At 40.6% G+C, this 144,179-nt stretch overlaps 7 protein-coding genes across 15 annotated transcripts in view; 1 reads left to right on the top strand and 6 right to left on the bottom strand.

The window, feature by feature from the left end:
• inka2 (inka box actin regulator 2) overlaps positions 1 to 6,924 on the top strand; it is a 15,355-nt gene extending 8,431 nt beyond the window's left edge. The window contains exon 2 of the mRNA XM_069147463.1: positions 3,632 to 6,924. Within this exon, the coding sequence (XP_069003564.1) occupies positions 3,632 to 4,906 (1,275 nt within the window). The 3' untranslated portion in view covers positions 4,907 to 6,924. The remainder of the gene's footprint in view (positions 1 to 3,631) is intronic.
• Positions 6,925 to 18,978: 12,054 nt separating this feature from the next.
• On the bottom strand, positions 18,979 to 60,641 carry LOC138196988 (ras-related protein Rap-1A-like). Of its 5 annotated transcripts, none has more exons than XM_069147450.1 (8): positions 60,534 to 60,641; positions 54,177 to 54,265; positions 53,150 to 53,218; positions 52,813 to 52,869; positions 51,671 to 51,811; positions 46,441 to 46,584; positions 45,920 to 46,047; positions 18,979 to 19,464 (listed from the first exon to the last, which is right to left on the bottom strand). In XM_069147450.1, exons 2-7 carry the CDS (start codon positions 54,231 to 54,233, stop codon positions 45,958 to 45,960), a joined length of 558 nt encoding a protein of 185 aa, XP_069003551.1. In that variant the 5' UTR covers positions 54,234 to 54,265; positions 60,534 to 60,641; the 3' UTR covers positions 18,979 to 19,464; positions 45,920 to 45,957. The 5 variants fall into 5 exon arrangements, with proteins under 5 accessions (XP_069003551.1, XP_069003514.1, XP_069003533.1 ...); XM_069147413.1 differs by lacking the exon at positions 18,979 to 19,464 and adding an exon at positions 39,402 to 40,519; XM_069147432.1 differs by lacking the exon at positions 18,979 to 19,464 and adding an exon at positions 39,402 to 40,519 and having other exon boundaries at positions 54,177 to 54,270; positions 60,534 to 60,626.
• A 2,621-nt stretch (positions 60,642 to 63,262) lies between these two features.
• Positions 63,263 to 69,258, bottom strand: timm17a (translocase of inner mitochondrial membrane 17 homolog A (yeast)). The gene is made up of 6 exons (XM_069147402.1): positions 69,199 to 69,258; positions 67,449 to 67,548; positions 67,231 to 67,294; positions 66,618 to 66,746; positions 65,854 to 65,964; positions 63,263 to 63,898 (listed from the first exon to the last, which is right to left on the bottom strand). Exons 1-6 carry the CDS (start codon positions 69,222 to 69,224, stop codon positions 63,828 to 63,830), a joined length of 501 nt encoding a protein of 166 aa, XP_069003503.1. The 5' UTR covers positions 69,225 to 69,258; the 3' UTR covers positions 63,263 to 63,827.
• A 3,063-nt stretch (positions 69,259 to 72,321) lies between these two features.
• On the bottom strand, positions 72,322 to 76,937 carry lmod1b (leiomodin 1b (smooth muscle)). 2 transcript variants are annotated; one of them, XM_069147389.1, is made up of 3 exons: positions 76,349 to 76,936; positions 73,493 to 75,211; positions 72,322 to 73,420 (listed from the first exon to the last, which is right to left on the bottom strand). In XM_069147389.1, exons 1-3 carry the CDS (start codon positions 76,622 to 76,624, stop codon positions 73,394 to 73,396), a joined length of 2,022 nt encoding a protein of 673 aa, XP_069003490.1. In that variant the 5' UTR covers positions 76,625 to 76,936; the 3' UTR covers positions 72,322 to 73,393. The 2 variants fall into 2 exon arrangements, with proteins under 2 accessions (XP_069003490.1, XP_069003482.1); XM_069147381.1 differs by lacking the exon at positions 72,322 to 73,420 and having other exon boundaries at positions 73,432 to 75,211; positions 76,349 to 76,640; positions 76,733 to 76,937.
• Positions 76,938 to 79,658: 2,721 nt separating this feature from the next.
• shisa4 (shisa family member 4) lies at positions 79,659 to 88,884 on the bottom strand. Its single transcript, XM_069147369.1, has 5 exons — positions 88,578 to 88,884; positions 85,760 to 85,937; positions 83,790 to 83,926; positions 83,506 to 83,697; positions 79,659 to 82,711 (listed from the first exon to the last, which is right to left on the bottom strand). Exons 1-5 carry the CDS (start codon positions 88,660 to 88,662, stop codon positions 82,671 to 82,673), a joined length of 633 nt encoding a protein of 210 aa, XP_069003470.1. The 5' UTR covers positions 88,663 to 88,884; the 3' UTR covers positions 79,659 to 82,670.
• Positions 88,885 to 90,208: 1,324 nt separating this feature from the next.
• Positions 90,209 to 106,959, bottom strand: ipo9 (importin 9). Its single transcript, XM_069147356.1, has 24 exons — positions 106,646 to 106,959; positions 104,204 to 104,265; positions 103,903 to 103,989; positions 102,376 to 102,577; positions 101,839 to 101,927; positions 101,340 to 101,426; positions 100,990 to 101,109; positions 100,631 to 100,731; positions 100,128 to 100,186; positions 99,652 to 99,803; positions 99,398 to 99,496; positions 98,808 to 98,914; positions 98,508 to 98,647; positions 98,154 to 98,316; positions 97,551 to 97,777; positions 97,217 to 97,365; positions 96,543 to 96,671; positions 96,016 to 96,291; positions 95,752 to 95,918; positions 94,521 to 94,654; positions 94,203 to 94,322; positions 93,916 to 94,029; positions 93,701 to 93,777; positions 90,209 to 91,061 (listed from the first exon to the last, which is right to left on the bottom strand). Exons 1-24 carry the CDS (start codon positions 106,803 to 106,805, stop codon positions 90,951 to 90,953), a joined length of 3,132 nt encoding a protein of 1,043 aa, XP_069003457.1. The 5' UTR covers positions 106,806 to 106,959; the 3' UTR covers positions 90,209 to 90,950.
• Positions 106,960 to 110,096: 3,137 nt separating this feature from the next.
• LOC138196930 (guanine nucleotide-binding protein G(s) subunit alpha-like) lies at positions 110,097 to 143,396 on the bottom strand. 4 transcript variants are annotated; one of them, XM_069147321.1, is made up of 12 exons: positions 141,710 to 143,396; positions 139,613 to 139,685; positions 136,290 to 136,344; positions 135,812 to 135,943; positions 129,975 to 130,072; positions 117,665 to 117,719; positions 115,784 to 115,857; positions 115,389 to 115,447; positions 114,985 to 115,105; positions 114,158 to 114,288; positions 113,759 to 113,852; positions 110,097 to 112,549 (listed from the first exon to the last, which is right to left on the bottom strand). In XM_069147321.1, the coding sequence occupies exons 1-12, from the start codon at positions 141,846 to 141,848 to the stop codon at positions 112,303 to 112,305; spliced, it is 1,278 nt and encodes a 425-aa protein (XP_069003422.1). In that variant the 5' UTR covers positions 141,849 to 143,396; the 3' UTR covers positions 110,097 to 112,302. The 4 variants fall into 4 exon arrangements, with proteins under 4 accessions (XP_069003422.1, XP_069003430.1, XP_069003437.1 ...); XM_069147329.1 differs by having other exon boundaries at positions 135,824 to 135,943; positions 141,710 to 143,395; XM_069147336.1 differs by having other exon boundaries at positions 112,321 to 112,549; positions 113,785 to 113,852; positions 141,710 to 143,394.
• Positions 143,397 to 144,179: the final 783 nt, after the last annotated feature.

The raw sequence follows: 144,179 nt of genomic DNA, 5'->3' as shown, positions 1-144,179 counted from the left end.
GCTTTGGAGATTATATTTCAACAAATTTAAGACATTTAAGAGGTCCAGATTTCCCTGGCAGCTAAGAGTGCGGTAATCCTTCATCAGATCCCTGCATCAACTTTACTGAAGCCGCATGTCTGCCACTGAAGATGCAACAACAATACATAACTCTGAATGTCATCTTGTCTTCAGTCTTGTTGACCTTTGATGTGGAGGAAAGTAAACCATAATTATGGGCTCTTTCCCAGCCTCTCCCAGGACACAGACAATTACATCTAATGAAGTCAGCCATATGTGGAAGACACAGAGACAAGAGACAACCTGATTGTGCTAATTACACGTACCTTCACCGCCTAATTCAGTGAGCCAGGGGAGGCTCAGAGGCTTTTGTTCCCAGCATGTGCATTGATAGGCTTATTATCTGATCTCAGAGGTTAGTGACGCCTCCGTGCACCTACTCAGCCTTATGTCAGTGACGAGCAGGTTTTTTTTTTTTAACTCAGATGTTTAATGTTAATAGTAAAGTACATAAGCATAAAGGTAAGGTTAACGTGTAAGCACATTTGAGCGTATACCACAGCCCCTTAAAGATTTAGACAGTGAACGGAAACTCAATAAAACAGCTTTCAGCTTTTCTTTTTAGTGTCGCATATAAATACGTTTTCTTGGGTTGAGAGAAAAGGTGATGGCATATTCTATGAATTTGGTGATTAAATAATTGTCAGAATGATCTGTAATTAAATTAATTACAGGTTGCAGATATTATGTTGGAAAGTGTTCATCTTTTAAAAAAGTTTTGTAAAGTCAAATATCATTTATCTATTCCAGAAAAAGACAAAAACACTCATAATACTCCAGCACAGACAAATAAAAATGCAAGTGCAACCAATAAGAATGGGGCTAAAGAAGTGGAACACAGTACAAATGTCATGACATGGATACAGTGCATGAAACCAACATCTACATTTCTGTGTGCATTCGGCAAACTTGCCAATCACAGACTTGATCAAGATGACAAAATTTACTTCACACAGACCAATTTAAAATCCTGAGGACATGAAGAAACCATAGTGGGGTGAAGTATCTACAGGGTTAGGTTAGGTTAGGTAGTTACTTTATTAATCCCCGAGGGTTGCTGCAGCTCTGTGAAGCTTCAAAAGGCACAGCGATGCTTTCAGATGCATGTCACATGCTAAAATGCTGTCAATGACAACATACTGATGTTCAGCGGGCGTCACTTACCTTAACCTGCTAGAATGCTAACATTCGCTATTATCACTGGACAACGTACATCTGAGGGAATGTCATTAGTTTTGGATATGTTTGGTTATAAACCTGGATATATTTGAATTTTGAAATGATGATAGCACTACAAGTGATTAACTTTATGTTGTGAAGAGCATGAATGTCTGTACTAGATTTCATGGCAATCCATCCAGTCGTTGCTGTGACATTTCACCAAAAAACAACAGTGTTAATCTCGTGGTGGCTCGAGGAAAAGCCAGAGTTTAACGAAGTCAGTAGGCTTCATCTTTTGGGAACCATGAATGTCCGTGCAACATTTCATGGCATCCAATCGTTGTCGATATGTATTGTAGTGTGACAACAACGCAACCAACAGACTGACTGCCAACCCCAGAGCAGCAATGTTATCCTGACTAAAACAGTCAACATCTAACTTCAGAATGGGGGCCCAACAATCCTAAAGTATAGATATATCACACATTTTATTCTCTTTTTTTTTTTATCAAATTTGTTCCATTTATTCATGGCTTGACTTGACTTTATTAATCTAAAGTGGTCCAAGAATGTTTGCTATCTATTGCATTTGTACATTTTCCCAGAGAAGCCACATTCCCTTCTCTCACGGTGCTTATTTGTCTCTTGGTTTATGATGCTGTACTGTCAGTTGTCCCACGCAGCTACTTTTCCCACCCGGGGTCAACACAATCACTGCTCCCCCAAGATTAAGTATCACAGCCTGGTGTTGTTGCACCTATATTCCCACCCCCCATACCCACACCCCTCATGTGTTCTTATGTTGTCATCCATAATTGAATACATCAACAGTTTTCTCTTCGACATCTAAACATATGGCGAGTGATCCCTCCCCATAAACCCCCTCTCTCCCTCCCCTCCTCACCATCCCTGCTCATGCTGCTGACTCTCACCGGCCCTCTCACTCGCCGCATCCCCTCTCACTCCTCTCATTGTCAGTCCGTTTCTGCCCGAGTGACCACCCCGCCACCCCCACCCCACCCGCCCTCCCTCCCTCCCCCATGGAGTTTGGAGGATTATAGTCTAGACGGGCAGCGCTGATTGGATGTCAGCCCCAGCGGTAGCCCTCCGTTGGAGAGATACATATAGACTGATCCGTTTCAAAGGTGAGAGACAGTGACAAGCCGTCAGAGGTGCCGACTAAGAACAACAGAGAGACAAGACAGGGATATCTATACCTGCTGCTTTGTGAGAGGTTTCAGAAGGTAGGGTGTGGGTTTTTATAATGGAAGATGTGTACTAATTGGTTTGTAGAATGGGCTGCAAGTCTGTCGGTTTAAAGATGATTTTCAGAGTATTTTTAATGCTAAAGAACTGATATCAACCTGCCATTTGTTCTCACAGCTGCAATCTATTTTATTTTAAACATAAATCAATTCACTGTATGTTTAGGTGAAAGTTAGCAGTTATTTCCTGCAGCTGAACTCATTGATCTTAACCGGCGGTTTGACTTAGGTGTGTGCTGCAAGTGTCTCACCAACATTTCCCACAGACTCTTGGCACACTTTTTTTTAAATTCCTTGCATGCTTTCTCGCTTCTTTCCAAAGATGTTTTTCTTTTTGTTTGAAAACAGGGGAGGGCTACCAGCAGGTTTTCTCACCAATCAGGTGCCGTCATTGCCAATGTGTGCATGTTCTTAAAATAATAGAAGATGTATCAACAGTAAAAAAAAAAAAAGTGATTCAAAGTCTGGGTCAATGAGTGCAGTGACTTTAGCCTACAAGTCAAGACACAGGACAGGATGCTGCCTCCAGGCTTTCCGTCTGCCTTCAGGAGAAGACGGTTGGCCAAGGTCACATGACCCAGGCTCTCAAACAGATGAGAACAGAAAGAGAGAGGAGGCGGATGAAAGCAGAGTGTATGATTACTGCTGCATGGAGGGAAGTACGAGTAAATACAAAGAGCTTGAAGGAGAAAGCAAATATGAGATAAAACAAATGGAAAGAACCATAAAGTAAATAGAAACAGAATGAGGAGAAGAGTGAGGCGGAAAAAAACAGAAAGCCAGTCTGTTTTACAGCTGTCACTGGTTGGATCCTCTCTCATACGCAGGCCATATGGGACCCTGGTCTGTCATCCAAAACTAGGTCACATGACCACATAATTAAACAAGGTGCTCAGCCTGAAACCCACAAGAGAAGAGCTCAGAGTGTAACCGGCAGAAACCGAACACAGACCTATGACTATGATTTTAATTTGTTAATGTATTTAATGTTTCTGATAGTGTCACTGGACAGTGTGCAATTAGTGCACTGGGGATAAATGATGAACATGAGGGGGGTGGGAGGGGGGCAGTGAGAAAATCATTCTCTGATGGATGAGCTAGGTCATTTTTGTCTCACATCTTTATTGCTCTCTGTCTTCCTGCAGCTGTGCATGAAAGAAGCTGGAGATGGCCTCCACGCTCAGATGAATTCAATGATGGGAGCCCTCCAGGAACTCAAGCTCCTTCAGGTCCAGACCGCGCTAGAGAGCCTCGACATTTCGGGGCGCCCTATTAATAGAGGAATCCCACATCCTGCTCCAAACGCTCCTCCTGACACATCAGCTGCAGCAGCTTCAGCTTCAGCTACAGGAAAGGATCACAAGTCCTGCTTTGAAAAAACCATGCCCGAGGAGCCCAGCCCAAGTCCGATGCCAAGTCCAAGTCCAAGTGTGTCTTTGCAAAGCAGAAACACCTTCAGTCTGGATGACCATAGTCCATCCCGAAACAGAAGCAGCCTGGGAACCTCATCTTCCTCTGCATCCAGCCTGGACAGTGAAAGCGAACAAAGTGGAAGAAGCGCAAGGAGTGCAAGAAGCGAGAACGACCTTGAGTCTATACCCAGGCGGTGGTCAGGATACACTGCCCCTCAGGTGGACTTCTACGGCCCAACGGTAGGAAACCCTCCACCACAGCCCTATGCTCAACCACAGGCTCCCCGTCGTGCACAGGCGACGGACCTGCCTGGGATCCTGTACAGCCTTTCCAAAGAGGGCCCCTCCATGGATAGCGACTACTCCCAGGACAGCACAGACGATGCCAGCGACTGGACTTCTTCACTCATGAGCCGCAGCCGTAACCGTCAGCCCTTAGTGCTAGGCGACAATGTATTCGCAGACCTCGTAGGCAACTGGCTGGACCTGCCCGAGGTGGAGAGGGAGGAAGGAGAAGAAGAGGGAAAAAGAAAGAGGCGAGAGGAAATGGCAGATGACGGTGGGGCGGACAGACCAGACACCCCGGCTCACCCTCTGCGCCTCACCCGCTCACAGGAGATCTGCAAGAAGTTCTCGCTCACCACAAACATCTTCAAGAAGTTCCTGCGCAGCGTTCGACCAGACAGGGACAAGCTGCTCAAGGAGAGGCCCGGCTGGATGGCTCCCGAGCTGCCAGAGGGCGACCTCTTCAAAAGGCCGAAGAAACTGGTTCCTAAAGGTTCAAAAGGCAGCTTTTATTTGCCGTTCTGGTCGAATGGACAGCAGGGCAAAGGAAGGGCGTGTCTGCATTTAGCTGAGGCAGAGAGGAACCACCATCAACACCATCAACACTTCTCCCAGTTCCACCAGCAGCCATTTGCAGGGATTTATTTAGACAGGAGGCAGCCAGAGACTGGGTTGGAGAAAATGCACCCCTTGTTTGACTACAACACAGCTGTGTGGGTCTGACACGGAGTCTCGGGCCAACAGACTGCCAGTGATGCCAGATTGAGTGCGTGACAGGTGCTGGGGGATTTTGGCTGCGATGGAGGGGAGTGAGTGAATGAATACATGAATGAGAGGCTTGGATACAGTTATCGTCCAAAAATGAAATGATAAAACTTTACACCCACATCATGTTTCTCCTGCGACTGAGAGATTATCAGGGCAACATTTTGTCTGACAATCTGAAAACCTAAACCTCGTTTGCTGTGAGTGTATGAGCGAGTGCTGGAGAGTGTCTGAGACAGAGTTGGACTCTTTTTAGGATTTATGCTGCAAGTTTTGTATTCAAATCTATTCACGCGTGTGCATGTATGACTGGTTTGTCTGGTTGTCTTAAAAGACGGTACTTTCAAAAGGACATATTTCGCCGAATGTCACCATGAATGCATTTCTTTATAAAAACATCAGACTTTTCCAGTTCTGTGCTACAGGACATATCCCTCATATCTCACTTCTTTGCATCTATGAATAGTAACACCCACTGTTGAATTGCATGGTTACTGTTTTTATAAGTGTTGCTACAAACAGCTGTTACTGAACGCACTGCCACTAAACAGACCTAAGCTCCATTTTGTTTCCAAAAGAATTTTGACGCCTTGGAAACTCAGGTTTAACTGAACTCGTCTCATTCACCTTGCTCAGGGAATGAATGTCACACAGAAGAGAAAACAATGAGACACTGCCACATTCAAAAGGAATTGTAAACGTAGAATAGAGAAGTCTTGCCTGACCTTATCTTGCTTAGAAAGACATAACAGCAATACGGTGCATGACTAGTTCAAAGACTGCACATTAAACTTTGAGATTTGTCCCTCGTAAATTAGCAGTGTTGTCCTTGCGGTCATGTTCGAAACTCTCGTTTTTCTTCTCTGCCATGCAGACATGGCAAATGTTGAGTTAACTGAAGGTCCTCTTAGGTTGTCATGCCGAGAGAGAAGGGTGGGAAAGCTGGCAAAGCCAACCGTGGGTACTGACTAACTGACAGCCATCTGGTACCCGGACATCATGTAAAGCATGTTTGCCACAAGCTCGAAGAAGATGCAAAACGTTTAATCCCAAAACTGGATGATGACGACAGCGTTACATACTGTATGCACACAGGTGAACACGTTAGTGGGCTCTAACAGAGATGAGACAACGGAGAGTGGATGTAAAGAACCATAATATGCGTAAGGCAGGATGAAGTTACCAGACTAAAATGTACAGAATATTGTACATATTTGTCATGAATCAAACAGCAGCAATAACAAGCATTTACTTTAATATCCTATCGCATGATTGTCACTATTCTGCACAGATTAATGTCACAATAATAGTTCCTAACATGTAAACAATGCCACAACACCTGTACTTAAACCACAAACTGATGGGTTCATCTTTGACCGACACTATTTATTCTCTTGTATCATAATAAAGTGTTTCAGTGTTTTTCATTTCAAGCAGTACAGCTTCCTTCACATACTCCCTCAGGACTACAGATGAAACTACCCGCTGGGAATCAAAACGCTTCGTTTTGAAAGAGGACCACTGGTTATGCAAGGACAATCTGATTCTCTAACATATTGTGAAAAAAAAAAAAAAATACCAGTTCATTTCACTCCGTTTTAAACATGATAGCAGACCAATCAACTTAGCCAGCAGGGATTAGGCCATGGAGATCTTTTGAGTGTCTTGGCCAGTCGATCCATATGGTGTTGTCTCAGTATTCAGGTCAATACATACTGCACATTCAGAGGGTCCAACACACACAGACGGTTTCTGCTGAGACAGCGTGCCATAAGGCGCAGTCTGAGATGTCATATCACACAGTATGTGTATGTAAATGTAATGTTTATTTCTTCCTATTAAAGCTGTCCAAGTGTAATTTTCAGCACCGTTGTTGATATTTTTCATCGGGGTTCTGCGAACCTTCAGTAGTGATTATGTGTCACGTGAACTGTAAAACTGTCACTGACTCTTTGTAAATTAAATCTGTTTTCAGAAAGAAATTTTACTCCATGTCTCGACTCTGGTTTTGTGCATCAGTCCGTGAAATCTGTTTATAAAACATCTACTGTCGAGCTGAAGCCTTTCATCAAGTATTAGACAAATGTCATCCTGGTAAATATGCCTGGGCAATATCAATACAGTCCATATTATATTACTGACAAGAACAATATTTTTCTGATATCTGCACATATAATTTGGTTAGATTATTATATTCAAAGCAATTAACATATGACAAGGCTCTTCACGTGTGTAAAAACAATTAATCCAAGATCTTCTTGTAATGTGTGGTTACATTTGGTTTGGAATCAATAATTTGGACTGCAGAATCAAGTGAAATAATACACTTCAAGTGAAACCGCAACATGTTGATGTTTGAGTTTGTTGCTCAAAATGTTTAATCTTCATGCTAAAATAAACTAAGATAAGATAAATAGCTATTGGTTGTAGCCTTAAATAAACAACCAGACGAGCGAGAGGTATGAATGAATACACATATTTACAAAATGTCAAACATTTCCTTTAAAAGCTTTTGCAGAACATGATAACAGTGTTTGGTGTCAAATAATCTATAAAAACAGAAAACTGCATTTTAATGCAGAATCTGTAGGCAACGGGACAAGATTTTGGTACCAGTAGCGTTTAGGGAGAAATGCAATTTCAAGGCTGGGCAGCTATGGACTGACAATGAATTTAAATTTTGATTAGCTTTGTTGTCGCATTTTTTAATTTTTAGCGGACAAAAAAAACGCCATGTCTTTGCCAATCTGACTGAAAATAATGACCAGTGCGAAAAAGAGGAAGTCTTGGTCAGAGTTTCTGCCAGCTAATCTGTGTCCCACAAAATGTTAGCCGTTACCCCCAGATGTTGAACTGTTGTCAAACCGATAGCTGATGTGTTCCGAGATTGGTATCAAAATATGGTGAGGTTGCTTGGATCGCATGCATTTTTGCAGACCTAATGTTTTGCAAAGTAGCCTAATTCTATTAATCACTAGTTTAAAACAATCATTTTCATTTAAGTTAATTTTTAAAGGAGTTTATAGTTTTCTGATCGATCAGAAAAAAATAAAGTGAAAGAACAGAAACATTGCTTTCAGCTGAAGCTTTTAGTCTGATTTGTTTCTGCTCTTCTCAGCATCGTCACGACAGTAAAGTGCTGCTGCATGACTAACAGGTTCATTGAGGGCAAAGCCAGCAAGTCACTTACAGCCTTAACGTCAACTGTGCTCTAAACTGATTCTAAATCTGTGCCACTACTCCATCCATGTCTTTAATAAGTAAACAAACAGCATGAACTCTGCAGCCTTGTGGTTCATCACAGGCACTTCATGACACTCAATTCCAGAGATGCCTTTTATGATACACATCAAACCACATCAATCGGTTCGTCTTTCTGCCCTGAGCACTTAGTCCAAGGAAAGAAAGTAATACCTACTGCGAAGGTCCTGAGCTTTGGTAAAACGTCTACACTTCAGAGTAGAAATAATTCTACCATGATATTCTGTGCCTGAACACATTTATTGAAGTGCATCAACAGAATATTCATCTTCTATTTTGTAAATTAATTGTTTGGGTCATTTTTGCTGGCAAGAAATGTCAAACATGTTTTGGTTCCAGAAACTTAAAAACTTCAGGTTTCCACTTGCTCAAATCTGATCATGTGATGCTTTTCTTTACCCTGAGGTTAAACTGAGTCTCTTTTGGACTTAAACTGAGAAGTTATTTTTAGCCCAAATGCTTAATCTAGAAAATAATGTGCAGAATATTAAACGATTAAAATAATGGTTAGTTAAAGCTCTCAATTATTTTCTGTGTAAAGTCTTTGGAGACAAATTCTTTTAAAGAAATAAATTAACTTTAACTTCAAATAAGAAGGCCAAACACTTTGTGATCTCCACACGAAGCTGTCCTGTTGCCGGTGCCAATATTCAATACATTCATACTCTGATATTAGGGTGTCATATCCTAAAACCTGTAAAAGGGAAGCAACCCCCCCACCCCACCCCCACATACACACACACACACACACACACTGGTGCTAGATACTGCATGTTCTGATAACTATTCCCTCAACTTTAAAATCACCTCCCAGGACACATTATAACTTTACATAACGTTCTATGAACAGGTCAGTGAGCATTTCAGATTAAAAAAGATGTCCGGTTTATTAAAAAAGGATAATAATAATCTGTGTGTGTGTGTGTGTGTGTGTGTGTGTAGGGGGCGGGGGTGTTCATGTAACAACAGCTGCAACTGTAGCCCCTTCTCTTATGGCTCAGTTTCCCCGGGGATCCCAGCAGTGGACGCTGAATGTCTGACCACCTCCTCCCCCTCCTCCCCCTCCTCCTCCTCCCACCCTTCCTCTCTGGTCCCAGATAGTCAGCTGTCGCTCTCTCACAGCCTCACAACATCTACTCACACCCCAAATCTGGGGCACGCAATCCCATGACCGAAGCGCAGTTGTACAACTCTGCAAGTCAGAGAGTCTGCAGAGTTCACGAGGCCCGAACACAATAACAGGGTCATGTTACAATTCAGCAGCCGACTGTGACTTATTGCCTGAATATAATGAATGGACATGTGGGATGTTCATATAAAAAAAGAAAAAAGGGATCATTTTATGAGTGGGGGGAGGGAGGTCAGTGGGGAATGCAGTGAATGAGCATGCACTTGTGTGTGTGTGTGTGTGTGTGTGTGTGTGTGTGTGTGTGTGTGTGTGTGTGTGTGTGTGTGTGTGTGTGTGCGTGCGTGCGTGCGTGCGTGCGTGTGTGTGCGTGCTTGTTTCTACGACCCCTCTGGATCCTACTGTAGGCTAATTTCCTGCTAAGCACTCGTCTTTCAATAAGCCCTCAGCTGTGTAGCCGCACAGCTCTACCTCGGCCCTCAGGAATGCGCTCACGTTTCACTTTTTATAATAGTCAGCAACTAAAAGTCCAGAATCGTCACTCAGCGCAGCTTTCTGCAGGTTCCCACAAGAAACACGAGACCACTTCATACACACAATCACACATGCTCGAGCTAGCAAAACCATAGCTCATTTGTAGTAACACGTAAACACCCCTCTCCCCCCCCCACACTTTTGGAAATGAAAGACTACATCTTAAAGCCACAAAGCAGAGACAGATTTGGCAGAGAGATAAATGTAAGAGTTAAATCTAGGGCGAATTATTTAGGATTTAACATCTGTCTGCTTTGCTGTGCAACGCTTCAGATAAGTCTCACACTCTCTTTCCCTGCTAATGCACGCAAAGTGGAACTTCGCAGGCTGGAAATGATGTTGCATCAAATATTATTAACCTGAGCTTGTAATAAGGTGAAAGGGGGACCGCATTACACACAAAATGAATTCATAACGCCTCAGAAAATCCAGCACTCACCATCTTCATTTGAACACAGGGTCATATTTATTTTTTTTTTTCATGTGCACAGTTTTAAACGTGTCTGTCGAGCACGCCTGTCAAAATAATGCACAAGAATAAAGGATAAGGAGCTTATTACATATGACGATGCAGCTAAAATACAGGAAATATTACTGAAAATCAAATAGAAAGCAGCAACTTGTTTGTGCAGACGTCGGTTCTCCTGCTAAGTGGGTTGTATGAACTTGTCAAAGTGTTATTAACACGTGTTACTCCCCACAGGTCAACATTGCTACTGTAGGTTTAAAACAAGAGCTGCGTACAGAGAAGTGTCGACACAAATTTACCTTCCATGCAAAAGTACATTCGAATTCTATTTTCATTTTAGAGAAAGGTATTCACATCAAAGCTGCAATATGACAGAAACCATGAGTAACAGAAAAACTATTGGCAACTACTGACATTTGATAAATCATTTCAGTCATTTCTCAACCAAAAATGTTGAATGTTTGCGCGTCCCAGCTTCTCAAAATGTGAGAATTCTGTGCTCGTCTTTGCCAAATATGAGAATTAATTAAATATCTCATGGGTTTTTAAATTGTTGGTTGAATAAAACAACCCCTTTCAACACAGCACATTGGAGAATTATTACTGGCATATTTCACCATTTTCTGGCATCTTTTAGATTTAATCACTAAGTGATGATAAAAAAAAATGACCATGAATTGCAGCCCTTACTTAGAAAAAAAAACTCTTGTAAATAATTGTAATTACTTTAATGTGAAGTTAATAAAAATAAATCATTAAGACACATCTCAGCTGAAAGAGTATGTACGCTATTATTGAAATACTGTGCAGCCCTAACCAACAATAATCAATATCAATATCATAGAGATGTCATTTTAGTCATTTACACTAACACAGTCAGTTGTATGTGTAGTAGTGCCATAAATCTACAGTACATCTTTAGGAGCTGCAGTTTGTCAGCAAAATGCACACGTTGACTGTCATATATGATTAACTGCAGTAAGACTGTTTTCCAGCCTTCTCCGCGAACGTCTCTGAAGTTAGATGTCTGATCCCAGCAGTGCTGGATATTTCAACAGGACAGAATGTATTTTTTGGTCAGACGGCAACATGAAGCTCCCTGCAGACCACCCTCTTCTAAAGCCATGATTGATGTCTTGAGGTGCTCTGACAGGTGAACCTAATACACAGGAATGTTTCCATGCTTTGATCTCCTCACTGCATGCCGCTCTTTTCTGAATCTGAGGAATTCAAGTGTACAAATGCAGCCTGATGTTGCTCTTACAGACTGGCAGAAGTGCCGTCGGTGCTGTTGTTTCAGGGCTCTTGGCTGTCTGACTCTTGCTGAGTCCTGCCAAAGTAACCTACTTGGGGGGTGAAATCAGAAATGCTGATGGTGTGGTCCTGCTGCTGAATATGCAGGGTTTCTAGGGAAAATATATTTGTCTATTTCCCCTGGTTTTAATCTTATTAAGATGCTCCCAACAGAATAGCATCACAGAAATGTGGTTTCATCAATAAACCCAATCAACAATCATTATGGCTACTAACTGATTGTTTTGGTCCATCAATAAAGCAATAAATTAACAATGAAATCCATCTCTTCTGTGATTAAAAAAAAAAAAGAAAAAGACAATAATCAATATTAATATGTATTTTTTTTTAGAGTAATTCATCCTCTATCAAAGTGAATTAAAAGTCTAATTGCAATTATTTAACATTAAACTACTAATCAAAAAATGATCAGCAGATTCTTTATCTGCAGCCCTAAAAGAAATCACATCTAACATCACATCAGCCACAGTAACAAGGTGGGAAAAGGCAGCGATTAATTTATTTCTGTTTGTTCTATTTCTGTCAACACAAGCAGCATGAAGCCTGCCACCTCCCACACTGACAGCACCACAACATATCATTAAGTGCTGCTTCCATTCACTGCTCCTCAGCCATAATTTAGGAGATCATCTCATTGCTACCACTTCAGATCGGAGCGCCTGCAGAGCCTCAGGACAGAGCTTTTTTTTTTTCCTTGAAGAGCGTCAGATCGTTCGTTACCATTAAACAGGAGCTGGTTTCCTCCTGCCAGTCGTGGCAGCGGTCTCGCCGCAGTCAGAGGCAAAGACTCTTCCACCACCGACATCACCCGAGTACACCGAGATTAGAGGTGACCCCTGCTAATGGCTCAGCGGCCGCCATTTAAACTTCACCACCCCCTTAACAACAAAAGCATCAATTTTCAACGAGCCGCTCCAATCCCTTCACAGTTCTCTTAAAACCTTCAAACAGTGAATAATTGAGCCTTGTACTTAGCCAGTCTTATCTCTGCAGGGTGTTTCTCTCATGAAGTGGCTGTTTGCACTCTCTCTCTCACACACACACACACACACACGTTTAAACACCAATGGATGAACTGCACACACACATGCATACCCACTGCCTCATTCCTTCACCAGTTGCTCTATTAATGTCTCCCTCTATTCCTGTCATTCCTGCACACACATACGAAAGATAACACACACACACACATCACCCCAGGGGGTCCCCGCTTTCATTAAGTCACAGACCAAAGACCAATAGGGGCTCTTCATCATCATTAATCCAGATTAAACACAAATCTCCCATTTGACACACCCACACCCACAGACAGTTATTTAATGCCGCATCCTGTTACTCAGCATAAGTCATCGGTGGCAGCCACTTCTGTTATCACAGTATCTTTCCATGTTGTTTTTTTCCACAACTCTTTTCAGCCATTTGTTCTGAAGTTGATCTTTAATATCTGACATTTGAAACAGTCCCTCCAAACTGGACTAGACAGACTCTCCCAGCTGGGTCCCCACAGTTTCCTCCATGTCTGTCAAATTGCAAGAAGGTATTTTTCAAGAAAGCAATGTGTAGTGCTCCTGCAGTTAATGTAATTTCCAGGCTGAAGATGAGTGCTGCAAGAAGAAGGGGAAGCGCCGTCTCCTTCAGTGTTTCATTTTTAACAATCTGCTGTATGGATTATTTATTAGGTACTAGGGTTCAAAAGAAATGGACGGACAGATATAAAATACCAGCTATTATTTAACAAAACATTTCGAGCAATTGCGAGAAGCACACAGTCTAGTGGATTGAGAGGGATCTAGACCCAGCAATCTAGCAGATAGACAGCAGCTAGATGCAACACAACAAAAACCCATCAAGGTACAATCTATTATCATGCTTTGTATCTACAGTTCTTACTATAAAGTGCAAAGAAATGTGTACTACAGTATACCTAATAAAAAGTAACCAGGTAAAAATACTTTATTTATATTATAGATCGAGTTGCTAGTTACAGATTAGGATTTTACATTGTCATGATGAACATAAAGCACTATTTAAGATTAAACCAGCAGTTTTGGTTTGTCTGCAGTTTCACCAGAGACCTTTTCTCCCAAAACCTCTCACCTGGTTTCATTTCTGAGGTTCAGAGATAAAATTTTCAAATCAGAAGCATCAGAGCATCTTAACTCAATGTGCCATAAACAACAACCAACAGATAAATCAGACACACAAATCCACAATACCAAACCAAACACGGCATCGATATACAAGCAACATCAGCGCACAAATCAGCAGAAATCACCAACACAACATCAGCAGCTGTTCTTACCTTGGTGACGTAAAGCAGCGTCCAGAGCTCACGTGCAGGAAACACACAGGAAAAAAACTCCCACAGTCGGACTGAAGTGGTGACAGCAAACACAATTTTTTTCTGCACAACTCGATGGTGATGATGCTGGATTTACAACATGTTAGCTCCCTTTTTTTTTCTTTTTTTTTTTTTCTTCAGGCAGCTCGGCAGGTGTTTTCAGGTGTGTTACAGCGATCAGCGGGTAGCGATGCATCCGGTGGGGCGAAAGTTTAAATACCCGCCTTTAGATCCAAGGCTCCGTTTTCTGATTAATGCTGCAGCAGGTATAGAGTGTGTCATGAGGGAGTGTCCGGTCACAGCCATGGTCACAACTCCCATTTCTGCAGATTTTTTTTAATCACACTGAAACCAAAAACGCTCAAACTGCTTCACATAATATTCTCATTGTGGATTTTTCACTCTTTTTGTTATTCATTTAAACAAGTAGCACATCAGTCCGATGTGGGAGGGTATTCAGTTCATTGTTTGTGATTTATCTCAAATTTATGTGTTTGTTTGTGACACCAATCTGATAATTAATTTAAGCAACAGAATATCTTACGTAGCTGAAAAAATGTTTTTAGTTTCCCCTCTAATTTTTGACATATCCCTTGTTTATTTTTGCTATTTGGAGTTTTGCATTGAATTAGCATCTTATTCTGCTGGCTTCTTTTTAAAGTAGCTCACCCTTTTCTCCCCTTCTCCCATTTGTAATCTTACTTTGCAACCAAGCAAACCGAATATCCTACTTGTATATGAGTAAATCCACTAAAAGCACTCAGTTCTTAAGTGCAGCAAAACATTCATTCTGAAAATAAAATCCTAACTGCTATCATATTTTGCACATATAAACTTGCTTGTTTATAGTTAACACATCCATATTTTTTGGAATGATTATTGCTCCAGTATTCCTACAATAATGTCTAAAGTACTTTCAGAGAGATTGTTGCATTATGCCAGCTGTACTTTAAGTATGTTGACGTGGAGGCTGTGGCTCAGATGGTTGAGTAGTTCGCCCATTTCGATCTCCTGCTCCCTTTGTCCACATGTCAAAGTGTCCTTAGGCAAGACACTGAACCCCAAGTTGCTCCCACCGGTGTACCATTGTGTGTGAATGTCTTCCTGACGGTGAAGACCTTGCATAGCAGCTCATTCGTGTGTGAATGGGTGAATGGAAAACAGTGTAAAAACACTTTGAGGTGTAAATAAAGGTGGGAAAGTGCAGACCATTTACCATGAGAGAAAGCTCCTGTTTCACTGTAGTGCACCTGCCAGACATCCACATACTTTTTTCTTCCTGAACATCAAAGCACTTCATGCACTGGCACTAACTGTCACCTGTGAATGTAAATTACTAATGTGAATTTGTTACATAAAAGCTTAATTTGTTACTAGCAAAGCTGAACGAGGAAAACATAATTCTTGTAACTGCTTAGTTTTTGTTTTTTTTCTTCCCATCCCCTCCTCATCCTCCACCAGCACGTGGTCGTGAAGGGTAGTACTATAAACACAACCCTAATCGTGTCTGGTATCACAACCGCATCCTATTCCCCGAGATATGTGGCCTACAAAGTCCTCCTCATCATGCATGCTGGAACATTGGTTCTGCATCAATGAATCTCCACATAGAGAGGGATGATGAATGGAGAAGAGAAGAGACAGTGGAGCAAGAAAAAGATGTTGTGGATGGATTCCTCTGATCCCAAGTTTTCCTTTTTTTCCTTTTTTTTTTTTTAAGTGACAGTGTGAACAAGATGCTTGGCTGCCCATGTAGTTTCTGGAAGTCATTGAAAGAAAAGATGGAAACACTGTGAACAGCAGACATCCTGAGAGTCAAAGCAAAGTACATTTTTGTTATCTATAGAGGTCACCATCTTACTGAACCATGGTTTGCTATGTGTCTCCGTATTTAGTCTCCTCCAGGTCTGTTTCTGCGACCCAGATCCTAACCTTTTGCATCAGCTTTATTCATTCTCTGTGGCCTCCATTGGAGAGCCAAATGTAGGCTTAATAATTGATAGAAGAGGAAGAATGAATGAGAGTTTTAAAGTTTTAAATCTTACCTGGATAAATAAAGAAAGGGTGGCCTGATTTTAACAGCACCCTGAGACCAAATGTTCTTCTCCTCTCCTCCTTTTTTAATGTGCCTCTCCTGCTCTTAAGCCATGCAGCTGATCCATTTCCCCACTTTATTTCCTTCACCACCCTTCTTTTACTTTCTCCATAGTCTCGTTTCCCACTTCATGTTCTTTGTCTTTATCTTAACCCCTTTAGCTTCCTACTCATACTTGTTCACTCTCATTTTCACTATCTCTGTTTTCCCTTCACTAGCTCCTCTCTTCTTCTTCTTCTCTGTGACAGACCATTGTGCTTGCTAACAGTCGCCTCAAGTCAAAACAAAACACGCAAAATATCTCCGCTGCAGTCTGATGAACACTGATAGTCGCAGCTGAAATGTCACGGGCAGCCTGCTGCTAACTCCGAGCGCATCTATTTCTCCACACTTGACTCTGGATAGAAAATAAAATTAGACTCAGAGGATCTACTATGCTGAAGAGTGAAGTGTGAGCCCCGCCATGTCAAGTTGTGGGTCTATTACGTTCAAGTATTTTCATGTAAATGACGGTGTACTGAATAACAACTTAGTGGAAACTGCAGTTTGATAAATTGTCTTTTATGTTCCAGATTTGAGGTAGAAGAGATGTTTATCTTTCCCCCCCGTCCCCCCCCCCACACACACACACCCACTCATCAGGTATAGATAAGGGATGAACGGATGTTAAATACTTGTGTAACTCAGGAGGAGTAAAAAGGGACATTTACTGTTAGTTACAGTAAAGTTGGTAGCTTGCACCTCTGTTTTTCTTGTAAAAAGTCTCATTGGAGACTAAATGAGACTAAATAGGTTTCTGTATATGTGTGTGACAGAGGGAGCGACTAAATGTGACTACTTTGTGGCATAAAAGTTGTCACATTTTTATTTATTGAGGCATATTTTTAGCAAATGAATCAGCAAATAACAACATTTATAGAAACTGGTTCTTACAGCAGGGATGGATTATTAACACCAACAGTAGTAGTAACAGGCATCAGTAACCCAGTTTCAGTCTGAGTGATTGTAAATTTTCTTTATATCCTCTTTAATCCTTTCAAGCCCTAATAGCTCACGTAAGAAATAGACTGTCTGTGCAGACGGTCTGAGGATGATGGACACATTGCTAACAGAAGCCCTGTGTTGCATCAGTTCAGAAGGTGAGAAACATTTGCAACAGTGTCTTGAACTTCAGACACTGAGTATTTCTTAAAATTACACCTATTTTTTTTTTTTTTAAACAGTAGTTTCTGTTTTGTTTTTTTACCATTTCTTCTTAGACTCCTTTTTAGTGAAAAGTGTGAACAGAAGTAAAGGTGACCGAGGACTGGAAGCAAAGACAGTAGAGCATATCTGCTATTTACTTTAGTCTAAATATGAAGAGGAAGAGGAGGAGGAGGAGGAGAAGGAGGAGGAGCAAGTTGATAGGATGAGATGAGACATTCACTACTGCCCCTGAGGAGGAACAGCAGTACATGGGAAAGCCTGATGAGAAGTGAGGGCAGAGTGTGTGTGAGTATGTGTGTAAAAAAAACTTCACCCTACTTTATGTACTGTAATGACATTAATGAGTCCAAGTAATAAATTAAAAATTTGTGTGCACACATTATTCTCCACATGTTAGTGCCTAGGCGTGTGTGAGAAATATATCGAGGTTATCAGTATATTCATGCAAGCAAACACAGTCTGTGTGTGTGCGTGTGTGTGTGTGTGTGTGTGTGTGTGTGTGTGTGTGTGTGTGTGTGTGTGTGTGTGTGTGTGTGTGTGTGTGTGTGTGTGTGTGTGTGTAAAGAGCAGGGTAATGAATGGCCCTCAGTTTATCTCAGCTTTTGCGAGCTCTGTGATTAACTCCCCCACATATATTCCAAATTAAAGATGTGGGTTTCAACTTTAACCCCTGTGGAGTAGCTTAGCACGGCACAGCACGGCACAGCCCTGCCCAGAGCTGCTGCAGCTGTTGCGGCCCGGCGATTAGAGGGCACTTCAATTCGATCCAGAACGAACCCAGTGTGGTGAAGCTGAGATTGAAGTCACAGAAAGGTTACAGCTGGAGAGAAGGGATGGTCACCATGACTCTACGGTGGTATTTCTGACCACCGTAGAGTCATGGTGACCGTCCCTGATGAGTGGAGCTGCATCTTTACACTGAGGTTCTTGGTTTGTGCTGTTTTGGGCACTCGTGAAGTATCATGCGGTCAAAGTTCCATGCTGTCAAAAACCTTTTCTGGAGTCAAGTACTGCTTTTTAAAGTAACAAACTGACTGTTGTGGGTAGTAATGTATGGGCACGCAGCAGTCTTGCGAACACATCATCTTTGATAAATTATAATTATAATCACCTATATTTGTGTGTGTTTGCTTTCAAAATGTACAACAGGATTTGGTTTAAATCAGCTGGATGAACAAATCGACTGTCACTCATTAAGGTTTGGGTTTTGACCTTTTCATGGGATCTTTGACATTCAGTGATTTCAGGGGTTTGAGAGCTTAATTTTTCATTCATGTCCTTAAGTCTAATATTTTCCAGATATCCAAAATGAAAGATTAACAAAGTTAAACCGACACAAGCAATGAGGAAAAAGCATGAAACTGTTCAAGTTAATCATTACGCAGTGTCTGTGGAGGTTTTCACTACAATGATCCTCCTTGTAATCTGTCAACATAACTAATATAAGTCAAAGTAACCATCATTTTAATGCATATTGTAACATATTTCACTCTATATACAAGTAGTTAATAGTTCCATGATATGCAAATTTACAAGTGAATGTGATCCATATTTCTTTTGAGACTTTTAATATCCAATCATTTTAAAGTATAATGCATTTATATACACAGTTTTGAAACTTGTTGACTTATAAAACTGCTTTTGCTGTTTGCTTGAGGTTAAAAGCTGATGCTTTAGACAATCAATATCACCAATTCCCAATTTACAAATAGCAGCCAAGTTTATTTATATGGTCCTAAATAACAAGTTTGTCACAGAGGTTTTACAAATTATACAAAATCTTTCCCCTAAAAATTACAGTTTTAAGTACAAGATTTTCTCTTTAACAGGCCCACTGTTGTACCAAGTTGTACATAACTTTGAAATTGTTGAATATTTATTTTATCGCTTCTTGTGCACAATCTCCTGCCAGCTGTCTCATGCAATATCAACTTTTTGTTTCAGGCAGCAGGGCAGGTTTGTCCTGTCTCAGAAGATGGAACTTCCTAGTCACAATGTGTGTGGCCTTCTTTTTTACATAATAATCTTTGTGTTTGTATTTGTGGTGGTATTTTGTGTGTTGCAAAAAGACTATTTCGGTCAAAAAGTCCCGTGGAGAATCTTCATCAACTCTTCTTCAGCTTCTTCCATCTGGCCCTTCACCCCTCCCTTCATCTCCTCAGCCTTCGTCCTGGAAAGTTCAGCACAGCAGCAACCATTAAACATTTAACATCTGACTTTTACTATTTTCTCTACGCAACAAAATCCTTTTCCCTCAGCACATGAATATGCAAGAGGACTCTGTCCGCGCAGGAGCGATAGGAAGGCATACCAGGCCACGATTACAGTTCTGCCTGAAAGCTGCTGTTGTGTAGCCTTACATCACATCATCTCTTGGTGCAGAAAGGCACACTCCTGGAACACTAACCCATTAGGCTACAATCTCTGCTGGCTTTTTTTTTTTTTTTCTGTGTCACGACTTCCCATTGTGTCGTCGCAGCTGGAACACTTGTGGTGGTCCCCAGATGGGTGAGCCTCTCGACAGAGCTGCTGGACACTGCAGAAGTCCAACACTCTGCAGCAGTGACAGGATTTTCCAAACAGCTACTCTAAGTAGGTGAAGCAGCAGTGACCCACTGACCGCTAGATGTCTTATTCCATTTGTTTTTTCATTGTCACTGCTATGCTGCAGCTATTATTAGAATATTGTTGACAATAATTTGCACAATCCAATCCCACAAAATAGACAGAAACGTCAACAAAGATTTCACTTTAAAGCTTAATGTAGCTTCATTTTAGCCTATACGTCTCAAACCATTTAGATCTGTTTTAAATAGTTAATCCACATCCCTCCGAGGGGAATCTCAGAGCGGAAAGCATGTAACAAGAACAACAGTACACAGCCCTGAAAATGGCTGAGAGGCAGCACGCTGTACTTATTTGCGCTAAATGCTAATTTCAGCATATTAACATGGTCACACTGACAATGCTAACATGTATATGTTAAGCAGGTAGCCTAGATTAGTGGGTAAGCATCCTAAGCACCAACCGAAAACCAGGCCACAGGTCCAGAGACCTGCATGTGAAACAACTGGCAACCAAAGCACTTTAGGTTTTCTAGTAGGCTATAATTTCAGAATTTAACCAAAAACACAAACACTTAAAACTAATGTTGATTAAAATGAATACAGTATAAATGAGCTCCTCAAACAACAATACCGTTTTGTTTTGTTTTGGGTTTTTTTTCATGAGGGTGACCCAAACTACACATTTGTATTATCATGGTGATGCTAAAGGAAAAGTCAGGTGATCAACAAAGTCAGTCACACTTCAGGAAGCTGTGAATTTCTCTTATATATTTTATGCCAATTTGTCCGGTCATGAGAGATATTTCAGTCTGGACCAAATTGACACCTCAGACTTGCAGCTTACTTTGCAAAAAAAAAAAAAAGAAGAAGCTAAAGCTGTGTGGACTTCATGGTTGAGTACAACGATTTATTCTTTTGACCCCTGACATCAAATGGTGTGAAAAGCTCAATCAATATGTTTACTGCACCAAAGGGTACTTATGATCAATATCTGGCCTGATGGTGCTTTATCAGCCACAGTCCCCTGTCGGCTATGGGGACAGTCAAATGAGCGCCGTTGTGCCACAGATGGAGATAAACAGCAATGACAGAAATCAAATGAAAGCACACAAAAAAATGAAGGTCAGTTACAAACACTAAACAAAGAAAGCTGCCCGGCAACATCGACGTGCTCTGCTGTTGTGTGACTTGCTCAAAGGCACCACTGTGTTATTCTGTATAGCTGAGTATTACTCATTCATACACTCCCCCAGTTTTTGCCAGTTGGTTTACGTCTCTGTCACAAACACTCCTTTTTCTAACCTGTGGGCTTCCTCTGACCTATTTGAGCAAGAAAATGAATCAGGAAGCCTGTGTTCTTGCTCGTGGCGGATTGTAATTAAATATTTGAAATGTAAGTGTAGTTGCCACCAGCATGGAGCCACATAACAGTCAGCTCAAGGCTCAATGCCCCAAATAAATAACAATGTAAAATTTAAGAGGTAGCTGCTGTAACTTTAGCGAGGCTTTCCATTTTCATCAAGCACCATTATCAGGTCAAGATATGATGTCGCGTTTGTGACGTGCAAAAGCGGTGGTGTGAAGGGGTTTCCAATGCTCTCCTAACATCACACATGCAGGCCATAAATCCTGCTTAATTGTATAAAAGTGGACATAGCTTTAGGGTCTGACAAGGGAGGCCAATGCAGAAGTGTTAAGGTGTAATACCACTGAGGGTCGCTAGGGGTTGGCTCCAAAAAGGCTCTGGCTCCATAGACTCCCATTCATAAAGACAACCCCATTTTGAAAAAAGTTCGGACACTGTGTAAAATGTTAATAAAAACAGAATGCCAAATTATATTATTTGTTCTCATTAGCATTGCCTCAAAAGCAGCATGTTTGGGGACGTGTCTGTTTAATTGACAGGCCTGTGGTGCGTCAGATCCACCGTTCACTCTTCCCAGCTTGTCCAAATATAGTCACTTCTGGCTCCAGAATAGAAACAGACAAATGCCAAAATCTACGCCGATTTGATTCGACCTTGAATTCCTGCAAATTAGCGAATGTTAAACGTGCTAAATTGCTAAACTAAGATGTTGAACATCAACCAAAATTCTGCATGTTTTCTGAATGCTCAGAAGGAGTCTTGCCTTGTCACCAAAGGTCCAAACTTGGAAGGACCCGTCCTACCAAGGACGCATCCTTGTGACTAAGAAACCGCCTTCATCTTGCTCAACATTAAATGTCATATTTTGGTTAATTTTCATACTGGAAAGGATTCCTCATTTCCTGGAGGGCATTTTGTGCTGCAGTGAGACTCTTAAGGATCCAAAAATAGCAACATGAGCCTACCAGAAAACGATATAATCAGATAAAAAAATGGCTCACAGTTCTTTTTTTTCTTTCTCAGGAGCACAAGGGAACCTTCGAGGGATCAAACACTTAGATTTCCAAGTTAAAATCTCTCATAGGGGTCCTTCCTTTTCTCTATAGCTCCATCACTTCAAGCAGGTGAGCTAAAATTGAAACACTTAAGCTTCACCTGCCCCGAGATGCACCTAGCTGCTGTGTGTGAGCATGTGTGTGTGTGTGTGTGTGTGTGTGTGTGTGTGTGTGTGTGTGTGTGTGTGTGTGTGTGTCTGTGTGTGTGTGTGTGTGTGTGTGTGTGTGTGTGCGCGCGTGTGTGTGTGTGTGTGTGTGTGAAAGAGAAAGAGAAAAAGAGAAAGCGAGAGCCTCACTTGCTTGTGCGCCTGTGGCTGTGTCCTTATGAATGTGCATGTGCATGGCCGTGTGTGTGTGTGTGTGTGTGTGTGTGTGTGTGTGTGTGTGTGTGTGTGTGTGTGTGTGTGTGTATTCACTGCATGTGTGTCAGTGGAGTCAGCCTGTCCCCACAGGGGTCGTTGTGTTACAGACTGTCCTACTGTTTTTATTAACCAGTTGCTGCACGAGGCCACATGAAAACACTGTCCAGCTTGTGCTCAGCAGACAGAGCGTCGTAGTGTCGCTGACGTCGGGGTCTTGTGGGTTTCACCAGTTCAAATCATCTCTCCACCTGTCCCCAGAGTCAACAGTGGAGTGCACTCATATCTTCATTTTGACAAGTTAATCACATGCTGCTGCTTTTTATAAAGAGTCCATTTCTTTGTCAGCAGACTGGCTCCATTTTCAGCATTTACTCAAGAAAATAAGACATTTTGTATTTTGCACATATTGTACTTTTTACTCTGTTGTCTTTGACAGTAATAGTAACTTGTCTTTGCTGATTAATATTTTACATAAAAAGGGTTAAGTTTATAAAATACAATGTTATAGGATTAACTACACAGTTGTAGGCCTACAGTTTATATATATATATATATATATATATATATATATATATATATATATATATATATAATAATAATAATAATTTAACTACCTCATATACACCTCCTCATATATATATATATATATATATATATATAAACTGTAGGCCTACAACTGTGTATATATATATATATATATATATATATATATGAGGTGTATATGAGGTAGTTAAATTATGTTGACTTTGACAATTAATCTGTTAAATTAACTGCCGAGTTAACCACTATAAGAATTACATAATCACTACGTTTTTTGGCAAAAAATAACAAACGTTTGATTATTTAAGTTCTTTAATGACGATTCTGTGCTTTTCTATGTTTTACAGTATATAACAGTATGAGGATTATATCTGGATGTTGGACTGTTACACACGCAGGGCAAAATGACATAGTGATGGGTCTTTTTTTAGTAATGTTCTCCAGACTAACCAATTTATTGAGAGAAACCAAAAACATATTTTAGTTGCCACCCTGAAATTTCATTTCAGCTGCATTATTTAAGGCATTAGTAATATCAAAAAGAGCATCACAACAGAAATTTGTGTAACAAATATGCAAGGGCTCCATCAGCCAAATTAATGCTTTCACTTTAAGAACATTTTGCAGATAATTCCTCTGTATTTTCTCTTAAAATTTTAAATACAGGACTTTATTGAAGTTGTATTACATTTTGCTTTTACTCTGGTACAAATTTGAGTACTTGTGACAGTCAATCATCAGCCTCTCATTTGTTAACATTTATTTAAGATGTCATATGAGTGCTAAAAACAATGCATTTCTACTGTATAATTGATCAATAATTTTGTCTTTGTTCCTTTCTCATGCCTCATCGGCTTTATTTAAATACGAGATTTATCATTGATAAAGCGGTCTGATACCAACTGTGCATTATATTTGGATGTGGTGGCAGAAGGAGCGCTCTCAGTGCTCATCATGTCTCCAGTAACACTGGAGGAGAGCGAGGTGATGGCAGCACAAGGTGCAGAGAGGACATGTGACAGTGTGTAAAAAAAAAAAAAAAAAAAAAAGAGGAAAACCCTGTAGCTGCTCCCATCCCCCCACCAAGCTCCTCCAGCCTGGCCGTCTGAATTAAATGGGGCCTGTCTTCTTCCTTGCAGCTGTAGCCGAGCTGTAACACTGTAAAATGAATGACAGACACACACATTGTCCCTCACTCAGGAGTCTTCCCTATTGAACAGCCACTCTGGCAAATATGTTGTATCATTTTGCCATTTTTAGTCCATAAACAATCAACTAAACAAGCCCATATACTGTATGTCTATAATAAAAGTACACTGACAGATGCAAGTGTTTTTCATTACCATTTCATGTCCTGAAAAAAAGGGACATGATGTGCATGACAAGTCCTTTTTTTAAAAGTGACTGAATATATGTTGGTGCCTGCTGCAAAATGACTCCGAGTGTGCTGCAAGGAAACCCCCACTCACACACACACACACACACACACACACACACACACACACACACACACACACACACACACCAAACCCAAAAGGCTTGCATGCACACAGACACACTAAAAGACACATGCGTCAACTAAAACATTAATTAGACCCACAAAACGTCCCAAACTCATTCACATGCACAAGCACAGATCCACATTCATTAAACACACTGAAAATATTCCCTTTGGTGAAGTAAAAGCAGAGCAGCGGCTGTTTGGTGTTTATTTACAAAGCAGGAACTCAGACCATAAACTCAAAGCCTAGAGGCCCAGAGAAAATGACGAGAGGTCTGTGTACCTCTTTGTTTTTCATCCAAACCTCTTTAAGTTCACTCAAATGAGTCTTTAATGCGGTGGATGCCAAAAGAAGGTGGCAATTCAGGCAAAGACTCCACTTTTTCAAGAGGAACTGAATGGTGTATTGCTGTCTGTCAAGTTAAAACTCTGCTGGTGGTGGCGATGTTCCCGGCGGCGTTTCACTGTGCTCTGATGATTTTACCAGATGACAGTTTTAAACATCAGTGCATCTTCAGCGGACACCCGTGCACTCACTGAAAAGCAAAGGAGCATTCATATGCTTATGTGGGCCACTAAAGTAAAGAAAAAAAAATGTCAATCCAATGAAAGAAATCAAGTCTTCTTTCATGACCATCGCAGCCAACTAGCCTTTGTGGAAGGGAACAGCCCACTGGTGATACCACAGAACAGTCAGTAATCATGGCTCTCCTCCAGCAGTTACAGCTGCTTTTTGCTCTGACATCCAAATGAGCTCTACTTACGACTGAAGCGTCTGAAGCAGAAGATTTCCCCATTAAAATCACCCTCAGCATGTCCACACTGTAAGGAAAATCTTACTTGAATGTACTTCCAAACAGCAGATTTGCTTTTAGCTTCAGGAAAAATATGCTCACAGTTGCACAAGATGAAATGCAATTATTTTGGTCATGAAGTTTTTTTTTAAGTCAAAGTTCACCCCATGTTATAAACAGGTCTTCACTGGTTGGCAATATCAGTCAGTTGGTTGGTCGGTTTACTAGCTTCATCCAGAGGAACAAGACTTTGACAACTATTAGACAGATTGCAGTGACAACTGTTACGGGCAATCATAAATGAATATTCATAACTTTGGTGATCCTGACTTATCTTTTAGTGCGACCCACAAGGTTGATATTTGTGGTTTGGAGTGTAATGGCTCAGCACTCATTGGGTGGATCTCCATAAAATTTGGTACAAATATTCTTGTAACTCTCTGGGTGAATTGTAACAGCTTGTCATTTAGCACCAAATATCTGCAAAACATTCCCATCAGTCTCAGCTGCTCTTTGTTTTTGTGCAAATCAGCAAATATAAGTTTACAAGCACACTAAACTAAGAAGGTGAACATGAAAAACATTCAGCGTATGAAAAATTGCCATGTTGGCTGCCAACTCTTAGTTTTGATGTCATAGTTTGTTTTGCACATTTATATGTCACATTTAAGTTTTTAAGATATGCTGCTGATCAAATCTCAAAAGAAACCCAATTTACTGTCATTCTACACACCTCATCGAGGTTTCTAATCTGCTGTGTTCGCACTCGTGTCTTTTGCATGTGTGCAGTTAGTCAATACAAAGAAAACATTGAGTTGTTGCTTTCATCTTGCAGCAATCTGTTCTCATGCAGCAATAAGCAAAACTACGCTCAGCTACTACGCAGTTGGTACAAAACTGACAAATTTACAGGGTGAGAAAGAGTCGAAGACAAAACTGCTCTAATGCAGGCGATCACAAACCTGAACACTGTTACAATCATGTACACACGTTCCAGATGATCAAAATCAGGGTAAGACTAACACTTATAGATGCTAATGTGCATGGAGACGTACTAATTAACTTTGTTAGCCCGTTCAGAGCTCTGTAGTAAATATTAACACAACATCCACTTACTCAGCGACCGCTGAACCTTTCGACAGGAGAAGCCGTGAAAGGCTCCAGAAATAGATCATTGGGAATATTCACCACAGATACACCAGGAGGCCCTGAGGTCATAAGAACATCCATGTTCAACCAATTACAGCTTTTCAAAATTTAAATGTCACAGTGAAACATCTCAGTGAATTTGAAATAAGAGGCAGTTGACACAGGGACAACACAAAACACAGCATGTAACTGATTGTATACGAGTACAGCCATGTGTGTGTGTATCTGTGCGTGCGTGTGTGTGCGTGTGTGTGTGTGTGTGTGTGTGTGTGTGTGTGTGTGTGTGTGTGTGTGTGTGTGTGTGTGTGCGTGCGCAAATCAGTCTGCCAGAATGAATGAATGCATGAGAGTCCCTGGAGCCTGCACAGGGTCCATATCTCATCATTATAAAGATAAAGACATGATAGGAGGAGGCAGATTGACAGGAAGCCCTGGAGGCTCAAATCAGCCTGTCGACCTTCAAGCCATCCAGGAGGAGCAGCAAGCTCACCTGAGCCCACCCAACACACACACACACACACACACACACACACACACACACACACACACACACACACACACATAACTATCCATCTATCCATTTATCCATCTATCTATGGATTGAAGAGTCAGACATCATTTCCCAAGTCGTTTGCATATGCTAGTTGGTTTGGGAATTTTTCCACTAACACACATATATACACACATATATACACACACACACACACACACACACACACACACACACACAAACTTGTATCAATATGCATGAGTGCACACTGCAGCCATTAATGGCTTTCTACAGAGACCCACATGCATGAGCTTTTAAAGCTGTGGCACTCAGCTCCTCACTGCTTCTCAGTCTGCCTCGCTCACACAAACCCAGAAATACATATATGCACACACACACACACACACACACACACACACACACACACACACACACACACACACACACACACACACACACACGACACAGCAGGGATCTCCAGAGTTATTACACACTCAGAGGGGGTCTAATGTTGGCAGGCTGGCTCCATGGAAGCAGATTTGCGGCACCTCAATGCAACGTGTCCAAACATTCAGAGGCCATGCTGCGTTCTCATATCAAGGCTGGACAGCCATTAGTAGCGGAGAAGTACAGTGGGACAGCAGGATACAAAAACAGCATCACCATAGTGTTATGCAATCGCTTGCAACAGCCCAGCAACAAGTACTTCAAAGGAGAGGCTTATCATGGCGGATTTTTTTGTAGAGTCAGAGACAATTTGAGGCCACTCAGTGATGATTTGTAAGATTTGTGGTCTGGTTGCATTGAAAAATATGACATTTTAGTATTCCTTTACATCCTTTGATTTTGTCCATCCTCTGTGTTTCCTTACCAAAAGCAGCATTTGTGGTAGCTTACATTAAGAAGGCAGACTTGTAGAGACAGGTGGCCTTAATCTAAATAAAAGACGCTATGTATTTGCTAGATATGTGTGTAAAGTTCCACAGCTTTCGAGTAGGCTGAAGTCACTCTGAGAAACCAACGGCAGAGTGATGAAGCAAACTCCAGGGATACAATGCGGAGCACTTTAGTTTTATTTTAAGTTCTTTGTTTGTGTATGCGTGGTTTGCAAAGAGAACAAAAAGTATTACACATGACCCAGTAAGCATTGATAACAGAACTAAAACTATAAATAAAAGTTACATGAGAGTTTAATTAAATGGAAAAAGGAATAAATCTCACTCACATGACACACAACTGATGGATATAGTCCAAAAAGAGAGCACACAGCAAGGAGGGCTGCGTACATAGCCTCTTCAGTGGATGGATTGATTGCAGCTGAGAGGGGGTGTTCCTTTCAGGTGGGTGTGTTTACCTTATTAAGAGGAAAAATGTGACAAGCAAACCAAATGTAGCTAAGACTCCCAGAACAATCAAATAAACCAACACATTGGCACTCACACCAAGTAAGATGAATCTCCCTGATGATCGGACTCCCACCACCAGACTCCTGCAGCACGGTCTAAAGTCAATTTCATTATTATGAAATTCTCAAGAACAGTAAAGACCATGTTGGCCTTAATACAAAACACAGATGTTGTGTTTTTCCTGGAATCTAGGGTACTTTAAATCGTAATAGTTCCATTAAATTATCCACCGATTAGGTAATCCATGTCTACTGCATAACCATACTCCTATGGGAATTGTAAAATGTTAACAGGGCCAGTGTTGGGAATTTTTAACCCAAAAAACATAAAATTATTTCTTGGAAGTCCAAGTTCAAACAGTTCGAGAGGAGTAATCAGTCCTGTAGGATTTTATTTTCATGTATTTACTATTTATATTTCATGATCACATAACGTTATATGATTTTCATTGATATATGTGTATTTTTAAATCTCTTTACACAGGCACAGTACAAAGTGTGAAGGCTATAAATGCTCAATTCAATATGCTGCTTTGTACACACAGACAGAAATAATATGATGTGTTGTACACATGTGATGTACACATCCTTTGTGTCATGATTTGTGATCATTTAAAACTGTGAAACAGCTTGCTTAACACAGTGAAGATCCAAAAATGTAAAAAACGAATTAAAAAAAATGTAGTTTTTAGATGCTAATTTGCTGTATTTTTTTTATTCACTCCTGTCTGGACACTAGTGGTCCTCACACTTTCATTCAGTCGTTTTGAACATGTTTTGGCACCTGATCATGAGGTGACACAGGCGCTTTGTGTATATGATATTTTACATCGTTGTGATGTGACTCCACGGGATCGTCTATCAAAGTCTGTCCCAATTCAGGGCTCCTAAGTGACGAACCAGCAACATTTTATCCAGTCTTCATTACCCTGCAGGAAATTAGGGCCATTCAGCCTACAACAGCTGTGAATACTCACTTCTTGAGAGTCCCTTTTAAAAGAAATATCAACCTGCACCATTTCAATAGGCCCCAACGCTGCCTTTTGAAAGGCAGGGTACTGTGTTCAATTAGCTATTGTTGTGGAAATGGCTGTTCATGTGGGTGATATTTAGCTGCGCGTCCTTTGGTGTGTAATCATGCTCCAATAAGCTGCTCAGTTTTCAGTGCAGTCATCTCTGGGTGTGTAGTACAGAAGCACATGGGGACAAGGAGACAGTTATTATAGTTATCAAGTGTGTGTGTGTGTGTGTGTGTGTGTGTGTGTGTGTGTGTGTGTGTGTGTGTGTGTTTGTGTGTGATAAAGAGGGAGCTCTGTGATGAGAAGCCAGTTGGCCAAAACCTCCCCCTGACCTCTGAAACGTGGCAGAGACATAAAAAAGACGGATTTTATATAAACTGATTTTTTTTTTTTTTTTTTTTTTTTTTTGTCTGATAATGAAAACATATTAAAATGTTGATTTTTTTTTTTTTTTTTTTTTTTTTTTTTTTTTTTTTTTTAAATATTTTGTTCAGCTTTCAGTTTATATGTTATGAAATGTAGTTGTTTTCGAGGGAAGCACATTTCATTCAAAAGTTCAAAAAATTTGGAGACCTTATCTTGGAATATTTATTTTATATATCATAAGAAAGCTCCCTTAATTATAAGATCTAGATCTCATAATATTGACAAAACTTTGTCATGAGAGATGATGTCAAATAGACAAACACCAGTTTGAACACCTCCCAATTTGCCTGAGGGTCCAAAGGATTTTTTTTTAAAATCAGTATATAATGATTAACTGTATATAGTAAATTCAGCTTACACAATTTACCAAAATTTAAAGAAATACAGTAAAAAAAAAAAAAGAGATAATTATCGTATTTGTACAGTGATTTTGTGTACGATGCCTGACCAGTGATGCCAAACGTCCAATAATGTGTTCTCATTTCATCATTCTGTGTCACTCTTGATAGTTGTAATCAGTTTGGCGATATCTTTTTAATTTATTTTCAGACACAATCAGGAGAATAAAATAATGGCTCTTCATCTGCATTTACTCATCTCCTCTAATTTTATGTATTTCCAGCCAGTCATGCCTCAAGCTTGTTGTGATGTTGAATGTGACTCACAAGCATGGCATGTCATTAACTTAGCCAATAGTTGTCGTTTATTTGTAAAGCGTTTGCATGCAAAGAAAGCAAAGTTATCTAAGTTGTCCCACCAAGTTAATATGCTAATGCAATCATACATTTATGCCTTGGTTCTAACTTGCTTCCACATGGTGGGGAAATACTACACACTGAATGTGCTACTGTGAGGGATTTTTTTTTTACTGTATCATTAAACTCCAAGAATTAAACTGAAACGCTTCTTGGCACTGAAAGGTATGATTAGTTGTAAACCCAGTTGACTGGACATGCTGACATTTGCAGCTCATGTTTTGCTCTTGTGGCTTTGTTTCTGGAAAGATACCACACTCTAAATCAATTATATAAGCACATTATACTGCAGCATGTGGTGGTTTTGCAGGAAAAAGCAATAAGTGAAAGTAATCAGAAAATGTCATGAATATTGAAAAAAGCCACTGATTATGAAAACAGCTTCTCATTCACAGTTCTTGCCAGAAAAAAGTATTCAATTTTGCAAACAATCTTTATGCCCTGAAAGCCAAACACCCCTGAATCAATCATGTTCATAATGTAATTAGGTATTTTTATTTGTTTTTTCATTTGCTGGTGTTTTTGTTCTGTTTTCACCAAAGGCACAGTGTAACTAAATGGCAAACCCTAGGTGAGGAATGGAGGTGCAGGCAATTATGCCTGAAAATGATTTTCTCCGGGCTGATTTATCTCCACTGTGCACTGAGAGCAGATTATGAATCCCAGCCAGCGCACAATAAAACCTGTTTTGCACAAACCATGAATTTCATCAAGTAGTAGAGCAGCAGAACAGGAAGAAAAAAAAAAGATCCAACCATCCATCTGAGCAGTCAAAGAGTCTACCTTATGTTAAGCTGCAGCTGAATACAGAGCAGCAAAGGGAAGCCTCCACAATCCCAGGCAAGGTATTCATTACAGCCGCAAACCTCCAAGTCAGCAGAACAGGAGAAGGATGCAATGAGAAAGCAGCCATCTCCAGTGGCTCTGATTTCATGCTCTAAGTTGCATTTCACTGGTTGTGGAAACCTCTTCCTCCCAACCCCCACCCCTTGTTTTTCCATTGTCCCACCGTTTTTCTCCTCTATGTCGGCCCACAAACGTGACTGCAGGCAGAAAGTGGCCATCACACTCGGGAGGGTGAAGCTCTCCTCCATGAGATGCCAAGAGGGGAGGGAGGGATAGGGTTTCATCACCCGACAAGAGCTCTATTCGCCGGCGTGTGTGTGTGTGTGTGGCCCTAATGTGTTTTCATCCATGAGGAAAAATGCTATACTCCATCTCTATAATACTATAATACAAAAGCGTGCGATGACACGAGCTGCTCCTCTGTGAGGGTTTTAAATCAGTAGCAGCGTTCTGCAGTGCTGATTCCAGTTCAAGGTGGGTAATGGCATCGAGAGTCAACAAACACAGTCTGCTGTCTACCAATGCAGCCTACGCTGCATCACGGTATGTGCCACTTCAAATTGCATCCTGTTTTGTTTATATCTTTTAAGGGACTCCGTGTTCAATCTCTCAGCAGCTGCTTCATAAAGACTGTGTTTCTGTCTTTGAGGATTCCCTCACAGTCAGAGCTGATGTTGTACCTGACCACTTACATGTGAAGAGACTAAATATGCACAGAAAACCAGAAACACCAAGACTACATCCAGGAAACGATCCAAAAACACAACTACACACTTTATATGCCTTGAAAGGATTATGATATTTGATTATGACTTAGAACCACTTTTATTTTCAGTAAAAGAAACAGTATCACCGTTTGTTTTATCCGTACCTCATGGACCTAACTAAACAGATCTGTCTCTGAAAAATGCAGTAATCCACATATAAAACACCCCCCCCCCACCCCATGTAAAGATTTAAACAGGAGATCTCACTTGCAGACTAAGAAAACAAAGCACTCTTTCTCTCCCACAGCCTTGACATTCAGACATAAAGCCTGTTTTTCTTTGTGTATGTTTTATAGCTGCCCTCGGCATTATGTGTCTGGGTTTTCCGTACATACTGTACATCCCAATTCTTGCAAACACGATATTGAATGACTGGAGGGAATTTCCCTACATCTTGCTGAAACATGAACTTATCAGAATCTGGTGGACAAAGGTGAAAGGTCATGGTGACCTCAGAAAACACGATTATGGCCATAACTCGATTAATATAATTACGGCAAATTTTCACACAAATATTTAATAGGATAAAATGATGAAGTGATGAAGTTTTATATACAAAAGGTCAAAAGTAAACTTCAATTTGGATCCAAAATCAAGAACCACTGTTCACATCTCACTTTTTGCAATCACATTATTGAAACTATTGCATCCTTTCAGCGTGCTGAATGCGGTTGCAGCACGACAATGTAGTATTACTACTATTACTATAATAATAAATATCGTGTGTCCTAAATTTTTCCAACGCTGACGTTTCAAGACCACCACCATCATGCACCTTTTAACTTTAAAGTAAAATCAGGAATATCCAGACCATCACAATAAAAACCAAAACATCACATTGTAAATAGAAAGGAAAAACACTGCTGTTTAAATCCCTGAATGAGTGACAGAGGATATAACATTAAGTCTCTTCACCACCGCCTCGATGAAAAACTGTGCAGGTCACCGCCCTGCTACTATATCACAGGGGGTGAGGACGAGGTTAGGTTAGCAAAGAGGGTGGGGCGGGGGGGCGGGGAGGGGGGGGGGGGGGGTTAATGATCAGTCACATAGACTCAAACACACAGACACATCAGCACTCACACTCACACACTCACACACTCGTTGTGCTGCAGACACGTGGGAGCTGGTGACCAGGAGGGAGAATGAGGTAATGATGAAAAATCCAGAAGAGAGGAGAGCCTCTTCTAATGAGCTATTGACATTCTCAAACGACGAGTTGGGGGGGGAGACGCGCTTAACCGTCGGATTGAAAAACATGAGCCTGTCATTTGCCCACGGGAGAAAATTATAACGATTAGCGTTTAAAGCTAAAAAAAAAAAACACACAAAAAAAGAAAAAGATGCCTCAAACGCTGACGTGAAAATACAGGAGAACTAAATGACTAGGTTTGACATGACAATAGAAGATGAGAAATGAAAACTTTTAAAGTCAAAGGCAGAGAATCAGGTTGCACAAATTTAATTACGGGGGAATCAATAAGGAAATCGGGCATAATGGAGGATGAAAGCCTTCATCAGATCCCAAAGTGTTTTTTTGAAGCACGTAAGAGGCAGCAGACATAATTGCACAGTGATGAGAAACACCATGAGGGCAAATACGTTTTACCTCTACAGTACAAGTACGGTGGTTTGAATAATCATACACTGTGTGATCAATCTGTGATGCTGTTTTTCCACAAATTGCACCAATTTAATCAATAAGGAAGAGAGAGGGTTGCACAGCGTGAACAACTGCAAAACATCAATGATGTTTCATTTTCAAAAAAAATAATTTTCCTCTTACATTGAGGTTGGGGTTTTGCCATTTGCAGGTCTGATGCATGTGATGAAAAAACAAAGTCACTTTTCATTCACTGTCAGTCCGAGGCTGTGACGCATCAGCTCAGTCTCCAGTCAAACCCACGGTGCTGCTGAGACGTATCACCAAAGAGTAATTGATTGCAACTCAAGCCAACGCAACACAGGAAAGGTCCCTGAAGATCGCCTGCCCCTCTGGTCCTTGAACACATTACCATTGATTTTTTTTTTTTTTTTTTCAGTGCGCTCTTGTCGTCGCAGACTGTACAGACTACGAATCAGAGAGCCTTACAGAATGACCCTTACTTTACCAGTAAAAAAAAAAGGTGAATCTTTTATATACCAAGAACACCAGAAAGCACTTTCAGATAAGGCATTTTTCATGAGAACAAGGTCATCAAAAGAACAAGTTGTGGGGTGCCGGGTCGTGACCAGTGTTTGCTCCACCTCAATTAACAGCTAAATGCTTTTCACATTATAAATATAAACCATAAATAATAATAATTCATAAAATATAATTGATTGTTTTCCATGTGTGTTAAACATTTTCAAAGCCAATTTTCTTTGTTTTTGTATCTGTTTTTTTTTTAGCTTTGTCAATCAGCAGCTTGAGACACACCTCGGGTCTCAAGACATAACAGAGATCCACTTGGACAAACATTGCTCCATACCAACTGGTCCAAAACACCACAGGGTGCCTTCAGGAATTACCAACAGTGCTTCAAATGATCTCCTCTGGACTAAAATAAAGAGACACACTTCTGTCAAAACAGTCAAGCCTCAAACCTGTACTGCTATGTATGTGTTTTGTGTAAACAAAGACTGCCTGTGTAAATACAGGTGGAATTTGGCGAGAACAAATGACCTCTTATTTCTTATGTAAACATAAAGGAATACCGAAGGGGAAAAACATCATGCTTTTTCAATTAGGAGCCACTGCTAATGAGAACTGAAGCCCTTCATTTTAATTACAAAACTGTGAGATTACAACCACGTGAAGGCAGACAATCCATGCTAATGGAATAATTAAACATGCAGCAATCTTTAATTAGCCTGTATAAACCTGAAAAAACAGGCTATATGGGTTATTCAATATACTTGATTTTAAAAATGCAACGGAGAAAAGAGGACGGCCCCAATAAATAACAGTATTCTTTGAAACACAAGAAGTATTACAGCCCAATAAAAACAGGGGAGGAGAAAGGGAATGCATGAGTTTTGTGCGACCCCCCCCCCCCAATTTGTGGATCATTGTGCGGAATAAAGACTGTATAACTAAGAATTTTCAACTTGAAAAGATGAAAAACACGTGGTACACGCTTTCACATGTGGTATATTAGAGGATCACCCGGGCATCGATACAGCATCACCATCAAGATAAATAAATTACAGACCGGAAATGGCAAATGATGAATCCTCGGAGGGCGAACGTAGTAACCTTGCACTCCAAACCGTCAATATTCCCCCGACAGTGAAGCTCGTGTTCACGCCCCGCTCCAGAAAATGCATTAGACGCAGACGATATCCTGGACCAGCGCCTTCAATCTATTCCACACAACCACTAATCTGTTAATTGATCTTGCGAGGGAGATGAGAAGAAGTGTGTGCGTGTGTGTGTGCGTGTGTGTGTGTGTGCGTGTGTGTGTGTGTGTGTGCGTGTGTGTGTGCGTGTGTGTGGATGACATTACTGAAGAGATATATCATGTTTTATAATGGGTTCAGGGGCCTTGAGTGGATGAGAGCTCGCTGTTGTTGTTGTTGTTTGGCGTCCCTGACCCACTTTATTGCCGAGGACCTCAGAGGGCTGCCATTTCACAATGAAGAGCCCAAAACAGCGTTGAAGATGTAACGCAGGCGCCTCAAAGAAAGCCGGTTTTGACCACCGTACTGGGGATAACAAATAGCTAAATAAAACGAAGACACTGACACTCCACTGCAACAAATGCGACCGCTTGTACGACTCGACCAATCACCCCGACCGACAGTTCGGCGTGGGGTCCGACTTGTACAGGATGTTTTACACAGTGAAACTTAAGTAGATCTGCCCCGTGCGTTTCATTCTCGGTGCGCTCACGAAAGCGAAAGACTCTGCGACCACGCCGGCTGCTCCGTGAGGCCGGAGGCTACTTGGGCCCGATGCTAACATCAGCATGCTGACTCTCAAGCCACAATGCCGACCTGCAGCTATAATTTGAACCCCGTTTGCCACGTTTTAATTTGACATGTCAGCATCTGAGGCTGAACAGTGAGTGTGTGTGGAAAAGATCTTCCATCAGGTAAATGGATATTTTGACCCCACCCCACCCCGCGGAAAATCCAGGAGATCCCCAAAGTCTGATGACTAAAATGATTGTGCTCCACAGTGATGAACATCTGCTTCCCAGCTGCAGTAGGAATACATTTAGGCTTGCATAGGTTTGAACGCATCGGCATCCAGTTCTCCTCATCACGTGAACCACGTAAGCTCCGTTAAAGCTTTTAAGAGCACTGTTGAAAGAAGGTGAACAGCATTTCCTCAAATTCCCCCCCCCCCCCCAAGAAAAAAATATGTTCTGACATTTATTTCCATCAACTCTTCGTGAACTGAGAATCTTTCCTCTGACCCTTCAAGTTGGCAAATTTAAAAAAAAAAAAAAACATCCAGGAGGGACACAGATTGTGTGAATCATAAAAACAAACAGAAGAATGAAGAATGAATGGCATTTTCCTTCTGTGTTATCCTCATTACAACACATTAAGAAGATCTACATTCAATTAAATGATTAAATGAAAATATCTTTGGTTATAAGTGGGCTACCTTTGTTTCTACAGCTCACAAAAAAAACCCATCAAATAATTCCTTTGTGCATCAGTAATTTACGCTGCTACTACTATAAAAAATCAATCGATTCAAATCTGCGTTTTTGTATTTGACCCATATCTGAATACTTTTGTGATGTAGTCTCCAAGAAAAAAAAAAAAAGATGACGTTAATGGTGTTAATCACGTCAATCAATAATGTGATTTGGCGCTACATAAATAAATTGAATGAATCAGCTTTTAATTCCTGTCACGTCTACGTGCCTCTTTACGATAAAAGAAAAACTGCGGTCCTTGTTTTTCAGTCCTACATTCTTAGTTAGGTTTCTTCACCAAACTGTTGACGCAAAATCATGAACATCAGACACAGACTAATATCAGCCGGTGCAACTGACTGCTCTCAAAATTACACACCACGACGATGATCACATGTTGTAGGAATTGGAGAGAGAGAGCTTTGATGTGACTCCAGCCCACCTGGCACCGAACAGTCTTCTGAGGGACCCGGAGAAGCTGCAGAAAACCTCAGACCGGAGGAGGCGGGAGGATGGCAGCAGGCGTCGTTTCAGCCAGAGGATGATGAATGCAAAAGTGTTGGGGTTTTTTTGGGCATCGCTCCGCTTCTCAGCCACTAAAGGGATTAAGGGCCCGATCAAGGCTGCAGCGCAGGTGATAAGAGTCGAAAACAAGAAGAAGAAGAAGAAGAAGACGCGAGTCACACGCTCTAATTCCTAAACCACCGTCCCTCACCAGCAGACTTTTAGCATCCTCCTCTGCTTGACACACGCGTCCTCCTCGGAGATCTAAGGAGCTTAGATGATGCAGCATTTTTTTTTTTTTTTTACTTCCCAAGAGAAAACTTGATGGGGTTCTTGTGCACATGGCCTGGCTGCTTTTAATTTGTCAGGAATTTAGTTTGCAGGATCTGCCAAAAAAAAAAAAAAAAAAAAACGTACTGTGTCATGATATTACAGCTGGACAGAGTGAATGAACATTTACCAACTGTTTTGACAAATAACGAATCATTTAAGTCATTTTTTTTTTTAGGTGTAAAAAGCCCAACATTTGCCAGTTTGAGCCTCTCACTTGTGAGGATTTGCTGCTTTAGTCTGTTTGAATGTGATACTAAAGATAATAACCGTCTGTGTCAAGACTTACTGTTTAGATTTAACAAGTGATTTCAAGACAAGGAACATGGATTTTAGAAGGTTTTACCAGTAAAAAAAACAACAACCCATGACTTTTTACTATTTCCTTACATCTTATGGACCAAAATATGAATTAGGAAAAACAATTGGCAGATTAATTGATGATAATAATGATCTGCAACTTTATTGTGATATACAAAATGTATGATGATGTTATCATCCATATTTTTTTTTATCAAATATTTTCTACTCCCTAAAACGCCTGCTTATCAATCAATAAGTATTCAAATAAAAACTGAACAGGAGCCTTTGTGCCCTCAAGCGATAATTACGAGCCAACATTAGCCAATGACTCCTTTTAGCCATTATAAGCAAATAACAGAACAAGTAAAGCTGTAACAGCACTGACTGCTTATGAACTGTCTTTTTTTCTTTTTTTTTTCAAAATTTACACCAAGTCTTCTTTTTAGTGTCACTATAATCACATTTGCATCTCCCGGTAGAAAAAAAAAAGCCAACCTTCAGTTTGTAATATGACAGTTACAGGGAGCGTGGTAATCACTGGTGGTACGAGCGTTCACCACCGTTTTCTTTACTTTAGAGCATTTTATTCTTGATGCCGTTTCACGCCCTCGGTGTAGTCTCTACCCTCTCATTTATTCTGCCGTTAAAATCCCTGCTCTGTGCTTTGCACTTGAAATCAGTGAGAGAAGATTACAGGAAATCCCATCTTTCAGGTGAGAAAGTAGGATTTAAAAAAAAAAAAAAAAAAAAAAAAAGCCTCTTTTTTTTGGGGGGGGGGGGCCTCAGCGTACACGGTGCGATAAATACGACAACTTCCCTCTTCCCAAAGCCCACAGTGCTCGACGTGAAGAGGAATTATCATCTTGAAGAAGCACCGTGTGCCGTTTTGATCGATTGCGATTGTGCTATTAAGTCACGTTATGCAATTCACTGGTGGGATGCAGATCGACTCAAGAGCACTGTGACCGTTTCCTAAAATCCCATTTCCATTCATTTACTGACACCTAGTGGTCATCAAGAGTAAGGCCAAGCATGCAGGTAATGGTGCATTTACCGGGATGCAGCTACTCCATGTATTGATCAATAAACTGTCTGCTTTCACTGTATAGAATCAATACTTATTAACTAATGCTCACAAAATGTTCCCATAGAATCCCTGTTCCCCCCCCATCTTAATTTTCCAACCATTAAAATAAAAACATCTTTTAATCTCACTTTTTTTTCTTTTTTTTTTTCAAATAAGTCAAATCCACTTTGAATAAAAGTTTAATTCACAAAAATACATTGACCAGTATAATGAAAATGTACTAAAATGTACTTTAATAATCCATAAAAGCTGGAACATCATTGACAGAAAAACACAAGAAGCATTATTAGAGTTGGTTTAGTATAATATATTTCAGCTTCAAGAGACATAGAAATCAATCCTTATTTTTCCCCATATTTCTTCTATAAAAGACCCATTTTTTTCTGAAGCATTATTATGCAAAAAAAATGGCATTAGAATATATTATGGGAGCTATGAAATCCCAGTGACTGAGTATAAAATTAAGTCACATCAGAGAGAGATATTTGCAGAAGAGAAGTCCATGAACAACAGGGCGAACAAAGAAAAAAAAAATATAATAAAAATAATAATACATATTATAGACCTTGATCTATCATCACTGACATGACAGGCATGGAGAATAGGTGTATGGCTATAAAAAATTTCTCACTTTTCCACTTGATTTCACTTGAAAACATCTACACTTAACTGATGCATTTTTTTCATGCTCATGTTTGAAGAATATTTATAATCATACAACTAAAGAGGTCAACGTCCATGTCTTTCAAATACGATATTGATATCGAAAAAGATGAAAAATACTGAAGTTCTAACTTTGTTTTTCCTTCTTTAACACAGTTATTTTCTTTTTGTTAAACTGTCAAAAACAAAAACAACAACAAACAAAAAAAAAGAAAACACGGGGCTGCTCTCTGCCCATGTAGGCGGCTCATGGAAACGTTTTTTTTTTTTTAACCTTTAGAAGCTTTGCTGCATTTTATCATCATCATCATCATCATCATCATCAGTTTGTGGTGCTGTTTGTTGGTGCAGAAGTGGAAACTGTCTGTTCAGGGTTCACACTGAAACACAGAGGAAGGTCCTCGGAGGTGAAAGACCAGAGTCTTCTCTCATGCTCTCTCTCACCCTCTCTCTCTCTCTCGCTCTCTCACTCTCACTCTTCCTGTCTTTTCACTCTCACTCTGTATTCTCTCTCTGTGGATCATCCTCGTCTTTGATAGGAGCAGTTCAGTCAGCTGATTCACCGTTTATGGCTGATGGAGGGTGGGGGCGGGAGGGTGGGGTGGGGCTGTTGGAAGGCTGGCACGTTCCAATCAGGGCAACAGTTCTTCATTACAGCATTTCTGCAAGACAGCACGCTGGTTAAGTTCTTGTTTCAGCCATCATCAATGCTCACACCACACAAAAAGTAAGTCAAAATAAGAAATTCGACAAGGTGGCGGCGCCCTCTGCTGGCCGCTGACTGACATTACACGTGTTTGCAAATTCCTGAGTAAGAGGGTAATGTAGGCGAAATCCTTTTTACCACACCACTAAAAAGTAAAGCTTTTCATCATTGCAAGGCGTGTATGGAGCTGTGATTACTGATGCAATGCAGCCCTGCCTTTATTAAATCACTGCAGTCACATTTAAAGCTTCACTAAAAGTAACATTTTAAATGATCTACTGTAGACTATTTTTCTCCGATTCATAAACTCGTGCTCTTCGCACCATTCTTAAAACGATGTCTTGAGTGGTTTTATACAACAATCCCAGGCCTTGAAAACAGAGATCACATGTTTCATCTGTACCCGAGAGGACGGAATAAATATGTGCTGAATTTCATGTTTGTTTCCCACCTCTGACCATCGCATCATATACCGTCTCTCGCCATCTAGTCCGAGAGCAAGAAGTGAGGTCAGCAGTGCACGAGGGAGCCCACATAACCACTCAGACATTTTCACGGCAAAAGAAAACTTAATAAAGCTTTGGGGGTCCAGAACTTTACTCTGCTCATAACGTCTGACCAGCGTTCATTGGTCACAATCCAGGAAGCCCAGAAAGGGTGGGCGACTCGGCCGATTGGTAGCTTTGACGATATGACACGATTCCGAAAAATCTTCCGCTATTTCAATAGCAAAATAAGTTTTATATATCAGCATAAATGTGACAGTTTACCGTCTAATATTCAGTAAAAACTAAAAAAAATATTAATGTAATTTGTTAATCTTTTGTAACCACTTTCATGCTCCTAAAGTAACACCATGCATGTTGCTGGGCACGTCATGTCCTCATACCGCTGCGCTGCATAACTTCATTATGACACCAAGTCTCAATATTACTTCCAATTTGAATTTTATTCAAATATAAAAAAACGATATTATCCTGAACGATTAGATATGGCGGAGTCCTGCAAGTGCAGGTCCAGCTGACTCCTCGAGTGTTGGCTTTAGTATTGGATGCTGCCATCAAACAGAGCAACGGGGGGCATTTCAAAAGTGCAAAAGTGGAGCCAAAATAATGACGGCTGCGTCTCAATTCAGGCGTTTCCAGTCAAGGACCAGCGCGATTATCCATGCAAGCTCACCGGTACGACTTACTGTGGGACATAAATGGACTGCAGCCATAATGAATGTTGTTATATCGGTTGCTTCTACTGCTGTGACGAGTAAACTGTCTGCAGTGGGGAAAAAACAATGGTGTTTGTGACGCTTGTTAAGAGAGTTGCTGGGGAATTTCCAAGTTAACGTCTGGATTTCAAAAGTTTTGAAGACGACCCAGAGCTCAATTACAAAAGTCTATGAACACATATTGCAGTGATAAAACAGCGTGTGGGCGTATCTGACTCAGCCCTGTGCGGAGTATAACTGAAGGCCACCTGCTGCTGGAGCTCCTCAAAAGAGCTAAAAACATGCCTTTGAAGTCTCTCCAGATTTTCCTTAAACATAGAGTAAAGTCTTTCAAAACACACTCGTTTACAACGTGTCTCACGTAGGCCAGGGTTTAAAAACTGACCACAAATCAGAGAGGGGGGGAGGTGGGGACAAGTCCAAACACCAACAGTTTGAGAATCAATACACCATCATATCAGATACGAGCTCCCTGAAAGTTTCTGTCCCAGTGAGCAGAGCGAGCGCTTAGACCAGAGACCCGTCGTTTAGAGCTCATGAGGTCAGCATGCTGGAAAACAGCCACGGACTGAAATGTCCTATTAACTCGCTCTGTGTCCCGTCTGTGGCTGGCACTGAAAACTCTCTGGTCTCTGTCCGTCCCTCTCTGTCCCTCTTTCTCTTGTCTGTGTGTGAGCTGGTGTGTTGTGAGCAGTGGAACAGTGAGGCTGAAATCCTGTTAGCGCTGGTTCACTGGGCTGGCCAGCATGTGTACGTGGAGAGGTGTGTGTGTGTGTGTGTGTGTGTGTGTGTGTGTGTGTGTGTGTGTGTGTGTGCGCGCGCGGGGGGTGGGGGTGGGGGGTGCAGCAATCACCCCAGGGCTGTGCTGACAGAGGCCCCCACTCTCACACACTCTGGACCTCTAACTGACCAACACAGACGGATTCAGACGAGGAACGCAGTGGGTGGTTTAACAGCCCTGATGTCTGAGCTGGGCACAATGGTACTGTCTGTTTCACTAATCCGGTGTTATCGCTAATATCAACCCCCCCCCCCCCACCACCACCACCACCACCACCACCACCACGCAAGTTAAAAGTGACTGAAGATGTAGATGTAAAAATCGCTGCAGTTGGCCGTGCTTTGTTGGTCTGGCGTCTTCGAGGTTTTGGTCTGACAACACGGCCCTAAATGTGTTAACAGACTCTCGGGCCTTTTAAGGGGCTGCACTCTGACCAAAACACTGAAAAGAACTTGTAAACTGTGGGTTGCTCAGCCTCACCCGCTTTCATTTCCAAACAACAAAGATGCCATAGTACCGACACTGAACCGGCTCTCTTCAAGTTGCATCTGTACATTTTTAATTGCGCGTGCATTTTTTTCACAACACCACCCAACGACTGACCTGCATGCTTTTCGACTGCCGATGCCGTATTTTGAGGATGAATATTGAAAAGGCATTTATATTAGCGCTTTAGCCTATAATTATACATATTTAATTCAATTAATTTGCGGTAATTAAATCAATCACTAAATGATCTGATGAGGTCTGCACCCCAAGCAGACTTCCTGTAGACCTTCAGAGCTCCCTGTGGACTGACAGGATTGTGGGTTTGGACATTTCTTTGCACCTGCAGACCTCCAGAGAATGCGGCCACAAAGTCCACAAGTCTACAAGAGCGGTCTGGATTTGGGATCAACCGATTATCGGAGCAGATATTTCGCATTTATCCAATTATCGCCGCAGGTACTTTTTTTATTCAATAGCTGATCAAAAATAAATTATTATTAGTGTATTTACGGAGTCCACGTGCTCCCGCTTCATTTCATTTATTTATCTAAAGTCATTTGAATTACGTTTTGCGTTAGAATTTGTTATTCCAAATTTTGACAAAGATCTTTAGTTTTACTGCAAATGCGTATCTGCTTCACATATCGGTTTATCGTGTCCTTGATTACCAATAATCGGTATCGGCCCTGAAAAAGCCGCATCGGTCGATCCCTGGTCGGGATGTTTCGGTTACAGCCAGAGTCTTGCTCGCGAACACGTAAGCATTGCTGACGCGCAGCCTGTAGTCCTCAAATTCTGCCAACTCATTTGCTATCCTGCAGCTTACTGGTCTCAATGACCAAATGTACTGATCAAACAAAAGGCTGCCAAAACTGTGGGCAGCAACAATCTCCCGTGAGGCTCCTGTCTCAACAACAATCACTGAACAACCAGCTGCAAAAGGTGCAACATTATTTGCGAGTATACGAAAACTGACAATTGTGTTTCCTTTCCACACTGAGCAGCCACGATTTGACCTTTTCTAATCGAGCTCCTATTCTTCACACAAGTTTTAATACATACATCCGAGTGCCTTCGAGGAGACCCCGTCATTATTCAAGAGGAGCAGGTACAAATGCTTTGGCCTTTAATAAAAGGTCAAATGACACATTATACAGCCTAGTTTATTTCAGCATTCTGAACCCTTTCGGCTTCACTACCTTTAATGTTTGGAAACACTGAGGCCCGACTCATTCATCTCCATGTGAGGGTGGGCGGCATATCATAAGATCTCACCAGATTTCCTCAACTGACGAACCGTAAAGTCCGACGGAAACTTTCCACATTAAGCTGTTGAAGGCCATTGCAGGCAAATGATCAAGCATGACTGCTTTATGGTGATTCTCACATTACAGAAATCAGAAGTATTCAAATTTGTCAACTATTTTAGTTACCAAATTAGGGGGGGAACAGTCTTTCCTATATATATTTACTTAACTAATTTTTTCTCAATTGAATGTTGCAGAAACAAGGGGACAGAGGACAAAATACCAAACCTTTGTTCCTACTGGTCACCTCCACCACCTCCTACTAAAATAAAAGTACATAATATTTAAAGCAACAAGAGAAAATGTCCTCACATTTACAGCACAAGAAGAAAATGACGCTACTAGTGTTTATAAAAAAGGGCTTCACAGGTCCAGTCTACTTCAAAGCTGCAATGTCAGTAATTATGAATGAAATCAAAATGAATAGAGAAGTTTTCCTGTTCACAAAGATTGACAGAAATAAGAGGCCTGGTTTACTGAGTGAGAGTATTTTCAGACTTCCTCATTACCAGCATCTGGTGAAACTGTCTGGTGAAAAAAAAAAAAAAAAATGCTGACAAAACTTTTTTTTTTAAAGAAGAAACAGCAGCAGCAATTCTTGTTTTTCTGGGGAATGACACAGTGACTGATCAGGATTTCCTCTAACATAATCAGCTGCTGCCGCTTGCTGAGGTCTGAAATTTAAATCTAGCTCTCATACGGTGACTCATTCATTCAAAAGTGACAAAGATGCACAAATGTGCTAATGATAGCATTTCACATTTTAAAGGTGTGACTCAGGGACGCAATGCTTGTCCAGAAAGATTCCCTGGACCTGGACCTTATTAGTATCACTGAAATGCTATTCACTCTCACTGGATGACATCTGCAGTCGTTCATAGAAGATGACAAGACACGTCGATCGCACAACTATAAACAAGATGTCTGACTGATCTGCTGTCACATGGAATAGTTCCTCTTTAGACAATGAAAACATTTATAGCCCGGAGTACAAAAGAAGCAGTACATCACTGTCAGTCAGCTGCACCGAAAAGCTCAAATGTACTAATCCCGGGTCCAGTTAGATGAATCGGGGCCTCGTCAGGTGTTAATCTGACTCCCGACCACTGGGTTAGCCTGCTTTCAATTGAAGGAACTTTGTTTTTTTGTCATCTATTTTCTCCACTTCAAACCTGTGTTGTACCTCCAGCTGCCTGGAGGGGGGGCTCTCTCTCTTAACCGCACCTTCTTGGGCTCTCCAGTTTTCTTTATGTGCTTAGGTTCTTCACAGTAACCTCTGTTGACACGATTTATTTGTGCTGTACAAATAGATTTGACCTGACTCGGCTGCAGACAAACAAACTCGCAATAGACTGTGATGAATGATCAACTACAACGGCTGTAGGCAGCATTATCTAAGGCGGCACAGGAAGATCACAGCTATTACATAACCAAATTTAAACTGACAGCCTAGGCATGAATCATGACATGAATATGCCAGCTGTATGTTTTTTTTTTGTTGTTGTTTTTTTTGCACTAATGCGTTTTGAAATTTTAGACATATATACACACACACACCTGGCTCAGAGCTGCTGCAGGGGCTGGAGGGGGGCTCTTTAAAGCAGGACACAGTTGGATTTCTTTTTTGCCTTCTTCTTTTCCACTGGCGTTTTCCTATTTATCTGTCTGACCAGGTCATAGAAGATCTAAGAGAGAGCAGACAATAAGTGAATAAAGTCAGTTATGTTACCCACTGTTGAGGACACTTAAAAGGTTTACGTGACCACATTAAGGCCTCGTTACTTAAAGGATTTGAGTCCTCATTTGCACACAGAAGGTGTAACGAGGGTGTAGCACTGACAACCAGGTATAATCCAGGTGAGCTCATTAGTACCTACATCTTCAATTCTTGTCTTTAATAGAAAAAAAAATTCTGCTGAGGAAGATAACGCAAATTCATCTTTTTAATACAATTTAAAATCAGATCACCGTTTTCAAGTAATTTCCCGAGAATATAATATTTTGGCTGATGTTTGAGGTCTGGTTGTTTACAATATGGGTAGACTCACTACTAGCAGTTTGTTTCTGTGTGTACTCACATCAAGGACGTTGATCTTTGACTTAGCAGAGGACTCTAAAAAGGCACAGTGGTTCCACTGTCTGGCCAGGTTCTGGCCCTGCTCCTTCCCGACCACACGCTCATCCTCCAAGTCACACTTGTTCCCTACCAAGATCATCGGCACCTGAGGACAGGACAGGAGAAAGCAAGTCGGCATGTAAATACATCCTGAATCCTGAATGTTCTGTCTTCAAGAGATCTGGTGGCCTTTTCTGACACATTTTAGTCCAGTTCAAACATTTGTGACATTGTATTCAGCGAAGGTTGGTTATGTTCCTCTAAATGCATCTTTCCTTCCAGCTCAGATACTCTATGTCCTCCAAGAGGCTGTTTCTGGAGCTTTTTACAAATAAAATCATTATTAACTACTCTGATTGCACAAGTAAAACCCTACCTTGTGAATAAAACGTATCTACGTAGCATCCTTACCACAAGTAATGGCTGCAGCTCAAGATTTAAGTGTATACGGTGTATACAGTGGTCTATGAACCGGGTCGGATCCTGAAGAATCCGCTGTTGCACATTATAAACTTCCAAAGGATGTTGTACAATTGCAAGTTTGTGTTTAAGTAACTTAACCAAGTAAAAGTAATTTTTTTTCCCCCCAATATGGGCAGACTGCGAGCTTACCTTCAGCACCACATTTACAGATAATAGCTGGAAAATTGACTCCTTTATCTTTGAAGATCTGCCATTCCTGATGTCAATTATCATCCTGTGGAAGGCTACGTGAAGACTTTGTAGCTGCAGATGTCTTACTTTGTTCTCCACTGGCAGCAATGCAAACTCCAAATACAGAAGTTACATATGCACTCGGTGTAGCACTGAGCGTTAGTGGGCTCAGGCTAAAGCTTTCTAATAGCAACAAGTACCACCTCTAAAACACTGACTCAAAATACTTAGAAAGAAGGTTTAAGAATTGTGCAGTTTTACAGCTCAGGAGGGACCAGCCATCACAATAATTCACAAGTCTAGCACTTATATCGAAAAATATTCTTACTATTTACATAAACATGATGGAAAAATATTACAGTGCCACAAAATGATCAGTAAAAAACTGCAGATGTGAGGCAATGAAAATATTCTAATCAACCACACATGTGTCTGACATTATTCCCCAGAGTGCTGAGGTTCATAAGTAAGACAATAAAAATAAATTGAGAAAAAGAGGGAACAGAGGAATGGGTGCATAAAGAGAAAAATGAGTTAGACTGTAGAAAGGATAATAAAGAAAAGTACAGGGCTCCAAGTGGAGAGTTGAAAATCAGAATGGATTTTTTTTTTTTTTCCCCTTCTTAATAACATTGTAAACACAATAACCAATTTACCAATATGAGACTTTGCAAAAGCGTGTGCAAAACAAAGAAGTCCATAGAATGCCAGGTACCATCCCCAGTATGAATATAAACAGGAGCCCATGTTATCTTTGAGAAGGCACTTTGTAATTCCCGAATTGTGCCGTTTCTCATGAGACATTTACAGCCCCTTCAACACCTCCAAATCACTTGCGCATTCTGACACAGGGCCGAGTATTTAATAAAACATATACAGTAACTGACTTTTGAAATGTTAAAAGACCACAATTCAGCTCGCCACCTCGCCCTTCAAACTACAACAAAGCTACAGCTACAGGCGCAGCCTCACTTGCACACTTTTGCAGAGTCCGGCAGCGGCATTAACATCCGTGAGGGTTCAATGGTTCAGGACGGGCGTTGGGACGGAGAGGTAGTGAATATAATAGAAGGACATTGGCTAACAAAAGCTAAACTCGTGCATCCTCAAAGTGCAAAAGTAGAGGGAGGATTATTAACAGCCAAGAAGCCTATTCATTTCATTGTGAAGCCTGGATGGGAGACAATACAAAAAAAAAAAAATAATAATAAATAAATAAATCGCTCCATCCCTGTGGGAAAGCAAAGAAAATCATTTAGGTTACACAACAGAGACCAAAGAGATTAAAGGATCAATGTAGCAAGGAAGGTAGTTTCCTTTTTTTTTTTTCGTTTCTTTAAAAAAGGAAATCATTTCTAAGCAAAACTAAGAACACAAACGTTGACATAAAACGCAGCTGAAGTTGGAATCTCCCAAACAGGCAACACTTCTTTTGTACCCTCAGTCAGATGTTTCAACAACCGAGGTCAAAAATAACTAAAACTCGGAGGAAGAGAATATTCTGGGCAAAACCTCGGCCCTGACTGTCACAGTGGGCAGAGACAGGGCATTCGGGGTGTCGGGATGCGTCTCATCCTGCCTGCTGTTTCCTGACTGGCTATCTAGGGAGAATGCTGAGGCCGGAGGAAGTCATGGCAGCCCCGCCCAGCCGGGATAACATCGCCTTCCTTCCTGAAAGTTTTCGAACATTTCAGCCTGATTCCACGCTCCGGCTGCTCCCTGGAATTACATGATAGTGTGAGCCTGTTTGTTTGTGTGTGCCTTCATTTGGCAGGCAGCGTTATTTTCACATTTAAACTTGGCTTAATAAACCACTCGCTGTAAAACCGAACGACGGCAGAAAAAGGGGTTGAGTCGCAGGTTTGAGGAAGAGTTCAGGGTTTTGTCACAGGGCTCACAGGATATTTGTCTTTGCGATGCAGCTAAACAAGCAACAAACACAATCACCAAGTGGAAAGTTTTGCATGCAGCACAACAGGCGCCAATATATCAGCTGAGGAAATCTATTTGCGGTGGGCCTGCAACAAATAAATCTATGCATGGGAAATCCTGCCTTCACTCCCTTCTTCTGGTCCACAAGTGGCCCACAGACGTGTCTTGTGGACCTGGAAAAACGGGATATTTGTAAGCTACATGGTCACATCCTGACATGCGCCAGCTCGCTCACACTTCCGACCATTCCCCACCCACAACTCTACTGTTCAGGGGTCGTTATTTGAGCAGTGTGGCCACACTTCTTGAGACAATATAAAGAATGAGATGATTATTCCAGGGTTCCTTTTCTGTTTTTGCCCTCTCTAACTGGAGCAGACGACAGGAAACTGAGATGTTTAGATTAACCCCACAGAGGTTGCTGCTTGATGTTTGATATCCAAACAAGCCCTCGCGCTGGACTGCTGAGCGACATTTCTCCCAGGGATCCTGGGAGAACCAGCGGTATGCCCTCCCTACACAAACCCTGAGCCAGGCCAGGGATAAAAAGAACGGAGAGAGGGGTGGAAGGATGGAGGTATGCAGAAAGGAAAAATGTCCAGTGTCAGCAGCACACAAGGCAGCATTAGCCTACTTGAAGAATCCACACAGCCCACAGAGAATCTGTTGAGACGCTGTTAACATGCTACAGACAGGTCTTATTCCGCCCACAATGGCACAGAACAGGAGAGTATAGAGTAGCATAAATGAATGGAGCCAGTCCTTCCAAATGGAGCAGTGAGTCACAAGCATGGAGTCGGGCATTAGTACCAACCTAGTCACACAAGCAGAGACGGCGATGGCCCAGAAAAGTCATAAGACCTCTCTTACACAAGAACCGTGGAAGGAAGTAAAGGAATCGAGCTTTTAATACACTGGTGACTGCTCACTTACTTTATTTTTCACTCCTAATGACTTCTTTGTAAGGAGATGGAGTTTCACCCCACTGTGTTCAATGTACGGTCATTAAAAGGTCTTTTAATTGAGCTTGGGAATATTAAGTGCCACTGTACATTTTGCCAGCTTTGGAGTAAATGGTGTGTGGCAGAGCTAAGAATGACAACAGCTGTAGCAGCAAAGCTTTCTCCAAGTAAGAAATCGGTCCTCTCGGATGGAAAAAAAAAGAAAACACGTTAAGCATTTCCTTTGGTCGTGCATTCCTGCAAGGGGCAAAGAAAGATAAACAGATTTCACGGCTATCATAGGTAAAGGCTTCAGTCGCCACTGAACTGACAGCTGGCAGAGTGGCCGTAATAGTCCGATAAGCAAAACCTTTTAAAATCGGAGGATCTATTCAAAGAAAACATTCAACTGTTTTCTTGCACGCCGAGAAGCCACTGATCCTGCAGTCCATCTGTTAGCCTGAGGCTAACCTCAGCTTCCAAACCACGGAGGCTCTAATGAAGCCCCACAGCCCCACAGCCTCACAATCCAGTGTGTTTTTGATGAGCTGAGGCTTTCCCTTGCACATCATCCCTGACAGTCCAATCACCCACACAGACTGCCAGACCACAGTCAAGACCACGAGGCAGGCCACAGAGAAGAGCGGGGAACACAAAGCAACAGGCGCTGAATGGGCCAGTCAAAGCAAAATGAAGAGGAGTATGCTGGCACAGATATAGAGGAAAGGGGAGCAAGAGCACAAAACTTCTGCACCAGGCTGCAGAGGGGCTTACTAGACGGTTGAAGGGGAACACAGAGAAAGGGGGAAAGGAAAGAGCAAGAGAGAGGGTTATGGTCACATCAGTTCCCTCCAGAGATAACCAAAAAAGGACATCTTGGATCCTGCTGACGCACTATTGGCTCCACCAGAAAGGGGATGGAGGGCTTACTCACTCCAGCAGCCTCCCAACTCATGAGATACAGAAAAAGGGGAAATGTGCCACTGACAAACAGCAAACTAGGAGTATAATGAGATGACGCTTCCTCTTTTCATTTGCAGTGTTACAGATCCAAGCTGAGGGGCACACGTGAAGGAAAAAGAAAAAAAAACTGCATGTAGGAAAACCAAAAGAAAGAGTTTAACATCTCCTAGTGAGATAAAGATATTCCCCCACTTTTTACTGAACTCTTAGCTAAGTGGGGGCCAGTGATCAGTGTCCATGTCAAACACTGTTCAAATAATCAATCCACAGAGACATGCATGTCACTATTTAATATTAATTAAATGTTAATATAAACTCATACTAGACTGCGAAGAGTACAAAAGTTTCTCATTGTTTATACTCCACAGACAAAACACTGTGATACCACCTGCATCATGTTGAGGTAATACAATTTACAAATTCTGGCATAAGATGCAGTGATTACAATGTTGAATAGTAACCATAGCAACAGTGTGATCAGGTCCCAGAACATTGTAGGCGGCTGAGCCCACGGACAGAGGGCGCTTACAACTTATCTGCCCTATTTTCCACAATATCTGCTGTCTAAAGCACATTTACCCATGATGTAAAAAAATTTTTTTTTAAAAACCCCATTAAAATAAGATGATGAATATGCTTAAAGTTGGGAGAAGCTGATTAAAAACAGGCTTGTAAGCCCACGTGTGCACACTTGATACTTACATCCTCCGTGTCCTTTACTCGTAGAATCTGTTCTCTCAGGTCTTGGAGGTCGTTGAAGGTGGACTGTGCTGTGATGGAGTATACCAGAGCGAAGCCTTGGCCATTCTTCATGTACAAGTCCCTCATTGCTGTGAACTGTTCCTACACACAGGGAAAAAAAAAAAAAGGAGGATGGACAAGCAATGAGCTCGGTCATACAGCTTTCCACATTATACTGTTAAAGATGGATTTACTAGCATGGATCAGGAAATCGCATTAGTATCATCTGCTCAGAGATACACCACATAATGGATGTTTGAGCTGAAATAATCAATAGGTCATTCTTTCAGGAAAAGTGTGAAATATTTGATGGCTTCAGATTTTGTCATGTGATAATTTGGTGCTTGCTTTTATTTATGATAAACAAAATGTCTTTAGATTTTAGACTGTTGGTCACAAAAAAACAAGAAATTCATAAACATCATCTTTGTCTGTGAAACTATAATGGACATTTGTTTTACAAGTCGTTTGAGTAATACGGATTATTTGAAGCCCTGCTGGTTGCAGAAACTATATAGAGCAGTAAAACTCCAAGATCTCTGTCAGGCTCTCTAACGCACACACACACACACACACACACACACACACACACACACACACACACACACACACACACACACACACACACACACACACACACAGTATTGTTCAGTGTTGGACAGCCACAGAATCAGCCAGCTGCTTTTCAACTAAAAAGTACAGACATGAACATTTGTGTTGCTGGTGCACCATCAACAAATATGTATTCAGTACATACAAATGCTTTACCCAGACCCCGACAGGGAGAACACATCATACTGTGTAAGGTAGGGGGCACTGCATTCTGCATTTCAGAATAAAGGTCATGACAGGATGTCATTTTAGCTGATAAAAATCTTAGTTTCACTGCTGATTAGATGAGCAGGAACAGCAATGTGTTTTGTCGTTTTCAAATACCTGCCAAAAAGTCACGTCTCGTTTCAAATGTAATCTATCTGAGCCAGCCCTGTCTTTCTGGAAGACAGAGATTCATGTTTCCCCTCCAACGTCAGTGTTGAATAAAGTGCTTATACACAGCAAAGCGGGGTATTGACAGAGATTTACATTTTGTGTTTCTCACTTACTGTGCCGGCTGTGTCGAGAATTTCAAGCATACATTGCTGCCCGTCTACCTCCACTTGCTGTAAGACAGAGAAACATGGCAACAGAATCAGATAATGTAAAGCTTAATTCCAGGTCACTGAGTAAATCCTATTCCGTGTTTAAAACACTGCACACAGTAAAGGCTATGAGAGAGCGAGCAAACATGGCGGAATGAAAAAGAAGAGACAGGGAAAGAGAAGGATGAGGAGTTGAATGAAAGAACTCGCAACCACAATATAATGACCCGAACCTGCAGAGCAGCTGCTAACAATCAGCTCATTTCAAGCCAGCACTCAGCCTCTCTCATGGGACACTCACCTTTCTGTACGAGTCTTCTATTGTAGGGTCATATTTTTCCACAAAGATTCCCTGCACAAACTGAACTGTCTGTAAAGAGAAGACACAGAGGAAGCCAACGTTAGATCAATGTGACCTCCGGGCCACAGAAACAAAAACATCCCGAGTGGCAAATACAGTGTAAGTGCCACGTCCTCAAGCACAATGTCTTTCTGCAATCATCTCAGCAACTGGAGAGGACATCTGGAATGACAACGTTCACGACGGCGCTGGGCAGTTCGGCCAAGACGGCGACAAAGCAGGACTAAAGGCCAGTACTTTTATTATACTAACATGTGTGACTACATGCTGATGTCAGGTTTGGACTACGCTATATAAAGCTCGGAGCTTAGTGGCAGGTTTACATTATGGCTAGACCGAGTTCACCTGATAACATCTTAATCTTAATGCCTGTTTGGGGGATTAACCTGAATTTCACACCTGGTCCAGGTTAGCTAAACGGAGTGTGCAACATTGAACAAACATCCATGGTCTCCTGGCAGCCTTGTGATTGCAATAACTACCTTGCTGCTCAGCTTTTGTCTGTGTTTTTCATCAGATTTAAGAATGAAGGGAACGTTTTGGTTTTAGTCGTTTCACTGTAAATTAGCCCAGAATTTCTGCCTCTGACAAGCTTAGAATTGACCCGTTTAAGTTTAGCAAAACGTCTACAACAAATGGATGAGAAGGACAGACACTAATGTGCAGAAAACAGAGAATTCATATAAAACTGGCCTAGAGGACAGCAGAGGTGAACACCTGCTAGGAAACACAAGCATGTTATCTATAAATAGTTAATGAAGGAACTTGGAAAAAGGACAGTTATCTGCGCTCTTGCTACTTCTTGTCACAAAAATAATCTTTCCTGATTTGCTTTCTTCCACCACACAGTTTCCTTCAAAGTTATCAAAATGTCTGTCTGTTTCATTGACAATTATCTACAAAGCCTTTCGGAAACACACCGCAGGGGTGTTAGAAGTAGGGGGGGGGGCCAGGAAGGCATACTCACCAGAGCGGACTTGCCCACACCTCCAGAGCCTAACACCACTAGCTTGTATTCACGCATGGCGGGATTGCTTCACTGGACAGCCCAACAGTCTGCACTGGACAAACAAGGAGAAGCAAATTAGGAAAAGCAAAATGAGAAAAGGTGCAAGCCCTACTCAGAATAACTTTCTTTTCAAGCAAAACCAAGGAATTTCCCCAGTCCGGTCTCTGAGTTTATTCATTGCAGAAAGGAAGGATTGTAGTCATTCCTGGAGGTTATGGACAAGAGGCAGCACAACAATAGAGGGAACACCCATAAGTGGAGCTGCTTCAGGGTGGAGGAGGTGAAGAGTATGTGACCCCCCTCTCTAACACAAACCAGCTGTGGTGTGTACGAGTGTAGGGGGGGACTGAAGGGGAGATGATACATGGATCTGGCAGATATTCCTGATAATGACACAATCCTCTGGCTTTCGCACACCATAACACACCCTGCTGTCAGATTTGTCAGTGTGTTTGGGTTCTGGTGTTTGGAAAACAACAATATGGTGACTGTCTCCTTGGCTAATGACAGAAATCAGCTGGGGGAAGTGGAAACTGCAATGGGGAGGAAATTGTGAAATCACTGGAATATCCCTTTAAGGGATGCAAGGCTTTGAAGCATTGGCACACACTGTTGCGTCAAGTCAGTTGGGCTCGCCAACTGGGTCACTACAAGTTGGGCTCCAGTCAGAGGGGTTGGAGTTTAGTTGTAGCTGGGCAAAGCGAAGAATCATGATTTTTATTTTTATTTTTTATTTTTTTTTTGTCAATTCATATTAAATCCTATTTTGTAAAAGCTGATATCTATCAATCATTTGGTCGAGAATAAAATAAACTAAAATGTGAAGTTTTGTCTAATCAACAGTCACAAACCAAAAGACCTTCAGATTTATTATATAAAACCGTGTAAAGCAGCTAATCATCACAATGCAGAGGCTGTTTTGGATTTTTTTTTTTTTTTTTTGCGCTTCAAGAATGATTGAAACAATCAATTATCAAAGTGGTTGTGAAATGGTTTCTGTCAAATCAACTTACTATTATAGTTCTAGGTGCATTATTATGTCCCACATTTCCCCATTTATTATGGATACCAGCTTGAGCTGTGGTAGAGTTCCTATACCCAAACTTTCTGCAAGAAAAACGCTAACATCAGGTCTCTTCAAGTACAACGGAATTCTTTTGGCTTCTGTGTTGAAAAGTGCAGCTTGTTGGCATCAAGGCCGTGTTGAAAATCAAAAAGTAGCTCGCGTCAAAATCAGGTCCCTCGGAGGACAGTATTGCCTCGTTTGATAATCAACCCTTTTTGCAAACCACCGAAAGCTAATCGTCAGCCAGTCTGGGAAGCAGATGATTCTTCCTACACTGTTCTCTTTAAGGCACACTCTATCAAAATCCTCAGGGGGGTGGACGAAGCACTGAGGACCTCCAACTTCCATCACAAGCAGTCACCATGTGGGATATGAAGCACGGACCGTAAATAATTCGTATACCCTAATCCTCTACACGCAAAGATAAGTTCTCCTTGCATGATTAAAGAGGAGCCACTGGATAGGAAAAAAAAAAAAAGAAAAGATAGAGAACAGGGCTCTGCGAGTACTATGCGAACACACGCTGCTGTACTCTCATGTAAACATTCAGGCAGAGTCGAGTGCATGCTCTGTGTCACACATACAATGTGGTACAGACGAAGTCACACTCGGCTTTAGGCTCGGCCTCACTTGTCAGCTATCTGCATGTCATGTTTCTCGTACGAACGCCGACCCACGCGAAGACGGATGACGTCAGGAGGCTGCTGTGTGACACAGACGGTTAGATTATTATGTGACAGCTTCAGAGGTTGTTATGGAGGACTCCTGGTCCTCCAAATTGTCCAGAGTCAAATCCCAGCTGCCTTCTCCCATCTTAAAAAAAAATTCTTTAAGGATGAGCAAAACAAAAAGGACATTAGGACTTGATCTGCAACCTGTGCATATCGACAGATGCCTTGCATACGTCTGAAGCTGACCGCTTTCATTTGTTGGCCAATGAATTACCTGCCATTGTTAAAAGAAGTGGAAAAGGTTTAAACTAATATTGAAGAAAGTGGTTAGCACAATAATTTCTTCATCAGCAAAAGGCACTCATCAGTTCAGGAGAGGTATGGTGCCTTCACTGTAAAAATGCTGCAATGAACTCTGCTTTTGTTTCCCGTTATAAAAGTGTGTGGTTCAGCGCAGTTAAAAATAGAGTCCTCTCAAAGGAAGATAGCCACTGATTTGTATGGTATACAAAGTAAAGAGAAAAATGTGCAGAAAAGTGCACAATCACATAATGGAAAAAGCCACCTGCAGTCCAAACATGCCACATTTTCTGAACTACTTTTGTATTATCACTATTTGCTTTTTTTGTTTCTAACAAAAACTGTAATGTGGTCATGTACTTTTTAAAATAGGTGTCCTATATATGCTACAGGTGTTAAGCTTTTAAGTGCGTACATTATGTTTGACTGGAGGTGGATAATTGGTTTAACACTACTTGACATTCACACGACTGAAAGGAGAACTGATACAGATATGGTTTTCCCTTTATGTGACCGTGGGTGCTTCCCACAGCAAAAACGGAAACGTTTGAAAAAAAACACACAAAAAAACAGTCGTCCGAATCACATTTATAATATGAACAAGTTGGTTCTCTTCTCCAGTTCCTCGCTCGTTCTTTTGCAATGTTGGCAGCGCTGTTTTTATACCTACTAACTTTTACATAAGAGTGTCAATCCCTACGCGTCATTAAACTGCATCGGGCTGTCAGGTGGTGTGCTAGTAAACTGATAAGGATGATTTTTTTGTTGTTGTTGGGCACGAACGAAGACAGTCATATTTTAAAGCTAAACCCCATCACCGAGCATTAAACCGGTCAGAAAGGAAAGATTGTGAGTATTAGTTTCTTGCTTAGCTCAAGCAGGAGAGAAGGACAACATTTAAATGCCCATGTGTTAATTCATGCTCTCAAGAATGGCAAAGTGGTTACGCTTGATGGCTGCCAAGACACAAATACCACCATCACAAGCTTTAATGACCTTATTGATTACAGCTCTGATTGATATTCAACGAGCTAGAAAAACCTGTCTACCCTGACTTCTTCACCCAGAACTGCACCCTGTTCTTCGAAAAAGATAAAACGCAAATGAGTAACGCTCTTGTTCTGAAACCTTCTCTGCGTACAAACTTTCATACCAGGAAAACTACAACTATGTCTGTACTCTCTCATCCGCCTGCCAACGCTCGCAACACGCACAAACACACACAAGGCCATTTAAGGACATCAGCCTTTAAAACCAAACCTCTCTCTCTCTGTCTCTCTCTCTTTCCACTGCCCTGAACTACACACTGTCATTCCCAACAAAACAAACACGCCGCTGCAGCCGTTCCTCTGCTCTCGTAGTAACCCCAGCAAATAAGGAGCGAGGGAAAGCCACATGCCACAGAAAACATGCTCCTCCATGACATCACTGCATCACTCACCCTCTACAGCCAAAGGTATGTATCCATCTAGGGCTGGAAATTGGATCAGGTGGCGCTTGGTAGCAAGATCACGCAGCGAATGAGAGTCTGGATAAACCGCAAAACTGAATTTAGGAGAACCGGAGGCCGCACAGCTGACATGCAGCATCCAGGATCCACTATTTCCTAGTGCGCCGAGTCTAATCCGACGGCAATGAAGCTGTCAGAGCAACTGACTCGGCAAGATGGGGTGATTGGCAGCTGCCCTCTGTATCTTCCACCCAGCGCGGATGGTGAAGATGCACACATCCGCCGGTTACGCCAGCAGCGCGATACCCACTCTTGTGGGTAAACGCTTGCTTGTTAAAACCACATGCCAATTACAGAAGCCACAGTGTTGCGAAAAACACTTGAGGTAGGAGTACAGAGAAAAACAGTGTGAGAATATTTTCTCTAGAAGCAGGGTTTTTTTTTTTTTTTTTTTTATATTGACAAGTTCCAGGTTACTCAAGATCGCAGTACACATCACTTGTTCAAACTGAGTTCAAGAAAATAAAAACAACCAAAAAAAACCCCACTAACTTCAGGAGAATAACTGAGAAGCGACAGACGGCAGAAAACCTGCCAAAGTCAGGGTTATGGTGAAGATGGCAGAGCAGCAACTGTTCATTTGACAGCAAACATATTTCCTACCAATATCTTAATCATTTCTTTTAAACTACCTAAAGAGACACGTGTTATTTGACACTAATTATGAGGGAAAAGTCCTCAGATCATGGATTTAGTTCAGTTAGTTAGTGTTAAGTTTAGAAACTGTCGAGTCCAAGAGGAACTTCCTTGAAACCCCTTCCCCATTTAACCACAAAAATATCTTCATTATTCATGTCATATGCAAAGTTATCCTTTATACATTACAAATTGCATATTTGCCTGTACAGAAAATGCACATTTGACATGTTGTCTAAAAGTCTAACTAGAATAGCAATTAATTGTAATTCATTATTTTGATGTGCATCAGTTGAACTCCGTCTCTAATTGACTATAATTGGTCCCAAATTACACCGTTTTTTTCCCTGGGGAGCTTCCCTGGGAAATTAGGAATTTACAAGCCTGTAAAATAAACAGAGCTTAAAAACAGAAACGCTAACCTTTCGAAGTGGTAAAGAGTGCAACGTTTTTTTTGTTTTTTTTTATTTTTCAGGAGAAGATATTCACGCGCGGTAGATAATACCGTACAAACTGCACAGAGGTCATCATTACTTCTGAGTAACGAGGACGTTTCATCTCCGAGGTCACGTTCAATCTATCTCTCAAATCTCCTCCCATCAAAAGAACCAAAATCAGCATAACGACTCGGTAGTTCTTGCATCTTTTCCGTGAGTCAGTGCAAAACTGCAGCTCGGTACACCAAAACTTAAATTATGACAAAGACCTGCAACTGACAAACACCGTCAGCCGAATGCATGCATCTGTCTCAGTGGGGCTTTGACCTGTAACCACATCCTCTTTCCAAAGCACAAGAAGGCTTCATGCTGATAGGATGGAAAAGCAGTAGCTACCTACTAAAATAACCTCTTCCAGTCTCTGTTCCTGTTCAAGACTACAGACAGCAGGCTTGCTATAAGTAGGGAGGAAGGAGGTGGAGGGTGGGGGGTTTAAAGGCTCCATCTCAGGCTGCTATCAGATATTCAGGGCACAGGATGGAGGCACATGTATCATCTCAGTTCACCCAGAGTGGAAAAAATAAAAAAAATGTTAAAGAAAGGACTACTTCACTAAGAAACTGTGTTAATCTGTTATTAATAATAATAATAATAATAATAAAAAGATGACCTGCTGTGTTTTATGAAGGATGGAGTACACAACACCTTTCACACATTCAGGTCTCCCTGCAGAAGAAAACAACCTTACAACAAAGCTTTGGACCCGGGCAGGAGAGGAGAAAGTCATTTGAGCCCTCGGGTTGCGATCTCGCTGTGAATCTAACCCTAATGTGCTTACAGCAGTAGCATACGCTTTTATCAGTCCAGGTCACGCTTAAGTCCCTTCAATCTGCGGCTCCGACTCCACCACACATGTGATTTAGTACATTCAGCTTCCACAACATTAACGCAATTCATCGTAAAACCCCCTCTTCTTCTTCTTCTTCTCTCTCTTACAGATAAAAAATATCCTCAAAATACCGTCATCTATAAATCCAGGCAAACGAGGCCCGGCGTGTGTTCACGATAAACAATAATAATGCAGTTTCAAAACCAGCAGCTACCGCGAAGTCCCGTTATCACACACACACACACACACACAACAAAACAAAACAACAAAAAAAACGCCGCTAACTAAGCTAAGCTTTAACTTGGCCGCTAGCTGCGGCTCGTTAGCCGCCGAGCTAACTAGCCGACACGTTCCTCTCCCCGCGTCGTGTAAACAAAACACGAGCTAGCTGGTCAGCAAACGTGCCGCGATCGAGCTAATTTCAGAAGTCAAAACGGCCAAATACGGCGGCGACAGGTCTGAAAACGACCCCGCAGCGAGGTGCATTTTCTCGGGTAAGACGCAGCTAGATTGAGCTAAACGTTACCTGCCCTTCCGTCCTGGCCTTGACTATTAAAAAAAAAAAAAAAAAAAAAAAAAAAAAAAAAAAAAAAAAAAATGGGGAGTGCAACACACTCCGGTTCGTACTTGCGGACAATTCTTCTCATTTATCGGGGTGGTGGTGGGGAACAAACAAATAAACAAAACGCGAGCCGTCCGCTGCGTTTGTTTTCCGCTTTATTGACCCGCCGGCGTCGACGCCCCGCGCTCCCAGGTAAAATGACTTATCGACCGCGTCTCGTAAAGTTTTGTCATTTCGCACTCACCGTCTCTTGCTCGCTGTCTCTCGCCGCTCCGCAAGTGTCAGTTTGCCTCCGGGAGGCCTGTGTGCGCAGCAGACGTCACTCCTCGTCGTTTCTCCGGGTTTTTCTTTTTTCTTTTTCTTCTTAAAAGGGCATCATCACACATCGGCCGCTCATTTACATGATAACGGGCGGCACAGTACTGATGATGAGACAGAAATACACACTTTGGATTTTGCTAGTATGATTAAATATATATATATATATATATATATATAAATATAAATATAAATAAATAAAGTAATTGCACAACCCACTGAACATCCCACTCGTATACAACTGCACAAGTCCTGAAACACCCCCCCCCCCAAAAAAAAAAAAAAAATACCCATGAAGATGCATTCAAAACTTAAATAAAATCAACTTTAACTGAGCCAAAGTGTCTTTTTGTTTTTGTGTATATATATATATAAATCTATAAATAAATCTATAAATATATATATAAATATAAATAAATATATATATATAAATATCGGACTCGGTCCAGTGTCTTTTTGTTTTTGTATATATAAATATATATATATATATATAAATCTATAAATAAATATATATATATAAATATATATATATAAATATATATATTTATCATACTAGCTAAATCCAAAGTGTGTATTTCTGTCTCATCATCAGTACTGTGCCGCCCGTTATCATGTAAATGAGCAGCCGAGATATATATATATATATATATATGCTTTATGTAGACATAAGAAATGTCCTCCCTTGCTTTACATTTGAACACCCACTGAGGATGAGTTGCGTTCTGGTTGTAAAAACCTGTAACGCATAATGTAAAACAAAATCAATAAGGAGGCAGTATTTTGTGTGGGTGAAGTGAATAATAGTCATCAATATTACAAACTGTGTGAGTCACAGCTGTTTTAAGTCTTTGGGGGAATTTATAAATCAAGGCTAATTTCCCCCAAGGGGAAACGCAGTTGAAATATTTTCCTTTAAATTCCATTTATGTTGATTCTTAGATTTGATGAGAGTAACTAGTCAAGTCATATTTATATATATATATATATATATATATATAAACAGCACAAACAAAAGTTTAACAAGGAGCTGCACCAAAATCAAACAAAATTAAAGCAATCCGATTAATTTTTAAAATTACAACCCATCGAAAACAAAAGAAGAAGAAAAAAAAAAGTATAGATTTTAAAAGCAGACAGGCAAGGATGTAAGAGCAGCAAGTAATACTCACTAATCAAATAGTAACAGACTTAAGTGATTAGCTTCCTTTTAATTGATTGGTCGCATCTTCTTAAATGTGAATAAGAGATTTTCTTAATCCATGTTTTCTCACCGAGACCACAGACTTGGATGTGTTCATTTCACAAAACATGTTTTATTAAAAGAAAAGGCTGAATAGTGGAACAGCAGGGATTTAATAAAGGATTGATAATTTAACAAGGAATCTTTTCTTAAGCAATATGCCAAAACATCTGCTGGTTTCAGATTCTCAAATATGAATATTTGCTTTTTTTTTTTTTTTTATTAAGTCTAATATCTGAATATCTGAAGTGTCATCAGCACACAAGTCCAAGTCACAAGTCTGCAAGTCTTCTAACAACATATTTTCCTAATACATTAAGAGCATGTTATTTTAATGCATAAACCCAAGTTAAGTCAACAACTGACACAACAAATTAACAGTAAATTTATCACCAACAATTTGACAAAGTCAAAAATGTATTCTAGCTGCTTAAATGTGAATATCTTATTCTTTATAAAAGGATACTGAATATTTTAGGGTTTAGACTGTAGTATGGATAAAACGGGCATGTGATGGATGTTTGCTGACAATTTATAGACCAAATTAATAATCATTATAGAAAATAATAGTTAGTCACAGTCCTATAGGCCAAATCATTAAGTATTTGAGGTGTAGTATTTAACAGTCTACAAGTACTTTCTTTTTCATTTCTTTTTCTGGGATTTTATTAGGTCACACCTTGAGATTTTTCTAATTTTTGGCACTCAAGCCAAGTCTCAAGTGGACAGATCTGCAGCTTAAATAAATCCTTATCCCAAACACACATCTGACAGCTGACATGCAGGAGAAACTGCATCACGGTCCTTTTTAGTCCATTTTGCCGTCCTGTGTCCTTCACCTGTAAGTGTTAGAGCTGAGACAGATAACGGGTGTGCGACAGACACATACAAGAATGTGAGGAAAGTGCTCCCTTATGTGTGTCCTATCTTCACACGTCTTTAAAGGGTCAGCTGCTCAAGTTTGGGCAGGCAAAGAAAGCAACACTGGTCTGGATATTTTTGTAAGGAGGTCCCCCTAGTGGGGAAAGATAATCCTGCACAGGGTGAAAGGAACATGGAGTGAAAATACACTTTGAACTCATTCTCACTAACTAAAACAGAGGCCATAAATGTATTCATAAGGCTCTCTCTCTCTCTCTCGCTCACTCACTCACACACACTCACTCTCTCACTCTCACTCACTCACTCACTCTCTCTCACACACACACACTTTACAACATTTTTTTTTTGTATTTATTATTGTACCATAGTACAATCTTTCATACAGATTTATACAGTATGCATCAATCCCTTGCTTACGTTTCTCCATTCCTTTAAACTCTCTGTGCCATCTGTTGTCATTAGCACGCAACTGTGTTGAATGTAAAATCACTGTCACATAAAACAGAACAATTTGATAACAACTCTTCACAATCTAGAATAAATAAATCACTTTAATACAAACTAATATTCCAGGAAAATCAAATGGAAAGGCCAGCCAAGCGTCGCTGGACAACCCAAGCATGTGACATATTAAAGGCAAATAAAGAGTAGTATAACTGAATACAAGCAGAAAGCTTTTACTGTACATACATGTAATTCTAAATCATTATCGTTTTATGTGTGACACGTGTTTTTGCTAGATTCAACGCTATCTCGCAGCTTGTCTGTCATGATACATGCAGTACATACTGTATGTGAACAAAATAGAAAAGCACAGCTCGTCCCCACACGCCCACAAACAAACAACTCTCACCACGCGTCTGTATTTAACCAGTGTCGGGTGAATCGGATGCACATGACAAGGCTGAGAATGATAAAAGGCAGATCTGCACATGGCTCCCGAAAGAAGGAAAATGAGGATGTGTTTCTGTCCTTTACTTCTCTGACAAAGTCCATAAAGTTGGGTCTGATGTGTGGTATTCTGCACCTCCATTTCTTCTCCGTGACCTCAGCAAGGAATTCAAAAAGGCCTAGTGGATAAAGAAGTGAAGAGTCCTCTCACTGATATTGCCTGTAGTCGCCAAAGGAGGGGGTGGACATGGGAGCAGGCTCTTCTGCGAACTGGGGTCCTTGGGAGGAAAACACAAGTCAACGTCAGAGTGAGAAGTCTGAGCAATACACTGAACCCTAACTTTGGTTCTCAGCAGCTTCTGTGTATGCAGTGTAGGACTGCAACTAATGGATTGTGTTCACTGTTGACTATTTGACCTCTTGTGGGCAACAGAATATTTAAAAGAAAACTTCCAAAAAGCCCACGTTGACATATTCAGATTGATTGTTTAGTCAAAGCAACGACTAAAAACACAAATACATTCAGTTTGGTACAGAAAACTAAAGACTTTTTAGTAGTAAAAAATGTGGTATACGCAATGAAGTCAGTGTGCAAGTTTAAAAAAAAAAAAAAAAAGCTTAATTTTGGAGTATAATGTTGAAGTGCAGTCCTATCCCACAATGCACAAAAGAAGTGGAGGAGCTTCTCGGTGCTGTGAAAAGAACAATGTTTGTCGATGGCGGGGAAACAAATACGACGGTCACACGAAAGAACAAAAAAACACATATTTGAAAAACTCTCTAAAAACATTTCCAGTCTTTGTGTAGCATAAGTGGAAACAGCAATATAAAGCCATGTGTGTACGAAGCAGGTTTCGCATCAGTCACTAGTCCTAAAATAGTGTGGTATCTTAAATTAAGAGTAAGCCAAAGCAATTATGGCACGTATTGTCTCTCTTTGTCTTTGTATAGTTTTAGAAGATGTATGCTGCACCCACGATGTGCAGTTTGAAACACTTATTTGACAAGGTGGGAAATACAACAGTTGTCTTTAGAATTATTCTCCATTCCTTTCGTTTGCTGTGCTAACGTGTTTAATCTCCATATTTATTCATAAATTCTAGTTATAACTGATTTATCTTTTTGCTACGATGTCTTCATGAGCCCATTCTTTTTTTTTTAACCCACCAGAGCAATTCTTTTTTTAATCCAAATATATTTCTTTGTTATATTTTATGAGTATTAGTTCAAATGCAACGGGTGGACCGTGGAACAAATAAAGAGGAGCATAGCTGAGTTCAAGCAGAAAGCCTTTACTGTACATACATGCACTGTTGAACTGGGACTCATTGTTGCTGCTGAGCAGACATTTTTCACTGCAGACTTCCTGACTTGTTGCAGCAGAAAAAGCAGTAAAAACATTAACGACGGCTCAGTTGTGGGACCGAAGTGTCCCACATAGAACACAGCCGTTAATAATGCTAATAATTACACCTGGCATGTAAAAAATGTTTCATGCAAAAAAAGTGCAGTTAATTACTTTTTAACATCATTACTGTCAGGCAAAAAGCTTGTGATACCATTTTTATTTTTTTTAAACTGCACGGTTTTAGCTTACAAAAAGATGTTTTGTAGGTCACCAAAAATCAACACCACAAAGACTCATAAAAATGTGTTAAAACCAACTAGTTCAACTAAAAATACAGGGTGATTAGACTGTAAACAGGAACTTTCTCTCAGTTCTCTCACTGACTAGATGCTGCTTTTGTGCAAAGCTAGCAGGTGAGAAGGTGACTAATGCTCCTACAGTACAATCAATATAAACATGTCTAAGAAGGCATTTATATCTGGATGAATTACCAAGTGCTGATCTAAATGTGAATAATAGTTAATTACACTTTGACCACAAAGCATATCTACCTTCTGTTAAAAATGTTTCTTTATCATTTTTTTTTTTCCCTCCCAGCTGTCGCTCACCTGGGAGTTGTTGAATTGTTGGGTTCCTTTCTAAAATGTCTTAAGCTTCTGTTATAAGGACTTTACTATGTTGTGCCCGGAAATAACTTCTGTAATGATTTGGCGCTAAACAAATAGAATTAAATTATCCACACCGAGTTAACCAGATGGACTTGATTTAATTTGTTTGTATGAAGGAGGTCGATTTATGGATTGTGTTGTCTTTCCATATAATATTTGTCCGTCTCTGTCCTTCAGTGTAATGACACAAACTTCCCGTATCACAAGTGTCACTCACCAGTCGGGAACTGTGAAGAGGCAAACCTAGTGAGCAGGATTCCAGCGCCCTCTATCAACGCCAGCAGAATACCTCCCATGGCTGCAGAGCCAACCATGGCGACTGGTCCATCTACAGAGGAACGCACACCCCACATTAATATCCACATTTCACACAACAAGTACGTTCAGCAGGAACGGCTCAGATGGAACCGTTCGCCTGCTGCTCTTGATGATGTTTCCTAATAAGGTACTCCCTCCAGGTGTTCTCACTTATGCTGCCTAATTAAACCTCATGCGGTTGCAGACGCTGAGAATTACAAGAGATCCCCAAAGTACTCGTAATAATAGGCAACAAGTGTTGCCCCTGTGGTAAGTGCAACGGATGAATACATAAAAGACAAAAGTGAAAACACCTGAATTGGTATTCAAGCAAGTGTTAAGGATCCATATTTATAAATTAGATCACATGAAAGGAACTGAAAATACGCAGCCGAGTCACAACACTTTACAACTGCAGTACCTTTAATTTAATTGAGGAAAATCTAAAAACTGGATTTATAGTAACAGTTAAATCAGTTCTTTGGTCAGAGGTGCCAATCAAGTCCGGGGACGTTATCCTATCCGACGTCTAACCTCCGCTGTTCAATAGACTTTCAGGTGCCTGCTGGTGGAGTATTAATAATGCAACAAGATCAATGTTAAACTGTGTTCAGTCTAAAAACAGCAACATCAACATTTGCCGTTTATACGAAGCACGTATGCGCCTCCTGTAAGCTCACTCACTTCTTGCAGCGAGGATAGCTCCTGTCATGGCCCCACTTGTTATTGAGTTCCAGGGATCCTCCTTCCCCCGCACTTTTACTAAACCACAGTCAATCATGGAGAAGAGGCCTCCCCAAACAGCGAAGCTGCCTGCAACCCACAACAAAAAGAGTTAAAGGAGAAACAGGACATGTTTGGCACTTGGTTAGGTATTCAACAACTGTAGGCTTTGAACTGTCCGTTTTCTTCAAGATTAAGAATAGTCCGGTGGGATTCATGTCTATTTCTCTTGTAACAAAAGGCTTTCAATAACAACACATTTCTACTGCAGAAAAGACTTATGCATCTTCCATATAGCTTATGTGCGGCCCTAAAAAAAAAAAAGCAGTATAATCGCCATGTTTTGATGGAATGATGATCGATTGCAATATAGTTTGCATACAGATGACAGCGGAAAAGAGGATTATACTCCAGGAGCGATTTGAGACGTTTCTATGTACGATTTATTTTTTTTCTGAGATACACTTCTCCACATCAGAATTGTAAGTATTGTAAACCACATGCTGATGACAGTCCGTACCTTTTACGTAGAAGGAAACCGTGACCTTTACAGCAGTTCAGCATTTGTTCTTACCTCCGAGCTGTGGGGCTCTGGTCTTGATGGCAGTCAAGCTGCCCCTCATTCTGTGGCTCATCCCCTACAAAACAGAGCAACAAAAAACTCAGGTCAATGAAGATTCAGTCGCTGGCAATAACAAAACACGGTGTCGAGCACGCTCTTTTCATGGTGTCAGAACAGGCTCATGTCGTACGAAGATGTCCAAACCGTTGTCTTTACATGACTGAACTTACCGAGGGTGCATTTCTGAAGCCCTTCACTGCCTGAAATATTCCTCCTCCAATGGCTCCCATGGTGAAAGCTCCCCCACAGTCGTCCACGATCCTCCAGGGGCTACAAGCAGAACACACAAATCATATTATCCGACACCGTCCATAGAATGAAGTCACATTAACACCAAGCTAATATCAGGATATCTCAAATCGGTTAATACAAGTATCGATGACCAAGTTTGTAAACTTAAGTAACAAACACTATTTTAATCTGGCAATAAAACAACTAATCTGAACATTAACGTCCCTAAATCGCACATTCAGAGTCAATTTTGGCTCAAATACTATCATGACAATATGTATTTTAAAAAGTCCAGTCCACAATAAAAATAATAATCTCCAAAAAAATGGTGAAACAAAGGTATAGTGGCTTAGGTGCTGAGAAAAAAAACACTTTGCTGCTGCTCCTTGATATCAGCATATAGCAAATGTATGCAAACTCATGTCTTCTATTTAACTGATTGTCAGTATTCAGTGTCTCACTGCTGTGCATGACAAGACTAAAACCTGTTGTTTTTTTATTTTTGGAGTCTTTTATTTGGATGACATTGAAAGTCTACTAACAAATAGATGCAATTATATCTGTATCAATATATATTCTCAATTGCCTGATAATGACTAAGATATTCAACCTTACTATCTAGTTTAAAGGCATGTCCACTTGAACGTCTATCAGACTTTCTGACCATAAATGTGTTATTTCAATTAGTCACTACATAGCGAAGCCATAATCGTATAAAAAAATTTAAAAAAAAAATGGAATAAATGAATGGAAGAACAGTTTTATTTTTCATCAATCCTTCAGTTTGTCACAGAACTTCACATTTAAAATCACCAACATTGGACATCTACGGTTTTCACTCGACACTAAAAGGTATCAAAAGTAACTTGTAACTAAAGCTTTTAGATAAATAGTGGAGTAAAAAGCACAATATTTCCCCCTGAGGTGTGGTGGAGTGGAAGTTTAAAATACAGTAAATGTACTTTGTCGGTACAAAACTAAATAGATAAAGTCCAGGACTTCTGGGGATTTCTTTTATGTCGAGGTTATGTCACATCTGGTCACATCTGGTTTAACCTGATACCATACACTGGTTACAAAGCTGCCCCTTATGGCAATATACATATATATACATATATATTACCTTAACTCTTCACCAACACTATTCATTACAGTCACTAGTTTGCTGGAGTTCCCTGATAATAAATTGCTATCTGAAGATACCCTCCTCCAGCTGTTGTGAACACCCCCCCACCCCCACCCAGCTAACTTAGCATGGTGCTAAGGCAACAACATTAACTGACTTGACTTATAACCTCCAGGATTGCTACAACTGTCATATCGGCGCTTTGTATTCACTGCAGCTTGTATATCTTTTTTTTTTTTTTTGTAGAGTCAGTTACCGGTGTCAGTAAACTGAATGTAAAATCACGTCGGCGAGGAAGCCGACAAGGTCACCAACAACGTGTGTTAGCCGAGACGGTCTGACTGCTAGCTCACCGCCAACACACTTCTATATAAATGTTAGCATTACTGCTAACGTCAGTTAGCTCGCCGGATTTTTAAAGGTGTTCCGGGTTACGCCGCGCGTCGCAACGTCGAAATAAAGGGTACACGCTTGACATTGGTAGTGACTTAAAACGGAGTCGCGGGTAGGACTCGTTGAAACGCGGCGATAAAGTGATCTTTTTGGGATGTTTCGGGACTCACCATGGTTCTCTGGCATATTCCTCCATTTTGTTCTTTCGCTGTTCCCTGTGACGTCACGCGTATCGACCCAGCTGACGTAAGAACAAACCTTGGTGCCTTAAAGGAACATTTCATGTTGTTGTTGTTTTTTTAGAAAACCTGGAAGATAGGCGTTTGAAGGTGAGAACTTCTTATTGTCTTGTTGGAAGATCTACTTCTTCTCATTGTAAACTGATCTACCAAAATCCACTGCAACATAATGTGTTTGTTTTTTGTTTTTTTTTAGTTATGCTTTGAGTCAGTTAAAAACATTTTTGGGACACCAGTGACTCCTAAACACCAAACGAACTTTTCTGGGCCATCAGTGCAGGTGGACCCTATGAGGTTGACACTGGTCCAATATCAAAACAGACATGTTATAGACCTTTTTCCACTACTGTTATCATGACTCATCGCAGTAGGGGAAACACTGGAATCGATGAGGCTCACGCGACATGTCTTACCAGCGTGAACATCATAAATATTTCCCCTGCTTTGACAAATCACAGTGTCAGCAGCGAAAAAGGTCAATTCGAGGATGAGGAGGAGAACCTGTGGGTCAAAGGAGGCTAGTTTTTGACGGTTAACTTGAGTTTGATCCTGTTCTCATAGCTTTATGAGATGAGCAAGCCCAGAGAGAGAATGACAAAAATATAAAAGTTGTAAAGTCAAGAAAAAGCCAACGTTAAAAAGTAGAAATCAAAATAATATACTTGAGATGTTCATTGATTTGGCCTCCTGTTGAGCCGGCTGTTCCAGATTTGAGGAGTAATGACGGAAAAATCTACCGTTAATAGTCAAAAGAAGATAAGGAGAAAAGAAGAAAAGGAGATAGACAGATTTATTGTGGCTTAATATTCTGACCTACAGAAGCAACTATCCGATTAAACTTCCTTGGAGTAGACATGTGACAAAAGTACAAAATGGAAGAAAAGCATTTAACCCTCCCGTTGTCCTTGGGTCAAAATGACCCGCAGCTGTGTTCAACCAAGTTCTATTTTATTTTCATATTTTTTGGGATCATTGGTGACAAGGAGACTGTGAGGGTTTCTTTAAAGAATGATGACTAATGATCCCAAAAAATATTAAAATATAGAAATAAAATAGAACTTGGTTGAACACAGCTGCGGGTCATTTTGACCCGAGGACAACAGGAGGGTTAAACACATTCAAGACAATTTTTAGCACATTGCTTTGCTCCCTCTGTTTTATTGATAATAGCAGGCAATATTTTTTATCAATAAGTTATTATTCCATTTTGCTTTTTTACTATTTTATCCATTTATAATAATGTTTTATTATTTTGTTTTTTGGGGGGGAGTGTATAATGACGTCACATTTTTACACATGGTTGGTAAGTGCCAATATTGTTTAATGACACGCATTTGTTTGTTTAGTGAGATCTATGAATGCACTCAGACTATTTGTGAACTAAGATGTGGCTGAAAAAGATTGACTGACTGAAACACAGCACAACTATTAGAACTGAAAAACAGTGAGAGAGTTAGGTTTACCACAGAAAAGTTTCACTGTGATTCGCTGTAATTATTTTGTGGTCAGGTGATTCATTGTAAATTTATGTGGAAAAAGTACAGTAAAATGTAATCTCATAGGTCCTGAGTTGCCTGATGTTTGTTCAAAATTATTTTAGCTGCTCTTATGTTGCCTGTTTCAGGATTATTATTATTTTTTTTTTTATCAGACTGTCACAGCAAACCTTAGTTCATGTTGTAGTTAAGGTCCTCAAATTGCAAAAGGGGGATTGAACAGCTTAATCCAACCAGACGGAAAAGAAGGAAGGAACATTAATACACAATTACAATTAAATTGAAGTGCGGTATACTTTGTGCCTGACGTAAACACCAACCAGAAATGTGTCACATTATCATGTCAGCTGAACTGTTTTCTGCATATACATATAATGACCATTTTCCCCTTGAGTTCCCCTCCCTCCACACCAAACCACCAGTTATCTCAACATTATCATTTCTTCCCGTCTTTTTTCCTCCGGCTGAGACCAGATGTACTGGTCAGAGGAGCAGCTACAGCCGGGAGACAGACGGCTGGCTCGCAGCCCATTATTAGGAACGGGAAAGGAATGACTTGCAGAGCGAGCTTTCATTGAAAAATGACCAAATATAGGCATTTCATGGACGCAGAGACTGACGCAAGGCCATGGAGAGATGAACTGGCCTGCTGCTGCTGCTCTCCTCTCCTCTTTTGAAACACAAAGGATGATGTATACCTTTCCAGCTGGTGGGGAGACAGCAGACAGCTCTCACTGTATCCATGCAGCTTTAAACATGATGACTATGATGGAGTAGTGCATCAAATAAAACTATCTTGTATACATATTTTTTTAAGACGTTAAAATATGCTACGCTGGGTATAAGAATTTGAGTCTGGTCATTTATTTTCCACAGAGAGTTCAATTACCTCGTTAACAATTCGTTAATTATAGCTACTCCTTCATAAATGAGTCCAGAATCTATAAATAACAAATATTGTTCATTTAAAAAGTTAAAGTACTCAACTAAAGACGTCTCCCATACTTCATGGGAAAGTCACTTTTCAGTATACTTATATTGGAGGATTCCAGCATCACACTTTTGTAAGATATCTACTGGAACACAAATCATAGTTGTGTGTAAACGTCTTGAACTCATAATAAAGGTGAGTGCAGACAAACATTAGCAGATGAAAGTGACAACAGCCAGGTTTAAATTCAAACTCTGCAGGACAACATTTTGCCCTGCGAAGTAACAATAAGCAAAACACATTTTTGAGTTTTGAGGTGTCAGAATTCACACGCAGAACAACAAGTCCTGAAGCTATTATTTATACTCCACGTTGGCTGTCGGCTATGGATACATATCTATATATGGCTCTGTAATTGTTATGCTTTCTTACCAACTAGATCTGAAGTGGAATGTACACTGTGGAAATACCTGAGAATATTATTCACAGTGTGTGATTTTTATACAGACCAGATCGGCTAAGGTGAGTGACAGCTTGTGAGATATTAATACATAACTGGATTTATCATACTGAAAAACACGTTCCCATTAATGTTATCAGACAGGCATAACAATTGCAAACGTACCATAATCTTTTATTGAAGACATACAGGCTCTGTAAGAAAAGAAATGTGTAACAAGACATGTGTGTCCTTCATTACACCACTCAGTTTGTTTTGTTAATCACATTGAATTCACCAACATTCACTGAAAAGTACGGCTTTAATGAACAGGAGGGCTGATTTAAGCCTGTAATGGTTTTCCCAAATCCCACAAAGGTTAAGACATGTAGATGTATTACATAAAAGTTATGTAAGATACACCAAGGCTAGAATCGATCTTTACAAAATAAAACATCAGACACTGACGGACAGCCGTTTGCACTTCCTGATTAAAAAATTATGTAATTATTTCCATACTAAAAAGTCTGTCGTCATGCACCAGGATTCCACTGGCCTGCTTTCCAAGCCTGCCTGAGATGTGTTGAGATTTGACAATGAGACACACAATCAAAGACCACCTTGACCTTTTTTCTTTTTCTTACCCAGAATTTCTTAAGTCAGGCCGCCATGTTTGTTAATTCCCTGATATTTCCGCCATTTCAGAATTCCCAGTTTGAACAGATTTACAAGTGACAAGTATAAGGTGGATTCCTTCTCCACGAATAAATAAATGGTCAAATTAATGTTCACTATATCAATTATAGACTTTAGTATATTAGAATTTTATTAAGAGTTATTCGTTATTTATTAAGCTCATCGTACGCTCCCACCACACGCTCACATTCGGATGCATATACAAGCCAACATGTTATATGATCGGCTTCATATTATCTAGTGCAAATAACCAGCAAAGCGTCAATATGAACTGAAGACAAACAGCCTCAAACTCCTGGCACTGTCTGCGGTCGGCTGACAGAGGGCCCTGCTTCACTCATTCTCCACGGAGTCCTTTTGGTCCAGTGTTTGAGGGGAGAATTCATAGTGAGGGCTCGTCATCCAACCTTCTCGTGTTTCGCTCTCTCTACCCGTCCCACCACACAGCTCTTTAACTGGCCCCGGGGGAGGAGGGTGATGTAGAGTTTATCTCCCAGAAAACCGGTTGTGACATGTCTGTTCTCCCTCGCTCTTCTCCTTCACTTTATATTCCAACAGGAAATACTACTGCAGCCACTTTGGCACCGGCACCTATGGGAAAAATCACATGTAAGAATACTTGAATGCAGCATGGCGGAGCAAAACTCTCCCCTTCTTACGTACCTTCTTCAGTTGTTTAACGTTGCTTCCTCTGATTGAGGCAAGCAGCTGGTCCCTTGAGTTCTTACGACCACCTGAGCGGTCTCCATCCAGCGTAGGAGGTGGAGGAGGAGGTGGCCCACCCCCAGGAGGAGGAGGAGGTGGTGGTGGTGGAGCCGGACCCCCAGCTCCTCTTCTGGGAGTCAGCTTTGGCGAAGGCATGGGTGAAGGGGTGGGAGACGGTTTGGGGGAGGCCTTTGGCGAGCACCTCAGAGAGCCTCCACCTCCGGCCTTGGGCACCTCCAGCGTGTCCTTCTTCTCCCCGTTGGCCTGCGCCTGCTTCTGTTCCTGCAGACGCCTCTGCCTCTGTCTGTCCATGTTACGACTCAGTATGTTTGTTGTGGTCATTCTGGGTCCCGCCAACTCAAAGTGGTAGCCCAGTTTGAGCAGGGTGGTGTTTTCTTTCAGGACCTTGATCATCTCCATCTCAGTCTTGCCTCCACAGATGTGGCGCTGGTTTTGAAAGCGGAGCTCGGTCAGTGTGGAGTTGCGCTGCAGCGCCTGGATGAGAGACAGGATGCCCTTGCCGGTGAGATGGTTGGAGTCGAGGTTGATGCTGGTGATCGTCTTGTTGCTGCGAAGCGTGCCAGCGATGGCGTAAGCTACGTGGTCGTCCGCACGGCAGTTGGCCAGAGCAAACGCTTTGATGTGGGAGTTGTTGTGCAAAGCCTCTGCAAACTCGATGAGTGTTTTCGTCTTGATGACCTCTGAGTTGTTGACATTGAGCTCAGTGAGGGAGGGGTCGTTGCTTCTAACTTGCTGCATCAGCTCATCGAACATGCTCGAGTCTTCGTCCTCCTCGTCTTCCTCTTTCTTCTTGCTGTTTGGGCTGTTTTTGGCCACACAGTTACCAAGCTTCTGGGTTTCCTCAACTTTTCTAACTTTACCTTTACTGTCCTCTTTTTCCTTTTTCTCCTCGGCTTTCTTCTCATTGCTAATCTTATCTTTCTCTTTCACGTGGTCACTGTGGTTAACCAGCTCTTCTCTGTCTGTTCTTTTTTCTGCCTTGTCACATTTCTCCTGCACCTCACCCTTCTCAGACAGTTGTCGCTCAACTTTGACATCAGTTTTGTTTTTGTCTTCAACTTTCTTCTCCTCTGTTTTGGGATTCTTCTCTTCTGATTTACTCTCTTGAGCCTGGCTTTCTGGTGCTTTGCTCTTCTTCTCAATCATTTTAGAGACAAGCCCTTGTGTCCTGATACCCTCTGACTTTCTATCCTTTTCCTTTCCTGCATCCTTATCGCTTTTTTCTCGCAGCTTTGAGATAATGTCTTTGGTTTTGCTGTCGTCTCTTCTCCTGCAGTCTTCTTTCCTTTCCTTCTCTTTGCTGTCACCCTTTTTTTCCTGTAACTTGGAGATCATATCCTTTGTTTTGCTACCTGTGCTCTCCCTGTTTTCTCTTCTGTCTCTTAACTTATTGTCCTCATATTTCTCTTTTTCGCTGGTCTCCTCCTTCACGTCAGTCTCTCGGTTTTCCTGCTTCCTGTTTCTACTCGAACGCCAACTTTGCTCCTCTGTCAAACTTTCAGGCCCTTTGCTGTTTCTATCTCCTACTTTGATGTCTCTTTCACTGGAGACACTTGCTTGTTTTGGCAATCCTACTTTTGCGTCATCGTTCCCCTCCTGGCTGAGGCCCATCTTCCTCAGGTATTCCTGCTTCCGGCTCTCTTTCTTCAGTTCACCCTGCATAAGGAAAAATATGTAAGTAAAGCACTTGAATACATGAATATGACAGTACCAAAAACCAAACAATTATAATCAAACGTCAGTGTGGTGGAGTATGTCAAAGGATGTGGTGCCCAAAACCTAAATAAATACAGCAGATAAAGAACAATGCTGTAATATCACATTTTTAAAAGACTGGAGTTTGACATCCTTACAGTCTCATCATTCAAAATTTGTATTGGATAAACGGTGCAGAACTTGTTTTTCCAAACACACACTGTATACTGCATGACATACACAGCATGTATGACGCCTAATTGTGTTAATACTTGTGCAAATACTGTATTTCTTCACTATAAAACAGCTCCTCATCCAACTGCTCATTGTAAACACACCCGCTCTCTCTGACACAATATGGCATGTGTGTTTACAGTCAGCTAAAGGACAAGGAATCATTTTTTATAGCGCAGGGATACATTTGCGGTGAGTAGCTTGCTAAGTGTTTGATTTGTGAGCCTCCATCTGTTTTGCTGTGTGAGCCTGTGGCCCTGGCAGATGTATCCTTAAAAGGCAGTGAGCATAGGAGCAATCAACCAAGGAATTCCATCAGGCCGGGATTAAGAAGCCCCGCAGGGCCGCCGCTCCATCGACTGGAGTGACTCGCTTTTAAACACACAAGCTGCTAGAAACCCTGCTCCCTGACTCACCGGCTCTCGGTTTCTATTGACAAAAAAACATTTATAACGAGTCGCGAGGATTAATAGAAATGTCTCTGGATGTTACTGAGAGGCTGTTTCTCTGCCAGTGAGATGATGGCTAAAGATGTGGGATGGATGCAAGCAAGCCTCAGAGGGGAAAGTAATGTTTTTCCTGGCACAGAAGCCCACTCTGGGGACCCGCTATTTTTTGAGCTGACGGCCTCGGGGTGCATGAGGTCCAGCTGCTTCAAGCAAAATGAAAAATAGCACATGGAAGCTATCATTAGAATACCTTGGGACAGTGGATATTATGTAATGCTGTCATCTGTCAGTCATACATTCAATTTAAAGTCAACCACCTGTTGGTTATTTCTTCAAATCTGATTGAAGGAGCTCAAATATAAAGTAAAGACCGTCTTCAAAACATGCAGATCATACTTAAAGTTTCCTCACTAACCTCAAATGACTGTTCCCTCTGACTGAGCCTCCCTTTGGTTTCACTTCGAGTTGTCGCATCCCGGACGTTGTTGCTCACAGGCGGCTGCGCAGCTTGGCTCTCCCCTTGGACGATGATCTTCCCGTCCTCTGGGTTGAGGTCTGGCACTTTCATAATGTCCTTCTCCAGCTCCTCCACCTCTTCGGGGGAGAGGGTGGACAGCAGGTTGTCCAGGTCCGGGTCCTCGCTGACCTGGCGACCCGTGCGGGTCAGGCCTCTCACCTTTCGCCTGGACATGACTACCTAAGATTTGCTTCGCCCGTGTAGAAGAACAGAGAGAGTTGGTTTCTTTGGAGGTGGTAGTGGTGTTAGTGAGTAAATTCCTTTTATTTTAAATCAGATTACTGTGTAGTTTCTCTCCTGTGGTGAGAAGATGAGTATTCCGATGTGCCGAAGCTGATGTCCTGCCGTCCTGTCACCGCTTACCAAAAAGCTACCAGAGGCATCAATCCTGGCGCAAAGAGGCTGGACTCGCAGTCTTGCAGTGAAGGGTACCAGTGACGAACTGCAAGAGGCTCTCATCATCAAAGTGGACTGTGAGGCTAGGACATTCTTCAAAATCCTGTGAAAGCGCATGTCCATATTTAGTTCAGGGTACACACTCCTTTAAAGGTAATGGGAAGGGCTGAAGTTTACAGAGATGCCAGAGCAGACTTTCACAGACTTCCTATTACACAATCTGTGTTTGTGCATGAAACCAAGTCCTGATTGTTTATTTAGTAGTTACACAGTGAGAAAGGTCAGTGTTTCAAAAAAAAAAATCATATTCCCAACATTTTGGGGAAAAACACTATCAGTAAAAAAAAAAAAAAAGGTTTCATTTATTAAAAGCACACTGTAAAATTAGTGGGACAGTGATTTTTTTATTTGGGGTTGGAGGGGGGACAGTTTTTTTTATTTAAAGAATAAATAAATGTTCAAAGTGAAATAACGTTTAGAAGCCAGTGTGCAGTAAGAAATGATATCCACTGTTTATGAAATTTAGAGACAAAAATCATGCCTACGAAGATGTTTTGAATAAAAAAAAACAGTTGGTTTGATTTTAGGAGAATATACATGAAACAAAGGGTGAGGACTAAAAGTTATTGTATTTTGACATTGAGATTTTGTTTATGATATTTTTGGTGTCAAATAAGTTGTGCTTTGTATAAAGAGTGTGTGCAAAAAGCTGCAGCTTCAATCTACATTTTTTTTGGTCTTGAGGAAAAAGCTCTCTGCAATGTTGCATTTGTTTTCTACTATACTGATGTGGTTGTTTTTATCCCAAATAGTATGTGTAATTATTTACAGTAAAAAAAAGTTACCTTTTAAGGAACATTTTTATATTACAATAAAGGTCAGGTTTAAAATGAGAAACGTACAGACAATAAAAGGTTTCTAAAAACTATCATAAACCTATATTTACTGTAAAGACAATAATAATGTATACAAATCTAAGGTGTACGTTGTCCTTATAACTGCAGTATAAAGTGAAATGTAAATGTAATATACATTACGTCACGGCGACGCCCATTCACAAAGTTGAACGAATGTCTCAATATATCATCAACTACATGTTTAGGTTATTGTGACCCGACTTTAGGTTCATGTGATCAACCAGCTCGACGTAGAATGTGAAAGTATGAAGTGTCATTTCCAGTGGCCAACAGGGGGCGCTGTGATTATGAGCGAATATTACCACACAGGGGTCTTCAGGGCGGGGCTGTTATAAAGTAACGAAAAGTAACGAGTAACGCAAAGTAACGCAAAGTGCCGTGACGACCTTGTGTTACCTGTGCAGGTGTGTTTTAAAGCTGAATATCACGTTTTATATTTGTACACTGAGAGCTCATCACACTCCTGGTTTTATACACCTTAGTTTGAACTGTGACTTCTGGTGCTGACTCGTCATTTAACCCATAATCCACCTGAAAATTTACCTGCAGCATTACAGGAAGGATTTGAACTGACTTCCTTTACATCCTGTGCTCTTAATTTGGAAAAAAACAATGTTTGTACCTGATTTGCCCCTTTTATTGTTTCATTAATGTTGCAGTTGTGTAAATATATTTCTGTGACACACTAATCCCTTGGAAAATGGAGGACAAACTGTTTTCTATCTGATTTTATCTGTTTGCTGAGAAAACATCTATTACTACTTAAAGTACTTACTTAAAGTAACGTAGCAACAAAGTAACAAAACATTGGTACTTGCGTACCGTGCTACAAACAGATCGGGTCCAGTGTACATCCAGGACATGGTCCAAGCTTACATCCCAGCCCGCTCCCTCCGCTCTGCTTCTACCAATCGGCTTGTTGCTCCCTCACTGTAAGCTAAACACTCTACAAAATCAAGACTGTTTGCTGTCCTGGCTCCTAAATGGTGGAATGAGTTCCCCACCGACATCAGGACAGCGGAAACTCTGTACATCTTCCGCCGCAAACTAAAAACACACCTCTTCAGACTTTACCTTGAATAGTAGAACTTTAGTAGCGCTTAAAATGGCACTTACTGATAGAACTTTGTAGTTTGGCTTTCTTGAAGAAATTGTATTTTCTTGATTCTTGCTGTTCTGGGTTTTGTACCCTCATGGTTGAAATGCACTTATTGTAAGTCGCTTTGGATAAAAGCGTCAGCTAAATGAAATGTAATGTAATGTTACGGAAAAGTCACTAATATAGCATGTCGTCCAAAATATCATTAAAAAGTCATAAAAGCGACTAAATTCAAAATGGTGGACTTCCTGTCGAGTTGACGTAACGGTGCAATGTAACTTTTTTGTGCGTCGAGGTGTGATACACATGTCCACCGGATTTGGTGAATTTAGGTAAATGTGGCCGCCGGGGCATCTCTTTAGGGGGCGCTCTCGAGCCGTTTGGCCGCGCCCACTCGCGACTCCACTAGAATACGACATTTTTTCGCCGGGAGACAAATGCGTATCCACTTTCATGAGTTTTTGAATATGATAAAGCCTCCAAAAAGGCAAATCACTTTACGCGAGAATAAGAACGTCGAACGAGTAAGAACATTTTTACGAGAAACAATAGGGCTTTCGCACCGATGCTCGGGCCCTAAATATGTTAACAAAAGTTAAGCGTCTAGTGAAGCTATTTGATGACAGTGAAATTAATTAATTCTGACAAACATCTGAACACATTTAACTTTGTTTGGAGGTTAATACGGACATCTAGTGGCTACTCTCATGTAAACAAACCGTTTTCTCATTATGTACAGTTGGATTTCATAAAAACAAAGCTCTTTAAACATAAAAGACACAGCAGACAATTGCAATTTACATTCCAAAGTTAAATTTTATGTTAATAGAAATAAAAATGTTTCACTTACTTTATATTACAATGTCATACCATCCATATGACAACAGACAACAAGCCATATCCGGACACGTTATTTTGCCAAACTGATGTCAGTTTCATTAAAACACACTCATGGAGTTGGTTTAGAAGCACAAATAAACGGAAACATCATCGTTATGTCAAACTACATATGAAAGCATCTTACGAAGAAAATCCCAGCGTTCTCCTTGTGCTTTACAAAGGCTCAACAAATCTGTACATGTGGACGTCGCCGTCGGAGTGAATCATTTACGCTGTAAACTAGCGGTTCTCATCTGACATTACACAGCAGTAAGTCTCAGGCCTATGCTTCTCTGATCAACAGTGTCAATATGCACCTTAGTTTCACATACAATTTGAGTTGTTCGATGCACCTGAATAAAGACGATCCGGGAATCACCCGTTAGAGGAGGCGGACAGCGCACGCTTGACCCATCGTGTTCCACCGTTCATACAGGTAACAGGCCCTGACCTCTCTGGAGCCCCAATCTGTCGGTGAACAGTTCAAAGAATCGTTTGACATTTCGGGAAGTCAACCCATCTGCTTTCTAGTTGAGTTGAGGATAGATTAGAAGACGGATAGGCGGCCAGTTATTTTAGTGTCGATACTAGATAACTAGTTTTTAAGTTTTGGCGGGAATCGCAAAAGAAGAATAGCTGGGGTTCGGGATGAAGGATAGGTTGAGGTTAAAGTTCGGGGGGGAAACAGACTTTACAACGCCCAGAATCTACTCCCAAGCTCTGTACGAGGGCAGAAAACTCCACCTATCATCTCCTCTGCAGCTCATTCGTCATTATGTCTTGCGGGGTTTCCCCTGTTTATTTGATGCCAGTCCAGGCTAACGGCCCGCTGGCCCCCACCGAAGTTTATCATACGAGTGGTAGAAAGGGCGCAAATGCCATCAGCAGTGACACCTGGTTCAATTGCTGGCCAGACCTTTATTACGTGTCATTTCCTGTCTGTCTGTACTGTCACTTTGTAATAAAAGACACAAATTCAACACAAATAATCAGAACAAAAAGTGGTAGAAAGTACTGCACTAAGGAGAATTTTGAATACTTGACTATTTCCATTTTGCACAACTGTATACTTGTGTACTTCTGTACGTCGGGGGAACTATTATTTTTATTCCACTACTTTTTGAAGTATCTTATTAGTTCCTTGCAGATTCCCATTATTCATACAAAATAATCAGCATATTCATTCTCATGTATACATTTGTGAGCTACCCAGCAGTACATGAGGCAGTTATAATTAGCTTCACCTTCATCAGCTGCTACATTTAAGTAACACATTCATGGAACAATAATTATAATTCAATGATATAATATAAATTATTCCAACATAGAATATAGTGCATAATGACTACGTTTACATTTGGTACGTTTCACTGATAAAACTTTTGTGAGGACGACTTAAGTATTTCTACATGGTTGTATTGGTAGTTTTACTTGAGTAACTACCTTGAAGTACTTTTTCCTCCATTGTACAAGAATGGTGTCAATCTTCTCATTCAACTCTCAGCTGGAAAGCAAAAACGTGCCTCCAAAAATGTCAAACAAATTCTTCAAGGCGACGTGGTCAACAAAGCCTAGTTTTCCGGCAGTAGTCGTTTTTGGCTTTGCAGCTTAGTCCAGGAGGTGAGAACCCATTCACAGTAAAAGGTAACCTCAATAATAATAAATACTCAACGGAAAGATGCCAAAATGTCATATCTTAAGTTACAATAATACATTGTTTTAAAATAACTTGTTACAATATCAGAAAATATTTAGCTGAAGAACAGATTTACAAAATATGCATTTAAATAGTTAATCTCTTCTTTTTCATGGTTAGTCATTATAAGGCGGGAAATTTTGTGTTCATCAAGCAGCATGGCCTGTAACTCCCCTGATCTGATATATTACAAGAAATAAACACTTAACAAGAATTTCAGTGTGAAACATCCTACCAGGCATTATAGGGTTAATCTTAAACTCGTCTATAATTCATTTAAAACAACAAAAGAAGCAGAAGAGGACAGGTAACTTTGACTGGGTAGCATGCTGACGTTGAGATGGTACATGAGAAGGGTGCCACTATTTAACTACCTTGAAGTAATTACTCGAGTCAGATACAAAAAAAAAAAAAAAAGACGAGACAAAGCTCAAACTAACAGGTGACAAAAGGATTCTTATAAAGAACTGCGAGTACCGTAAAATCCAGTAAGCCATCTGACACAAAAATGTCACCCTTGTGACATGCTTCCCTTATTTCCAGTTTTTTTTTTTTAGTTTTTTTTTTTTACTTTAGATTCTATCACAAAGCAAAAGAAACAATACAGATATAAACACATCATGTTATCGTAACTGGAGAATGTGGATCAGTGACAGATATTACCTGGAATGTGGCCGTGGGCAGTTTTCGATTTATCCAGATCTAACAAAAGTGAGGAAGTAAAACATTTTTTTCCTTTAACAAATAAAGAGGGAGTGCCTCGTCTTTTTTTTTTTTTTTTGTAAATACCTTTTCATCCCTCTCCTGTACGGGTAAAGAGCCTCTGTTTTAGGGGACAACCTGTCGTTGAGGTGAGCGTGTCAGAGCAGCGTCGAGATGCAGATACCTCCTCACTTTAAGGGTCATGTGAAACCTGCAGCGAAACCCGCCCAGAGCGATCGGGCGTCCGGTTGCAGGACAGGAACTGATTTACGTTAGTACTGCGGAGAAGTAGGACAACGCTCTAAATAAACGACAACAACAACAACAACAAAAAAAACCATCTTAAAGTGCCTACTGCTCTGTCACAGACAAACCACTGCTAGTCGAAGCTGTAGCGTTTATTTGAGTGTGCATGTGTGTTTTGTTTATTTGCGTGTGTTTGTGTGAGAGTGTTGCTGCCTTCTCCTTTTGAAACAGTCATTTCTCTCAGTTGCAGTTGTTTCCCGCTGAGTGTCCGTGAAGACGAGCCCGTCAGTGACCAGGATACTGAGGTGGAGAGTAAGGTGGTGGAGCTGAAAAATAAATAGGCAAAGTCAAAAAGCCGTCGGATCTTCAGTACATTATCATTATGTTGAAAACAAGTGTTGACTTAAGATACAATTTTCTGGTCACAATATTGTTGTGTTTTTTTTGTGAAAATTAAGGGGAGCTCAGAACAGGAACACACAATATGCAAAAGATGTGGTTAAACAAACAAAATACTGACTGACTTTCAGTGTGGACAACTAACAATCTGCTGATGGCTCTGTGAAGGTGGACTTGGGACACGCTTCTACCAAATTTAATGGCACGAGTCGTCGAGACATTTCACTCAGAATCTTAAATGCCTTATCGTAGAGCGAGAGGAGCTGTTATCTGGTAGCTACGACTGTCTGTAAAAACAAGATGAGGTCAAAACCTAGGGAATGGCTGGACTGCTTATGAAACGCTAAAGCTTCTCATTTAAAATGAAGGCTTTTAATTTGAAACAGATACAGGAAGTCGAGGCGTTCAGTCCTTTTAGCAGGTGTTGAAATGTTGGTGCTACAAGAAACATCAGTTTCTGCAGTAATTGTCAGAATATCTTGTTGGCAGAATCAGAAACCAAACATCCTTATTCTTATACTCCAATAATGCTTTAAACGGAACCACCTCTTTTCTGCACGTTAAGTAAAACAGCTTACCTTTTCTCGGTGTTGATTTATGTGCAAATGTTTTCTTTTATTGTGACATACTAAAAGAGCTATTGATATTAATGATCAAGAAAAAGCATACATAACACCGTGGCCAGGAAACTTTTCAGCTCAGTTCAACACGGTGCTCTTACCCTGGCTGTATGCAGGATCCATCAGGTGTGGTGCGTAAGGTCCCGGCTGCATCATTGCGTAGTGTGGGGGCATGCCGGGATACTGGGGCGCCATTGGATAACCTGCATGTGGATAATCAGAGGGTCCGAGGGGTTTTCCATAAGCATCATACATGGGCTCCACTGGGTAGCTGGCCATGGGGATCTGCTGGACTGTGGGTCAAACACATAAAGACAGCTTTGAAAGGAAACTGTAACCTCATGGTCGTCTGCACAGACATGGATCTAAAGAGCGGAGGTCTGACCATCGTAAGGTGTCCTGCCCCTCTGCTGCCTTCTCTGGTAGAGGTAACAGCAGGAGCACATGAAGCAGCAGACCATGGTCGCAATGATGGCCACAAACAGGAGGATGGAGGAGGCGATGCCAGCTAATGTGGTGGGGCTGAGAGGAGAGAGAGAGAGAAGGGAAAAAAAAAAAAGAAAGAACAAAGAGTGGAGGACTTGGGTTACAAAGCATTCCCTTTGCGACTTTGATCGTGTACCCTCATGTTATTCCTCTCTCCATGTCCTGCTAATTGCGAGTGGATTAAAGCAGAGATGGCTGTAGCGCTTTTGATTCAGACACTGTTAACCAAAGACTGACCCTGATATCACAGCTCAGTAAAGGATGTCCGACCCCGCGTGTCTGCGTCTCTCCCAGATTCCATCACCTCATAATCTCGGTGAAGCAACGAAGCCCTCCATTTCATCTCAGCCTTCGCCGCCCACTGATCTGATCTCCCGGCGGGCTTAAATAAGCTGCAGGTTGTCGGCCCGCTGCTGGATAGTGATGGATGGTTTCTGGTGCTGTGGAGGAAAACCGCCGTGCAGCAGCCTCTCGTGCACAAGCTTGCTTAGTCCAGCATTATCACGATCCCTCACGGGGGACTGTGGCATTAAAACACCACTGAATGCACACAGAGCTGATGTGACAGAACCACTAATGAGAAGACATTACAGTCATTTAGTGGAGTGCAGCCGCTGAACTGTGGAAACAGGCCTGTGTACGAGTCGGTGGATGTCAGGCTTTTTGTAGAAGAAACAAAGGGTGTGGAAGAAATTTGTTGAAGAACAATATAATGCAAAATCACTTTCACGTATATGTTTAATGCCAGTATACTTTATTACCAATTAAATCGCTCTGTACACAAACAATTTATATACCCCATAATCTAAATACTATGGTGCGAATAACTTTTTAGTTCAATGCATGATTTTCATTTGTAATTCTATATATTACAACTTCTTTATCCCCTCACTTTATTAGTGATTATTTACAGCTCACGGTATCATTTACATATGGTGTATATGGTACCTTTAATATTTATTTTTCAATGCTTCATACAGTATACTGTAGATGCTCATAAAGCAGTATACTCCTCTAGTTTGTTAAAGTTAGTCGTCTTTACTTTTCCAGCTGTAAAAGATAAAGTATAAGTGTTAAAGATTTTGATTCAATTGGTTTATATGGGTTCAATATGAACATTGTATAGATATAATACAAATAAAATCCTCGATCTATTGGGGTTAAATAAATGTATACACTTTCTTGAGACTATTCTACTGAGAAACTACAGTGATTATGTGAAACTTGTGAGAAGAGATAAGATGAAGGTCTACTTATTGTTTTCACGCTTCTTTCCCTGTCTCTCACTTAAGTCACATGATCACATCGACCAAGAGAGGCAGCTAATAGCCCCTGAAAGGAGATCACGTTATTGCTTGATTCATCCAAACTAACAGTCAAACGAGAGAAGAAGGAAATACTCACATTAAACAAGCTGAAAGCAGATAATCCCTGGTATTTTTGCCTGATTATCAATTCAAACAATGCACCTATTTTCAAAATTGGAGCATATTCATTTTCTGGTAATCAACTAATTGTTTCAGCTCTCGTGAAATGCTAAATTAGGGACCCCGCTGCGTAGAAATAACGTGCATTGACATTTTCACCTTTAAGATATTTTTTAGAGTCTATTCTTACGTGTGGATTTATGTTTGTAGATGTGTGTTCTGTCTTGCAGAGAAGAGATTTTTGTGAAAAATAACAAAGGATCAGCCTGCTTTAAGCAGATGAAGGATATGCGATTCTGCAGCGACGGCCTTGAATCAGGAACACACACACACACGCACGCACGCACACACACACACACACACACACACTGAGCTCTTGGTGTCAAGGAAAATGAATAAATAAGTCATTAAATTTGTACCCTGCTGCTGCATCTGCCCCCACCTGAACTGGAAGAGCATGCAGCGCTTCTGCTCCCTCTCTGTGATCATCTTGAAGGCGTCCAGGCAGCAGTAGCGACGGTGGCAGTTCCCACAGCAGAACGTGATGAGAGGGCAGTCGAAGCCGTTGTGCCAGGTGCCGTTTTTATCCACGTACCACAGACAGTCCTCGTTCCCGCTGACTGCAAAACAAGTGCAACACAAAGTGTGAGGCTGGGATGACGCAACACGATCCAAAAGTGAGACGAAAGAACCAAACAGCAGGTCCGAATTCAGTTTGTTCTCTGAAGTGTTTATTTTCCTTCTTGCCGTCTCTTATTGTTTGTTTTATCACCAGTGAGAGATGTCCTGACTGTTTACTCACAGACGCAGCTTTGTTCTGCCCTCAGGAAAAGAAAAAAAAAAAACATTTGTATTTCAAACGTTTGCTCGTGCTTTTTTTTTTTTTTAATTATTTTATTTTTTTTTATTCCACATTCAGTCACAATTCAACGTTTTCCCTGAGGTTGAAAACTGATTGGAGCTCGGGTACCCGGGAGATTAAAAAAAAAAAATCTGTTCGACTGCAACTCGGGATCATTTCACTCAAATTATTTAATCTGACAGTTATTTTTTTCAATTCATTCACTGATTGTTTGGTCTAAAAAAAAAAAAACATCAGAAAAAGGACAAGAAAACGCTTATTAAAATCTTGTAGCGCTCATAAAGATGTCAATGATTGTGTATTTTGTCTGCCCTGTTGTCCAAAAACCCTAAATGTTTAATACACCATGATATAAGATAAAGTAAAGCAGAAAATTGTCAAATTTAATGACCAGTAATTATCAAATATTTGGAATTTTTGGTTTAAAAAAAAAAATGACTGGAATTATTGCATATATCAGAATATGAATTCTATTTGCCACTGCAAAGGGAAATCTGCACACATGATTATCCTTTGGAGATGAAGGTTCAACTGAGAAATACACACCGTCTTTCAATAGAATAAACATATTGTAAGCCGTTAAATTGACTGGAGGAGAGCACATATCATTATGTTCTCCACAACATATAATTTAAGGCCACACTAAATTGCACGCTGAAAGCCTTACTGCTTTAAAGAGGCCTGGGAGAAAACTGACACATAATGTTAAGTGTGTCGGTCCGTACAATCTGAGTAAATGCTGAATGCAAAATAAAAGAGAACAGAGAGCTGCATTTACTTGTTGAACGTATTGAACTGATGGAAACTCCATTAGAGGCTTCAGTCGGGCCGAGACCGATATCGAACGGGCTCCTGAACCTATTGGGACTAAATGAAGTGCTGCCATATTCTGCACTGTGATATGAGCTTGAACTGATCTATGACCGTTTCCTATTAGTATTGTTTACCCTGCTTTGTTTAAGCTACCGTTTGTCACATTATTGTCAACCCTCCCAGCCTGTTGAGGAACAGTAACAACTCCGCAGTGACTCCTGCCCTCATGAAGGTTATAATGTTCTGCTTTTGAATTGTTTTACAAAAAAAGGTGCCGATTCAACTTTCTGGTTATTCTGCCGGCCGCAGTTTGTGGTGCATTTAAAATGTGCTGTGTCATACTGGTAGGTTTGAATTATTTTGTCCACCCCTCCCCATTTATATCTATGTGGGTAGGCAAAATAATGGAAACATCTGCTGGTCTGGGTAATATATATCGATATCACATTAATTGTAATGTGAAATTACATATCCTCTATCATAATATCATGATATGGCATTTTTGGTCTTTTTTTTCTGGTTTTAAAGGCGACATTACAGTAAATTGTTGTGATCTAACGCCCTTACCAGACTTCTCTTCTTGTTTTATCATTTGCCTTTACTCACTCATCCGATAAAAAAAAAATAATAATAATAATCTCATTGTATAAATATTTTATGAAAGCACCAATTGCATCCCAACAATATTGTCACAATATTGGACATATTGAGGTATTTGATCACAAATATAAATGATAATATATTGCCCAGCCCTACCTCTCTGTATAATAATAAAACATAACATTACAACCTTCACAAAGGAAGGATTTAATGTAGGACCGCCAGGTTAACTTCAGTGAGGTGTACCTAATAAACTGGCAACCAAGTGTAAACTCCACATTTAAATTCAGACTTGTGTTGGCTGCTATCAGTCATTAATAAGCAAGTTGCTCTGTAATGATGAAGGAATCTTTTACAAACAAAGTCGGGGCTGGAAAATCAATTAAACACAATATCATTTTATATCTGCATCGAATTACTTTTATAACTTATGTATTGTGTTATTATCGGGCTGTCGGACAACCTGCGCGTGAATAAAAGTTTGGTTTAATAATTGCCCGCATGAAGCGTGAAGTATATAAATAAACGACTCGCTGTTTGGAGAATAAAGATTTGTTTCTGGAAAGCCAGCAGCTAACTGTTAGGCTAACAGCTAATTCTTTAAATTCACTTCTAATTAAGTAAATAAAACAACTCGATTTAAAGAAATGCTCAAACATGAGAAGGACTGGTTCACAGGAGACTCCGCTAATGGCTGCCAAATGAGGCCGGGCAATAAACAGTTAGTTTACAGTTATCCAGGCCTGAAGAAATAAACACAAAGCAGCGTGAGATCGTGTTGTCTTGCAGGGGGGGACAGGGGACAGGGGGGGGGGGGGACAGACACAGTCCAAGTTTAGTGGTCCGCTGTTATTAAAAAAAATATAACGGACATGAAGGTCGTGGTGGTGGTGGGGGGAAGAAAACACCGCCTGTGGGATCTACCGGTAAACCGTTTACCGTCCATTAGGCGGCGCGGCCTGGACGGAGAAGCCCGTGATCTTACCCGGAGACGTGCAGAGGACGACGGCGAGCAGCGCCAAAGTCAGCGAGGCAAGGGACATGTTGCCCGTCGGAAAGACCATCCCCATCCTTAGGAACGAGAGCCGAGCGACCGGTGGTTCACGGAGCAGGTGTTTTCATCGGTGGAAACGAACAGAAAACAGCCGGACTAACGGTCCCTTTCCGGCATTATCCCGGTTTGCGAACGGACACCGGACACGGGACGCTGTTTAACGGTCGGTGAGTTTATCCGTCGAAATGACACATCGCGGCTGTGACGCCGTTCAACCGGGACGAAGAGGATGCTGCGTTCCCGTACTTCCCGAAACGTCGGAATTAATCGCTATCGGTGCACTAGCGACAATTCCGGAGCGTAAAAACCCAGACTGTTGAAGGATTCAGGTAAGATTATTTTTGTTTGTCTGTGTTAAAAAAAAATAAAAAATAAAAAACAACCGCGTAAAGTACTGAAACACTCAAAAAATAAAATGTCTTGCATGTAAAATTTTACGAAAGTATTCAGAATAAAATAAAATTACTAAAAGTAGTCATCGGGCACAGTGGCCCATTTCATTAAATCACAATGTATATTGCAGGATTATAGCTACTGATGCATCAGTGTTTACAAAATGGTTGAAATACTTCGTATATATCTGGGTAGTTTGTGAAAAAAAAGGGTGTTTTACGAGCAGCGTAAATGCATCTCCCACTCCCGCCCCGCCCTTATAGAGAAAGAGAGACAAGTGACAGTCTGGATTTTAATCTGGCACCTGGAAGAAACAAACAAAAACAACCCCGTCATAATGTTAAATAGTGAGCAGAAAGTGTAAGAGCATGGCCATATCATAAATCTGAAATATATATAATTCGTAAGGGATAAAAAAATAAACCGAGTAATTGGGTCATATTAGCCCGCTTTTTTTTGTGTGACTGACATAAATATAAACTCAAACACACTCTGAGCTGGATTTAAGATTATATAAATGCATATTGAAAATCGAATTTTAACGTTTTTTTTTTTTTTTTTTTAAATGTATTTACATGCGTCCATAAAGCCCTTTGAATTGCCTTGTGTCTGAATGGTGCTATAAAAATAAACTTGCCTTGCCAACGTGAAGCTGCTGTGGAAATCCATCCATCTGTGAATGAACTAGAAGCTACCAACTCCCCCTTGTGGAAAATCTGAACCTTGCTGAATGTTTTTTGTTTTCCTAAGACTGCAAATGTCATCATCTGTCCTAATAATGCAAAACCTGGACATAAACATAATAATTATTACTATAAACTGCACTTTGCACATAAACATCATTAAAAGTAAACATGTCAGTTTTTACTTCAGAGCGTCCGTTCTCCAAATAGGAGTAATAATTGTTGGTTTAGCAGACTTCAGTTTTATTTTTTTACAGTTAAAATTTTTACAGTTGCATTTAATATTTGAATGTCAATACTGTAGTGGACCAACAAATCAACCTCAAACAATTATGCTGCATTCAATCTTGCCCAAAATAGGTATGAAATGTTTGCAGAACAGTAAGAAACTTGAAAGACATTTTTAAGCTTTTTAAAGAAATGTGATGGAAAGAAATGCAAATATTTGTTCCTAATTTGAGGACACAAAAACAAAGAAATCTGGTAATCAATCTGGAAATGTTGTCCTTTTGGGACTTTTATTTAGAAATTTTTCAATCCCAAAATTCAATGGGTACAAGGAAATGACAAGGCTGTGAATCACCATGGCAACAGTGTAAATTCCCAAATACCCACTGTACCCCGAGACATGACAGCTTTTTTTTCTAAGAGCTTTTCATTTCATGTCGAAAAAAGTCAGTGTTTTCTGGAATATAAGGCCGCCAATGCTTCTCTCTCTCTCTCTCTCTCTCTCAAACATCATGATGTTTGTTTGTTTTCCCTTCAATCAACGTTAAATCTCTTGGAAGTGTTTTCGATGTTGCATTTCACTCCGTTTATACCGAAACACAAAAATAATTAGCTAAATTACAAACAGGACATGGCCATGTAGTCCGTTCATGTCATGATTCGCCTGTCCCGCTCTGTGAAGCCTCGACCTCTCGTCCAGTTTAAAGTCGAGACTTTGACCTTCATCAGGAACAAACCTGTGCAGTCTCTTAACTCATCTTCCTCTTCACTTTAACACCTGCAATGTCCTTCATCCCATCACGCGCATGAAGAAACATGAGAGTTATGGGTAAAGTGCACGAGTCTCTTCCCACCCTTTCCTCCGTCATCCCAACTTTTCTTCCTCCGTTTTGCCGAGTTGAAAATTCATCATGAGAGCAGAAGTGATGGGGCAATAGAAGAGCTTTTCGGGATGTTGATGATGGAAGATGATGATGTGTTGGAGCGGCAGACGACGAGGCTAGAGGCCTATAGACTGAAGGGTTTGTCTCTCGGCGTTGTTGAGGTGGCCTGAGAACATGCTGTAACATGGCTGCTGGGCAAACTGTGTCAGGAAGTCCGTCAAGTAAGCCTGAGGAGGAGACAAACGATGACATCAGTGTCATGAAGTGATAAATCCTGCAGGACATATTCCTGTATCAGGGCAATCGGGAGCACAGGGAGCAGGTACAAATTCAGCTTCAGTTCACACGTCTCTTGATGTAGTTAGGAAACTGTAGTCCAAATACAATATTTATTACCCCCCCAAAAAAGAGAGAGAAAAAAAATTAAGGCTCTAAACATTTTAAATCCCCAAATTCATAAGACTTTATTATGAATGGGAGATTACTCCCGTATACATTAAAAAAAGAAGCATACATTTCATTGCATGTGTTCGTGAGAATTTGTATGTTTTTCAATTTTTTTTTAAAATTATTTTATTGTTTGTAAAGTGTATTTATTTGTATTTTTACCGTTCTCATTAAACTTTTGCAGGTGGCATGAGATGCAATAAGCGTTGATAAAACATCAGTATTTGATGCTCTAGTAACAGCCTTATTTGACACCCTGAGAATTAAAATGCATTGCTATTTCTAGTTCTCCATCTAAATCAAGACAGTATATGCGATGTATCTATAAACACAGACACACAGTGGGGAACTAATTACTACTTAATGTAGTCCAATGCACTCCAATATAACAGTCATGTTATAAGAGGATTTACAAGTACATTGGTATCTTGATTTTGATCGTATTCAGGACATGACCTATAAATTAAACATTAAAATGCTGGTTATTCATATCCCCGAATACAGAGTCACTATAATATCCAGCTTTCTGATCATGAGAGTTCAATTTGTTGTCATCTCAGCCACTATGATCTTTACCATCAGGCGTAGGTCATACACCTGGATCAGGTGTTCACATGCCACGGTATCCTGGTTTCTACTGGATCATTCCAGGTATCATAAAGGATCAGCCTTCATCCAGGTTTTTGGAACAAAATAAGATGTTTACATGTGATACACATAACAAGGTTCCTCTGAAAATCCGATCATAACCGGGACACTAATGCACATGTAAACACATTGTGTAATGATGCTTATAATGTTCAGGTTTTGTCGACACCGTCATAGGGATTGTTTCTCATACTCGGTGTAAATGGTTTTTTGTTTTTTACTGAAGATCAATGTCCACAAAAAAAAATCATTAAAAAAAATGTTAAGTTACAATTCATAGAAGAGCTGTTGTACTGAATTGTATATAGTTGTCAAGGTGTCTCTGATAAATTGGTCACAAAGAATGTTTTCATTACTTATGCATGTGTCCAGTCGATGAGTCATTACAGAGTGTGATAAAGATGAGGATGAAGTCAGGTATTGTAGTGGTCACACACAATAGTACCGACACATATAGGGGCTGTTTATTTCTCTTGTAGCCATTGCAATGAAAACATTTTAATTTTTGTACTTTAATAAAGCAGTGTGCCTCGTCTTTTCAGAGAATCTGATCCCTCTTATTCGGGCAAAGGTTACTTATTTGTGTTCTTGCTTCAAAGCTGACGAATCCACAAGCGTGTTGTGTACTTTCCCTTTTATTCGCCAGGACAACCAAACCGGACCCGAGAGAATAACGTTGCACAGCCACATGACCGTTGTTTATCAGCAGCTGGAAGTGCCAATTGCGCGTTTCAGTCTTTACGACTAATCCGCCATTGGCACATGGCACCATTTCACCCTAAAGCTCCTTTATAATTGGAGCATCTTCTGATCTGATTTGACATGCGAGGACAGAAAACGCTCTCCGACATTGGTGACGATGGCTGCGTCTTGCAGCGATGAGAGAAAAACCTTTCTGAGGGTCCGGATCCTCCAGGAGAGCGTGCATGATGACGTGCTACCGTAACTTATTAATTACACTGAAAAACTACTGACTGCAAACACCTAGTAATCTGCCACGATGGGAACGTTTGGTAGTTCTCGTACAGAATATCTGTGCACAACCCTCATGAGCTGGCCGGGCATGAAACGGCACAAATACTGAAAACAGCTACATACACAAGGTGGCAGTTTAGTCCTCAAACATTTCCTGATTCACTGTGGAGTGAAATCAGATTCATCATTTTCTTGCTTAGAATCTCTCTAGTGATTTTTTTTTATTTCAATATAAAAGTGTATTGCACTCATTTCACAGAACCAGCACATCAATTTTGGACAAAAGAGAGAGAGAGAGAGATCGCTTTTGTTTTTAGCTTCACGAATCTCTCACTGAACATAAAAACTTCAGCCTCTTGTGTTCATTTAGCAAACACAACATTTTTAACAAGTATTTTCCAGTGTGTTTTTTTTTTCCCGTGTCCCTCACTCCCTCTCACAAGGTTTATTTTCCTTCATGCTGGTTTCGGCTGCTCTGAATCAACAGTGGTCTAATACTGCACGGTCACTTGTTGAGGGAGAGAGGAAGAGCGCTTGTTTTAATGCAGGTTAATGCAGAAAGTGACAGATTAATCTGACCATTTGTGTTTGATATGATATGAAACCTAATTGGTTACAAGTCAAGTCATTTAATGGCATTTCCAAACCACACACACAAAAGAGTGTCCCTCCTAATGACTGCGTCCTTCCGGTGTGGCTCCGCGGCTCCAGACGAAGGAGTGTCTTCTGACTAATTAACCTACCTTGGTGGCTACATGTAAAATAAGACAAGTCAAATCAACGGTTTAGAGTTTACCTGCAGATCAATCAGATATATGGGGTCTTTCAAAGCATCTGGATCATCCTCATCGTCATCCTCGTAATAATCATCATCTGTAAAGAAAGAAAGACAACGGATATTAGGAAAACTCCATTTGTAAAGCTGAAACAATGTTCTACAGTAAGAAGTACACACGGGAAAAGTGAGGAGACTATACAGGAGTAGCTGAGACGCTCAGGAGATAACAGTACCGTATTTATTGGAGGCGATAAGGTCGGAAAGCAGCTGCCCTGCCAGCCCTTCATCCTCCTCCTCCTCATCCTCCCCCTCGTCTTGTTCGTGGTCCTCCCACATACCGCTGGATTCTGACACAAACACAAACAACAGCTGGTTACCAAGATGTCTGCTGCTGCGTTTCTCTTTATTTTACAGACATGGGACTGAGCAGTTTAAATAGAAAATACAATGAATCTGCAGTCGAGTCTTCAGATTTCAGCTGAATGGACTTCAATGAAGCCTTTCTACTGTGTCTACTCACCTTGGCTCCAGTCTGCTGCGTTCGCTCTGCTGGCGTTGGCCTCCACTACAGTCGACAGCTCGTTGATGATCAATTTAAAGATCTTCACTAGCAAAGGAATGTTGGTCCATCGCTCCGGGTCTGTTGAAATTAAATACATAGTCAAGAGCAATAAAAACAAGAGATTGCATCGTCTTAAGGTTTCTTAAGGCTTCTCCTAATGTCACACGTAATGCGATCGTTGAAACCTTTCCAACCATCTCTAAACTCAAAACCTCAACGCTTATGATGTAGAGAAACACGGTCAAGTAAACAAATCCAGATGATTTAGTCTCATACTCTTTGCAGATTTGGAGCGTGTGCGGATGCCGTCGTCAGGGTTGAAGAGTTCTTCTCCCTTGACCACGATGTCTTGGAGACGTTTGTCATCAGTGTTGAGACCGTGCTGCAGCAGCTTACAGAGAGCCACCGTGCTGCAAGGGGACAAGAACCAAAAGATAAATGGAAGATTCAACTTTATTATTTTTATTTTTTAAAAACTGTAAATCACTGACACTGACATAAAATACTCCAACTCGGTCCAGCCAGTGTCAACCATTTGAGAGAGGCAATAATTGTTTAAATATGTTGATAAAAGTGCAGATTCTATCCTGGAAGGCATTCACTGTGCTACATTTATTTGTACACAATAAAAAGGGAAAATAATTGTTGCGTAAATAATGAAAAAGAGCAGAGGAGGAAGAAATGAACAATGGCAGTTTTTCTCATTTTTTTCCCTCTATGATTTAAATGACCAGCTAAATGTAAATAGTGAGGAAAAATGTGCTAAAATATCTTTTACTGGAAGAACTGAACAACTACAGTCTAAACTACTGGTGCTACTCATGAATGTATTTAGGAGACCTGGATACTAGATTACAAAATGGGACCCCGTGTATTCAAACTAAAGTGGCAAATACACACCAAAAGATTTGGGCCATGCGGTACATGGATGTTCAGCACGTTTCCACAAAATTTAAAGACAATGTGCATTAACATCCTTCTCCGTCGAACCCATATGCCCGTATCCAGGTCAGCTGACTTCCAGGTGGCTCCCCACACACACAACTGGACTAAAATTAAAAAAAAATATTGCAATCCAAATGTAACTGGACCAAATGGATGGAATTCTGATAATAAACATCATTTCACTGGGATTAAAAAAAAAATATATTCACCATTTTACAGCTGCTTCTTTTCATATGATTGTGTGAGGAAAACGTGTGCGTCACGTGGTGAATACAGAAGTTTTAGTCACACGGATGGCCGCCACACAAAAATCACAGCACAGCCCAGAACTGTTCCTAAGGGCTTCGTACTGCAAGTTTATTCCCCTATTAGTGATACAGGTTAGCTATGATGAGCCTGATACGCCTGATAGAAAGAGCTGAGCTATCATTAGCACCAGCGAGTTACTGTTGCAGCCTTCAGACTACCTTTGGCTGCAGGTAAAAGTCAAATATTATTGCTTTGTTAATAACGTAAAACTGCTGCAGTCAGGTACAAAATGATTCACGAAATGTTGTCTGACCTGACTTTACCCTCGTACTGTCCGTAGAAGAGGTGCTGCCTGCTCATCCACTCTGTCATAACAAACTCCAGCGCAGGTTTCCCTGTTGGTCCCGGCAGACTGCACAAGAACTCCAGCAGAGGCTCCAGCTGAGAGTGAACCAGGTGGGCGAACACCATGATCAGAGACTACAGAGGAAGATGAAGACGCAGGTTACAAACATCACACTCTCGCCTGCGTCCCATCCGAATTATCACGAAACATATTATCATCGTTGCTCCCGACCTGCATGACGCTCAGAGTCTCGGCTTGCTGCATCTTGCTCAGAATTGCTCGCAGGATCTGGTCCAACTGTTCCCCGAGCTCAGTTCCCGCCCGAGAGATCAGCGTGGACACCAACCTGCCCACGAAGGCGGCCGTGAACTCGGAGGTCCGGGGGTCCAGCAGCTGGTTGACAACCTGCATGACGTACCAGAGGCCGCTGTTCCCCTGCTCGTCTCTCCACTGGGCGATCTGCTCCAGGGCGACGGAGACGTACGCCCGCAGACACTCGCCGCCGTTCTGGAGCGACGAGAGAGGCGACAAGAGAGTAGATGGAGAGTGAGGAGAGAGAGAGGCGGGACACGGAGCACAAATGGTACCTTCAGAGTAACTCTATAGCTGCAAACTACAGTTGTAAATGAGCATCAGTACAATAGTTATTTGAAATATTTGCTATCCAAAATAACTTTTGGTGATGAGAATTCAGTGTCTGGATGAAATGCAAATAAGGAGAACTTCAAATAAAAAAAATAAAGCTTTGTTTTGTTTACCTGCATTACTGCATTGTCATCAGTGCGTAAGGTGCACTGTGCCACCACAGGAAACGCCTGGCACACCAACACCTCTGACAGAGGCGCTTTGGTGTTTCGGACAACTGTGGTCAGGATGTCGATGGACGTCTGTGGACAGAGCAGCAGCAGCAGAGACAGATGAACCAAAGTCTTTTGTGAATCTCAGGGAAAAACTCAGTACAGCAAAAGAATTATGGGTTGGGCTCGGTCCGGTCTCACAATTGGTCTCAGCTAGACAAAAACTGTGTGTTATGAGGATAAGAGGGAATTATCGGCTGAGGAGGATGTTAGGTTCGGACTGATCTGGACTTTCATCTGGTTGCAGATTGAATGAATGCTGGAAGGAATGAAAAGTACTAGTAACATTTGTTGTGTATGTGTGGCAAAAGAGGAGAAAAGACTTTAGAGAAGATTTTCAAAGTTTAGCTGATATACTTTTTTGTGTCTTGTTTTTGTGATAAGATCATGAAGTTCCTAAATCATTCCAAAAAAAAATTATTTTGGAGAAAAAAACAAAAGCAGAATGACTGACCTCATCATTGTTTGGCCTCACAGCAGGGTAACAAACATGAAAACATTACTGTGCCACCTCCTCATCTGGAAAGTATTTTCTTTTGATAAATCGTTGTCTTTCTGAGGCGCCTTCTACTTACAGCACAGAGTCCGTAGGGGATCTTGTCGGGGGGAGCCTGCATGATGCTGACCAGCGTGGGGATAAGCCTCATCTGCATGGGGCCCTGGCAGCCTTCGATCTGGGCCAGCTCCTTAAAGATGTCCTGAGCCAGGGAGGCCACCACAGGGTCTGAGGACAAGAGAGGAGACGGGGCCTGAAAGGTAAGAGACACTTTCCCAAGAATTTTTTTTTTTTCCCTCCCCTCAATGGTTCAACTTTAACCTCTAAGAGGCCATTTACATGTAAAGAGTCAGATGTGATTATACTTCAACAGTCTGATTGAGAGGATAAGGCTTGATGAGCTGCATTAGTACCATTGTTATATTTAAGGAAAATAGCGATGGTGAGGGGGCAGATCTTGTTCTCGGCGCTGGTGGTGAAGGTCGGGTCGACGGTGCATACGATGCACAGCGTCTCCATGACGAGCGTGAGCACCTCTGAGCTGAACTGGGCTGCCAGTTGGACCAGTCCCTCGAGGATGCTGGGGAGGAAGGGCTGAAGGACGTGCGTGCTCTCTGACAGCTTCAGCTGATCACAGTAGCTGCAGAACGTCATGGATGTTAGCAGTCGATGAAAACAAAGCCTCCATTCAACATTTGTATTTTTACGATCAGTTATTATAGGTGAGTCTGTAATAAAAACATGAGAAGTTTACAGTTTATTTTAGGATCTGTGATGAATGTCATGAGCTTTTTGTTTGGTCCGTTTTGATTTTGTGAAAATTCATTCCAGAAAATTGTAATATTTCCAAAACAAAAGATTTTGTTTTTGGGTTCAGAGACTCCGCAAATTTGCATGAACCACAGCTGAGGAGAACTACTGAGGCAAAGTTGTGAGTGCCTGGTGTGTTAGATCACAACGATTATACAAGGGTTTTCTGGTCTTGACAGTCAAAATTAAAAACATGGCTAACTCACCCCCAGATGGCCCTGACCGCAGAGATGCGGACGGAGGGCGGCTGACTGTCATGGAGGCCGCTGACGGTGGCCTGGAGGAACTGCTGGATGAGCTCGGGAGACATGGCCGCCGTGAAGCGACTGGCCGCCCACAGAGCTCGGCCGAGGAGGAACGGAGATGCCGCTGGTAAAGAGAACAACAACAAAAAAAAAGAAATAGGGAAAAAAAATTCATGAAACAACAGAGTTTAGCGTTTTAATTTCATATAAATCGAATACAATTTCACTGACAAGTTCCTTTAATCCTGTGTTTTTCCGCTGACTTGATAATGACTACCTCACCTTTTAACCATCAAGATTCAGTTCAAGTCTCACCTGCCAGGTTGAGATCAGCCAGGATGACGCTGGCCAGAAAACCGTGCATGTCAAACTGGATACGACCGTTCTTCACGTTCTCCGTGATGATGGTCTTTACTGAGCCGAGGGCCAACATACAGGCCTCATGAATCTTCCACCTGGTTTGAAGAAAAACACCACGAGACATTCAGGGTTTCCTTGCCACTCTGAGTGTTTCGGACAGAAAGCAAAAAAAGAAAAGAAAAAGAAAAAAAGAGTAGTGTCTTTAAAATAGACAAAGTCAGGATACTGATCGGTGAGTGTAACGCGTCTCCTCACCAGTGCTCATTGCCACTGTTTTTGGCCTGCTCGGCCTCCTGCAGGTGTCTGGTCGCGGCCGCTGCCAGTGCTGCTGCGCTCTCATTCTGAAACTCTGCAGCAACAGCCTGCAAACGGAGGTCAAAGGTCACCATCAATATACAAACCGTCAAGGTGGATGACAGGCTGAGAAATGAGCTGATAAGCGAGCATTGTTTCCAAACCACAGCAAACGTACGGAAATTGGACATGTCCAACCCGATCCTCGTGTATTTGACACTGCACACAAACACGCACAGTCCCGAGTCTGTCGTGACAACACAGTGATCACACATGCGTTGTGTCATGGGAAATGTGTATCTTTCAAAATAAAAGCACAGCACCAGAAGTTCTGCACACTTCGAAATTAAAGTTCGAATTTTTTTCCACACACATATCCATGACCCACTCAAAATGGCTCCACGACCCACTTTTAGGTGACGGCCCAGTAGTTGAGAAACGTTGCCCTAGACCTTCTCACAAACCATTTTCCCTTATGAAAAGTCACATTTTGCCCCGTCTATGTTCATTTGCAGCAGTGTTGAGTCTCCAGCTCTATGTTTGTATCTCACCAGCAGCAGGTCCTGAGCGGAGATCCTGACAGAGTAGGAGAAGGTGTCATCATCCTCGTCCTCTACAAACTGCTGGGGGTTCGCCGTCCACACTTTGATCTAGTGAAACAACACAGTTAACAATCAGGTGGACAAATCACCATAAATATAAGCAGCATTTACGCTTTATTCCATCTTTTTAATAGTTCATACCTTCATGTATGCACCCACCCTGCCAACACCCATTTCTAACACGTGTCGCAGTCATTTCTCACCTGGTCCTCAGTGATCTGCATGTACAGGATGATGTAGTAGATGAGTTCGGGCAGCGCTTTCTTCACGGTGCTCTTGAACTTGTTGTTCTCCAGCAGCGTGTGGACAAACTCGAAGATGCTGAACACCAGATTCTCAAAGCCCAAAACCTCTCCTGCAAAGGTAAATAAATCTTATCAATCAACCAATCAATCAATCAATCAATCAATCAATCAATCAATCAGTCAATCAATTTAGAGTGCAGAATTCTGAAGCAGCATTATCCTGCTACACATTACATCACAAAGAATACAGAGACCCGAACATATAACAGTGAATAGAGTAATACAAGTTTAAGTAAGACAACCACATAAAACATCAGTGTTAACTGACAGAGGGGAATAAAACCATATACAAATTATAAAATTAACATTAGACAATGATGTCTAAAAATCAATGTGTAAAAAGGAAGTGTGAGGAAAATGTAAATTGTGCTCACCGTCTGAATCTACAGGGTCATCCACTTCCTCTGTGTAGTTGACTTCTGTTCTTACATAAGTGAACATCTGGTTAAGGAGTAATACAGTCTTCATATATTTAAGTTTTTATAAGTATTTTTTCCCCCACATTAATATTACCTTCCTGTTATTAAGTATTGTCATTAATAATAATCTCTTATGTGAAGATGTAGTTTATTTGGGAAGTACATTTTTTAATTTTCACACCATATTGAAATGCTTTTTTTCCTCGAAACATGTGAAAAAGTGTTTCATCTCACTTAAGGCAGCAGGTGACTTCCATAATACAGAAGTAATAGAGATGACTGATTTAAAGATGCTGAAAACAAAAGACCATAAACTCAAATCACAGTGAGTGGTCGATATAAACTGACTGCAAAATGCCTCAGAATTACGTTGCGCTCTTTCTTCCTGAAGTGGATGCTTTGGTAAGACATGGACAGCAGTAACAAATTCAACACGCAGCTTTTATTGTAAAGGATATAAAGCTGCACTTTCAGTCAGCGTGTTCCACACGATGGGTAATATTTGCTGCATAGACGACACCATGGGTTTGGGGAAGTTCTTTACCAACGCTGTTACTGCCTGTGACCGGAAGAAGACGACAAAAATACTGATTTAATTGCAGCTATTATACACATTAAAAATGACATGTGTTTCTCAAGTGAATAAATAAAATGTAACTGACAACGAGTGTACGACATAATCAGTCAGGATAAATGCTGGAATCTGTGACAGGCTCTGCAGGTACACACTGGTTTACCAACTCAAGATTGCCTTCATATTGTGAGGAAAGTGGAAGTCACTTAAGTAACTACTCAATGATTCTGTGGTGCATCTCACCTTGAGGACTTCCATCTTGAGGCCGCTGTCAGACGAGGGTCCATCAGGCATCTGCAGGGCCTGCACAAACGCTTCTGTGAACTGCTGCACCACAGGGAAGATCAACGCTTTGGCTGCCCCCTGCACGCACAAAGAATACATGGTTATTATTCAAAAACAAAAAAACATCGACCCGTCTTCGCTGAGACTTAAATGTAAGACTGTAGCAGGCAGAACAACAATTTCAAAAATGATCAAAAGAAAAGAAAAAGTTCCATTGTATTACTAATTCAAAATACATCTGTGATGGAACAGTTATTCCTATAATATGTAGAAGACAAGCATTTTATGTCCTGCTGTCCCCGCCTCACCTTCTCCAGCTCTTCGATTGCACAGATGAGGTTGGCACAGGTGGTGAATATCTCCACGGCTCTGGAGCGAGTGCGAATACTGTAAACCTGCAACAATTAGTGTGGAAAGGTCATGTCAGACAAATACAGTGCAGAGCAATTACTATCAGTAACAGAAAATAAGAGAGATTACACTGACAATTGACAAAAATGTATGCATGCAAAGACAACAAAATTCAAAACTATGTTAATTTATTGTTCTTGACGCAGTAAATGTGCAAAAAACTCACAATCCCTGTTTTTTCATAAAAATAAAAGGTCACACTGAAGTGACAACTGGCTTCACGCTGCATCTGAATGCTGCTTGCGTGTGAATTTAAATTAACTGTGGGAGAGAAGACAGATGGAGCAACTTTCCAAAGATGCCTCTCCGCTATTGTTTATCCTAACTTGGTGAAAAAGCTGAAGAAATACCGTAAACACTGCTGCTGATCATTAGAGATAAGAGTTGTAGCAGTACCTCGGCCATGGTAAAGATCTTGTACATCTCGGGTAAGATGACTGGAGCCACGAGCGGCATCTGTGTATCCGTAACCTCTCGAGTAAACTCTGCAAACAATAACAAGAGACATTGACAACAAGAAAAAAAAAAAAAATAGAACTTTTGGCTAGTTTTAGTTTTTCATGGGAAAGATTTCTAGCCTGAAAGGAAAATTTGCCCCGTTTTATGTGGATGTTCACATCACTAGTGTTGATGGTGAATGTAGTCAATTGAGGGGATACGTTTGTCAGTGTGCTATATTGAGAGAGACAGCTGAGTTTTTCGGAGTCTTCCTGCAAGCAGAGCCGTACCGGTTATGTCTGCATGCACCAGGATGCATTTTGCACGACCTTGACAACTAACCCCCGATACTGATGAGGAAATAAGTGTTAATTACACTGTTTCCTGCTGTTAGTGTAGTGTCACCACTGCGCCCTAAAAAAAAAAAAAAATCGTATAAAAAAAATCCGGGTCAAGTATGTTTGTGTGTTTGTTTATGCGAATGTTATTACATACCTGTGAGGACCCTCATGGCCCCATGTACAGCATTGACATCTCCGCTGACCAGCATCTCCATCAGGAGGGTGAAGAGCTGCGGCCACGCCTCGGGCCAGTCCCAGTGGGCGATGGCCGACACGGCGTACGCAACACTGGAGCGAACTTTGCTGATCGACTCGCGCAAACCGCTTGGCAGCAGCTCCCTGATGGCCGCTTTAGCCTGGAGGGAGACAGCAGGGGTTTTAACCACATTCGGCTTCAACCCTACGGGGGTTATATTAAAATTTGGTCCAAGTGCAACACTTTGGAAAGATGGAACTTCGGCCACCGGGAGGAAAATAAACGTATGGTTGATTCAGAAAGTTTATAATGCTTCCGTTTTTGAAAAGTTGTGTTGAATCAATAATAAAAATAGGTAAAATTTGATTCTTTTCCTATTTATTTATTCTAAAAAACCTGCAATGACAAAGTGAAAACAAGTTTATAGAAATATATTTTTTTTTAAATGTTACAAATAAAAACTGAAACTAAATTGTTCAGACCCTCAAATCAACTTTGTAAAAACCTTGCAGAAAGTGAATAGTCGCTCCAGTCTCAGGTCAAAACACTCTGGACCAGGTTTTCTTCAAAGAGTTTTGGGTATTTGGTTGCATTCAACCTTCCCTCAGTCTGATCAGTCTCCCTGCCCTGCTGCCAAGAAGCACTCACACACAGCATGATGCTACCACCACCGTGCGTCACTGTACAAATGGTATTAGACAGGTGATGAACAGTTCCTGGTGTTTACCAGACAAACGTCTTGGAATTCTACCCAAAGAGTTCACTTTTTGTTTCATCAGACAAGAATCATTTTCTTTATGTTGTCAGTCTTTTAAATGCTGTTTAAACAAGTCTAAGTGCTGTCATGTGACTTTTCTGTCTGGCGTCCATCCAGCTACTCGACCATAAAGTAATTTTATTTGGTTACAAAGTTTGACCACACGGCCCTCTCCAGGAAGAATCCTGGTTGTTTTCAAATTCCTCTATTTTACAATAATTGAAGCCACCGTGCTCCTGAGAACACTCAAAACTTTTAGAAATTGTTTTATACTCTTCTCTTGCCATTTCAAATGCAGAGTTCTCCAGAGAGTTCTTTGGACGTCATGGGTCAGGTTTTGTCCTGACATGTCGTGTGAATTGTTTGATCTTATACACACAGGTCTCTAAACGATGTCCAATCCCTTCAGTTTGCCACAGATGGACTCCAATCAGGTTTTAAGACATATATACAGGGTATTGAAGGAAAAACAAGACGCACCTAACAACAGTCTGAAGAGCCACGGGTAAGGCTCTGAATACTTTTGTAAACAAGTGATTTCATTGTTTGAATGTGCAAAAAAAAAAAATCAAGCATGTTTTCACTTTGACATCATAGGTTATTGGGTGCAGATTGATTTGCAAAAAGTGACAATTTTATCAATTACATATTAAATCTGCTACACAATAAAGTGTGCACTAAGTGAAGGGGTCTGGATTCTTTCCAAAGTGACCGTATCCAATGTCTACCTGATCTGTGGTTTCTGGAGGCCTGAATTTCTCAGACTGGGAACACCAGTGAGTCTCCACATACTGCTTCAGGATGACCGATGCCAACTGCAAACACAGAAAACCAGACAGTCACAAGCCTGATATAGGCGTATGTATACGTGTAAAGCTGCACGAGTGATATAGGCAGTCAGAGTCAGGGGGGGAAAAAACAAACATATAATGATCAATAACCTCAGAAAAAGTTTAAAAGATGCGAGTGTGACATGTGAAACTTCCAGTTTGTTTCAGAAAAAGATTATTATTTGTATTTTCTGCTCACCTGACGGATGGCGAGAGCTCCCTGAGGGTCGACAGTGAGTTCTGCCAGGTGGACGCCAAACTCTACAACATGAATATATCAGTAAGGAGGGCAGAATATAAACAATCAATTAATAAAACAAAAACCTGTCGGCTTAGAGGATGCAGCAAAAAAAAAACAACAAGAGCCGGATCAGAGCAATAAGAGATGGTCTTTCACAACACTGAATTGCAGTGCATGTAGTAAGGAACAAGAAAAATGGAAAAACTCATATCTTCAATGTTCAGTGTCCACTCCCACAATTGCTGCACGTGTCTCTGACTTGTATCTACCACGTTGTTGTTTTTTTGTCATTGTTGTTGTTCCAGTTGTTTCTATTATTTATTTTCACCTTGACAGTTAAGAATCTGGCAAAACATGAAAATACATATGAATCCTCGTTTCAGCTGGGCTATACCCGTTCAGTTTCTGAGAACATGAAATGGCAGCTGCAACACGCACGTGTGGCACGGTACAATTTGATTAAAGGCTAAAAGCGTGGCACAACGCTAACAGACACGCCGCATTGAACCAACTGTGGTCAGCATGCAAAGTGCGAGATAAACACAGAATTCAGGATCAGCGTCAACCTCTGTCTATATCGCTGGGTTTACCAAGAGTGACATCAGGCGCCAGAAGACAATGTTACTGCTGACAAACCTATAGGGCGGCTGCCTTAGAGAGGGGCCAGCGGAAAGGGTCAACCTCACTGCGACGCTGCAGCACAGCCGACAGACAGTGTGGACAATTAGCCTTTCAGCAGCGGCACGGGGATCGCAGGACAGACAATGGGAAGTCTAGTGGAGTATAAGCTATCGCCACTGTAGCTACTGTATCCATCTGTCCCCTTTTAGCTCTCTATTAAAAAAAATAATAATAATTTAAAAAAAGCCAGTGGTTTGTCAAAGAAATTATTTCCCCAAAACACCGATTTTTAACCAGTAGGTATGTCAGCGTCTGCAAAGTGGATCAACTATATTTTGAGATCAGAAAAAAAGCAAAACAATGATGTCACAGAAAATACAAATCGAGAAATTATTGTTCAAGTGGTTATTTAACTCGCATACAATAAGAGTGCTTAACTTATTTGGCTTCTCACCACAAATGTGTCCTAACAAATCACACAGTATAAGACTCAAAGCCACAGGCACAGCATCTTCTCTCTCTGCACATAAATCCATTAAAAGGTTTGAAATGATATAATTTAACAACAACACTTGGCTGATTTTAATTGTTAAATTTGATCGTGACAAATCAGAAACACTCTGTGCCACTTTATTTGCATCCCTCTACATTTGAGTCTTGATACGTCATCATTTCCCAAATTATTTTTTTTAATCTGAGCTGAAACCGCAGACCGTCTATGAAAGAAACAGAAAATCAAAGAAATTCAAACATTAGGATTTCTTTTGAGGCAGTTCATTAATGCAGTAACGTAGGTAAACAAACAAAAAAAAACAAAAAAAAAGTGACAACGTTAACAACTTGGGACTGTTGTCCCTCTTTGTCTTTCTGGTGCTGATGATGGGAGGAAGCTGGCAGCTGGGGGGGGGGGGGCCTTGGGAGACATCTTCGCGGGAAAGCCTGTCATGTTAGTTTGGTTTTCAACGGTTGCCATAGCGACAACAGAACAAAACAAAACAAAACAAAACAAACAAAAAAAATTATAAATAAAATAATAATAAAAATTATAATACCGGAGAGTAACGACACTTTAGAAGCACGTCGATTCGTTTGACTACGTATTTACCGTTAAATATACAGCCGTTAGTCCGCGTGGCTACCCGTTTGGGGTCTGATGACGTCATCCCACCGTCTCCAAGTGACGTTATCGGCTTCCAACGCGCTCGAGACTTAGAAACAACGTGAATGAATCTAATATTTAGGTCATTATTTACCCTGCAGCGTAAAACTGAACGTTGTTGTTGTTGTTGTTTTTTTACTGAAGGGTGATAAGACAGGAGACGGACCCCCGCTGCTGTGCCGTAGAGGCCGGGGGTCCATACATTCCCCCCCCATGTGCTTTAACATAACTTAAGAGCTAGGTTGATGCTAATAACTCCACTTGTGACAGAGTTAGCTGCGACCTGCCCGATCCCGCTCAGGGAACCTCCAAAAAAAACCAAAAAAAAAAAGCCCCTGGTGAGGTGAGGTCCGATCTTTTTGTTTTTTTGCTTGACTTAGTCATCACCAACTTCTAAAAAAAAAAAAAAAATGTGGCCTAACGTTAGCTTATGGGAGCCGACACAGTTCCCCCCGGCTAACGCCGTGGCTGTTAGCTTCAGTAGCCCTGATAACAGCAGCGACCAGCTGCTCATGTGCCGTGACACCGGGCAGAGTCCCCCCCCCCCCACCACCACCTCCACCCACCTCCACCTCCACCCGGCGATGTTTAACAAAGTGACACCGCCGGACACCGCTCACCCTCTGTCACTTCCAGCACTTTGATCTGCTCCTCCGCGGCGGCGCGTACTTCTTGAACCGGGGACAGGATGGCCGTGAGCGTCTCGATCAGAGCCTCTTTCAGTCCTTGCTGCACGGGGCCGGCGGCCGAACCGGGCCGAGCACCACCCGCCGCACTCATTGCCTGCTGTGTTTCCGCTCGCAGCCCGCTACAGTCGGTCCAGCACCACCCGGGGAGGAGCAGGGAGCCGCGGCCACAGAGGCGAAGCGCGCCAATGCATGGAAACGCGGAGGCGGGGTTTTTGGAGGAGGAAGCACATTTTGTCGTCCGGTCCGGGACACGTGTTTTTCTTTTTTTTTTTCTTTTTCTTTAAATGTGTGTTTTGTTGTTAAACTCTGGCTCCCTCCTGTGGAGCGGGGGGGAAATTATGACTTCGACTGCTGTCTAAAATATGATCAGGCCACTATGGAAGCAAATAGTCGACATAAGTCATTTTCTTTTATACTATAAAGAGACCAAATCCATTCATGTAAATGGTTTTCGAAGACAATATTTCATTGCTATTTGTAGTGATGAATGTTTTTAACACCAAGTATTCCGTAGAACAACATTTTAAAATCCACTCGCCGATCAAATTCAAGTGTTATGGTCATTATTTGCTTCCATAAATAACAAAGTTATCAATAAAATACTAGGAGAGTAAATATTTAGTGAACCCCAGAATATTGCGCATGTATTAACTTGAAAACCTTGACAGCTGCAGGAGACACAGTATTTTAAATATGAATAAAAGTCTTATGGCGTTGATGTAAAGTATAAAAATCAGCTTCCGCACTGCTCCCAATGGATCAGTTGTGGCCAGGTTTTGCTTATGTTTGCCGTTTGGATATTCTCGGCAAATGTGTGCCAACAGCTTTCATGTTTCATGCCTCACTCATGCTGTTGTGGTTGTACGTGCTCTGTCCCAGGGAAGTGGAGGTCGATACAGCAGCATATTAAAGCCTGTGATTTGGAATAAGATGAGCAACAGTCACAGTATGTTTGTAATGTTCAGGTGTCCACATATCTTTGATTATATGCTGTATTGTTAAGTTTAAATAAAAAGAAATTGATGCCGTCGCGGTTTTCTACCGATGATTTTTAAACCGTCTTTAAAATGGTCTCGTCACCACCACACAGGTAGGGCGATGCTGCACAGATTTACTTGCTGAAACAGGTCTCCTGTCAGCTGCATCTTCTGTTAACAGGTGTGGTCTCACCTGAGTTTAGAGAGGGCCTTAAACTTTCATGACCAACTTCTCACTTGTCAAATCTTTGCATAAACAAGAGTAACATTAAACTGCTGTGGAGTGAAACAATAGTGTAATTCTCTGTGAGGTGTGACTGTCAGTCTCCACACTGTAACCCTGGAAGTGGCAGCAGGTCGTGTTGCTGAGGGAGGAACTACCAGCTTCACTTCATAATCCTGTGGCTCCAACAGGGACATACAGTAGGTGTACTATCAGCACTACTGATACTCTGTTTGTGTCATCATGTTGAATTTCTTTTCCATCTTCTGAAGATGAGCTCCGATCTTCTCAGGTGTTTCTTTGTCATCGTTTGGGTGTTTTTGACAGTTATTACATCAGGTTTCTACGTTTGCAATTCACCGTGTGCCATCAACGGATGTCTGGCTGCAATAAGACCTGAGGTTTCCTCGAGCTCTTAAACACATCTGACAAATGGGCAAAAGCAAACCTCAAAAATGATTCTTCTGTATCCAAAGATCTGTGCCTCAACATATAACCTTATATGCGTGTCTCATTGTCTTTGTATAAAACGCAGAGAAAAAATTATAACGATGGAAAACTAACAAATACTGAAAACACTTGCTGCCAAAATCAATCTTGCTGAGCTAAAATGAAACTGGCTTATAGCTGCAGCCTGTGTGACTTTAGGGAGAACACAGGTGAGGAGGTGTTGACATATAAATAAACATCGTACGTTATCTCTCTTCTTGCATCGTCACTGCTGCAGATCTGAAGGATTAAGACACAGATGTAAACCTGGGGACTGGGGTCGCTCTGAAAATAAGACGAATAATTAAATTCTTCAATCTCACAATGTAAAGATGTTCCATTGAGGCCAGTGAGTGTGTTGTTTATCACACTTTGAATGTGTCAGTGGTCAAGAACTCAAACACTTGTCAGTTTCGTTTCTCAGAGCAAAGAAAATGATAACTTATGATAGTATTATCTGAAACAATCCAACTCAGAGACTGTAGAAATAGAAACCCTGGTGTGATCTTCACAGCAAAGACAAATACACCATATTTGTGTTGTTGAAGAAAATACCAGCAAATAAATTGAAGTCTGGAGTTAAAGAAAATCCCACGTCTCGTGCAGGATGTGACTTTGACAAAAGTGTCAAGATAAAAACTGTGGCAGATGGCTGTTACAGACACAGATTAGCTCACAGTCATGTTTTAGTTTATTAGGTACACCCAGCTCAAACTCCTGCAGTCTCATACATTAGCCTTGTACTAAAGCCCCCCATGAAGGTTATAATGTTTTTGTTGAAACGGTTTCAGAGCTGTGTTGATTTTGGTTGATGTAGTTTGTGCTGCTGATGAAAAATGCTTCATTACCTTATTTAGTTCAGGTCACGTGTTTGAATGTGTTTATTCATTCGTGTATGCGGGTAGATTTCTGTACGACAGATGTATGTTTGTGCGATGTTTAATTTGTATGTGACATTTTTCTTTTTGTCGCTTGCAAAGCACTTGTAATCGCTAGTTTTGATCGTTAGTATTCATGTCGGGCGGCACAGTGGGGCAGTGGTTTGTCCCGTCACCTCACAACAGGAAGTTCCCTTTCGGTCCGTCCACAGTTTATTTCATCACACCCGTGAGGATTCGATGATACACCATAGGGAGACCCGTCCTCCTATGCTCGGACGCAATCCCCATACTGATGTGTTGTACCTCTTTTCCTTCGCTCAAGGAACATTGGTTACGTGCATAACCTCCGAGTTTTGGGGTCAAACGTGCTGGTCGGCTGGGGCCTTTCTGTATTTGAAGGTTCTCCCTGTGCACGCATGAGTTTTCTCCGGGTGCTTCGGCTTCCTCCCAAAGACGTGTGGCAAGTGTGAATGTAAGCGTAAATTGTTTATTCCTGTTTCTGTGATAAACTAGCGATCTGTCTCGGTTGTATCCCGCCTTTCCCCAAAGTCAGCCCCAGTTGACCCCGATGAAGGCCCTCACTGATAGACAGTAAATGAGGTGGACAAAAAAAAAAGAAAGACATCTAACCACTAAACTTTATAACCCTCGTGAAGGTAGGACTTATTGCAGGACTGCTGTGTTAATTTAATTTAATATAATTTAATTTAATTCAAGCAAAGCGTACCTGATAAACTGACAGCTGAGTGTGTGAGATAAAGACTGCAGGTGAGGATCTAATATACAGAGCCTAGGAATGAACCAAACACTAATACAACTGTTTCCTCTTGTTTAAGCAAAAAGAATTTGGTTTATGTAGAAACAAGCAATGTTTTGCAATTGAATATTTCCCTCTCCTCCAAAACAGTTAAAGCTAAAATAAAAAAAATAAAATAAAAAAAAACACCCACCCCATTGCACCCAGAACTGCCACCTTCTGAAAGTGTTTGCAGATGTTACTAACAGAAAGCAAAGGAAACCCGGGCGACAGCTCACAGGGTAGATAGATATAAGTGTACAGTACATATATATAAAATATAAAATCTCAAATATATTTTATATATATATATACATATATATATATATATATATATATATATATGTATATATATTAAATTGTGTTAGGCTTTCACGACACAGCATTGAGGTGGTGCGTCAGATTATCATTTTTTTTCCTTCATTTTTTTTTTTTCAATTCCTATTATATAAACCAGAGGAGAGTCAAAGCAAAACAAATGAATCAACGAACAAACAAATGTGGGGAAAAAAAAAAAAAGGAAACTAAGCAACAGACGAAAGGCCTCCGCCCCGATCCGATGCCCCTCCTCCCCTCTCCAGCCCCCAAGCGGAGGGGGTGAACTAGCCCGGACGAGGTGGGACAGACCCGTCCAGCTGTACAGCGCAGTGAAACATAACTTACATATTAGCTCATTTTTTTTTTTTTTTTTACACGTACAGTCGTGATCAAGGCACAGGGATCTTCTACAAGTTATTTTTTTTCTTCAATAAAGTTGTACAAAATAATACATTTTACAGTCTGTACAAGAATAATAGTCCAGCAGTAAAATAAAGACAGACGTACTTAAAGCCGGGAGGGGGTGGGGGGTGGGGGGGGTGAGAGAACAAGACGAAAGGTACGGCGGGAAAGGGGGAGGGGGGGTCGTTGTGAGGACAAGAGGACTGATGAGGAGTGTGTGCGGGTGGGTGTATGTGTGAGTGTGTGTGTGTGTGTGTGTGTGTGTGCGTGTGCGTGTGTGCGTGTGTGTGTGTGTGTGTGCACTCCCAGGTAAAAATGTTGCATCCAGTTTCCATAAGTCTTAAACTTCATGCTTTCCTGTTGCCTTGTTATTTTTTTTTTCCTTATTAAATCAAACCTCTCTTTTATTTTTCACACGTTAGATTGTTATCAGATAGCAGCAGGGGCACAGGTGGGCGAGGATGGATATTTGTATGTGTGTGTGTGTTTGTGTCGGGAGGTTTTAACGGTGCACAAAGGCAGATCACACACAGTGTACACCAACACACAACATGGGGTAAAAACTAACAAAAACTTAAAAGTTGAATTGTGTTATTACAGGAATATATAATATTTATATTTATATATATACATATTTATATACACACATATATAAATATCTATATATATAGCTTGGATTTTTTTTGCACTGCATGAAGTTCACTGGTATGCATGGATTTATGCATTGTATGATATTTTTCTTATACATATTTTTTTTAATCCTTTATTTTGTTGTTGTTTTCCGCCATCCCTCCTCGACTGGTTTCTTGAAGAGCGAGTCATGTGAGCCGTGTGGTCTTATGGTAGAGTCACGCTCACGTCCACAGGCAGCCATTAGTCAATTAGTCTGTCTGTCCGGCCCCGGGCACAAAAAACGGCTTACAGCCCTCCTCTGTATCAGTTTGCCACCCTCCGTGACCGCCGCTCTCTTCTTGTCTTCCTTCCTTCGTCTTCAGCACGCGGTGAATAAACTCCTCTCTCCCAGAATGCATTATTTAATTCAGCCTCTGCCGCCTGTGAAAAGCAGGAGGGCTTGGTTTTTAAAAAGGTGTGTGCGCATGTGTGTGTGTGTGTGTGTGTGTGTGACTGCGATATTAAAACCTTCCTAAGAGTCTAAATGTCTTATTCTGTAGTGTGTGTGTGTGTGTGTGTGTGTGTTCATATATCTGAGAGAGCTAAAAGGAGCGATTGGATTCGAGTCTCGACCCTCTTTCCTGGGTCAAAGGTAGCTGAGTACAGCAGGCAGTCCAGGCTAATAGTTTGTTGGGGTATCTGTAACTTTGTTTCCTATATTTTTGTTTAAAAAAAAAAAAAAAAAAAAAAAAAAAGAGTCTTTCAGCAGTTCTGTTTTTCTGAAGTCATGTTACCAGAAGTTGTATCGGGGCGGAGGGGAGGGCAGGCAGTCAGCCGCTTGCTCGCTTGTTAGGTGGTTGGTGGAAGTGGAGGGGTGATTGGCTAACTGGTCATGGGGGGAGGGTGGAGGGGGCGGGGCGGGGTGGGGGGTGAGGGGGTGTGGGGTGGGAAGCTAGGTAGGTAGATAAGTAGGCCGGACGCCGCCGCCCATCACAAGAGCTCATACTGCCGTAGGTGCATCCTCTGTATGATGTCACGACAGTCATTGAAGACGCGGCGGATGTTTTCCGTGTCGACCGCGCAGGTGAAGTGGGGGTAACAGTAATGCCGTCCGTCCCCGCTGGCTGTGCTGATCCTCTGAAAGACACAGAAGTAAAGACAAGTCGGTGTTGACGACAATGTTGTCTGATGAACCCTCACGTAGGAATGTTCATTTGAACTTATTTAATGTTATTAATTATAGAGACAAGACTGTTGTTGATTTGTTCTTAGAATTGAAGCGTAAATGTTTGATCAGATTTGTATTTTGACCACTCGGACTGGCAGAAGCTCGACGTTTCAAGGAGTTATGCATTATTTCCGGCTACTTACTTTTAGCCATTTTACTCCATTTTTTTTTTTTTTTTTTTTACTCTTTGTTCTCACAATCTACTTTAAAATACAAACGCAACGAAGGTGGATCAAAAAGTCCCGCATGTACAGAGCGCTGCCCTGTGACATGCAGAGGGCAGAAGGAAGCTATAATCTTCATCAGTTAGAATTTCAACTTGTGCTGCTTGATGAGCTTCATCACCCGAGTTGCACGTGCATTTCTTTGTGCAGCGGTCTTTGCGTGTCTGGGATTTCTCCGTGGACTTGAGCAGAGAGCACCTGAGGTACATGTAAGTGGTGAGGAACCTCTTGTTGCATGTGTGTCATGCCGAGACATATTTCACCTGAAATCTACTGAGAATTTCTTTCAGGCAAACTTCCTGTGTGCACAGTAAATGAGTGAAAGATCAAAGTGTCCATCCGCCGCACGTCTGTTTGGACTTTGGTGACATCTTTGGTGCTAAGCTGTCGCTCGTGTGTCGAGTTTGAATTTATTACACACCACTTCCTCTGTATAATCTTTCACATATACGTTTAAAAGCTAATAAGAGCACCCAATTCAAGAATTACAACTGATTTTTTTTTTGGGCTAAATTTATTTAGGTGAATTGGAAAAAAGAGCCGATAGCTGTGTTTTGAATACATTTGGAGATGATGTTTATACAAATCTAAAATCTTCATTTACTGTATGCTATTGATTTATTCAATGGAACTTTAGTCTTTTATTGGCAAAACTGAATTAAATCCTCTCAACTGAGTCAGGAGTCAAACAGAGGAGAGATGGAGTGAAATGACAGCCAATTCGGAGACCATATCCCATGTAAATTAGCCATTAACAACCATATGATTATGATAAGAATAAGGTTTTTTTTTGTAATCACGCCTCATACTACACTGCTCTGTGACCGACATTGCAAAAATGAGGTAAAATAAAAAGAGAAACGGGTCAAATTCAAAAGGTAAAACAAGTTTTACCTTTTGAATTTGAGCTTTGTACACACCAGAAACTCATCCCGAATGAAGTACTTTGCCCTGGTGACACGTGGATCTTCTCCTGGCTCTGGTATTGCTGTTGGACGAGAAGGAATCTGGTCACAATGAAGTCGCCTTTACGCAGTGCCATTCAACCGTCACACAGTATAGCACTGTAGCTTCAGATAGAGTACTGCCTTTTAGTATGTGTTCACACTGACTTTTTACAAGCTAGCAAAAAGCTGTAACCATGAAGTCACATGACTGACACCCAACTCACTGATTGGACCGTCTTGGTAATGACAACCTGCATCGTCGGGGCTACATGGACCCACATGATGCAAACAAATTCTGGTGACTGACATGAACTCAGAGTAATCCAAATATCCGAGGCGGTCCTACCATCATCAGGTGTAGTGTAGCGTGCGAACTCCGGGAAATACTCCTCGATTTTAGATTTCCCTGCCAAAACCTTCTCAGCCAGCAGGTCCTGTTTGTTCAGGAAGAGGATTACTGAAATGGTCCGTAGCCACCTGTGGAGGGAAATGAACGAGTTTAGTGTCAGGTTTCTTTAGAATTAGTTAGATTTGGCCCCAAACTATGCTACAGGTCAGCTTTTGGAGAGTCGCTGTGTTTCAAGTGGCATTCTGTTTAAATGGGCTTTGGCTGACGAACAAGGGAGTTGTGGATTAAAAAGGTCTTAGAGCTTCTGCCATAAACAGTATAATGCCCTCACAATGAAAGACTAAGTATCCAGTCAGCGTCGACGCAGGAACATTATATTTATTAAATTTTTTGTAAAGTTTTCAGACATTATTGCTGCTGAACAGGTTTGTGATGTACATACCACATTGTTCAAGTTTACAGTGTACTCCTATTTTGTCTTGCAGAGGTAAATCTCACTGAAAAGATACCGTGGTGCAAAGGGCTGCACTTACACGGAACAGAAATTTATTCTGTTACCAAAGAAATATCCTTTTAAAGATCTCATATTTGACACTTTTATGGTGTTGTATTTTTTTGTAGCCTTAGTCTTCACCCTATTTGGTTTCAGGGCAACGATGCATGACCAATGGTACTGACTGTAGGTGCCATTTTAAGCCATGTTAGTTTGCCGTGTGCAAATATATTTACAAAATGTTTTTTATAAAAGTTTTTTTGTGATATAATGTAATGGTCACAAACAGAAAAATGTAATGAGTAATGGTAAAATCCAAAGTGTCTCTGACCTGTTGTTCCAAATGTTCTTGAAAAGATTGAGGGCTTCCTGCAGTCTGTTAGTCTGATTGTCTTCTCTGATCACCATGTTGTAGCTGCTACTCGCCACCACAAAGATGATAGCGGTCACATCTAAATATCACACACACACACACACACACACACACACCGTAAAGTAAGATTAACACACCAAAGATGAACAAAACAAGCAAATAAACTTCTATATATGTACCTGTTATTGATATTTAAAAAAAAAAAAAATTTAGATCTAAATGAAGAGATGGAAATGCATCTGACAAAACCAGACACAAGTTTCTGAACATGATACAAATTAATCAAAGTCAATAACTAAGAAAATTCCTAAATATTCCATCATCATTTCATCATAAAGCAATCCAAGCTGTAAACACCGTACCATTAAAACACTGGATCCACTTTCGACGTTCATCCCTTTGACCTCCGACGTCGAACATACTGAGACACAAGTTGAAATTTTAATTTACACTGTAGAAGCAAAGTAAAGGCTCGACATCAATGGATGGTGAAGAGAAACACGGTTTGACGTTTTAGAAAAAAAACATATCCATACAGTGTTTATTCACTATAAAAATAGATGATCTGATACAATGAAATTGATTGATTTGCCACTTCAAATTGTTTTTTCTACATCTCTCTTTGGATGTTTAGGCTCTTATGTGTATTTTTTTGTGTACTATAATTATCAGGGGGAAATCTTTTCCACGATTATTTTTTTTTTTACTTTTACTTTATTACACTACATTTTTATAAATAAAGTTTGCCATAACTCACTGGAAATTGACTTTGTCTATTTGAAATCTTGTCTCAAAGATCCCAGATGTCAGTACTCTGCATCTCAGCAGGTCCTGAAATAAAGAGAGGGAATACGAGGGTTAAAGAAAATAAAAGCAGAAAACAGTACAGTCAGTCTTGAAGGTGGAGGCCAACAGCAGACAAAGAGAAGTTAGTGGGCCAAACCACTACAGCTGAAACAGATTAACAGAATAAATACAATAATTCAACAAATAGACTGTATATCTTTAGAACAAGAATAGAATCACCTCTAAGACCATCTTCTTTTAGGCCACAGTTTAGAGTTAATCATTAAATGCTATTTTTTAATCAATTTGATTGTTCAATATATAAAAAGACAGAAAAACAGTAAAACAAAATTATCTTTACAAACTCAAGAGTTTTACCTGAGCAACAGAATAAAATCCCCAAATATTCAGTGAGAAAAGCAACAAATCCTCACATTTAAGAACCTGAAAACAATGTCCAAAACAACTGCAGATTGACCATACAGTGCCTACGAATGTATATTCACTATACATTTTATGTAATACATTTTTTTTTTTTTTTTTTTAAATAAAATCTGCACTACACATTCCCCTCAAAACTCGTACAATAGACAAAGTATCCATGACTGATACATAACTTTTTGCTAACTATTTGACAAGGCAATGTGTACATATGTAAAAAAATTCCCTTGATGACAGAAAATGACAGTGACTTCATGAAGGTCAGCTTATGGTTCTCATGTCCACGTGGGTCAGAGTGACGTGAACGTTATCATCTGCACAAGTTGGACCCTGTGCGATCGTCTGTGCGCGGACTGGCCGCAGATCAGGCATGAACAACTGCACACGCTCATTTTGCAAATCCTATGTATGTTCTGATATAGTGTATGTACAGTATTACACATCCTTGGACCAAGCTGGGGTAGATAGCTCTGAAAAAAGTCAGAATTTGAAAATACAGCTCTCCTTCTTCCTGTCTCTACCCTAAGCACCTCCCGCCAAACGAGCACACGCACACGCTTTAGTCATGAAGTTCTCTTCATCTCTGAAACATTTGGCCAATATTGACACGTGCTTTATTGCAGATTGTGAAAGTTGCACAAGGATTGTTCTCTTTTTGGATGTTTGAGTTGATTAAGAGTATGAATGGCCTTAGTAAAGAAACTGTTCATGAGCAGTGGTCCCAGTTGTGAATGACCTGTAGCGCCTGCCAAGGAGCAGCGGGTCAAACAGGTGCTAGCCACGGTGTGAACTGTCTTCGAGAGTATGAATGGCTCAGGAAAGGTAGCGGATGTTGGTGAGTGAGTCGGAACAGCCAATATGAACGCCCTCTCTCTGAAATGACCTGTAATTGCCCTTCAGTCTCCATCACGCGCTACATTTTCTGGAGACTGAGAGCTAAGAGGAGATGCAGACTTTTAGCGTTCTCTCTGAACACTTCAATTACCATATGCTGAAAGGTTAATATGGATATTTTTGCATACTGATGTCACCAAAAAAAAACTGCCTATTCCAGCTTTAAGGAGTTTCAGACAGTTTTGTTTTTTGACGTTTTAATGTTATTCAGTTAAACACAATTGGGAAAGGAGCTTTTCTTGTTGAGCTTCACAACAACCATTTTGATAAGTAACGGTGTTACTAAATAATATTATCACAGTGTGACAGTGAGCAAGCACTCACAATACCGGGAGTCTGATACTAAAGCCGCTTCAAGGAATTCAGCAGTCATTCATCTTATTCTGACTTTAGTTTTATTATATTTACATTGTGCTTTTCTAGTTGTTAGTTGAGTTCTATAAAAAAAAAAAGGCTTATGTTAGTTGCATGGATGTCAAACTATTATTAAAGCTGTTGCTTGTGGTGAACATCTTACCTGATCAGTGGGTGTGTAGTCGTTCTGCCTGACCACATCGATCCTGTCTAAGAAGCTGCAAAGAGAACAGAAAAATACAGACAGTTAGATCCCAGCTGCTGTCCTGCAGGAACATAATAATAATTATACAATAACATAATAAAACTATAATTTACAATATAGTTACAATAACACAGCAAAACATGTCAATTCAATAGCCCACTTTCAGTAATCATCCAAATAAATGCTACTTAGGACTACATGTACCGGCTGTGAATGCACCATAAAATCTGATTATACTGACGAGCCTACACAAACAAACACACACACACAGTGGTCCAACCCAGTACAGTAATAAGATGAGAAAGATGGAGGACAGCAGTCCCTGGACGGCCACGAGGGGGCGCGTGTCTCAATTCACAGTGAGATCAGAGGCAGCCAGTCTGAGTCACCAGCAGCCGTTTGCTCTGTCAGACCCGAGAAGCCTCGTCAATGGAGCTGTTGTAGTAGTAGTTGCACAGGAGGAGAAGTGTGTATCTGTGTGTGTGTGTGTGTGTGTGTGTGTGTGTGTGTGTGTGTGTGTGTGTGTGTGTGTGTGTGTGTGTGTGTGTGCATGTGGCAGTGTGTATGTGCGTGGGTGGGTATGCAGGCCTACAGTGCGCTCAGATTTGCATAGTGCCTACCCAAGCGCATGTTAATTGTTCTGCTGAAATGGCCTACATGCTGCTGCTATTCAAGGTGTGCGAGTCGCCCTGATGTTTTCATGGTGACTGCATCATGGTCGGCTGCTGGATGGAGGTGTCTGTTCAGGATTCAAAACTGGCCACAGACAAGATTAAATGTCTGAAACGGAGAAAAAAAAAATCAACGACTAATGATCCTTCCTTGTGTATAGGGTGCAGTTCTACTATATATGTGCATATACAATGAATCTGAGGACTGGGATGGCTTAGAAAAGCGTGGACAAAAAACAACAACACACAAATAAAGAAACATCCCTGCTGTCTTGCCAGTACTTTCATTTGTACAGAAACATATAGAAAGAAGAACAGGAGTGGCTCAGCCACGGACAGAGGAGTGAGCTGAACTGAGGCCAGCTCCGCTACACTGGGAGGAATTTGGTGATTATCTATAAATTACAGTGGCAACCATCCTACAGTAAGTGTCCCACTAGCCTGCATCAGTCAAGCACAAGGACTGCTGGTTTTCCAACAACGAGTCCTCTTAAGGGTGACGAAACGGCACACGAGTGCTGAGAGGGGGGATCATCTACAGAAGCAGAACTTCTACTAAAGACAGCTCTGTGTGCACTAATAATATTCATATCATCCAAATGATCCAATCACTGATTTGCTGCTGTTCTTAAACATGTAAGAAATAAGAATTGGGAAACTCCTGCAGAGGAGAGCTTGTTAATGTCCCTGCGTTTGCCTCGTGTTGCCACAGTATATTAAACATTAAAATCTCATTCTATTCAACTCAGCTGAAATACTGAATTGAAATTAAATTCAATGCAAATACTTTCAGGGGTCCCCAACATTTGCCAGAGGAAGGTCTACAGATACTGCCTGACTGATACATTTAGAGTGCAGATGTGAGTCTTTTTGGAGATCGACAGGAACAGAAATATTTGAGATGTTGTGTCAGGTGGACGGACAGTGACTGTGAAGCTAAAACAGTTTGAATTATATTAATCAACTTCCCTAAACTATTATTAAAAAAAAAAAATTGGTGTTATCGTTTGTCTGTCTTTGCAAACTGGTCAAACTGTAGGCCTCAACAAATTATTAAAATAAAGGTGAAACACTGGCTGAACTAGCCACAAAAAACATACAACTGGTAACTATGGAGTTGGAATAAATAGCTTTATTTTTTTAAAGGCAAAGATTCCTACAGTGTGTGCCTGAATATAAAACTTTTTTTTGGAATGTATATGATCCTGATTCATCATGGCACTGCTTACAACCTCCACTAACCAATTTCCTGAAAACACCCCCCCCCCCCCCAAAAAAAAAAAAAAAAAAAAAAAAAAAAAAACCTCTGCAATGACTCACAAACTAAATATGTTGGGATCCACTCTTTCCTGGTTACTTGCTAAAAGGTGGCTCCTGACATAGACAGACCTGCTAATTCCCCACCATGTTGGATTCTCGGCCTGCCCAGCTGTCTGCTTTGACTGATTGTCTGCACTCCCGTCCTTACAACTAGAAAGGCAAGGCGCCTGCTTGTAGCTGCCTCTCAGAGAACAGGTATGCAGCCCCCTCTGAGATAACTAGGAATGTGGCAGGCAGGGGTGAAATGTGACAAGAGGGCTGCAGGTAACACACTGCAAGGAACAGGGGGCTGGGTCTGCGGAAGCTGCAGTGCTGGACGGACAGCCAGATAAAAAGACAGTGAGTAAGGAAGAAGTACTGAAAGAGAAACGGAGAAGGACAAAGAGTTTGGGGAACTGTGTGTTTCTCCGCACAAATGCACACTGACACAGATATATAGAACACACATGGAGGCTATTAAGCAGCCAACCGGTTGGGTACCATCGACTCTCTGCAGGGGCCAAGTGGCTCAGCTGTTCCCACACTACAGTGCCTCTGCTGTGCCAGCAAACCCAGAGTCCTCAGCGAACGACCGCTCGGAGCCAAGCAGCCCCGCATGCATGCACAGCTCAGACCCTGCGAGCCAGCGTCTAACTTCATCTTCCTGTAACATACACATACGAAGCTCGCAAAAAAAACAACATTAATAATCAGGGCGTGACAGAATCTAAAAGCTCTAATGATGACAGAGCTAACATGGCTGCCGCCGACATCTGCCGAGGCCAAACTCTTGTTTATCTACAGCTCTGGTCTGAGGCGTCGACACGCCCAGGACAAACACTCAACTCAATTTTTAGCAGTTCTCCCTATTAATAGGAGAAGTGCCAATAATAACCGTGCCTCGTAAGTTGAACTAAATAATAGTGGCTGCCCCAGTAACAGAGAGGTCTGCGGTGTTATGTATAACCTGTCAGGGTTATTCTGGGGTAGCAGACAGGCTGACTTAAACTCTGGAAATACACACAGCACTTGTCTGGGGACTGAAAATAACCCTGTATTTACAAAAAAAGATAAAGTGCATTATTTGACTTTACTGTACTTTTTACTTTGTATATTTTTTTGCAGGTTCAATTACTGAATTGTAGGAAAAGCAAATAATTAATACAGTAGTTCTATCTTTTAAAAAAAAGTTAAATTTACTGCTGTACAAATAAAAACAATACTGGGAACTGTTTTATTATGTGTTTGTAAATATAAAACAAAAACATAAATTTCAACTTCAAGAAAAAAAAAAAAAAGGTCAACTTCCCTCAAAATTCTGCTTTAACAATTACCAAAAATAAACACGCTAAAACAGCAGCATGTATCCGCTTTGCATGTCAAACCTGAGAAAGGAGGTCTGTACTGAAACACTCGTTGGAATTGTTTCTGAATTTCCTTCTCCACAACGAAACAGACATCTTCATACGCTGGAAAGGCTTGAGGGCCCTGCACAATCAACAGTATGCGTACTGTCCCAGCAGAGCTGATAACACTCCCATAATGCAGTCATCTTGTTAAAGTGGCAGCATTAGGACACAGGATTACCCAGATTATGAGCTAGTATACGTCCTGAACTCTACACGGGATTACGCTACTCTGAGCTGCACAACTGTGTTTACTCGTCACTCAGCTGGACTGCAAAATAGTCTCAATTATTATCTCTATTTATTTAGATTAAAAAAACATAAACTTGACAAGAAACCTGAGTGAGATTTATAGTGTTTTTTTTGTTAATTTGATACTTACATTTTAAAATCATGATATAATTTAATTTGAATTTTTACAGTTTGCCAATGTCTCTTTTTTTTTTAAAAACAGCCAGCACTCATTATTAAAGAACAAAGGAACTGTCATAACAAATGCAACAACAATTACTTTGTTTTTTGACAACATCTGGAAAACTTTGCCCTGCATCCGAACAGCTCTACTGAAAGGCTGTGACACACACGCACGCACGCGCACACACACACACACACACACACACACACATACACACACACACACACACACACACACACACACACACACACACACACACACACACACACACACACACACACACACACACACACACACACACACACACACACACACACACACACGCACGAGTTAGCGGGAAGGATTACGTCCCTAAAAAGCACCTCTTTCCACATCCACTGTAATCTATTTACCTCTACCAGGTTTTCAAAAGCTCTACAAGCCACTTCTTTTAATGTCCTTGTCATCTCATTTAAATAAAAAAAATTAAAAACTGACAAAAACTTGTTCATTAACAAAGAAATACAGTGTGTATTTCTGTCGAAATAAAAACCCAGTTAAATTGGTTAAACAGCTAAACAAAGAAAAAAGGAAAATAGTTCATCCTTTGTAAATAAAGTTAAGCATCAGGTGGGAGTGTTAAAATCAGAAACTTAGGATTTAGAAAGTTGAATGCATGATATATACATCCGTCACTTAATTTAAAAATACTTTACTGTTATTGTTATTAACACTAATATGGATACTTGAACCGTGCACATACAATAAAATAATTTAATTACGCCGTGAAACGAGCACATTTTACTAAATCTTTTACATTCAAATGGCTTTAAAACCGATCCATAAACATAAAAATTCAAAGTAAGTCCCAGTTTGCAAAACTGAGAGCAAACACTTGAATTTGTCATTTCAGGACACTCAAATCCATCTCTGCACACGAGAAAACTTGAAGCTTTTTAGAGAAAACTGAAGCTTTACAAGCCTCCGAAGAACCAAGTCAGAAAATGGTCATGGCGCTTCCTCAAGGGGGGGAAGAGATCCTGCACGGCCCGAGAGGAGCCATTCGAGGGGCTTAAGGCTTTACACTGGGAGCCGACCAAACCAAAGGCTTCACCAGCCGATCCTTAATCAACACACACACACACACACACACACACACACACACACACACACACACACACACACACACACACACACACACATCCAGAGAGATAGAGAGAAAGAGGAGGAAAGAAAAGAGAGAGAAGGCTGTGTCTGACATTACAGCAGCTGCTCCAAAAATAGCTCCCTGGCGCCCTGGCCTCCAGCTTGGTTGTCATGGTGACAGAACCACAGGCACTATAAATAGACAATCGGCTCCAAATCTTGTGCTACTGGAGAGGGGCCAGAAAAAGGGGAGAGACAGACACAGAGAGAAAAGAAAAAGAAAGGGAGAGAGAAAGCATGAGGAGAAAGAAGGATAGAAGAGGGGGAGAGAAACAGAGAGAGTAACAAAGAGATCCAGAGAGAGAAATGCAGGGAATGAGGTGGGTTATAAAGAGAGTGGAGGAAAAGTGCAAGACAGAAGAAAAGAAACAAAAAAAAAGATCAAATTAAAGAAGTTAGGAAGTAACACAAAAAGAAAAGGGACTAAAAAGGAACAGATTGTGAAGAATATAACAAAAAACAAAAAGGTGGAAGAAGAGAAGTGAAAGAGAAAGCAGAAACCCAGAAAAACACAAATCAAAAAAGAAACAAAAAAGAAAGAACAAAATATAAAAAAAAAAAAAAAAAAAAAAAAAGTGTAGTAGGCTATCAATGAAAAATGCGAAGTTTAGAAGAAAAAAAATGAAAGAAAAAAGAAGAGGGATAAAAAGAAACAAAGACAAACAATACGGGAAGAGCATAAGACCACAAGAAAGAAAAGAAACAAGTCAAAGAAATACAATTTAAAAGAGGGATACAAAAAGAGAAACAAAGGCAAAAATCAGGGATGAAAATTAGACCTAAAGAAAGGCTAAAAGAAGAAAAGAAAAGCAATAAAAAAAAAATTACAGAGAAGTTAGAAAGAAAGAAAAACTCAATTAAAGAGAAACAAACAAACAAAAAAAAACTAAGAACAAATAGAAAGAAAACAAGATAGAAAGAGTAGGACGTGAGAGGCGGGCCTGCTAACAGTAACTGAACATTGTGAACAGCACAATCACTGATTACACACAGCATTCAGAAAATCACAATACAGTGAGATTACAGCAGCAAAGTTTCCCAAAGCCGTCTCCAAATTAGCCTTAAACACTTTAAAACCCAGCTCAAGCATATTTCTCAAAAACACGTATTCAGGACAACACCACACGAAGGCGACATCAAAAATTATATGTTTTAAAACGCAAAATCTGTGCTACGTTCACACCAAACGTCTCCACACCACCACGCTGTTTTTGAGCCCCTCAAATGAAGACTTTTGAATACTTTGCCAAACTCAGTTTTATCTTTAAAAACGCCGGACAGGTGGAAACGAATAATTTTGGAAAGTCGCATTCGCTTCCTTATTGGGTCTTAAAACATCAGCCTCGGGTACCAGTGGTTAATTCAACTTGGGTAAGGAACCAAGACGTTGCCGACCTCGTCGTCTGTGCTAGCAGCAGCTGTGAAGTTAAATTTGCATTTCATAATGCCAACACTTCCTACTCGTGGAGGAGGAAACCTACTTGCGACAATTCCAGTGTCCATCAGCTGTTTTAAAATGAAAATGTGTAAGTGGAGATGTAGCCTAAGTACTGACACTAACACCCCCCCCCCCAAAAAAAAAAACAAAAAAAAACAACCCAACAACCATCGGTTTGTCTTTGCCCATCCCTCATTCTCCCCCCTCCGTCTTCACCTCACTCCCTTCCCCCTCCTGATGAGTCAGAGACTCAATCCCAGCCATTTTCTGTCCTTGCAGAAACATCACTGCACATCACAGAGACAGCTAGAAAGAGAAAGTGTGTGTGTGTGTGTGTGTGTGTGTGTGTGTGTGTGTGTGTGTGTGTGTGTGTGTGTGTGTGTGTGTGTGTGTGTTGGGCACATTATCGCTCGGACAAGATTTTTAAAGAATCATTATTGAACGCAACGGTAAAGGAAACAGATACAGGATGTATGGAGGTGATCCGTCAGATTCCTCCCCTCACTTTCCAAGCTATTTGTGACACACATTTCTCCGTTTCCTCTCAACATCTGGCTAGCGAGATTGACCACAGTTATTCACCATGTATGTTTAAACCCATTATTTCTGATAAACTTAAAACCTCTGAGAAAAGCCTGACTAAAGGCTTTAAAATGTTCTGTGTTCGAAGAGGAAAACCGCAGAATAATTGACAACTAATGTTTGTTCCACAACTAAACAATTTATTGTGATTTTTAAGTGACGAACCACATGCTCTATGTATTGCCATCGCAAGTTTCCAGAACCCAAAGTCACATCTTTAAATCAATTTAGAAAGAACAAAATAGTTTGGAATGTTATCCCGAGTGTTTTAAAGTTGAACAAAGCAACAAACAAAAAAAAGAATAAAAAAAAAAGTTAAAAAAAAAAGCAGTGAATCTTCAGATTTAAGAGCAATTGCTGGCATTTCCGCCTGACGAATGAGAATTTAGCACTTGTACTATTTAGTGATTTGATATCATATATAGTGAAATTATATAATTTTATGCAGCTTCAGAGATTAAACGCCGTTTCATTCATGCCGTAGTTTCCTTTAATTTCCCTTGATATTTAACATCTTTATGACATTATAGAAATTTATATAGAAATTACATACGCAGCGATGTTTGTTACTACATCCCCCACCTCAAATGAATCAACATTTTTTTTCCAATTTCTGCTGAGCAATAACATTTTCTAACCTGTACGGGACAGTGCAACAAGCAATGGACACAACACTGACATCTTATCGACTTTTAAGATAATATGGAGAACATGTTGGAGACAGCTGCTTATTTACACATCCAGCAGAAAAATAGCAACATCAGCATTTATTTGGAGTCCTGTTTCTGACCCCGAGATGACGCAAGTCCAATACTCACTTTCATTTTAGCTGTATTTTCTCATAATTCATATATATTTGAATTTAATTAACTTCTTATAGTCATATCAAGTCTTTATAAAATGTTATCAAAAGTTTTTTTTGTTTTCTTCGTGATGTCACTGAATTTCGAGGCAGGTAAGCCTAACTAGGTGGGTACATCTCACGAAAAGCCACATCTGCTGTGAAGCTATTTGGCGTGCTAACGAAGCAACAAGATATGACGATCCTCATATGATCGACGCTCGTTATTAAAATGCGTAAAAGGTGCCACAGACGGAGACGGTGCGAAAGGAGACGTGGTTCTGACACTACAGCGCAAACAGGCTCCTTTTGTGCAGCTCTGTTCACTGTGTTCCCAAATATATAATCGTCTGCAACTGGTCAGCAATGTCTCATGATTGGCTTGTTTTTCACAAGTTCCTTTGGGCCATGTGTTTGCATTTATTTTCTCTGTTTATGCCTCATTCCATTCAGAAATGTTTTTTCTTCTTTTTATTCAAGGGAATAGTTCAGAATTTGGAGAAACGGTCCTGTTAGAGGAAGAGGATTGATGCCACTGTGGAGTAGATGTGAACACGGCCGAATGACTGAAACCAGGGGGACGCAGCGTTTCTGTCTCCGTCCAAAGATAACAAAATCTGCCCACCAGCAGCACGTCCAAATCTCATCGACACATTTTGTCTCGCTTGTTTAATTCTTACGAAAAGTGTCAAAAATACTGTGACTTCCTGATGTCTCACAAGTTGGGACAAAGGACCATTTTACATTTCGACACAAGACCAATTACAGAACAATTTCTCTGTTGATCGACAAATCAAATAATCAGTTAATTGTTTCAGCATTTATTTTATTTTTTTTAAATATGATATAAAACAATAACTAATAATGATATAAAATATATCCAATTTGTTAATCAGGCTCATTTATATCATTGCAAAGCAGGACAAGAGTTACACATTTCTTCATACTGAATATACATTGTCAGTTTTTAAATGCATTTGCAGATTGATCCAAACAGCAACTCTACAGTACGACTCTGTTTTTTAAATAGTTACTTAGCAGTGTATTTAATCACAGCATAAAAAAATGATTTAGGTTCAATCGCGTGAACATTAAAAGTAATAATTATGTCGTGATGTGTTATAAGCAACTCAGAATCTCAGGCATAATTTTCAATCAGGCGATTATTTCAGGATAAAGTTTCTAACTGTGATTTCGGTGCGGATTAAACAACCAAAACCAGACAAACAGGCCTCGTCTTCTGAGACAAAACAAACGCTCGCCTCAGTCCTGTTAGGGGACACAGTCACGCTGTTTGGACCTCCTATGTGAATTGCCTAAAGTTACAGGAGCCTCACCAACACCAAATGAATCCAACGCATCTTCATAAAATCAAGGACGACAACATGCTTGCGAACCAAGACCACATAACGTATGTAGTATGTAGTAACGTGTGTTAATAAAATACAACAACAACAAACACACATCACAGAGGAGCATGACGAAGCAAAAAGACAGCGGAGGGAAGCTTCAGCGACTTCCTTCTCAGAGACAACAAAGCATCAGTGCCCAGTCAACTTCTTCTTCCCTTTTTTAATTGTTTTTCATGACATGAATCAGATGATGCAATTCATTTTCTTAAAAAAAAAAAAAAATTAAAAAAAAGGGAGAGACGTGGGGGGTGTCCGGGGTGGGCCTGACTTTTCCCGTGCTTATCCAAGGTTGACATTTTCATTTAACAACCTTCATCAATAATGCTGAAGTTGTCTCTCTCCTAACACACTCGCTCATTCTTTCTCCTTCTGCAGCCTGCCTGGGTTAAAAATAGCTCTCCCCTCTCTCTTTCTCTGCTTCTCCGTTTACATAAGCACACAGAGGGGGGAGGGGAGCACTTCCGGTCTGGCCACCCAGCCCAGCATCTGATCCATAACACTGGAGCTGCTGGGTGTGGGAGAAGAGAGGAGAGGAGGAGGAGGAGGAGAAGGAGAGGAGAGGAGAGGAGAGGAGAGGAGAGGAGAGGAGAGGAGAGGAGAGGGAAACCCTCTCTTTCTCCATTTCAATGTCTCTCTTCAATCCTTTCTCCTTTTCAATCGTTCTGTCTCTCCAGCTGCCTCCAACTCTGTCTGTTGGTTTTTCATGACCATCTTCTCGATAGCGTGCACTGACAACCAACCTCCTCTCAAGAAACCATACAGTACCACACGCATATCAACAAACACCTGTGGTCGCACATGTAACACGACAAGGTCACACAGTGCACTCACTCATATTGTACACTAAGTCCATTCACTAGAGTACTGCACTACTACAGTACTTTATGGGAATCTTTTTTAAGTGAATATTTCGAGTTCACGTTACTTTACACTTTTATTTCACTACATTTCAGAAGAAATGCTGATTGTTTTTTCTTCTTCTTTTTTTTTGCTTTCCTCTACATGTTTTTGATCGCTACAATAACTGGATTAACATACAGATTTTACATACAAATAACTTGATGGATTTATTAGATGCAGTATTCAGTCTTTAAAGATTAAAAACAGTGATTCTTTCTGGCTTGCGGACCTTCACAAAAAGCAGCGACTTACTTGCGTACTTGTGGTTCCACCTAATAGTAATCTGTTTCAACTTTTCAGGGTTTCATTTCAACCTACAGTATAGTGCGGGACTTGAACATACAACAAACAACCATAACATTTAAGCCCTTGCCAGATGTATTCACACAATGCTGATTCAGCCTGACTCCCTGCCGGGTAAATCTTTCTGTACTTCACGGTACACCCAGTTTTTAAATCTGGTGTCTGGTGAGACATGCCCGCGCTCTCACGATTAATGTAAACTGAACGCTCTGATGGTGAAACGAGTCATTTTAAAGGGATCGTAATACTTAAAACTATTTATCCACAATTTCACAGCCACGAAAGTAGCGACAGAGTTGACCACAACGGAGCCGATGACGTAACAACATGCCAACAGAGTTTTTGTAATTACTCTCACAGGCAGAAGGGCAAAACAAAAGTTCAATACTTCAGGTTTAATAACTGTTTAACATCCAAAGATGTCAAACTTGTAATTCTTTCACAAAAAAGCAAAAATTAAGGGAAAAAGTCTGTTCAGCAAAATACAATTTTTTCTTGTGTCCTATTAAGTTAATCATCTCATCAGCTAAGTTTATACTTCAGGTAATTTTTTTTGATGGCGTATTACATACATTATTGTATTCATCAGTATATAAAGTTTCATATTCAAAAATTATTTTTAAAAAAAAGGCTAACTCGGACATACACACCAGCACATACTGTACACAAATACGCATACATGTGTATACGTAGAGGAAAGTCCTCTAACCTCCAAAACTCTCACCTCATGTGAAACTGTGTGTCTTATAACAAAGGCTTGACCAAGATCAAAAGGCTGTTAACATGTTTGGAACAGCGGATGGAGATCATGCAGAGGGTTTGGGGAAAGCTGATGCTGAAATATCTCAGTATTTCTGTCGAATAGTTTCGAAATGCAAAACCCTGCCATTTAAAAACAGTAAAGAGCGAGCTGTGCTAGGACGCAATCTCTTTCGCTGTCAGCGGCCACACACAGATACCATCCATGGGGTTTATATCTGGGTTGTTTAGCAAAACTAACTAGACAGCTACCTGACAGAAAAGGTCAACTTTTTTACAAACACAGAGATGGTCAACCTTGCAATGGCTCAGCAAACAGAAGGACAATGCAATCAAACAGCGTGAAATCTTTAGGAAATAGTCCGTTGATATGTAATATTTGTCTGATTTTCAACATTTCCAATGAAATGACCAAAACCAACAGCTTGCCGATCATCCTATCAACCACTCTCTGTGCAGCTTTACATAGTTTATTCTTCTTGGCAGAGAGCTCCATTGTTTCAGAATCTGGCTGTTGTGAGGTTATACTAAAACACAGAGGTACTTTGGGCTAAATGCCAACGTCAGCGTGCTAACATTCTTACAATGACAATGTTAAAATACAGATGTTTATCCAGTATAATGTTTGCCATGTTCACCACCTTAGCAACATGCATTTTATCCGCTCACAGTTTCCAATTAGCACCGAACATAAAGTAGAGGCGAATAAATCGACATACTGGACAAATTTAAACTTATTACAATTCATCCTGAGGGGGGCTTGAACCAATGTTAACATTAGTCAGAACCAAGGATGTGTACCAACCAACAAATCAACAGGGCTTTTCCTAAAGTAACAATACAGATATCACACAGATGTATCATTTAAAAGGTAAGCCAACAGCATGAAACCGGACACCTTGCACTCAGAAAAAAAAACACATGGGAAAACACCCAAACACCCCACAGAGTGCATCGTTAATGTTCTTTAGAAATAAGGCCATTTGTAATTGCAAGAGTAAGTATAACGGCGAAACAAACTGGAGACAGTGGATACAACAACAACAAAAAGACTTACTACTGTGCGCAGTCGATGAGCTGATATTCGTTGGACCTTTCCCAGCATGCCCGCACCCCCTCGTCCTGCCAGAGGATCTTTGCATGGTCACAAAACTCCTGGAAAGAGAAAGGTGGGTTGGGATCAACAACATACCACACATAGAAATAACTGTGAGTCAGGCGGTTATTTTAGCCCCCGAAAAGCGTGCAGTATGTAAGTAGAACTGGAATCGTCATGTGTGTTACAGTCTCCTAAACTGATAAACAAATAACGGCTCCACTGGAGACTAAAACACATGATATGATAGCAGTTTTCATTCGAAACATCATGTTATAATAACATGTCATTCTTATAATTTTAGTTTTTTTTTTTTTTAATCCAAGAACAAAATTAAATCTGCAAAAAAACAATTTATTTACAAATCAATCAACAGAACATTAATCAACAACTGTTTTGATAACTGAATGAGCGTTTTAGTCATTGTTGAAGGAGCAAAAATACAAACATTTCTTGGTTTGATCTTCTCAAATGGGAGGATTTGTTGCTTTGTGTGATCATAACATGATAGTCGATGGAATGTTCAGACAAAACAAGGCATTTGAAGAGGTCACGCCGAGCTATGGTAAATTATAACATTATAGACAAAGTGATGAACAGAAAGTCTTGAGCTGATTCATGAAAAATATCATTGGTTTGTAGCCCAAAAGAAAAATGGAAAGAAAATAAATCCACTAAATGCAGAAAGCAACTAATGACCTACACACAGAGTAAATGGATGGTTAGATATGAAGTTGTGGCTTAGAACTGTATTTCTTGTTTAGGTCTCGATGGGTGAAAGCGTTTACGGACAGATGGAGGGAAGCAGTGATATTCCCGAACTTTTAGGCCGGCTCGGAGAGGAGCAGCAGATGAGCGGGCTCTGACAGAGGCAGGAAACAGAGCAGTTCACAGAGTTCATGAAGAAATGAACAGCTTTGTACTGACACAAGGCTTGGCTGTCACTTCACAGGGGCCTATCTCTTCACCACGATCTACAGCCGCTCGCATACAATGCAGTCAAGCACAAAAAAGCCATTATGAGCCACAGAGTTAAATTGTATACTCTGAAAAATACTTAATTCAGCTGAGAGTGAGCAGGATTTTGGAATGACTGCCTTTAACTGAAATATAAGTTCATCAAACCGGAAAGGATGGCCGAGATGAATACGTCAAAGGGACGAGGCGATACTTCAGGTCCTTCATAACTAGAAGTGGTGTTTATTTGTCACGCTTTTGGCCTAAAGACAACATAAAGCTGTTAAATAGGAGAAACAATGATTGGTGACGATGGTTGTTATCCACAGGCTGTGATATGAACTTCATTAATTAGATATAGCACATTATTACAGCACATTATAGGCAGTTTTTAATTCATGAAGCTGCTGATGAAGTTCCTGTTTTGTAATGTATTATCTGTTCCACTCTATTTATGTGATTGTATTGAGCTCAGTTTCAGTCTATGTACATGTGTGTACATTTATACATTAAGGGGTGTGTATATGCATAAAATGTCTATTCATGTGCATCTAAGTTTTTTCACTGCACTAGAATGCACTGTTTCTAATACACACAACAATAACAATGAACGCAAGTGTAAGAAACTTCTTATATGGAAAGAGTTTCACTTCTCTTCATTTTTTCGGTAGAAAAACTGAGTGCGATAACTCAAAATGTTCTCTTGTTTTTCTTGTTGTATCTCTTTTCCACTTCAGAATGATTTCAGATAAAAGTTGGCGACCTCTGAGTCGGCTCCGAGTACCAATCATTAAAAGTTTCTGGTTTAATTTACAGACTCAAGTTAGTGAAAAGTGTGATATTTAGCAAATTAGCACAAAAAAATACAAAAAAAACAAGACAAGTAAATTGTAGGCATAATGTAACAAATAATTATTAAAAAAAAACAAAAAAAAACTGTCAGGTTAACTAGGGACAAAAACATAACCAGAGCTGCAGGTTATCTTTAAAAACAGTTGCAGGAAAAAAAAGGTTCATATTTGAAAAAGCGCATCAACACAGTAGGCGACAAATAGAATTAGTAGTGTGCAACAACTGAATATCTGTAAATGAGCTTTAGCTTTTAACAAGAGAAAACAACTTCAAATCAAACTTGTTGGGCTTCATTACTTTCTATGCGCTATTGATAAATTATTTATACTTTTGTTTTCTAAATGTCATAAAATTGTAAAATGTTGACAATAATTACAAAGAGTTAAAGGTAACATATACATTTTGTTTGTTTTGTCCAAAAAACAATTCAAAATCCAAAAACATTTTGTAAAGAATTAAATAGGACAAAAAAAATCTGGAGAAATAAAAAGTTGTGAATGTTTAGCATTTCTGAGTAAAAAATAATTACTGAAACATTTAATAAATCTATTAATGATCAATTTCCTGTCCATTCTGTCCAAGAGGAGAAATCAAGTAATATTTTCATCTTTAATAAAAAAACAAAACAAGTCAGTGAGTTTGTAACAACACACTGACTTATGAATTTCATTTTTTGTAAGTTTTTGGGAAAATTAATAATACAGTGCGTCGTGAATTTTCAGGAGGGTCAATTTAAGGCCAATCTGTCTTGCCTGTATAACCTCCTCAACTGAAGAAGAAATGTTTTCCCATCTTGAAGTTTATTCATGGCTACATGTAAAATTCAGTGTGACAAAAAAAGCGATTTCATGATTCCTTTTATAGTTCTCCTGTAGTTGTGCAACTGTGAGCAGAGATTTCATTTTAAGAGCAGGAATGGCTGAGACCTGTCTAGACCTACTTTGAGATCCTGTGTAAAGTGCTGCAGAGTTACAGGATTTACTTTAATTGAATTTCATTTATAGAATTAGTCTGGGGCAACCTACGTGCTGACATATCAGAGCCGTGATTTCACTTAGACTATACATTAAAATGTATATTTTACTCTAAAAAAATGCTTGTAAATTTTTGGGAAAATTGACACATCTCACTCTTCTTCCCTCAGATATACAGAATTGCATTATTAATTCTCTGTTTATTTACTACAATGAACTCAATGTTCAAAATTCCAGAAAACTGTGCTACAGTATGTAGAGCGTTAACAAGTTTTGACTGTGTACAGATACAACACTTGTCTGCACTGGGAGAGGGATCCTTCTTCTGCTGCCTGTTTTACTATTGAAGGATTTTTGTAAAATAGAGTAAAGAGTGTGTTGCATGTGGCAGCCGGTGCGCTGGCAGGACAAGTGGACAACAATCAGTCTGCAGTCTGAGTAAATACCCTCTGTAACAAAGTTCAGTGTTGCATTAAAGGTGCGGTCTGTTATATTGTGAACATTTTGGAGAGAAATATACTTTTGGTGAATAACAACTAAGCGGATTATTGATTAGACACAAAACTCTAAAGGAAATCGTGAAAAGATAAGGACATAAGGACATATACAAGATTACGGATATTCAACACAAATGCTGTGCTTATTGTCTCCCTCTGTTCCTCCTCGGCTGAAGGCAGGGTTAACCTGTTCAACTGGTTTCCAGTAGGCCCTTAGGCCAGGCAGAGGGGGAGCAGGAAGAGGAGCAGTACGCAGACGAGGAGGAGGAGGAGAAACTGGGCCAATCTGATAGTTTTCTAATCTATTGTCTTTCCATGAAAGCTAGGCTTCTTTAAACGCTGCTTTAAATAACCAGCTATCATCCTGCTGAATTTACTCCTTAAATCAACAGAGGTTCTTTGACACCAACACCAACCGCATTATCACCACGTTTATACCTGCTGTAATCCTCCTCCACACCCCACATGAAATAGAGTGCTGGCCTTTCCCTCCATTGAGACCCTGCAGGTCTGCAGTGGAAGTCTCCTAACGGGCCGGCAGCCCGAGGGAAGGGTCAGCTCGAGATAGGCCCTCATAATAAATGTGCCATGACGTAACAGAGACAATATCAAGAGACTTCCTTTTGCTTACACACAAATACACTTACTCTTCAGTGGAAACTCAGCTGCAAATGACGAATGTACACGAAAGAAACGACCAGTTTAAACAATGAGGCCGTCATGCTGGAAAAACAGTGTTCTTCCTCGATGTAACGGTTAGAAAACAACTGAAATACAACTACACTGTTTCATTTATTTTGCACTTATAAATAAATATAAATACTTGTCCAGCTGATTGATTAAAACGACATATTATTCTTTAAATTATAGGAGCATTTTTGACCATTAAATAAAAAATAAATTCCAGATGTTCTGTGCATGATTTCCTACAAATTGTGGCTGGAAATGAAAAAAAAAATGTGTCTTTGAAAACCTTTTCATCTTCCAAAATAAGTGAGTGACAGGCCTGATAAATGATATGTATGGTTAAAATACATCTGCATTACATTTGTTAAAAAACAAAAACAAAAGCACGAGTTTTTTGTTGGTATACTGACAATGTAATTTGATTTCTGAAAAAAGGGACTTATCTAATGATCATTTGAATTTTTGATTAATCTGTCGATTATCTTCTTTTGGTTTGTTATTTGTCCATAAAATGTCAGAAATTTTTTTTAAAAAAAGAGCTCAACGTGATATCAAACAGCAGCCCGAGCACCAAACACATTCAACTTACAACTAATATATAAAACAAAGACAAGCAGTAACTCCTCACATTTAGGGGGCTGGAACCTGTTTTTTTTAAGCATTTTTATTAATAAGTAACTTGTTAAATACTTAAATTATCATTTTTGTTGTCATTAAATACACTATTTGACCATTCACTTTAGCTAAGTCAAAAAGTTTCATCAACAGAAATTGTCCTGATTTTTAAGGCTACCATCACAGGACCTTTTTTTTGTTTTTACCATAACTGGGCTTAGTGACATGTAACAAGGAATTTGCTCATAATGTTACATAAAAGTAACAGATTATATAGATTGCAGTTTCCCAGCCCTGCAATGTGAAGTTGGTTGAACAAGACTTGATAAAACTTTCTTATATTAACTTAGCAATTTTAACACAAAAAATGATCCTGGTGACGTCAGTAAATAAATACGTATCTATCTGGTCCAGCGATGGGACCTGCAGCGACTCCCTGACGGGCCGCCGGACGCAAACTGCAGCTCAGGGGGGAAATCCCTCTGAGTCTCTGGAGGATACGTCCCTCTGGACACATTTAGGTTTATTACAGACAATCAGTGTTAATAGGCGGTGTGGTTCTCCCAGGTGAGAGGCTCATTCAATTGACAGCCTCCCAAGCGGAAGCACACCTGCTAATTACTGAATCACAGCGCAAACACACCCAGCAGACTCACAAAGGCAGTCGAGTGAGGCGCCTTACTCACCTCCAGCTCCAATTGGAAAACTACAATTTTCCACAGTACCGGTTTACACATTTAAATGTCTTGTCTTCTTCGATCGACACACCAAACAACAAAAGTTAATTATCAAAGAAGACTTCAGAAACCAGTGAATATTCACATTTAAGAAGCTGGAAACAGAGAATTTGGTGCATTAAAAAAAAAAAAAAAAAAAAAAAAAAAAGATTTGTAGATCAATTCTTCAGTTGCAGCTCTATTCAGCACGCACGGTAACCGTATGTTTGATAATCTCAATATCTGCTTCGAAAACGTGTTCATTGTGAAAGAAATTCAGCAGCAGTTAGTAAAATTACATGTAAACGTGTCCAATAAGTTTTGCTTCAGCTGCAGGATGAGTCATTTCAAAACTCGTCTGGTAAAAGAATGTAATAGTTTGATGACACTTGTGAGATCAGTCTAAAGGTAGTTATCAGTGTATAATATGTGCAACAGGTGAAAGAAGAAGGAATGAAACTGCTATTAAAAGCCAGAGTTGACGTATCTGAAGGACGTACAGTGTGACTTACTGAAGGAAACTCAAAATCCTTCTGGTTTACTTGGTTAAGGATGTATCCGATCCGGGATTGGTTTGCAGAGCAGGCTAACTTGCAAGGAGGTGTGAGTGTAGTCATTGCAGCCACAATCGTCTGGATGGAGAAAAAAGTGGAGGAAAAATTAATACAATGATTTACTAGAAAAAATGTATACACAATCAGTGCTGCTTTACACTAGAAGATTCATTTTAATGCTGAAGTTCATTCATCAATACTTTAAAAGCATTTAGAAAAAATTCTGCAGGTTTTAAGCTACAATACCGGTGATAATTTATCACAATTTTTAGTTTTATGCTCAGACTTTTATAGATAATCAGATAAGTCCCTTTTTTGATCTGAAAATTATCAAATCTTTTTATCGTCGCTTCTACCATGTCAGACAAACAAATAATATCTCATGCTAGATCATTCAAAATGAGCCAAAAGATCAATTTCTTACCTCTATAGCTTCTTTAATGTTGTTTTTAATATCATGAATTTTCTGTTTTTTCTCCCTGTGAAGAGCAAAGAAGAGAAGAGTTCATGAGTGTTTTTTTAAAGAGGAAGATAAATTACAAGAATAAAGCTTTGTCAAATTCAGCCATGTAGGTTAACAGTGAATACAGTTGATCAATTTGTTTAAATGCTAATCAAACATTATTGCCAGAAGGCAGACAGCAAAACATTCTTAACAAAGTGGAGATTTCTTTTTTTTTTTTTTTTTTAAAGAAACAGGTTAAAAAGCAGTAATTATTCCAAAATAACGGTTGAGGGATGTTTTGTTTCTTTTGTGTCCATTGGGTTTCAGTAGGACACAAAGTTCTCCAGGATCTCTTCATCAGCTTGGAGGTGAATTATATCTGACATCAGTAATATGGCTGTTCAAGATACACAGACACCTTTATTTTGCTGATCAAGTACAACTCCTGAATTTTGTGTGCTTGCTGATACCAAATGAAAACAGCTGAACTTGTGTTTAAATTTAAGGATGCCATCTATTAAACACAAAGGAGTAGATTGTGGGCGTGTTGAGGAGGAATGTTACGGTTTATTTTAAATACGTTTTAGGTCCAACTTTTAACAACAATGGGCACCAGGTGAAATACAAAGTATTAGCAAATGCAATGATATGCTCCATATTTCATTCTTTCAGTGTTGTAAAAACAAACAGAATTTCAGCATCACTGATACCAGCAGTCAAGGTTTAACGTCACACAGGTCGTGCAGAAGCCTGCGCAAAGTGTTGAATTCTTTCAAATGTCTAAACAAAAGACAAAAGTTTCACTGTTGAAATTTGGATTTGATACTGAAATTCGCCAAATATTTGAAAAACAGGCTTCTGAACACAACAGTAGCCCAGGCTACTCATGTTGAGCTCATGGATTTCAAATTAAAAGCATGGAGGGATATCTTTTGGTAAGAAATAGGTCCCATCTAAAGTGGCTTTGGTGAAAAAAAATAACTCGGCATCACAGCATGCTGCTGTAATCGAAATTTCACCCCAACTAAGGAACTCGTATCTTTTTATTTCTTGAACTGACGAGAGTAGGCGGAGCTAACGCAACAGTCTCGCTCTTCGACTGACGTCACACAGTTTGAATCGCTGGGAGGTGAAGTCATAAAACACAACTACAATTACTGCTCTTCGGCGTAGTTGCCACCAAAGAAAAAGATCCAGAGATCTTCGAAGTTGTACCTTTAAAATATGTACAAAGTTACTTCTAAAATGTAAAAGTGCATTGCTTTTCAGAGGTGTTTTGCCTCAGGAATATTCCTCTGTCAACCTATTTGGATGGAGTTTTTGGTTGTTGGTTTTTTTTTTTGCATGGGATGAAATCTTTGTTAACAAAGCATATTTTACACATATGATAAATATGTTTCTCCTCACTATACAGATGTTCCAACTTATAAATTTAACATTTGGAGAATAGAAAACATTGATTATATGGTTCCTGGAGACTGAAATGAAGACTTTTTTTTATAATGTGCATCAGTACTGAGTCAACTGTGCGTATTAAAAAAAAAAAAAAATGGATTACCTAAATCTAAAAAGAAAAGAAACATCATGAATGTCACCATTTCCTCAAAAAGTGGAGATTTAGTAAGAGCTTCAGAGGGGTCTGCCTCCTTCTTGGTCTCGCCCTGTTTAACTCAGACAAACTGGAGTACATCTAGGAAGACTGCATTCTTGGCACTAGGACCTCTTTAAAAGAAAAAAAAAAAAAAAAGAACACCCACTTTGAAATAGGCACAACTCAGTCTCTTCTCACCTGAGCTATAATGCCCTGCTCACTCTTCTCTTATGTCCTCCCCTCTGCTTATCCCTCCTATATTACTGTGTCACTCACCATCATCATCTGCCCAGCACCTTGCACTGACTGGCACTGCCCTGCACCCAGAGGGGAAACTCAACAGGGCCCAAAGAGTCAAACAAATCCTGGAACTAAACACGACTGTGGAGTCACAGCTGACTGTGGATTTGTCATTGCGCCACAACGTCTGGTGTCTTTGAAGAGCGTATGTTTTTGAAGTGACCCAAAAATAAGCACAGGATAAAGCTCCCATCCCCAAAACTTCTTTCTAGGATACAGATGATTAACACTAGAAAAATGTGTTTTTTGTTTTCATTGCATTGCAGGACATTCACAAGACACAGTGGTTTAAAACACTCACAAGGTTTTCCATGAAAACCTGACAGATGAAGCGCTCTTCCAGTGTCTCCAAACTCTCGAGGACTTACTCCATAAGGTTACAACAATCTGCCCAAAATGACTTCATTTTCTTCATCTGACCATATCGGACAGTTTATTAAAACAATGACTGGAGTTTGTCCATCCATGCCAGCGGAAACAGGAAAATAAATATTTATGTACTAGCCAGGCTGTCAGTTTGAAGCAAAAAATAAAAAATAAAAAAAATTAAAATCCTAAAATTTCCCCTGACTGTCCTAATTGATAATCAGGAGATATGAATCAGTGTCACGTTACAAATTATGATAAAGAATAACTTGTATTCTTGGTTGAGGAAGACAGTTCATAATAAACCAATTAAACTGATCTCCAATCGAAAAATATTTCAGAAATATATCAGTTTGACATATTGTATGTACAAGACAACCAAAGTACTTTCGAAGCTGCCGTATTATCTCAAAACTATAATGTAGTGCTTTACATTCAACCCTTATTTAACCACAAACATAACAGAAAACATTAACTTGTTACTTCTCAGAAACTGGAAAGAGATAACTTTAGCTTCCAGTTTCATTTATTGGTTACCAAAGAGGGGACTAATTGACTCATCACGGGTTTAATGTAGCTTAAATAATGATTCATTAGCTGCACAAATGATACAATTTTAAACTTCCAAGTACAGCAAGTCTCTCATGCAAAATGCAGATACAGTTGAGTATGAAACCCAGTGTTTCTTCATTCCTCTTTCACTAATTAAATCTTTATTTCTGTTTTTGTATTCAAATCTTTTAAAAGTCAAAACTAACTTATTTTACTGTTCGAGCTCCTCCTGCATGTCATCAGTATTGGGAAAAGTATTTCCTGTCAGTTGAAACTGCTGAATTAGTTCGCTCCAAAACGCTATTGAGTTATTTGGACGACAAATATATTAAGTTTGTCAGCGTCACCCAAGTCCCGATGAAATGCAATTAAATGTTCACCAATATTCTGAAAATAAGCCCACCAAAACTGTCTGTACTTCATTGGTGAAATAAATGTGTTGGCGCCGTGTTGAAATACAACATAAAGCATGATGGAAACCAGCAACACTTACTCTGCGTTGAAGCCGTTAACGTGCAATATTCGCATCTGTTTGACTATCGTGCTTTTCCCGGATTCACCGGCCCCTGAAAGCAGAGAGAGAACAAAATAAGTCAGAAAAGAGTTGTACACACCGCTGTCAAAGGCAAACACTAAAACCGTGTCCTGGTGGAAGACCAGGCAACTTGGAGATGACGTAACAAGACTGATGCCTTGCTAAGATTATTGTGGGAATGATTTGACTTGAGGGTTTTGTTTTTCTCAGTACAGAGGTCCTGTAACAAACTTTCCTGACTTCTACAACACTACTCCTTCATAATATTACACAAAAACTAAGAAGCGAGGGCCGGCGGGGTGGTGAGGCCTCAATACCCCCAATGAAAGAGCCGAGTGAATCATTGACTGTTCTTATCAGTGGTGAAAAGATTTTCTGTATCTACAGTGGGTATCAAGAAACTTGATACTATACTTAAGGACTTCCATTTTAATGCTCCACTTCTACTTCTTCTCCACTAAGTTTAGGAGGAAATTATAGTATTTTTTACTTTATTATAAATTACTTAATGGTAATTCTTGAGATTTTACATAAAAACAAACAAAAAAAAAGAACATATCGTATGAGACAATGCAGTAATAAGGATTAAATCAGTGGTTCCTACTCTTTCTAGCTTCTAAGCTCTAACAAAAGCAGTTCCCTTCAAAGAGAGATTTCCCCCATAAACTGCTCATCTAAAGAAAGATTTGAGGCCCTATATTTAACAAAAAGTTTATCAAAATAAAAAATAAATGGTGTTATACAACTTTGTTTTTTCTTCTTAATCATCTCACGACCTCTCAGATTTATCTTGTGACTCCCTGTAAATGGCCTGACCTCATCGTTGGGAACCACTGGACTAAACTACCTAACATAATATCAAGTTAGACTCTCTCTACTTTATCCTGCTACAACATTAAAATGCTACAAGTGCACTGATGCATCAGTCTTAAGAATCTAATATTGTTGTAGTGTTTCTGCAGAATGTGTACTTTTGCTTTTAGTTCTTTAAGCACATTTTGCTCGTATTACTTTTGCTCAGTGAGGAGGCTGATGCAGGGCACATATACTGGGGTATTTTTTTTACATTTTGTTTTACATTTTTTTGAGCGTGTAATTCAGGAAAGATGGACACAAACTGTTAAAGCCTAATAAATACTTGAAAGAATTTGTTTTTTTAAATGTCTTTTCCCATAACTATGGAGGATAAAACAGTCAGATGAAAAGAGCCAGGCCATAACATCTCCTCCTAACCCAAACACTGGGACCTATCAAGGCTACAGGCCTGCTATTTAGAGCTAGAGTGTTGACCATACAAATCTCAGATCAATTTCAGATTAGAATGAGCTAGACAGGCGTTCAAGGGAAGCTAGTAATCCTAATAGTAATCCTAATTTACACTCCTTACTTCAAGAGGTTTAGCAGAATAGTAGCGTTGGCCTTAAGGTTCATGGAGTGTCACGATAATGCTAAGAATAGCTTCATCAGAAATAAAAATAGAAGACTTTTCAATGGCTTATTGGAGAATATTCATTTCCGGAGTGGCCGGTGTGGAGAGGATTATGCAATGGTGAGTGTGGAGTCTGATAAACAGGCTTAAATAAGTCAAGGTGAAGGCATCCACACTGCGAACACAAACACACCACATCACAAGTTTTACAGTTAATATGTGTGGCGAGGAGAAACGACCAAGCAAAACGCCTGTCGGTGGCCCCCCCGGCCTCTGCGTGGTTCCTGGGTGCGCTGCCCTCTCACAGATGGTGGTATCTGTCTGTTCTGCCGTCTCTCACATGTTCTGTAATCATGCTCCATAATAAGACATGAATGCAGACAGGCCTGCTTTTTCAACCCTCCTGTGTCAAGGCACCGTGAACTGGTGGCGTGGTGACATCATGTCATTGCATCATTTGTTGATACTTCACTGTTACAGGCTGAGGAAGTAGTCGTAAAACCTTTTTCATAGGTACAATCTGAAACAATGGCTATGAACAAGTGAAAAATACTGGTTTTGTGGGCGCGAAATAAACCTTCAGGCCCCCGCACAGGTATATCAATGATAAATGTCACAAAACCTACCTAATAGTAGTAGCCGGTGAGTCGCCCGGTATATCTGTTTGTCTTTTTGGAGCTGCTTCTCTATCTTTTTGTTGGCCTCCCTCTGTGCCTTCTCCTCATTGCGTTGGTCTTCAGTCTTACTATTGCCAAGACAGCCCATCTTCCCAAAAACCCAGTGAAAGGTTTCAGGGTGAGGCAGGGTGGTTGGTTGGTTGGCTGGGCGGGCGGGCGGGTGTAGGAAGGGAGGCAGGAGGGAGGGTGTTGATCAGAAGAAAATCAATCAATCCTAAATTCCTAGACTGGCCCAACAGTGGAACACCTGGCTCAAAATGGGTGACATTTATGTCGCCAGATGCAGCTGGAACAGATGTAGACGGGGAGGCTCCACCAGGCTTTGGCACAATATGGATGGATGGATGTGGGTATTTACTGGCAATTTATCAGCTAGAGATCGGGCAGAAAGGAGCAGAGCAACGATGCCGCCCTCTCCTACGCTTGAGTCCTGTATTTTTCACTGTAAATCCGCAATGAAGTCATCAACATTGATATGAGAGTAGATGTGAAATTTCCAGCTCGTCGCTGCACATGAATGAACGTCGGTAGTCCAGTTTCCTTAAAGGTGATTTGAATATAAACGCTGTTTTTTTTTTTTTTTTTTTTAAAGAATATATATATGGTCACGATTTGATGTTAAATTTTCTTAGCAAATGTCTCCTCCGGAGCCCATCTTCGGCAGATATCTCACACTGCCATTCAATTCATTTCCACTCACAAGCAAAACCCTATTTTTCCTCGACTCTACCCCCCCGGTTTTTTTTTTCCCCCCCCTTTACATATATACTTCAGGTGATTATTTTTTTTTAAGGGGTCTTTGCGATCCGCTCTCCACCTAACCAAAGCACATCAGAGGGCGTGTGAAAAAAAAAAAAATTAAAAAAAAAAAAATCAAATAAATATTTCCTCTTAAAATGACGGCATGTGAATCATCAGGCTACACCGGGGCTTCTTTTTCTATCACAACCGTTTTAAAATCCGTCACATTATACACCTTTTTGGAGGAGGTGGGGAACAAGGGGAGGGGGGGGGACGGGGGTTGCCGTCGTAAGATGTTGGCAACCTTAATCAATAATATCCTGTTTTTAGTCGATGTCAAAATTGTTTCCTCTCCCCGTCAACAGATGCTGGCGCTTGCTTTTTCGGAGGGTTTGACCAGACCCAAAAAAAAAAAAGGCCCCTTCTCCGTCCTTTTTTCTCTCCGTAACGTTAATTTGTATTTCTCCTCACATCGGAAAGCTTCTCCGGGCGAGCACAGGCGGGTTTTGGCAGCTGGATGTCCTTGAATAAAACGCAATATCCAGGTGATATTGGTGGAAATCCGCCGTTATTTTCTCGTTTGGCGCAGGTACAGCCCGCTGTCAAGTCTCTCAGCTTTTTGTATTCCCTTTGAATCCGTATGGTAGATTATGGTTACATGTGCATGATACATGAACATACCGCGGTGTTTTCAATCATGGATCCTAGGGACAGACAGTTATTTTTTTTTTTACCGCCGACTGGCCGCGGCTGCTCCGATGAACCGGTCGGGGAGGTGAGAATAGTTCCTTTGCAGTGTTACTCTGAATTATGTTTGCCCCCTTTTTTCTCTGAGAATTGTACATTGAGATAGATAGCGTTGAAGAGGTGGGGTGGGGCAAGCTGCTCTCACGGAACCCTGGGAACGAAGAACCTTGGTCAAGTTTTCCGAGAGGAAGAGCTCAACTTCCGGTTGCAACTTTCACAATAAATCTCAAATGGAAACTTTATGCCAACTACACAAAAGGTTGTCTTTTCAAACAGTTCGTAGGTTTTCAAGTGTTTTTTTTTTTCTTTTGTATTATTTGAACCAAAAATTCCACAATGACCTTTCAGCATGTTGCAGTTTAGGTGGTCTGAGAAAACATTACTTTTGTACTTCCTCTGTTTAAGCTTTTGGAAATGTAGTCAGTGACAGACTGTAGGCCAGTCTCAGGTCACTTTAGGTTAGGTTAGGTTAGGTAGTTACTTTATTAATCCCCGAGGGGAAATTTAAGGTGAGAAAGAAGGAGAGAAAGAAAAACTATTTTTAATTTGTTTTATTTTCTTGTGAAATTAACTAAAATCCTTAAAAATGAAAAGTCGGCATAGGAAATCTTAGGTTGTACTGCACACAACTTTGAGCCAAATATCTATGATCAGGGGTTAAACTGATTCATTTTAAGGAGTCACAAACCAAAATTACCGGAAAACACTGACATATGAATATACTGCACCAATTTGTCCAAAACATTTAGTTAAGTAGGCCGAATGTCTAGAATTTTGCACCATCAATCATTTTTATTTTACTTCTAATTCATGTTGTTTCCTTGTTTTTATTTTGTTGATTAGGTTTTTTTTGTATTATTATTTTTAAATTCAGTGCCACAGTCAGCTGCAGTTTATCTTTTAACAATCAATTAATTGCACAGTTGTTCAT

Source organism: Embiotoca jacksoni, unplaced genomic scaffold (assembly GCF_022577435.1).
Source record: "Embiotoca jacksoni isolate LCO1_2020_lvr unplaced genomic scaffold, fEmbJac1.0.p SCAF_1, whole genome shotgun sequence".
Lineage (NCBI taxonomy): Eukaryota > Metazoa > Chordata > Actinopteri > Embiotocidae > Embiotoca > Embiotoca jacksoni.
Note: the sequence above shows the minus strand (reverse complement) of the source record. Positions and strands in the feature narration are given on the sequence as shown.

Bases quoted from the DNA above. Each gene is read 5' to 3' on its own strand.
- lmod1b (XM_069147381.1), bottom strand. From the start codon at position 76,624: ATGTCCAGGCGAAAGGTGAGAGGCCTGACCCGCACGGGTCGCCAGGTC. The intron at 75,212-76,348 runs GTTAGTGAGGAA...TTCCTTATGCAG, and splicing joins AGAGGGAACAGTCATTTGAG to GGTGAACTGAAGAAAGAGAG.
- LOC138196930 (XM_069147321.1), bottom strand. From the start codon at position 141,848: ATGGGCTGTCTTGGCAATAGTAAGACTGAAGACCAACGCAATGAGGAG. The intron at 130,073-135,811 runs GTACGTCCTTCA...TTCTCTTTCCAG, and splicing joins TTCCTTCAGTAAGTCACACT to GAGTTTTGTGACCATGCAAA. The intron at 112,550-113,758 runs GTAAAACTTGTT...TGTGTCTTTCAG, and splicing joins ACAAAGCTCAAATTCAAAAG to AGGATCAGCACAGCCAGCGG.
- timm17a (XM_069147402.1), bottom strand. From the start codon at position 69,224: ATGGAGGAATATGCCAGAGAACCATG. The intron at 67,549-69,198 runs GTGAGTCCCGAA...TTCTGCTTGTAG, and splicing joins GAATATGCCAGAGAACCATG to CCCCTGGAGGATCGTGGACG. The intron at 67,295-67,448 runs GTAAGTTCAGTC...TCTGTTTTGTAG, and splicing joins GCTTCAGAAATGCACCCTCG to GGGATGAGCCACAGAATGAG.
- LOC138196988 (XM_069147450.1), bottom strand. From the start codon at position 54,233: ATGCGTGAATACAAGCTAGTGGTGTTAGGCTCTGGAGGTGTGGGCAAG. The intron at 52,870-53,149 runs GTGAGTGTCCCA...TCTGTCTTACAG, and splicing joins TAGAAGACTCGTACAGAAAG to CAAGTGGAGGTAGACGGGCA. The intron at 46,048-46,440 runs GTGAGTACACAC...GCTCTCTCTTAG, and splicing joins CAAAGATCAACGTCCTTGAT to ATCTTCTATGACCTGGTCAG.
- ipo9 (XM_069147356.1), bottom strand. From the start codon at position 106,805: ATGAGTGCGGCGGGTGGTGCTCGGCCCGGTTCGGCCGCCGGCCCCGTG. The intron at 101,427-101,838 runs GTACTGCTACAA...TAATTGTTGCAG, and splicing joins AGATCTTTACCATGGCCGAG to GTTTACAGTATTCGCACTCG. The intron at 99,804-100,127 runs GTGAGCACAATT...TTACCTTTGCAG, and splicing joins TGACCCTGTAGATTCAGACG to GAGAGGTTTTGGGCTTTGAG.
- shisa4 (XM_069147369.1), bottom strand. From the start codon at position 88,662: ATGGGGATGGTCTTTCCGACGGGCAACATGTCCCTTGCCTCGCTGACT. The intron at 85,938-88,577 runs GTAAGATCACGG...CTTGTTTTGCAG, and splicing joins CGTCCTCTGCACGTCTCCGG to TCAGCGGGAACGAGGACTGT. The intron at 82,712-83,505 runs GTAAGAGCACCG...TTTATTTTTCAG, and splicing joins GGATCCTGCATACAGCCAGG to CTCCACCACCTTACTCTCCA.